The following is a 144,179-nucleotide window of genomic DNA, read 5'->3' on the forward strand; positions in this document are numbered from 1 at the left end:
GCTCGGGTGCCATTCGGGCGATGCGCGAGTTGAGTTCAAACCTCAACAAGGTTGCTGGTGCACCAAATCTGGTGTGCCCGCACCTGTGAGCCTTTGGTCGCAGGTGCGACCCAGGCCTGGACTTCATTTTTTCGCAGATACGGACTTTTCTCCGCAAGAGCGTGACCGCAGAAGCGGAACCCTGTCCGCAAGTGCGGCCCCAGTTGGCCCAGCCCTTTTTCGCAGAAGCGCACCCCGTCCGCACATGCGGATGCACAGGTGCGACCAAAGCACCGCAGGTGCGAAGGTCGCTGGGCAATGAGCATTTAATTCGAACTCCAGCCATTTTTCTTCTCGTTTTCAAAAGGATAGGAGGCCTAGAGCGATTTTTCAAAGATATTTTTCTTCCCCAAATCATAGGTAAGTGTTCCTTTACTCGTTTCTTTCAATCTTTTACTTCATTTCACTAGAATTCAACCTAGAAATCTAGAGTTTCATGGTAGAATTAGGGGTTAGGGTAGAAAATAGGGATTTCGGGAATTTGGGAATTTAGACCTCAATTTGAGGTTGGATTCCAAAACTAATTACATATTCGGGCTCGGGGGTGAATGGGTAAAAGGATTTTTGTCCGAACCTCGGGTTTTGACCAAGCGGGCCCGGGGTCGATTTTTTGACTTTTTGGAGAAAAAATTGGTAAATTTAATTTATGCAATATAATTGATTTCTTTAGCAATATTTGATATTATTGAGTCATTTTTTAATAGATACGAGTGATTTGGAGGTGAATTCCAAAGAAAAAGCTGTGATTGAGAATTAAGTGGTCTTCGGAACGAGGTAAGTGTTGTGTCTAACCCTGACTTGAGGGAATTAGGAACCTTAGATTAGTTGCTAAGTGAAATTCATATGAGCGACGTATATATGAGGTGACGAGTACCTATACGCCACCAATTTACCTGTTTCTTTATTTTTCTGATATTGTCACATTCCTATGCCAAATTACTACATGTTATACTAGTGTTGTTCAAATTATCGTTCTTATCATGTTTACGGAATTTTCTGGTGATAATTGAGTTTTTATTTCAAAGTTAAGATTGATATTATGGAACCAAATATTGAAGTAAGGTTTGTACTTGTTATTCTATCTCCCTGTTATTATTTATGCATTGCATTATGGTAAGGGAGAGTATTAATGCACGAAGGGTGATGTCGTGCCGTATTATGAGTGTTAATGCACGAAGGGTGATGCCGTGCCATATTGTGAGTGTTAATGCACGAAGGATGATGCCGTGCCATATTGTGAGTGTTAATGCACGAAGGGTGATGTCGTGCCATATTGTGAGCGTTAATGCACGAAGGGTGATGTCGTACCATGATATGAGAGTAAAAACACGAAAGGTGATGTCGTGCCATTTTTATTAATTTTATGGTGAGGTTGAGAGTAAAAGTACGAAGGGTGATGCCGCGCATTCTTCTTTACTGTATTCACTATTCATGTTGATTCATGGTATATTGACTGCTCCGGTGATCATTCTATTGTAGTTCTTTATCTTGTATTCCCCTCAGTATGTCTCCCCTCCCGACAATTTCTGTTTAGTTCTTCATTCCTGTTATTTGCGTATACACTATTAAATTGTACATGTTGATTGTAGGTGCCTTGCCTTAGCTTCGTCACTACTTCGTCGAGATTAGGCTCGACACTTACCAGTACATGGGGTCGGTTGTACTGATGCTGCACTCTGCACTTTCTATGCAGATTTTGATACCGGCTCAGGTTGATCGAGATTTGCTATTGGTCCACTGTCCGGAGACTCAAGGTATATCTGTCAGCGTTCACAGACCTTGAAGTCCCCATCTATCTTTTTATGTCATACTATTTTTTTTCATTCAGACAGTTGTATTTCTTTCAGACTATTACTTGTAGTAAGTTCTAGAATGCTCGTGAATTGTGACTCTAGATCCGGGTGGTAGTAGTTAATAAGAATTTATGATATTCCGCACTTGTTATATTTTATTGTAGTTAATTAAATGTTAATTACTAAACGAAAATAAGAAATTGGTAAATGATTCTTTAACGTTGGCTTGTCTAGCAAGTGAAATATTAGGCGCTATCACGGTCCCGTCGGTGAAAAATTTCGGGTCGTGACAATATGCTTCCTCTCCTTGGGTTCCTCCCTTCCCGAGTTTTCTTCCTTCTTCTTTTTATCAGCTTCCGTCTGGCCTTTCTTCTCCTTATCAACCTCACTTTTCAACTGCTCCCTACTTTCTTTTTCATACCTTTTTGGATTGGGATGAGATCTTTCAACACTTGCCCACTTCTCAAAGTTACAACATTTACTGTTTTTTTGGGATTTCTTTCTGTATCAGTCTGGAGCATTCCTGGGACCCTCCCAGACATTACAGTAGCTAACTACCCAACCTGTCTTTCCAAGTTTCAAACATATGTGCCCAGTTCTTTGATAGTTGCACCATAGGCGTCAAGCCTCTCATTTGTCTTGATAATGAAGAACTTCATTAAATCATCCATGCTAGACTGATTAGACTGTGAAGGTCGATATTGCTACCTCTGTTGATTTTGAAAACTTGGAGCTCTTTGTCCCTGGGGTCTAGAGTTACTTTGTTGCCATGAGTTCAGGCTACCATTTGGTGAATTCCTAGAAAAACCTGGGTGCCTCTGTCCCATAGGATTGAAATTATTACCACCCTGGTAGTTGCCTCTATCAAAACTCCCCACAACATATACCACTTCATCTGTAGCTACGGCCTGACACTCGTGCATTGGATGACCCATTCCACATAAGGGACAAATCATTGATGGTTGTCTCTGGACCTTGGCTAAGGTCAGCTTTCTTATCTCTTTGGCCATGGCGTCTAGTTGGGCTTACACCGCTGTATTGGAATCTACTTGATGAACCCCGACTACATTTCTTCTATCATTACTCTTAGCCGGCCACTGGTTTGCATCTTCAGATAGCTCATCAAGAATTACCACAATTTCCCCGGGAGTCTTTTTCATTAAAAGACCTCCAACTGCAGTGTTCAGAGTTCGTCGTGAGGGGGGTGTCAGTCCATCCCAAAAGTCCTGAAGTTGCATCCACAATTCAATCCCATTATGCTTACACTTCTTCACTATCTCCTTGAATCTTTCCCAAGCCTCGAAAACTATTTCAGTGTCCGTCTGGCAGAAGTTGTGAATTTCCCATATGAATTTCACTGCTTTTGCAGCTGAAAAGTATTTGTCAAGAAACTTTCTAGTCATATCTTCCCATGTTCTGATCGACCCCATTGGTAAGCTACGAAGACAGTGGTTCACGTCATCCTTCAGTGAAAAGGGGAATACCCTTAAGTAGACTGTATCCTTTGATACTCCATTGTATTGGAAGATGTTCATGATTTCTTCAAAGTCCATCAAGTGAGTGTTAGGATTTTCGTTCACCTTCCCTCTGAAAATATAGTTGCTTTGGATAGTTTGAAGTAAGCCTTGCTTCAACACGAAGTTATTCGCTGTTACTGGTGGAGACCTGACACTCGACAGACCCTGATTGTATACTAGTATGGCATAATCACTCAATGCTCTACCGGACATAGGTACCGTATTCTTGAACTGATCTTCAATCAAGGGTCTATTTAGATTGAATCTTTAATCCCCATCATTGTTGACAGTCTCCTCAAAAGCTCTACGGGCTGCCTCATCTGCTATCATTGCAGTTTCTTCTCTCTAAGTTGTGTTGCTTCTCTTGCAGATAAATTTTCCTCCCCTTCATCGTTATTAGCCACGTGTTCTTGGGTTGAAGGTTGCCCCAAGAACTTTCCGGTTGAAGATCAAGTCATACACCAAAGGAGTCAATATGTCGCCTGCACACGGAAGAAGAAACCCGTGAAGAACAAAATAAAATAAAATAAAATAAAGAAAGAAAAAAATTCCCGAATTAGCACCAAAAACTATTTTGAACACTATTGATTGCCAATCCCCGGCAACGACGTGCCATGACCCAAATATCACACATGTCGTGATGGTGCCTATCCCGATACTAGGCAAGCCGACAACATCAATAACCCATAATTTCTTTTAAATATTGGAAACATAATAATTAATTTAAGGGGAAAAATCCCACCAATACTGAATATAATTTAGTCCCAAAACCCGGTGTCACTGAGTACATGAGCATCAATACATTACAAGTCTGGAAAACACGATCTATAATAGTCTAAAACCAAACACAATAAACAAGAGGATAGGGAAGGAGAGACAAGGTCTGCGAAACATGACAGCTACCTCTGAATCTCCGAAAAATCGACTATGTGAAATAATCATCATTCACTGTATCTGAGATCACCTGGATCTGCACAGGAAGTGTAGGGGGTAGAATGAGTACAACCAACTCATTAAGTAACAATAATGAATAAAGAACTGAAAGTAGTGACGAGCTTCTCAGCTAAGTCCAATTACAGTACTTTCTAACATAAAAGGGTAGGCATGCTTTCAAGTTCAATATTTAAATCTCTACAGTAATTTCATATCAACTTCGACTGAAACAAAAGAGAATGTCTTTTAGAAATTTTTTCAAATTAGTGATATATGACAGCTGAAATGTAGTAATAATGAAATCAATGCATCCTCTCAGAGCAACAGCCACTCAGTCTTCCCATTCACTCCAACCTCACAGTCACTCTTTTCTCACAGTCACTCATTCCTCACACTCACTCATCACTCGGCACTCGCACTCAGTAGGTACTTGCGCTCACTCGGGGTGTGTACAGACTCCGGAGGGGCTCCTTCAGCCCAAGCGCTATATTAAGACAATCATAGCATAAATCAATGAAACATGATACAGCGCGCACCCCGATCCATAAATATCCTCATAATTAGGCCCTCGGCCTCACTCAGTCATCAACCTCTCCAGTCTCTCTGGCTCTCAGAAATCATGATAAGCAGCCCAACAACAATGATATGATGCATCAATAATGAATGAGAGAGACTGAGGTAAAAATATACAAATAGAACTGTGACTGAGTGCAAAACAATAATTTAGCAAATAATTTCACAAGTATACGACCTCTGTGGATCCCAACAGTGTAAACATATGATTTAAACATGATTCGTAGATTAATTTCTCTAATACGGGGAAAAATGTACGGATATCAACAGATTTTTCAACTACACAGTTCCATGAAGTTGACCAAGTCATAATTCCTACGGTGCATACCCACACGCCCGTCACCTCAAAACCAATCACATAATACATATTTCAGGGTTTCATACCCTCAGGATCAAATTTAGAACTGTTACTTACCTCAAACCGTAAAATTCTTTATTATGCTATGCCCTTGCCACGAGAATTGGTCTCTGAAAGCATCGTATCTAGCCACAATTAATTCGATTAAGTCAATACCAATTATTGTAGTTAATTCCATAAGGAAATACTAATTTTCCAATAAAAATATGAAATTAACTCAAAAATCGCCCGTGGGACCCACGTCTCGGAACCCCACAAAAGTTTCAAAATATAAACGCCCATCCAACCACGAGTCCAACCATACAAAGTTTACCAAATTCCAACATCAACTCGACCCTTAAATCTTCAATTAAATTCTTTGAAGATTTCTACAATTTTCAACCCAATCTTTACCCATTTGAACTCAACAATCTTTCCATAAATCTTATTGATACGTATAAATAATACTTTTACACCCAAGAATTATACTCTTAATCACCCATCTTTACCCCAAAAATCGAAATTGAAGAATTGGAGAAAGAAAATCTTACCTCTTTGAAGCCCTAGCAAGATCCTTGTGAAATCTTCAAGTCTTGAACAAGAATTGATGAATAATTGACTAAGTCTTCACTTTCTCTCTCTAGAATACTCTCCCCTCTCTCTAAAAATGTGAGATTTGTGCTCCAAAATGAGCTTCAAGGGCTATAAATCGAAGTTGGATAGGGTCAAAAATTAGAAAGAATTGAAGCCCCGACGCAGATTTGCGAACGCATAACACGTATGTGGTCCGCAAACTGACAGCATAATTGAAGCTCCAAAACGAGGGTCACTTGTTTAGGTCTGCATTGATTATGCGGCCCGCATATCTATTCTGCGGTCGCATAATGCACCGCAGAATAGGTCTGAAGTCACATAATGCACCGCAGATATCCTCAAATCTTGCCTCACATCTGCTTCACTCTGCGGCCATTATGCGGTCCGCAGAAATGCCCTCTTATGCTGAAAATTTTCCTTTACTCCTCAGTGCATTGTTCAACCTAAAAAGTCTGAGCTGCGACGAACCTTTGTATTAATTGATCTACCTCGGCACCACAAAACTTTAATTTCCTTTGCAAAAATTCTCCGGGGTCGTTACACATAAGTCCACCTCCGGTCAACCTTTTCAACTTAAATTCTAAATCTTGGAACTAAGTGTTCCAAATCATTAAAAAACCTCACCAGACCCGAACCAATTACCCCCGGCAAGCCAAATAACAACCGTAAATCACAATTTGAGCAGTAAATGGGGGAACGGGCCCCCTCTTAAACAAACATTTGTCCTCGAATGGGTTTAGAATTATACCAGAAGTCTCAAACAAGTGTGGATATTTGCTCTGTATCTCCCGCTCAGTCTCCCAAGTAGCTTCTCCGACTGGCTGGCCTCTCCACTGCACCTTCACTGAAGTTATGTTCTTTGATCTCAACTTCCGAACCTGCCGGTCTAAAATGGCCATCGGCTCCACATCATAAGTCAAATTACCATCCAACTGCACTGTGCTGAAATCCAAAACATGTGACGGATCCCCGACATACTTCAGGAGCATAGATATATGAAACATTGGATGAACATTCGATAGACTAGGCGGCAATGCAAGTTCATATGCCACCTCTCCAATCTTCTTAAGTATTTCAAAAGGCCCAATATACCGATGGCTCAACTTGCCCTTCTTCCCAAACCTCAACACACCCTTCATGGGAGATATCTTGAGCAGAACCTTCTCCTAAACCTTGTAAGCAACATCACGGACCTTCCGGTCAGCATAACTCTTCTGTCTAGACTGCGCCGTGCGAAGCCGCTTCTGAATCAATTTAACCTTCTCCAAAGCATCCTGAACCAAATCAGTACCAAATAGCCTAGCCTCACCCGGCTCAAACCAACCCACCGGAGGCCGACACTGTCTCCCATATAAAGCCTCATACGGAGCCATCTAAATGCTCGATTGGTAGATGTTATTGTAAGCAAACTCTGCCAGTGGTAGAAATTGATCCCAAGAACCCCCCAAAATCAATGACACAAGCGCGTAGAATATCCTCAAATATCTGAATAGTGTGCTCGGACTGTTCGTCCGTCTGAGGGTGAAATGTTGTACTCAACTGAACCTATGTGCCTAATTCTCACTGCACTGCTCTCCAAAACTGTGTTATAAACTGCATGCCCCGGCCCGAAATGATAGACACTAGCACATCGTGTAGGATAACAATCTCGCGGATATAAATTTCAGCCAACCTTTCCAAAGAATAAGTAGTACCAACTGGAATAAAATGTACGGATTTGGTCAACTGATCCACGATCACCTAAATAACATCAAACTTCTTCAAAGTCCGTGGAAGCCCAACTACGAAATCCATGGTAATACGCTTCCATTTCCACTCTAGAATTTCAAGTCTCTGAAGCAATCCGCCCGGTCTCTGATGCTCATACTTCACCTGTTGGCAATTTAAACACCGAGATATAAACCCAACTATATCTTTCTTCATTTGTCTCCACCAATAGTGCTGCCTCAAATCCTGATACATCTTCGTGGCACCTGGATGAATGGAGTACCGTGAACTATGAGCTTCCTGGAGAATCAACTCACGCAAACCATCTACATTAGGCACACATAGCCTACCCTACATCCGTAATACACCGTCATCTCCAATAGTGATTTCCTTGGCATCATCGTGCTGAGCCATGTCCTTAAGGACAAACAGATGGGGATCATCATACGTGCGCTCTCTAATGCGATCATATAAAGAAGACTGAGAAACCACACAAGCCAAAACTCCACTCGGCTTGGAAATATCCAATCTAACAAACTGGTTGGCCAAGGCCTGAATATCAAGGCTAAAGGCCTCTCTGCTACAGGTAAGTATGCTAAGCTACCCAAACTCTCCGCCTTACGACTCAAGGCATCAACCACCATATTGGCCTTTCCGGGATGATAGAGAATGGTGATATCATAATCCTTAAGCAACTCCAACCACCTCCGCTCCCGTAAATTAAGATCCTTCTGTTTAAACAAATATTGTAGACTCCGATGATCAGTATATACCTCACAATGGACACCGTACAAGTAATGCCGCCAAATTTTCAAGGCATGAACAATAGCTGCTAACTCAAGGTCGTGGACCGGATAATTCTTCTCATGTACCTTTAATTGTCTGGACGCATAGGCAATCACCCTACCGTCTTGCATCAATACTGCGCTGAGACCAATACACGACGCGTCACAATACACAGTATAAGACCCTGAACCTGTAGGCAACACCAATACTAGAGTTGTAGTCAAAGCTGTCTTGAGCTTCTGAAATCTCTCTTCACATTAATCTGACCACCTGAACGGAGCACCTTTCTGGGTCAATTTAGTCATAGGTGATGCAATAGACGAGAAACCCTCCACGAAGCGACGATAATAACCGGCTAAGCAGAGAAAACTCCGAATCTCGGTAACTGAAGATGGCCTGGGCCAGCTCTGAACCGCCTCTATTTTCTTCTGATTCACCTTAATCCCTTCACTGGACACTATGTATCTCAAGAATGCCACTGAGCTAAGCCATAACTCACACTTAGAGAATTTGGCATAAAGTTTCTCCTCTTTGAGCCTCTTCAACACAATACCCAAGTGTTGTGCATGCTCCTCTAGCTACGTGAGTACACCAGGTTATCATCAATAAATACCATGACAAATGAGTCAAGATACGACTGGAATACATTATTCATCAAGTGCATAAATGTTATTGGGGCGTTGGTCAGCCCAAAAGACATCACAAGAAATTCGTAGTGACCATAATGAGTCTTGAATGTCATCTTTAGAATATCCGAATCCTGAATTTTCAACTGGTGATACTCCAATCTCAAATCAATTTTGGAGAACACCCTCGTTCCTTGAAGTTGGTCAAATAAGTCATCAATACGCGGCAAGGGATATTTATTCTTAATTGTAACTTTTTTCAACTGCATGTAATCGATGCACATCCGCATAGTAACATCTTTCTTTTTCACAAACAGAACCGGTGCACCCCAAGGTGACACACTAGGCCTAATAAACCCATTTTCAAGGAGTTCCTGAAGTTGCTATTGCAATTCTTTCAGTTCAGTTGATGCCATACGATACAGAGGAATAGAAATGGGCTATGTGCCCGACATACCAAGTCAATATCGAAATCAATATTCCTGTCGGGTGGCATACCCGCCAGGTCTGCAGGAAATACATTCGAAAAATCTCGCACTACCGGTACTGAATTAATTGTAGGAGTATCTGCATTAGCGTCTCTTATAAAGGCCAAATATGACAAACACCCCTTCCCCACCATACGTTGGGCCTTTAAATAATAAATTATTCTAATGGGAACATAATCTAGAGACCCTTTCCATTTGACCTTTGGCAACCCCGGCATTGCCAACATCACGGTTTTTGCATGACAATCCAGAATAGCATGACATAGAGACAACCAATCCATACCTAGAATTACATAAAAATCAACCATATTGAGCAATAAAAAATCCACTCTAGTCTCCAGTCCCCCAATAGTTACCACACACGACTGATACACACGGTCCACAGTAATAGTATCACCTACCGATGTAGATACACAAAAAGGTGAAATTAAGGACTCACTGGACATATCCAGATAATGAGTAAAGTACGATAACACATACGAATAAGTAGAACCAGGGTCAAATAATATAGAAGCCTTACTATGGCACACTGAGACAATACCTGTGATCACTGCATCTGAGGCAACAACATCAGACCTAGAAGGAAAAGCATAGAACCAAGCCTGACCGCCACCTGATCGGCCTTCCCCTCTTGGGCGACCCCTAGCTGACTGACCCCCACCCCGTGCTGGCTGGGCGGGTGGAGAAGTAACTAGTGCTAAAGTCGTAGTCTGACTCCTCTGCTGCACTGGACCTCCCGAGCGATTAGTACACTATCTCCACATATGCCCAAATTCCCCGCACTCAAAGCAGCTCCCCGGTACCGGTGGTGGTGCGGACTGAATCGGGCCCCAAGAACCAGAATAACTGCTAGAAGCACCCGGTGCAAATGAACCCTGAACTGAAGGGGCACGAGACGAACTCTGGGCTGGAATGGCACTGAGAGATAACTGGCCGTGATGAGAACTATATGAACCCTGGCCGGATGATACACCATGGTAAACAAGATGACCCGTCTGAGCGTGTCTGTAAGGACGACCCATATCGCGGTAAAACTGACCCCTGAAGGAACGCCGCTGAAAACACCTAGTCCACGAGGCCTCTTGGCCTACCTCTCTCCACGTTCCTGACTACGAACCACCTCTATCTACCGAGCAATGTCAACTACCTTATTAAATGTAGCACCTGATACTCTCTCCCGAGTCATAAGTAACCGCAACTGATATGTGAGGCCATCAATGAACCTCCTAATCCTCTCCCTATCAGAGGGAACCAACCAAACTGCGTGATGAGCCAACTCATAAAATCTCATCTCGTACTGCGTCACAGACATGCCATCCTAACGTAACTGCTCAAACTGTCTACGTAGTTCCTCTCTGCGAGACTGCGACACGAATTTCTCCAAAAAGAGAATGGAGAATTCCTGCCATGTAAGTGGTACTGCACCAACTAGCATGCGCCTCTCATAAGCCTCCCACCATCTGAAGGCAACCCCAGAAAACTAAAAAGTAGTGAACGAGACCCCATTGGTCTCCAATATACTCGTTGTCCACAGCATCAGCTAGCACTTATCCAGAAATCCCTGAGCATCCTCTGACTTAGCACCGCTAAATGATGGGGGTCGAAGCCTTCCAAATCTCTCAAGTATTTGCTCATCATCTGCCATAACGGGGACTACCAGGGCCTAAGAAGCCGCACCCGGCTGGACTGGTAGTGCCCCCAGTATCTGAAATCCCTACACTACCTGCTCTGGAGCACGGGCAACAGGGGTATGAGTACCTCCCCCGGCCTGAGAAGTGGCTGGTGCGGCCTGAGCCAAAACCACCTGAGCAAGGCCAGTGCAAACTGTCAATATCTGAGTCAAAGCCTCTTGTAGGCCTGGAATCTCAATGGGCACAATTGGTACCTAAGCGGGTCCCGCCGGCTCAACTACATTTGGAATCTGCTCCTAAGCTGGAGCAACTGGTGGTGCTACAGGTGCTGCTCCAATTGTTGTACGAGCGACACCTCGACCTCTACCTCAGCCCTGCCCTCTACCATAGCCCCGGCCTCTCGTGGCCCTAACTAGTGACACTGGTGGTTGACCGTCTGATCTGGTAGTACGTGCCCTCACCATCTGTGAGAGAATAAAATAACAAAATTTTTAGTTTTCCAGAATCAACAAGTTCGCACGATAGAATATAAGAAAGTGAAATTTTCCAAAGGGTTCGACAGCCTCTCGAAGATAAGTACAGACGTTTTTGTACCGATCCGCAATACTCTACTAAATCTGCTCATGACTCGTGAGACCTATGTAACCTAGGATCTCATACCAACTTGTCACGACTCAAAAATCACACATGTCGTGATGGCGCCTATCCCGATACTAGGCAAGTCGACAACATCAATAACCCACAATTTTTTTAAAATATTGGAAACATAATAATTAATTTAAGGGGGAAAAATCCCACCAATACTGAATATAATTTACTCCCAAAACCCGGTATCACTGAGTACATGAGCATCTATACATTACAAGTCTGGAAAACACGATCTATAATAGTCTAAGACCAAATACAATAAACAAGAGGATAGGGAAGGAGAGACAAGGTCTGCGAAACATGATAGCTACCTTTAAATCTCCGAAAAATCGACTATGTGAAATACTCAACACCCACAATATGTCTGGGATCGCCCGGATCTGCACAGGAAGTGTAGAGTGTAGTATGAGTACAACCAACTCAGTAAGTAACAATAATGAATAAAGAACTGAAGGTAGGCATGCTTTCAAGTTCAACATTTAAATCTCAAGCAGTAGATTCATATCAACTTCGACTGAAATAGAAGAGAATGTCTTTTAGAAAATTTTCAAATTAGTGATATATGACAGCTGAAATGTAGCAATAATGAAATCAATGCATCCTCTCAGAGCAACAACCACTCAGTCCTCCCATTCACTCCAACCTCACAGTCACTCTTTCCTCACATTCACTCTTTCCTCACACTCACTCATCACTCGGCACTCGGCACTCGGCACTCGCACTCAGTAGGTACCTGCGCTCACTCGGGGTGTGTACAGACTCCGGAGGGGCTCCTTCAGCCCAAGCGCTATATCAAGCCAATCATGGCATAAATCAATGAAACACGCTGCGGCGTGCACCCCGATCCATAAACATCCTCATAATTAGGCCCTCGGTCTCACTCAGTCATCACCCTCTCCAGTTTCTCGGGCTCTCAGAAATCATGATAAGCAGCCCAACAATAATGATATGATGCATCAATAATAAATAAGAGAGACTGAGGTAAAAATGTACAAATAGAACTGTGACTGAGTGCAAAACAATAATTTAGCAAATAATTTCATAAGTACACGACCTCTGTGGATCCCAACAGTGTAAACATATGATTTAAACATGATTCGTAGATTAATTTCTCTAATACGGGGAAAAATATATGAATATCAACAGATTTTTCAACTACACAGTTCCATGAAGTTGACCAAGTCATAATTTTTACGGTGCACGCCCACATGCCCGTCACCTCAAAACCAATTATATAATACATATTTCAGGGTTTCATACCCTCAGGATCAAATTTAGAATTGTTACTTACCTCAAACCGTAAAATTCTTTATTATGTTATGCACTTGCCACGAGAATTGGTCTCCGAAAGCCTCGTATCGAGCCACAATTAATTCGATTAAGTCAATAACAATTGTTGTAGTTAATTCCATAAGGAAATACTAATTTCCAATAAAAATATGAAATTAACTCAAAAATCGCCCGTGGGACCCACGTCTCGGAACCCGATAAAAGTTACAAAATATGAATGCCCATCCAACCACGAATCCAACCATACAAAGTTTACCAAATTCCGACATCAACTCAACCCTTAAATCTTCAATTAAAGTCTTTGAAGATTTCTACAATTTTCAACCCAATCTTTACCCATTTGAACTCAACAATCTTTCCATAAATCTTATTGATACGTATAAATAATACTCTTACACCCGAGAATTACACTCTTAATCACCCATCTTTACCCCAAAAATCGAAATTGAAGAATTGGAGAAAGAAAATCTTACCTCTTTGAAGCCCTAGCAAGATCCTTGTGAAATCTTCAAGTCTTGAATAAGAATTGATGAACAATTGACTAAGTCTTCACTTTCTCTCTCTAGAACACTCTCCATTCTCTCTAAAAATGTCAGATTTTTGCTCCAAATTGAGCTTCAAGGGTTATAAATCGAAGTTGGGTCGGGTCAAAAAGTAGAAAGAATTGAAGCCCCGACGCAGATTTGCGATCGCATAATACGTATGCGGTCCGCAAACTGACCGCATAATTGAATCTCCAAAACGAGGGTCACCTATTTAGGTCTACGATGATTATGCAGCTCACATACCTGTTCTACGGTTGCATAATGCATCGCAAAATGCGAATCTTGATAACCTTAATTAGATTTAATTGTTCCTCAAATCTTGATTCACGTCTGCTTCACTATGCGGCCATTATGCGGTTTGTACAGTGGTTCTGTGACCGCATAGTGGGCCGCAGAAATGCCTTCCTCTGCTGAAAATTTTTTTTTACTCCTCAGTACATTGTTCAACCCAAAAAGTCCGAGCCGCGGCGAGCAAGCTCGCCGTGAGAAAATTCTATAACCTTTGTACTAATTGATCTATCTCGGCACCACAAAATCATAATTTCCTTAGCAAAAATTATCCGGGGTCATTATACATAAGTGCACATCCTGTCAACCTTTTCAACTTAAATTCTAAACCTTGGAACTAAATGTTCCAAATCATTACAAAACTTTACCGGACCCGAACCAATTACCCCCCGGCAAGCCAAATAACAACCGTAAATCACAATTTGAGAAGTAAATGGGGGAACGGGGTTGTAATACTCAAAACGACCGGCCGGGTCATTACACAATGCCAAAAATTTGACGAGCGTAAAATACACACTTAAATGATGCTCTCTAATCAATAATAGTATAATAAAATATTGTATCCACAAGGATTAGATTTAAACAATATTCTCGTAGTTTCTATCTTGATTGCTATCCAGGAGGATCGACAATTGAGATTTATATGGTTAAGAATTGAAACTAACTAAGAATCTAAAGCTATTGACTAGTGACTATCGAGACAAGTAATAAGCAATTAAGGTTATCAGTGGGAGAAAATAGGGTTTTGACATGATATGTGCAATATAATTGTTCGAGATCTAACTCTGGATAATTCACTCCCAATGTTCAAGTGAGTCTCTCGAATTCACTATATTATTAGTTCAAACGTTTACCAGAAACTCCTCTATCGATTAAGTCTTAACCTCACGAGATGAATCAACTTAAGCAATGTGAAGATATGCAAGAATGCGTAGTGGATTTGTATTTAGGAAAACCTCTTTTGATTATTCTCCTAACTAGATTTTAATCAATGATTCAACTAGCCTCTTTCGATTACTTAGAAGAATATATGAACTCAACCAAAAATATAAAGCAAAGATATCACAAGTTATGCCTCTCTCGATAACATGAACTAGTGAATATAGATGCAACAATTAAATCTTCCAAAATGATTCAATACATAAAACTAGAGATATAATCCACAAACAATCATCAATACACCATTTCCATCAAAACCTAAAGGAAACTACTCCATAGACTTGGAGAAATTCATCACAAATATAATTAAAGTATAGGAAAATATAGATTCGATACAAACTCGGGTCTTGAGTGAGGAAGGAATGATGAAATCCTTGTGCTTGTGTTCTTCCAACTCCTCCTTAGCTTCCTTAGGTTGAAAAGTCCCCCCCCCCAATTCGTGTTTTCTGGTGTATTTAAGTCGTCTCCAAAATATACCCGGACGAAACTACCCTTTCTTAGCCAAATAGGAAATCACTCTAACATTTTCGTACTACCGCGCCGCTCCATGCGGCGCACTTGTGGAACATTTGGCATAATCTTATCTGGCCATCTTTTGTACTACCGCGTCGTGCCTCGCGGCGCCCTATGCGGCGCGGCTGTGCAGTTTTCTCAGAGTAAATTCGTTTATTCATTTTTTGACATTCGGACTTGGTCCTCGACCCCCGAACGTGATCCCGACTTAATTGCTTGGGCTTCTACTCAGACTTCAAAGCTCCAACTTGTTCGATTTAGCTCCAAATTACCTTAATAGCTCGGAATTATTTTTTGCAAGGCCTAAAATATACAATAAGTGCAATACAGTAACATTCAAGCTCAAACAAAAGTAAAATACATTAATTTGAGTGCAAACAATTACTAAAACACGTGATTCTAACCTACCATCAACGTTCAATTTACCTTGGCATATTTCTGCATTTGTCCTATGCAATGTGCCACGAGCAACTCCCTTTGCAATCATCAATGATCCCTTGGTGAGTCTCCACTTTTGACTTGTAAAATAGTTCTCATATCCATCTCGGTCTAAAGCAATTTCCGAGATCAAGTTCATCCACAAATGTCACCGATCACATCAATCTTTTAATAACTTGTGTTACTCATTCTCACAGTGCCGAAATCACCTGTTACATATCTGCAAAAAAGATCTCTTACCGGTGTGGCATGGTAAGATGCCGATGTGTCAACTACCCATTCCGACTATGGATCTACCAAGTGCATGCATTCTTCTTCCCCATTTATGAAAAAGAACAACATTATCATTATTTTGCACCATGACGGTTAAGTTGTCGTCATTCTTCTGGCCACTAGTTTCACCTTTGCCCTTCCTTGGATTTGGGCAATCTCTTTTGAAGTGACCTGGTTGATCACAATTATAGCAATTTCTGCCTTTTAATTTGGATAGTTTCTTAGACTTTCCACGAGCTCCAGATCTACCATAGTTGCTCGAACTCTTTTGATAACTCCTGCCTCTACCTTATGTGATGGGAGTTTGTCCTTGATTTTCATGCTTCTTTCTTACCTTCTCATTAAGTAGAAGAGCCGATGTGACATCTTTCAACTCAAAGGTAGTCTTACCGTGCATGATGGTTGCTGCTAAATTATCATACGAAGATGGCACTAAGTTCAATAGCAAGTTGACTTTATCTTCTTCCTCGATTTTCACTTCGAGGTTAGCGAACTGTGCGATTAGTCTGTTAAACACATTTAAATGTGACAAAAATTTCATACTTTCACCCATGTGTAGGGTGTATAGCTGCTTCTTCAGGTATAATTTATTTGTTAGCATTTTGGATACGTATAGGCTTTCCAACCTTGTTCAAATGCCAAATGCGGTGTCTTCATCAATGTTGTTATTTACCACATCATCTGATAAGTGCAACCTGATTGCACTAGCAGCCCTTTCATCTAAGCCAGCCCAATCTTCATCTTTCATGGTATCCGACTTTTTGGCATCAGTATCAAGTACCTTGTGTAATCCTTATTGGATGAGCAGACCCCTCATCTTTCTTTGCCATGTTTAGAAATCGCTATCTCCGTTAAATTTTGCTACCTCGTACTTTACTCCCGGCGTAATTTTTTTTCTCACCGAATATAGTACTACCGTCAGTGAATAGTACTTATGCGAATGAGCAGAACCTGTGCTCTGATACTAGTTGTTGGGAATAAACTCCCACAGAAATAATATTCACGGTAATAAAAGCGGAATAATGACGTAGTACCGAGATGCGATAATTAACAAAAATAAAAGAGTGACAACGACACCAGAATTTTTACGTGAAAAACCCCTTTGAATGAGGGAAAAACCACGGACCCGAGATGAGCAATTGATATCACTATAGCAAGAAATTTTATACTTTGTAGGTTTGAGTAGAATATTCCAAAGACCACTACAACACTCAAAAGAAATAACTCTCTTTTGATATTCTCACATTACTACAATATCGTTCATTCTCTATTTTTTTCACATGCTATTTTCTTATACCTTGTATGTGATGGCTCACTTTTTCTTTCTCTCTTTATTGATGTGTAGAAATGAGAGTCGATCGAGTGTCTACCATATTTGACAATTTGCAAATCAAATAAGACACAATGAATGTGACACTTTTCCTTCTTTTTCTTTTATTCATTTATGGGTATGGACCCACAATATCTCCCATTCGTAATAAAATATACGATACACAAGATACAAGTACTATTGTTATCAAAAAGCTAAATGGAGTCTTAGCAATCTCGCATCTGAAATGGAGTACCAAAAGGCCCCTTAAAATTATGAGTGATTTTCGAGCACTTTTTGTTATTCTTACCAATAATGGACACCTTCATATAAGGTATACAACTTAATGACTCTTTTACTCGTGAAATCTGTAACTACTAACAACTAAAAAGGTGATTGCGTCAGCTAATTAGCGTCCTAACCTAGTCACCTTAATTAGTTTATGAACATTGCTGCTTTTGAGTTCATAAGTCCCGAGTATATATACAAAAAAATTGAGATAAGATATTAATAAATATTAATGTTAAAGTAGCGAAATAAGACAGATGTAACAAACTATTTGTTATAATTTATTTGAAAAACTAATTTTCAACCAAGGTGTTGTTCGAATCCAATTCAAGTAAAATTTACGAATAACAAAATATGGGATACGACGCGAGGGTTTTGTTTTACTAATAATATCAAACATTAAAAATAAAAGATTTAAAAAATAATCTTTACATACTGATCCTGTAAGTGAAACGAGCAAGACCTAAAAATAGTTGTTGAGGGAAATAATTACGAGTATCAAGTTTTCAATAATTTATTTATACGAACCGTACATTAGGAAAACAATTAATCAAACAAATAAAAAAATTATATAGAAAGTTTTCTCAAATTTCTAAATTCATGGCAATATCGGACGCAGATAACATATTTTTGTGAAAATAGCATGGATTAGCAGTTTTCAGATTGATAATTGAAAAGTAGTCAACATTTACAAAGTCATTAAAAAATAGCTATTTTATATGGAGATAAAATCTTGACAAGAATTCCCTTAGCAAATATGAAAAAATTCAGCATAATATTCTGGATTATTAAACTCTTGCGTATAAAACTCCAGTACATTGTACTTAAGTTCAAATTTTAAAGACATCTTGTATACGAATTCCAACATATTATGCTGGAGTTTAACTTGTAAAAGTTCAAAGTACATCGTATTATGCTGGAATTACATACATGATATTTTGAACACCAACCCATTATGCTGGAATTCTATAGGTAAAAAGTTCGAACTCCAATATTTTATGTTGAAATTTTTTAGATTTTAACTTAGGGTATTTTAGTCTAAATTTTATTACCACATAAAAAGTGAATATATTTTAATTAATTTTAAAACAGTAACTAATTTTCAATTAATAATTATAAATCAGACTAATTTTGAATTTCTTCCTTATTTTTTTGCCAAGAGGGGCCGCGGGCCTGAGCCCATTAATCGAACCGTCAATAATCAGCGTCTCTATAAAGCTATGTTGCTCTCTTTACCTATTTGTATGTTACGGAGGACCTCTGTTTGAGGACTTTTGCCCACCAAAACACACACATACAGAAAAGTTGCAACGAGGGTAATGGTTCGACTCTGAGCGACCTTTTCAGTTGATATTTGGATCGAAATCGCGAAACTATCCGTCGGTCAACACCTTTCCTCTACATCTCAGGTACAGCTATAACCCTAGCTATTACGATTCCGTTTTGATTCCGTTGCTGTGACGATTCCGATTTTCATTTCGTCTCTCGCTCATCTTATCCACCATAACGTACAAAAAGGTGCTTGTATGTATCATTTGACATATTCAGGTCGTTTTTTTTTTTGCCTTAGTTGATAAGAAGAAATTTAGGTACAGCGTATTGTACTTCTGCGCATAGCTGCAATGTTGTCGTTCAGGCCTCTTTCCTACATTGATTCATGTTGCTTTCTGGTTTATTATCTTAATAATGGATCTTCTTATGGTTTCCTTGTTGTTATTCATGTCACAGTATCATTTATATACCTAATGTATTGGAATTTTTTCACTTGGAGGCATGGAATCCCAATCTCCTTGACTTTAATTTCGTAAAACTTGCTATATACATATCCTTTGACACTCTAACAAGCAATTTTTAATGATATGTGTGTTTACTTTGGACCTCCAGCAGGTACTGTGAAAGATTTGACAAGTAAACCATGTTCGGTTCCACGAATGGTAAGTACTTGCAGCTGTCTTGGCATCTTTTTTATCATTGAGAAAATCGATCCTGCATCTTCCATCCTTCTTTCCCCCATTATTTACTTATTTCTATTGAATTGAAGCAAGTCATGACTAGTATTGTTACTTTTCATATTTCCTTTAAACTGATGCTCCTAAATAAGAAATAACGGATTAAAAAGGACCTGCCATTCTTATTTTCAGTATCTCTTTTCCCCGACGTGCATCCTCTCTTGTTTTCCATTTATATGCTTCATTTCGTAGAAAATGTTAGTATTTCTTTTCGACTTATATTATGTTTTCTGAAATTTTCTCGGTTAAGATGCAATTGTTAGCCTTCTTTTTTCTCTTATTTCATACGGTTAGGATGTTCACCGCTGACCTTTTCTTTTCCTTTCAGCTTTCGGGCAGTCATCTACTAGCCCGTTTGGGTCACAATCAGGTTTTGGGCAGACAAGTAATAATCCCTTTGCTCCCAAATCTTTTGGTAGTACAAATCCTTTTGGTTCGCAATCTGGTGGTTCCTTTTTTGGTAGCACTTCCACTGGAGTGTTCGGAACTCCCCAATCTTCTTCACCTCTAGGGTCCACACCATTCTTTGGTGCATCATCCTCACCTGCATTTGGAAGCACTACACCTGCATTTGGAGCTTCTTCAACTCCTACTTTTGGCAGTTCGTCATCGGCATTTGGGAGTGAGTATTGGTTTCCACAAGCTTCCTTACGAAGTTCTGTTGTACATATCTTTCTCCTGAATGCAGTCAATGCTCTATTCTAAATGTATTCTTTAGTACTGCTAAGGCCAATTTCTTAATGCCCATTTCATATATAAGTAACATGATTATGGGTTCAGATCTCAGTGGCTTGGGAGATCGATAGTTAATGAATATTTATTATGCATATTCCAATGACATCAGGGCTAGCTGATGTGAACAGTCTACTTTTACAATGTATTAGAGGGATCTTCTCTTGTCTAGTCATGCCCTTTTCTTTTTGGATAAGTAGTCTACTCTATGCCTATCATTTTTGTTACGTGTTGGCATAGTGTTGACATAGAGGTGCCAATAGGATTCAGTTCCATTTTAAACACCAAGTACCTGTGCCTGCATGGAGCTCGTGTATAATTTGTGTGCTCAGATGAATTTGTGTTGCAATTCTCTTACATCACACTAATGGTATTTCCTATTTAAACCTTGTACGTGAAGATTTTTTTTGATTACCCAGAAATATTCTGTTTCGAGCTTCAAAAGGTGATAAATAGTGAGCAGACACCTCTACCCTTCTCTACTTGAAGACTTTGTATCTGAAGAATATACAATGTGAAATCCTACTTCTCCAACATTTTGAAATTGAAGAAGTTATACTTCTGTTGCCTGAAATCTTTTTCTGCTTTTCTTGTATGGGAGGTTATTACTTATTAATACTAATGCAATTTCTTATGGAGGCCAATGAAGGACATTTCTTTCTCTTTTGATGGGAAGTGCTTTCCATCCATTATATCTTTTTCCTTCTTTCCTTGGCCTTCATGTGCCTTTTCTGTCTCCTGTTCTGGTATAACAGCGAATGCATGTTCTTTTTTTTTTGATGGGAAGTAACTTACATTATTGAAGTAACTGGTGCTATTTTGTTTTTGAAGTTTCTTCTAGTCTTAATGTGATTTGAACAGTATTTGTTTGTTCTTCAGTTCTGAAACTGTCTTAATTGTGAAGGTTCATCTGTATTCGGGCAGACGCCAGCTTTTGGTGGCTTTGGGTCAAGCAGTGCCCAAACAAGTCCGTTTGGCAGCTCGTTTCAACAATCACAGCCGGCATTTGGGAGTGGTCTATTCGGCTCATCTGCACCTTTTGGTGCATCAAGTCAACCTGCATTTGGTACTCCGAGCACCCCGACGTTTGGTTCATCAAGCACCCCTGCTTTTGGTGCCACGAGTGCACCAGCATTTGGTACATCAAGTACTCCAGCCTTTGGCTCTACACCAAACCCAGCCTTTGGCAGTACAGCCAGCCCATTTGGTGCTTCAAATTCTCCTATATTTGGATCGAGCATCCCGGCCTTTGGTGCCACCAGCACCCCGGCCTTTGGCGCCACCAGTTCTCCTGCCTTTGGTGCCACGACAACTCCTGCTTTTGGCGCTCCGAGTGCTCCTTCATTTAGTTTTGGATCCGCTCCTGCATTTGGCCAATCAACATCTGCTTTTGGCAGTAGCCCATTTGGCACATCAACGTCAACTTTTGGTGCTCAAAGTTCTGCATTTGGTAAGCTGCTTTTACTCATGCAAGACAGACTGATAGCTCCATCCCGCCCAAGTTATGTGATGCTTCCTTTTTTATTTTGTGTCAAAGAGAATCATACCTTTCTACATTTAGAAACAGTTTAACGGTAAACTTCCCATTTTACCCTTAATGTGATTGTTTGTTGGCACCCAAATACCTATGGTTTGTTTTAAACCACAAGTTTCGAAAGTCTTTCGTTTTTTCTTTAACTCCGTACCAAGTCATCATCATATAAATTGGCACGGAGGGAGTATTTTTTTTGATTTATGCCTTGTATTTTCTCTAACAAGAAGTTTGGAATTCAAAAGTATTTTTCATACTATTTGTCTCTGATGCTTGGTCTCTTCATATGGTTTAGGAGCCCAAACTTCTGCAGCAACTTTTGGGAGCCCTGGCTTTGCGCAGTCTGCTGTTGGTGGTCAACGGGGTGGAACACGAGTTGCTGCTTATCAGGCAACACCTGAAGCAGACAGTGGCAGTGGTACCCAGCCTGCTGGGAAACTGGAGTCTATTTCGGCCATGCCAGTTTACAGAGACAAGAGCCATGAAGAACTTAGGTGGGAGGATTACCAATTGGGAGATAAAGGTAAGTTTTAATGTGAATTATAATCTTGACACTAGTTGCTCTTTATGTTATTGATAATCTCAACAATCTCACAATTACAGGAGGTCCTGCTTCTGCGGGTCAGTCAACTAGTGGAATCAATTTTGGAAGCTCAGCCTTTGCGTCATCATCAACTTCCCCATTTGGCCAGTCATCTTCGAATCCATTTTCATCCACTACAACTTCCAATCCATTTGCACCCAAACCACCCGCATTCAGTCCTTCAGGTTTTGGAACCTCAGCTACCCCGACTTTTAGTTCTTCTCCCTTTGCAAGCTCAAATGCATCTAATCCATTTGGCTCTACATCCTCGACTACCCCTTCCTTATTTGGACCATCAGCTCCAGCTTTTGGAACAAATACATCTCCCTCCCTCTTTGGATCATCTAGTGCTTCGGGTTTTGGATCATCAACATCAATTTTTGGCTCCTCTTCTGCTCAGGCTACTGCTCCAGCATTTGGTCCTAGCTTAAGCTTTGGTAATACTCAATCGTCTCCGTTATTCCAGTCAACTACCCCTTCATTTGGACAGACGAGCTCGGCCTTTGGACAAACTGCATCATCTTTTGCCCAGAGCACACCAGCTTTTGGTCAATCCAATTTGTTCAGTACGCCTTCTACTGGCTTTGGTGGGAACTTATTTTCAAGTGCACCATTGCTAAATACAAGCAACCCGATAGGATTTGGCCAAACAACAGTAAGTCGTAAACTGCATTCTATGGATTGTTTCTTATGTCGCTCTCTTTAGATCTCTCTATCATTTGGTTCCGTTGCATTCATGATAGTCAGATGATTTTCACAAATATTTGCTGTATGGATTTTTATGATGAACATGACTATCAGATAAATATTTATTTGTTTTTTTGGGGTAGTAGCTGGCTTGACCTGAAGGTTGGGAGGATGGGCAGTCACTTTCATGGTTAACGCAACACTATTGTCACTTTTCGAAAATGAAGGTGTCTGTTAGCAGAAAAAAATGGAAAGTGCATGCATTCATGCTTGGTTTGTGTTATGCAGTAAGTGAAAGGGCACAACACCTCATATAGAGAAGTTCACAGAGTGATAACATTACACAGACCATTATTGATATGGTTGCAAGTGTGATCAATGCCTGGAAATTGTTGAACTGTTGCAATCACGCTCTCTTGTTAGTTTGACCGTTGGTGATATATGTAGGGTTATGTTTTGAGCAAGCAAATGACTTAAACTTGTATGAATTTATATTCAATGCTTTATCATTTGGGTTGTTGACATTTCTCTCTTGCGGTTGACTTGCTTGATGTATCTTTTTGATTAATTTTTTGTTCTTTTACTTGCAGTAAAAGTATATCAGATTCTCCCAAGTTACATATTGCTGTTTTTTTAAGGCAGAATAGCCTAAATGGCACCTCTACTTGTTGTAGGTTGTCATCCCGGTCCCCGTACTTACGATTTTGCCAAGTGAACACTTACACTCATTCAAACCCTGTATAATAAGCACTTATGACTAGAGGTTGAAGGTGCGTGTAATACCGTCTCCTACACGTAGGACTCCACGTCATTACTAGTGCCACATAGGAAAATAAACGATTAAAAAATAGGACTGGCTACCCAAATCTAATATTTTCCGTCATTTTACACTTTGTCTATTATTAAAAGTCATTATTTATTTTCTCAGAAAGTATTTTTAAAAAAAATTGAAGAAACATCCCAAATGCCTCAATAAGAACCACCTCATAGCCACCATTACAACTTCTTTCTTTATCTGACCACTGTGAACCATTCCCTAACCACCGGACCGTCCTTTAAAAATCTCACCCGGCAGAACCCGTTTTCATACGTAAGGCCATCCTCACACATTGACTTCTCACCACTGCTCTACAATTACTGGTAACCACACAAAAAAGAAAAAAGAGAAATTCAACCGCCACAAAATTTTCTTCACTGTAACCAAACAACCGGAAGTCACCACCTTCCTCTAAAAACCACCAGCCAAAAGCACCATTAAATACCCATCTTTTCCTCATTTCCTTAAAAAAAAACCAAACGGAACCTACTACTTCGAAATTACCTGAAGAGCTGATTAATTGAAATTTTGTTGCCTCCGCCATTTTTTCTAGTAAAGAACTGATTAATTGGTTTTGAGTTAACAGCAAAAAAGGTACTTTTTAGGAGTTCAGTTGAGAAATCATTTGGGTTTTGATTAAACAGAAAAAAGAAACAAGAAATGCAAAAGATTCTTTTGTTAAAAAACAGAGAAAAATAGGATGTTTCTGCCTGATTTTGAAGGCTCATCCATTGTTTACATTGGTGTGGAGGGGGAAAGAGGGATTGGGGCCGAGAAGAAAGGTGGGTGAAACTGAGAAAGAGAAGAAAATGGGGGGGGGGGGGAGGGATTTCGATTAACTTATTAACTTTACCTTTTTATGATTTTAATCTGTTTTTAATCAAAATCACTAGTATCACTCTCTTTACACGCGCGTGTGACACATAATTTGTCCACCTCAGCTATGTCAATGCCACATAAGCTCGGTCAATTTTCAGAGGGGTTTAGAAAATTTGTTTTGAACAAGTTGAGGTGTCTGGATGAAAATCTGTAAAGTATGAGGACCGGGATGTCAAAACGAACAAGTACGAGTGTCTATTAGGCTATTGTGCCTTTTTAAAAATATTTTTATTATCCAGATCTGCCTAATTTGCCCCTTTCTTTGGATTTGAAGCCCTCTCTTTCAACTCCTTTTCAACTCACTCAGCCTTCTCAGAGTACTGCTTTTGGGTTCAGTAACTATGGTCAGTTACAAGGAGGTAATTAAAATGTGATAGTTCCTCTTATAGTTGGTAAGATTGGTGATGCGACTACTAAATCTATGTCTTTTGTTCTACTGTACAGGTGGTGCAAGTGGTTTTGGTGGCACACCCAGCCTTTTCAGTCAGCCGTATGTAACAGCTCTTTAAATGATCCTTACATTTCTTTTGTCCTGTAAGTGCATGCATATGCGCAACATTATAGGAAGTTGTCATTTGGATTTGGTCTGACTTGTGAATATAGTCATGTTGTCAGTAACAGCCCCTCTATCAGTCTATCTGTAGCCTTACTTCCACTTAGCTTGTATTTATCATACTTACCTCCAATTCAGGTATTATGTCGGAAATCCTTTAAAATTTGTCAATTTTCTTTCAATTGATCCCCACTCCTAAAAAAGGAATGAAGAAAAAGGACCAAAGGGTGGATTGTTTCTTCAGGTGTCTTTCCTTCCGAGATCATTTTTCTGTTCATTCTATAGCCTTCCAAACAGTGAGTTCTATACCACCATAGTAAATCTGTGGTATCATAGAAATATGACACCGATAAGAGTTTATGTTATCAAGGATAAAGGCGTACGCATGAGCTGTGGATTCGTGAACAGTAGACCTTCATGAGTACTTTCAGAGGACATATTCAATTCTTGTTCTAATCTTGATCCCTTTTATTTCGGTTTTCTGCCCTTGTGCTTCTCTTCTTTTCATGACTTTTTGTATGAAACTGATGAACACCTGGTGCTGCAGGTCAGCTAACCAAAGCTCAGTTGTAGCACAACCAGCGGTTGTTACTAATCCATTTGGAACTTTACCGGCGATGCCTCAGATGTCAATTGGTCGTACTGGCACTTCGTCTTCTATACAGTATGGGATTTCTAGTTTACCGGTAAGTATGCATGACCTGTCTTCTTTACTTTGGGTTTTGGGGGGGGGGGGGGAGCTTTTCTCTCTGTATGGTTTTCTCTATGCTTTCTTATTTTGGTTTACTGATGGGGTTATGTCTTTTTTACTTTTACTCCACTTATTTTTTTTCAATTATTAGTATAAACGAAAGCAGATCCACAATTTGGTGCTCTTACATGTTTTTCACTTTATTGTTTAACAGGTGGTTGACAAACCTGTTCCTGTCAGGATATCATCATTACTGACTTCTCGACACCTTTCTCAAAGACGGGTTAGGTTGCCGGCAAGGAAATATCACCCTAAAACTGAGGGTGCTAAGGTGAAAATGATGTTTTATTTATCTTAAACCTCTAGTTAGTCCTAAATGAATCTCGGAATCTATTTTAAGTGCAACAAATTGACCGGCTTTGGTTGACTTATGTTTCTTTGTAGGTGCCGTTCTTTAGTGACGATGAGGAGACGCCAAGCACACCTAAGGCAGATGCGTTGTTTGTTCCTAGAGAGAATCCAAGAGCTTTAGTAATTCGTCCATTGGACCAGTGGCCTTCTAGAGGTGGTTTCGAGAAAGTATCCCCATCAAAGCACACGTCCCCAGCGCATGAGAATGGTAGGTTATAAATTTTGTTTTACTTATATCATATGTAGTTCCAAAGCCAACACCAATCCTCTCGGCAAGGAGAACATTCTTCCTTAATGATAAAACAGTTACCCGGTTTTTCTGCAAAATTTAGGGCGGTTACCAACCTCATCTTGAATCATATCCCTAATATGCAATAGCTATAGATTTAAGGTTATGCTTGTGGCTGTCTTATCTGTTGATTTTAACTATCATTGGGGGAGTTTCGACCAGTCCTGACATTCTTAATTAGGCGTCTTCTTTCTATCAAGGACTTCAGAAGTGCTAGTATCTGTAGCAAGAAAGATAGTTTGAGCTTGTGGAAAGTTACCACGCCTCAAACCCAAGTTACACCCCAATAGACAATAGACATGTGGTAGGGTCTCGATGTTTCTGTTCATTTTGATTTTGACCCATCCAACATGATACCATGCTCAACCCAAATTACACTCCAATATACAATGGACATAGGGTAGGGTCTCAATGTTGTCTTTCGTTGTGATTTTGACTCATCCAGCATGTGAGAAACATTGTGCTTTATTTATCTATTACTAAATTTTGATTTTCTGTACTTGGTTAAATTGCATGTTGCATTTGAACTGATAGCAACTCCTAGTGACTTCTGCATCTTGGTGGTTGAAATTAACAGTTCTGAATGAAAGAGCTTGTAATTTGGATCTTGGATGGCAGTTCCTCTTTTGTGAATATAGTTTCTAGGTCATATCTTTCTAATGGTATTGATTCTCACTAATAATTTAAGGCACTTCCATAAGTTCTGAAGTGCAAAATTTGGTCATTTGATCATTTTATTTTGGCTAGATACCTGGTACACTCTTAAGCTTTGCGCAATTTGTCAGTTAGACACTTCAACTTTGCCAGTGATCATTTTGACACCTTTTCTTTGCAGAAGTGTCTCCTAATCACCTCAACTTTCAATTCATTATTCCCTGGGAAATAGGAGAAAACTTTAGGCCACATAATCTATAGCATAACTAGCAAAATCAAGAAATTCCTAAACAAGCAGCACTATAACAACTACACTATAGTAAGCAATCACGTACATCTCAGACCTGCACACACAAATTAACTAAAAAATATAACAAAGCATCCAAAAACTTCTAGAACGCTAATAAGAGAAATCAAGATAGTTAGACGATGCAGAAATCCTTAGAGATTTGAACCTTGCCATGTCACAACAATCCGCAAAATAGCCGATCATCGTCGTAATGTTGGGCATGATTCTGAGCATCCTTGAGAGTGGTTGAACCTAAACGAGCAAGCATGAGATAGCTAGGCTCATTTTCCGACGTCTGAGTCCCTAAAATCACCTTCTGCGCGAAATAATCTTTTACCCGCCGGTCCTTCCTGGTCCGGTCAACGGTGAGCCTGTGAAGGCCATTCAGTTGCGTGGATAATAACTCCTCGCTTATCTACCTCTTCTCAGTTTTACCTCATCTCGTCCTCGTCTTTCACCTTTGCACAAATTTTAGCACTGCCTTAGATTTTTCCTTCTCTTTGAGTGTGTGGGTTTTGTGGAGTTCGGGGATTTTCCTATCCTCTTCAGAAAAATAAGAACAATGGAGACGAATAAGAATAAAGGGGGTGATTGGTATGGAGTGGGGTGAGGAGGGGGAATATTGTTTTTTATCTTCTAATGACATGTATCTAATTTTTAGACATATCTTTATTTCTTTCGTCTTTAGACACCTTATCAACATGTAATTTTCATGCGCTTAATTTTACTGAGCCGTTTGTTTAAGAGACCTTTTTGTTGTTGTTGTTGTTGTTGTTGTTTGTTTGTTTAAGAGACCTTTTTGTTGATTTCAAGTGTTTATCTGGTCTAGCTAAGTTGGAGTGTCTAATTGATAAATCGTGTCAAGTTTATGGGGCTATCTAGGTATTTAGCCTTGTAATTTCTAGAGTAAACAAAATTGTGTCATTTCTTAATTCTAATAAAAGAAAGAAAAAACTGTTGGATTATCATGCTAACAGGAATGTTGTAAAGTTAGAATATCCTGTCCAACGAAGAATAAGGTATTTTACCCTTCCTCTATGTATGATGGGAAAAGAAAGCACTCTTTCTTGTGCACAAAATAATCTGTTTTTTTTTAATGTAAGATATACAATAATATGCTTCAAAGTCTAAGTTAAAATTAAGAGTTCTTCAACTGTTTGGCATGCTACACTTAAATAGACCAAATTGGAATGGAGTGCCAAAGCAATTTAAATGTCAAAACATTTAGTCATTTAGATTGGACTCTCCCAAATCATCTGTAACATTGGTATCTTAACAGTTTGATCAACATTTGAGGCCATTTTTTGAGGTGGTGGTTTGGACCCAAACATAAAGTGCCAAGAGTGATGGCCTAGGACCCGCTGGAATGGTATTAAGGTGGCGGCCTGGATCCAGGAAGGGGTGGTGGCCATTGACAATGAGGTTGTTGGTCCAAGTGCAATTGTAATGAACCAATTGAATGTTCGTGTCCCGCATGAATTGCAATGAGAGTTGGTAATTATAAATTTGAATGTGCTTTTTAACCTAATAGATGTTAAACATGTGTAAGAGGAAGTGTGTTTATGCACTTAACATTTATAGACAGGCAAAGCTACTTTTTGCTGATCATAATAAATAACAGGGAAAAGGGTAGAAGGGATTCCCCTATATTAGATGAAATTGATCAAGTTTACCGTCTGTTACACTGTGTCTATTAAAACTCCCACCGTTCGGCGGAGGGTAGATTTGCAAGTTTTTCCTGACGGCGGGAATCAGATTAGACCGAAAATATAACGGGCGAAGTTGCTCAATTTCTAACGGTACATGAGTATTTTTGGCCGTTTTACCATAAAATAATTGAGTGAACCTTAGATTATATTGGTCATCCTCTTGCGTACTGACAAGGAAAATTGTCTTGGTCTTGCCTTAATATGGTTGTTACAGGCAAAGATGAATGGATCAGAAGTTTCACCTGGACTAAACATTTATGTCTGCCTCATTATTTTTGCCCCTGGTCAGCCCACCTCAAATAATATAGTACAATTATTTGATCTCTTGTTGGTGTGTTTTGTCAGTGCCTTTTTCCAACTCAAGAGTCCTGCAAAACTTGAAAGTGAAATGGGCGCAATGAAAGGGGTACTTTTGTCTATCTTTTCTAAGTAAAGGAATTAAAGCTCTGTCCTGTAATTTCCCCCGACTTCTTACCGACAATATGATATGTGAGTAACAGTTGGGTCTCTAAGGTCCAAGTTTCCAACATATACATCTTGAGAGTAGGAAAATATGTGCATTATAAGATCAATGTGTGAGCATGCACCGACTGGACAACACTAGAAAAGACCACGGGGTTGTTTGGTTGGGAAACAAGTTATTCCAGGATTACTTTTTCCCGGGAATGTTATCCCATCCTCCCATAGGGATAAAATAACACTACAGTCCCGGGATAACTAATCCCGGGATTAGTTATATTGCGTTTTTGTCTCTATTAAATGTGGGATAAACTCATCTCAAAATTAATCCCAGGATTAATTAGCCCTTATCCCTCGTACCAAACGAGTCCTACGTGTACAAGTAGCACCCAGAAAATAAAATGAGTGTCTTGTAGATGGCCAGTCATGTCCTACATAGACATCCAAGTGCATCGATGTGTAGGTTTTATACTATGATGGAGTGCTTAGGAGACTAGGTAAATCTAAAATCACAAGGAAGCAAGTTATCTCAAAGGCTTTTGAGTAATAAAATAAAACATGGAAGAAAAGGAGCCTTACAAATAACAATAAGTTGGGGTAAGGTTTACTCATTTTTGTTACTTGTCATACTTGCATTAGGTCTCATGTTTGCCTGGGATCATGTTAGTTCAGTTTGGTTAGAGATTTTCATGTTAGTTTAGATAATAAGCATGAGATTTGAATAATCTGGAGCTTTGACTTTGTTTTAAAAGATACATTATTGAGTATTTTGAAAGAAATGAACCCTAATAGAGGGGGCATATATAGAAGATTCATACAGCTGACTTTAACTAATTGTGATGAGGCGTAGTTTATTGTTTGATCTTGCCGTACAAATAGCAATGCTGTGGCAAATTTTTAAATGTCTGAACCCGGCCTATCATAACAGGTATATAGTTGAATATCTTCATATCCATGTCTTCAGGCTACAAGTTGGTTCCTATTCCACAAATGTAGAATGCACATCCTTTCTTTGCTTGTGCTTATCTTTCTCTTTGTAGTTTTAGTCTTTACTATATCGAGTCTTGCTTTCAGAACTATGTCGTTCTTGTTGTATATTGGTCTTATTTTGCTGAAGAACGCACTTCATATTCAGGTAAAATCCCTGAAGTTGTTTTTGCTCCAGTTACTGAGACCAGTGCAAAAGATAAAAACAGTAAGTAATTTTTGGAATTATGCAATGGGTTATTTCTTTTTTCATATCTAGCTTGAACTTTTCAATAAACGAAAATATTTCGAAGTATTATTTTGTCAGGAGAATTTTGGTTCTGAGAACTTGAAGCTAACATTTTGCTTAGAATACAAAGTTTATCAGTAGTGAATGTTACTTCTATCTGTCTTATAGCCTGTTTGGCCAAGCTTCTCAAGAGGCCAAAAGTGTTTTTCTCAAAAACACTTTTCCTCCCCTAACTTGAGGTGTATGGCCAAGCTTTTTTTGGGGAAAAAAAAGTGTTTTTGGGAAGAAGCAGAAGCAGTAGCAGAAAAAAGTAGCTACTTCCCAAAAGCAGAAGCAGTTTTGACTTTTCTTCTTACCAAATATACCCTTAACAAAATATAATATATACCAAAATAACCGTTAAACCTAATACTTAGGATATAAATATATAAATATTTCTTATTATTTTTAGGATAGCTTTCTAATATATAGTTACTTTAGCGGTGAATGCTTTTATATTTGTTAAATAATTTTTAATATATTTAACTTATATTAAAAGAAGTAAGTACTTTTAAATTTTATTTTCATATTTTACTTAAATAAAATGAAAAGATTTAATTATTGCCTGTAATAATAAATTTTTAAGATTATTTATTCACTTATAATATTAACTGTTATAAGTAAATCTATTCATGTCCTTATTCGTAATTTGATACTTAAAAGCATTTTCTGAAAAACTTGGCCAACCACAAATTATTGCTCGAAAGTGCTTTTCAGAGTGATTAGCCAAACACAAACTGCTTCTTTCCAAAATTACTTTTTTTCAAAAGCACTTCTCAAAATAAGCTGATTTCTCCAGCTTGGCCAAACAAGCTATTACAGTGTCAATTACTCAGCTGTCACTAGAAGTTAAATTTCTGTACAGTAATTTGGCCTCATTAGCTGTATTTCATCTGTTCCTGCAGAAGATTTGGTTGAGAATGGCCTTGATAAAGAGGGTCTCCATAGTGCCAAACTGAACCAGAAACCCAATGGTCTCCATGAAAGGCATCACCTCCAAAAAGGAGCGGGGTCTTCCATTACCCTTACTGGCCATCGAGCTGGTGAGGCAGCAATTGTTTACGAACATGGGGCTGACATTGAGGCTCTGATGCCAAAGCTCCGCCATTCTGATTATTACACAGAGCCACGGGTTCAGGAATTGGCAGCAAAGGAAAGGGCTGAGCCTGGGTTCTGTCGCCATGTGAAGGATTTTGTGATTGGTAGACATGAATATGGAAGCATCAAGTTCATCGGGGAAACAGATGTTCGACGACTTGATCTGGAGTCTTTGATTCAGTTTAACAATCGGGAGGTGATAGTATATATGGATGAGAGTAAGAAACCTCCTGTTGGACAAGGTCTTAACAAGCCTGCTGAGGTGACACTTCTCAACATAAAATGTTTTGATAAGAAGACTGGACAACACTATACAGAGGGTCCTAGAATCGATAAATATAAGGATATGCTTAAGAGGAAGGCAGGAGATCAAGGTGCTGAATTTGTGTCCTATGATCCGGTTAAAGGAGAATGGAAGTTCAGGGTGCAGCATTTCAGCAAATATAGGCTTCAAGAGGACAATGAAGATGAATGTGGAGAATATTGCTTTGGCAATTTTGTGGTGCCAAGTGGCAAGAAGAATGTTAGATAGTTCAATTTTCTGGTACATGCAGTTTTTGTAAAGAACCCGCTAGCAAATTTGTGGAATATGGGTTGTGCATTTTCCTTTTTTAGCTTTTGTTGTGGATTGTGTATTTGTATGCTTTTGCTGTTTTTTTACTGGCGTTACGACCTGTTATACGAAATGCAGTTTTTTGCGTTTGCCTTATTTGTTAGATCGTTAGTTTTGGAACGATGGATGCTCATTTTTATAATGCTTAATTGAACAACTTCCAGTTTTGTTATTCTCTTATGTATTCATGAAAATAAGCGCTTACCAGAAATAACCGGTGAGAGCTCGGAAAGTTTATTTATGTCGAGGTCTCAAGGTGCACATTAAGCTTCAAACGCTTGTTCTAACCAAGAAAAAACCGATTTGCTTTTGGCCAGTGTAACCGGTTAAAATAAAGAATTTTGATTGATCATCCAACAGATCTATTTTGTCTTAGAACACTAACTTTATTCTCCAGGTTAAAATAAAGAATTTTGATTGATCATCCAAGAGATCTATTTTGTCTTACTCCAGCCAAACACAGAACAACCCCTAAGCTAGGTTTCATCTTAGTGAATATTCCTTCCATTTGCTTTTACTTGTCCACTAGTAACGTGAGACGGTCATTGTACGAAAATTGCACTCCCATAGCACCCGTGGTTGAAGAACCAGAGTCAAATGTCAGAGTAGGCTAGCCACGTTCTCATTAAATCTGCTACTGAACACAGGGTCATCAAAGAATGCAAAATAGGAGCATTCTTGGTCCACCTTCCACTCAATTTGATCTACACACATTATTTACTAATCACTATCTTTCGCAGCAAAATAAACAGCGTTTTCCAGCGAACATAAAATCCACCTCACTCCATTGTCAGTCTTAACAGATTGCCAGGGTCAGTCATAAGGTTGACATTATACCGTAATAAGCGATTTCATGTATAATTTTATTACCTGCTACATGGATTTGATTAATTAACAATACATCAAATTCCATAGTGGATCATGTTGCATTAGCCCAAATTCAACTTCTACTCCCCAAAATGCCTATTTTATTCATAGTATATCTTAGAGCAATGTACCTAAGATTTCAGAAAAATCTAGAACAGGTCTAGCCATGACTTGCAGACATGTTTGTCACCCACAAACGGTAGCCTTACTGAAAAATAACAAGGGCTTATCAATGAGGATGTTTACCATGCCGAATGCATAAAATCCAGTTGGAAAATTCCAATCACATGTCCCCACAACTAAGAGGGATTAATCAAACCCATGGGAGATAATCCAGTAGCATAAGGTCCCATTACAAAAGACCAGAAGATACAAGCGAGTACAAAGAGTGTCATCAAGCCTGATTCGAAGGAGATCACAAGCTTGAAATTTCTTCACTGTGAAAGCTTATCCAGCATCATATTCCCTCGACTTTCTCCCAATATTTGCAGGGAAAACATAATTATGTGAGGCTTTTACCTTTGACTTGAGGCTTTTCCATCTTAATCTTCACTTCCAGTGAGTTATTCGCCTGGTTGATCTGCGTTTCTTCAGGTAGGGCAGAAAGAAGGAATTTCTTGCTAGAACCAACGCGGTGGCAGAACTGCTTGAGCATATTTCGACCCCTCATCCATTTGAGCATTAGCTTCATGTGTGATTTGCTGTTTAATCCACTAACATTAGCTTCCTGAAAGGAAAAACAAGTCAAAATTGTAACTTATCTAGTCAAATAATCATATTGACAATGTTAAGAATCTCAAGGCTGACTTATTAAAAAAAATCTCAACATTGGCCAAACTATCGAAGCCCCTGTATTTTTAAAGCGAGAAGTGCAAAAAAGCGACAAGGGCCCCTAGGGCTTTAAGCGAGAAGCGAAACGCATGCTCCATTGAAGTGAAGTGCAATTTTAAAAGAATATCAAAATGAACACCACACGAAATAAATAAAATAACTAAATAAACAAGAACTCAACAAAAATAACATCTATAATGCAAATCTTCCAATTGAAAAGGTAAAGAACTAACAATCCTCCGACAAGCAAAATAAAAATAAAAGAAGATTGCAATTATAAGTTGTTTTTTACTATTAACCAGGAGAGTGGCAGAAATAGAGAAAGCACTAAATACCAATTTGCTACTAATAGTTTTTTTTTTTGCTTATACAAACTCCAAAAAAAAAAAAAAAAAACCAAACAAGGAAAATAAAACCTAAAGAATTAGCAAAACAGAAGAAGGAAAAAAAGCAGCCGCAACAACTCCCTTTCAGAAACAGCGGAGCAGTGAAGAAAAGCAGCCAGCAGCGAGAACAAAGCAGCAGCCAGCAGTGAATAAGCTACCCCTTAATTTTTGTCTAAAAAGGTCCCCTCCCTTCTTTTTTTTTTTCATTTCTAAAAAGGTCATTTTTTTAAAATTAAGAAAAAACAAAGTGAGCCCTTCAGTGCTTCGTTGCTTCACAGCGGCCGCTTCTTTCAACTTGCTTCACCTCACACCCAAAAAACATCATACCCTCGCTTCGCTTAAGAGCTTTAAGAGACGAAGCACTCGCTTCTAGCAATTCTGCAAAGTATTGGTTCGGTTGCTTTAAGTTCGACTTCGGATTAATTGGTTTGGTTATTCTGAATTTTTTTGTTTTGAGCCTATAAGTTGGGCTTCTTCTTTGTACAAAAATGAACATCTGAATAATTGTTAAATTGCAACTATAATTCCTCATTTCCACCACAATCATTTAAACAAAGTATTCGTGTCAAAATCATCCAAAGAAAAGTTTGCTTATAAACACATGGCTTATTAGTGGCTCATGCAAGCAATGCAACCATTATCCGGGAAATTCCTATCAACAGAAGCATTAAGGCTCCGAGAATCAACAAAACAAAGACCAACCAAATTCCAGCCGCTTACAAACATGTGACAAGCAGACAACTCAATGGAATCACTTTCCACAGTTTAAGAAAGTACTCTGACGGACAAAAACATTTAAAAAGCAGTCACCTTGAAAATTAACAAGTCTAAACATAGTAAAACCATGTCCAAACAGATCATACTACTAAGAGTTCAGGTTCAAATGTGCTAATAGGTTATTTTGACTGAATTATAAGGGTATTGGATTTGGTACCGGGCTAATGTCTAATAGGTAGGGCTAAATGTATGGTATAAAAAAAATCAGATTTTCGATACGGATATCTAAAAATTCCATGTCCCAAATCCGAATTTCTAATATTTCAAAAATAAGATCCGAAATGCGAACCATAATCAAAACATCCGAATAAGAAATCCGAAAAATTTCCAGTTTCGGTAAAACCGAAACTATGCCCACTCCTACATCCATGGTGGTGAAAAATGAAAATTACCCTTACCTGAATAGGTTATTGTATGAATACTACTTGGTGTACAACGCTTCTACATTAGTTCACTGAACAAATCATTAGGGGTGGGCGTTCGGTCGGTTCGGTTTGAAGAAATTCGGTTCGGTTATTTGGTTTTCGGTTTTGTAAAGGTAGTAACCGAAACCGAACTGAAATAAGTTTGGTTCGGTTCGATTTTTTTCAGATCGGTTTTCGGTTTCAACATTATCATATTGGGCTCCTTCTATGTAATAATAGGACTGGCAAATTTGTTATTTTTTTTCCAAAACTTTGGACTTCTTGAAAATACTATTTTTATAAAAAAAAAAAAAAAAAGACTAAACTTTGCACACTATTATGGATCATAAAATTCAAACATATTGTAAATTACAACTCTGTGTGAAATCCTCCCGGTATACTATCATATATGCTGTGGAAGTTTTAATAGAGTGAAAGTCTTTAAAATTGGGAAGCTGATAGACTTACTTAATTGGGTTGGGTCTTTGATGGATTGGACCTAATAGTATTAATTTATTACCTATGGGCTTAGCCTATATATAACTTAAAAAATTTATATGCTAATAATTCTGTTTTTCGGTTAACCGAACTAAAAAAATTAATAACCGAAAAACTGAAATTTTAAATCGAAACCGACCGAAAAAACCGAATAACTGAAACCGAAATAAAAAAAAATTCGGTTCGGTCGGTTTGTTCGGTTTTGACCGAAATATGCCCACCCCTACAAATCACCCTTTCCTGATCATGTTTTGGAGCTCTTTATGCATCAAATGCCCTGGTATTTAAGAAGTTTAATCCTAAATCTTTAATTTCTTACGAGCTAGGTTTAGTCATATTTTTTTAATCCTTAAGTGCCTTTGCTTCTTTACGCCTTCATCCATTTGCTAGAATTAGTTTAAAGAAAAATGCTGTAAAATTTGTTTTAATAGAATGAACTTCCATTCTCAAAAAACATATCACTTGTGCATCGTCAATTTTCGAGGAGGGGAGTGGCATCAGAGGGGAGCCCAAGATTTAAAGGTGGCGCGGACACAACTTGTAGTGCCTTGCCGGCTAAACTTCTGGCAAGAATTATCTGGTGGCGATATGCATGCTGCTTATTGGAGTTGTTGAGTTAAGTAAGGAGGGTTTTGAGAATTGGAGAAGGGGATTTTCTATCGTGGAGAGAGAGAGAGAGGAGGGGGGGGGGGGGGGCTTTTTAAAAAAATAGAATCCAAGTATTTATCACCAAACAGTGGCTTCGACGAGTGCCTCCAGAGAGCCTTTGTGTTTAGGGGTCCCAGGAAAATATGTAGACGTTTTTCAAGGTATATACACACATACATAGAGAGAGAGTTTTTCTAATGTTAACAGGTGCCAGTGACCCCTCTACACCTGTAATGGTTCCAATCTCCACAACCAAATACAGAAATAACAATTGATATATTGATACTGAACAAAGGAATTACACTGAAGAGTAATAGTAAGTAAGGATAGTGACACAAAGAAAGGAGATGGGAAGACAGAGTCCGAGAGAGAAACAGACGAGGGAGAGAGATCAGGAGAGGGGAATTTTCAAATAACAATTTGCATAACCGTATACTTGCACGAACTGGTAATTATAGTAACTACATTCCTTCTATTGTCCATTAATTCCTTGACACATGTACCTCTAACCTAGGTCCCAGTTGTAGTCCAATAACCTCTTGGTGGGCTGTTTCACATCCTGACTCGTGCGCAACCCATTCTCAGGCCCAAATACTTTACTTTGGTTTATCCTATTCATAACAATACTCCCGTCCTCGAAAAGAACCTTGTCCCCAAGGTTCGAGTACGGGATAGTACTAATAGCATAGTCGCCACAAATTGTCGCCATACCGAAATGTTCATAATGGCCTAGGAAGAATATGTGACCCAATGTACTTGTTGCAGCAACAACAAGCACGTCAACAATATCAATTTGGCTCTGCTCAACATTGAAACTCCATAAGACAAACAAGTGTTTGCTCAGCTCAATGACAACAAAGGCATCAGCTAGACCTTCAGGGATATATGCTACAAGCTTTCTGTACAGTATGATCTCAAGTATAGTGATAGCAAATGATGCAGGTTCTTGATCCTTAAAGCCAATTGGATCCAGCAACCATCTTAGTCGTAATGCACTTGTGTCCATAATGACCAGCAACACTTGACTCTCAATTGGGTCATAAAATCTTTCCAGCAGCAATGCAACTATACTTTCTCCTAAGCCATTTCCACCTATGACGGCGACTGTCTTTGTGAAGGTCACTTTTTGGAAACTAGTGTTCCCATATGCAAGCAAATCAAGCTTCAATGATTTCAAAGCTAGCGGAGCAAGCATCGAAGGATGAAAGCGCAAGCGCATATTATAAACAGCATTCATCCTTTTCTCCACATAACAAAGCACACCTCCAGGAGAAATGAAATTTCCTTGTCTATTTACTGGTAGAACCTTAGCGAATGCCCGGATAAACCCATACAAAAGTGCAGCAAGAAGTGTCATAATAAACTCTACAAAATATTCCTTACTTGACTCCCTTGTTGGTCTACCATGTAAGAATTTAATCAGATGCATCAATCGTATCCCATATTTAATCCAGATGTAACTCCCTTCCCACAGTGATTCAAACACTTCAGGTTCAACCAAAAGCTTGGAACTATCCAATATAACAGTTATGGGCAATTTTGCATTTGAAATCTGATATTTGGCCAGCAATTGCCTATTTTGCAATTGAAATTGATAAAGAAAGTCAAAGTAGGAATGGACAAGGGTTTTAACAAGGAAAGAATCAAATAGCACACCAAGAGTGATTCAAAGAGGAAACCATCAGGAATGTTTTCAAGGCAGTGTTTCTGAAATAGAACAAGAGCTCATTTAGCTTGGGAATAATACGAGATATCCTAGGAAGTTCCAACATAACATAAAAGTAAATATCTTCATTATGAAAGATGCATAATAACCCTCCAAAGTTTCTGGCCATTTCTAGCCTCGCATTCTCCTGAGCGTCAGCCTCCTTAACACGGCACCAAATAGTAGAGACAGAATATATCGCATCGCGAAGACCGTTGGCTGGCATAGGTGCACCTACATAGCACTCAACTGCTTAACCAACTTGTCTATGCCTACACCAACACTTCCATGGAATATAGCTTGAAAGATGTAGGCAAGTACCGTTGCAGCAGATTTAATAAAAAATACAAGTGATTGTGTTAATAGTGTCCCTCTTCTTCTCATTAGTCTGTTCCATAATGTTGACACCATAAGCATATCAGACGTCAAATTGCCCAACGCATCACCAGATATATATTTTCTTGTACTTCCAAAGTATGTGGTAAGATACCTTGAACCAGGATCAAACGGAAAGTGTAATCCGAAGTGATCAGGTGGAAATCGACACAAGGATTTAGCACGATAAAGTTCACTTAAGTAATCAATTATATCCCTGCCTATAGGTTGGCCGTGACTGGAAGCGATAAGCATACATGGCAGTGCTAGTTGATCATCAAATATGATAAGGTGACTGTAAGCATACTTAAACTGCGGAAAATGGTTGAAACATTTCATTGGACACCTGGGTTTCAGGATTTACTGAATTGTTCCTCATGGAATTTGCAACTTCCATGTCAATTTCCCTATCGGGCACAACTTCTTGAATTGTCCTCCTCGGAATTGTGCACAGTGTTGGAGAGTCCTTTATCCAAATCAGAATCAATCTTTGGTTTTGCAATAACAAGAGGTGCTGAGAATTCCTCTGCTTCGTACTTATCGTGCAAAGACACAACCACGTCTGAGTGCTGTGGAGCGTGGGGGTCGTCTTGGAGGAGGCGGGCAGCATGTTCTCTATGTTGTCGAGGTGTCTGAGCATACGGGCGTTATTGTCCATCATTACCATTAGTAAATCCTGGATGACATTGAGGTGATAATGGATAATGGCAGAAGAGTAGAGATCCATGGAATACGAATCGATGAAAGCACCAATGTAATGGTTCCAATCTCCACAACCAAATACATAAATAACAATTGATATATTGGTACTGAACAAAGGAATTACATTGAAGAGTAATAGTAAGTAAGGATAGTGACACAAAGAAAGTAGATGGGAAGACAGAGTCCCAGAGAGAAACAGACGAGGGAGAGAGATCAAGAGAGGGGAATTTCCAAATAACAATTTGCATAACCGTATACTTGCACGAACTGGTAATTATAGTAACTACATTCCTTTTATTGTCCATTAGTTCCTTGACACATATATCTCTAACCCAGTGTTTAGAAAAGCGATCGCTTCGTCGCTTTAAGCGCGACGCGACTCAGCGTCGCTTCTAGCTGCCTGAGGCGACTCAACCGAGGGAAGCGCACGCTTCAATGGAGGAATCGACGAAGCGAGTAAAGCGACGAAGCGATCGCTTCTGTTAAAAAAGCGCAGAGGGCCCTTTTTTAAAAAAAAAAACTTTGGGTCTGTTTTTTTATTATACAAAACAGACCCTAAATTGACAAAAATTGGCCATTTCTTCTTCTCTCTTCTTCGATCGAGGTTGACCAAAGCCTAGGGTTCAACTTTATCGACATTGCTGACCAGTCCAGGTAATTTTCTTCTTCTCCTTTCTTCTTTCTTTCTTCTTCTTGGTCCCGTCAGATTCGGCTTTTTTTTTCTTTCTTTTTCCTTCTTTCTTCCTTCTTCTTCTTCGTTTATCTCTAACAGTCCAGTTTGCACTGTTCAGACTTCAGCGTCTTCTTCTTCCTTTTATCTCTAACCCATTTTGTTTTTTTCCCCCTTTTATTCTTCTTATTTATTACTTTTAATATGTATTTTAGTTTATAAAATTAATTATTATTTATATATGTTATATTTTTCAGTTTATTTGATTTTTTTAATGTATATTTCAGCATATAAAATTAATTATTATTTATATATGTTATATTTTTCAGTTTATTTGATTTTTTAATGTATATTTCAGTATATAATATTAATTATTATTTATATATGTTATATTTTCAGTTTATTTGATTAATTTTATATGTATTTCATTTTAGAAAATTAATTATTATATATATATGTTATATTTTAGTTTATTTGATTTTTTAATGTATATTTCAGTATATAAAGTTAATTATTATTTATATATGTTATATTTTTCAGTTTATTTGATTAATTTTATATGTATTTCACTTTAGAAAATTAATTATTATATATATATATATATGTTATATTTTAGTTTATTTGATTTTTTTAATGTATATTTCAGTATATAAAATTAATTATTATTTATATATGTTATATTTTTCAGTTTATTTGATTTTTTTAATGTATTTTTCAGTATATAAAATTAATTATTATATATATGTTATGTTTTCAGTTTATTTGATTAATTTTATATGTATTTCATTTTAGAAAATTATATATGTTATATTTTAGTTTATTTGATTTTTTTAATGTGTATTTCGGTTTATAAAATTAATTATTATATATATTATATGTATTTTCAGTTTATTTGATTATGTATTTTCTTATATCTTAATAGGGATTTCAAAATGTCTCAAAGATCGAAGATAAAGACCCGGCTTGGCGATATGGCGATAGAGTTAATGAGAAGAATACAAATATTGTATGCAAGTTTTGTAACAAGATTACAACGGGTGGAATTTATCGCTTTAAATTCCATCTTATTGGTGGCGATAGAAACGTTACAAGTTGTCCGAAATGTCCACCGGAGGTGAGGGATGAAATAAAGAATTTTGTTGAGAAGAAGAAGGAGCAAAAAAATCAAATGAGTCATCAACCATTAGTGACCAATCTTGATGATGATGGTGATGATGATATTGAAGAATTGTCACTTCCAACAAAACGGGGAAGAGATGCAATCTCTTCAAGCCATGGATCGACGGGTACGAGTAGGACTAAAGGTCCTATAGATTGCTATTTCCCAAAGAAGCCGGAAGGAAAGAGCGGTGGAAAAGATGTACAAATAATTGCTAAGGACATTTTGAGGGATCGTGCAGTTAGAGCTTTTGCACGATGGGTCTATGATGCTGGGCTCCCCTTCAACTGTGTCAACTATACTGACACTTTTGGAGACTTTATTGAGGCCGTTGGTCAATACGGACCTGGAATGAAGCCTCCCACTTATCATGAAATCAGAGGTCCTTATCTAAATAAGGAAGTGGAGGAGACTAATAAAATTATGGAGGAACATAAAGTTGCGTGGAACAAGTATGGCTGCTCCATTATGATGGATAAGTGGACGGCAAGAACTGGGAAAATGATTATTAACGTGTTGGTGAATTCTCCCAAGGGAAGTTTGTTTCTTGAGTCCATTGATGCTAGCGACTCATCCACTGACCACATCAAAATGTTCACCTTGTTTCAGAACACCATTGAAAAGATTGGCCCAAGCAAAGTTGTTCAAGTGGTAACTGATAATGCGAGTGAAAATGTGAAAGCGGGTGGCATGGTGGAAGGAGCGTACAAGAATGTCTATTGGACTCCATGTGCGGCTCATTGTATCAACTTAATCTTCGGGGATATTTTCAAGGAAAAACCCTTCTCTACAGTTTTTGGCCAGGGCGTTAGGGTACATTCTTATATTTCTTAGCGGCCCTTGTTATTGAATATGATGAGAAGATTCACCGGACAAAAAAATTTGGTGAAACCGGGCAAAACAAGGTTCGCCACTGCTTTCTTGACTTTACATAGTATCCACTTGCAAAAATCCAATTTGAGAAAGTTGTTCACTTCAGAGGAATGGAGCAAGAGTAAATTTGCAAAGGAAAGTGCAGGGAAAGATGTTGCACGCATTATTCTTTATTATTCTTTTTGGAATAATGTCCTTCATGCTCTTAAAATTGGTGGCCCTTTGGTTAAAGTACTCCGTTTGGTGGATGGGGAGCAAAAACCACCAATGGGCTACCTCTATGAAGCTATGGATAGGGCAAAGGAGGCTATTCAAGCATCATTCACTGATGAGCAGAAATATGCAAAGATCTTTCAGATCATTGATGCAAGATGGAGTGAGCAACTTCATAGACCTTTGCATGCAGCTGGACTTATTCTGAACCCGTCACTCTTTTATGATCAGCATGAGAATAATTCATTGGCTAGAGAAGTGTGGACAGGATTTCATGAGGTTGTTATCAAGTTGACCCCAGATGAAGACATGCAAGAAAAGATAGTAGATCAACTTGCTATTTACAAGGCAGCTGAGGGACTTTTTAAGCTCCGACTTGCTATTAAACAAAGAAAGACGAAATCGCCAGGTGACCAAGTGCTTCTATATTTTATAGCTCTAACTTTAATGTATTTTTTATACTTATTAACTTTTGAATTTTTTTTTTCACTTCTATAGTTGAGTGGTGGGACCAATATGGTGTAGAGACTCCGGATTTACAGACTTTCGCCATCAGAGTTCTAAGTTTAACTTGTAGCTCATCCGGATGTGAAAGGAACTGGAGCGTTTTTGAACACGTGAGAAATAAAAAGAATTATTTCGTGTTTTGAGATAAAGTAAATTATATCTCAATTGTCCCAACTCCTACTAATTAGTTGACACATCTTGTTTGCAGATTCATACAAAGAAGAGGAATCGACTAACCTTGAAGCGCCTCCATAATCTAGTGTTCATAAAATACAATAGAGCATTGAGGCGTCGCTACAACCACCGCAATCTAATTGATCCAATTCTTTTGGACAATATTGATGAGGCTAATGAGTGGCTAACCGGAGTCCCCGAAAATTGTGAAGATGAAGAAGTATTTGAAGGCGATTCTAATTTCACTTGGGGTGATGTTGCGGTTGCTAGTGGAGTTGGGGAGAATCCTTATGGTTTAAGGGGGAATACTTCAAGTTCAAGCTCGATTAGGAAGGGAAAAAGTGTAGCTACTACAAGTCGATCCCTATCCCTAATTGATGAAGATGAAAGTGATCATGAAGAGGAAGAGGAGGGGGAGGAGGAAGATGACGAGCAATATGAAGATAATAGAGGAATTCAAGATTTTGACAATCTTGAAGAAGAACAAGAAGAGTAGAAGAATAAGAGGTTGATTCTAGTAATTTAGTAGCTTTGATTTTGACAATTTGAACTTTTTGATTATTTATAATTTTATATTGTGTCTTTGCAAGGTTTACATTATGTTTTTTAAGAATTGCGCTTCACTTTAATAAAGCGTGCGCTTCGCTTTGCGCTTCGCTTTTGAAGCGAGGCGAGCCCTTGTCGCTTTTTTGCGCTTCTCGCTCTTAAAAACACTGCTCTAACCTAGGTCCCAGTTGTAGTCCAATAACCTCTTGGTGGGCTGTTTCACATCCTGACTCGTGCGCAACCCATTCTCAGGCCCAAGCACTTTACTTTGGTTTATCCTATTCATAACAACACCCGACGTAGGTCCACCTCTGAGTGGCATAGAATATGGTTCATAGATAAATGAAGAAGTTGCAAATTTATGGACGTGGTTTTAGCTTTTCACCACTTCTAGATATACTTCGCTGTGTAACTTTTCCCATAAGGTAAATACTTAATATACTCCATAGATGCCATTACTCATACTGAATCAATGTCAATATTCATGCATATGTTTAATCTGATACACAAATACAACCTTAAGGAAAGAGCGACCAACAAGAGACCTTTGAAAAAAAAAAATGTTACAGAAAAGAAATTCTACTGCATCAAAAGAGTGATCTGAAACATAAAGGAACCGAGGACTATCTTGTGGTAAATTCATTACAGTAATAAAGGTTTCATAGGTATGACTGCTAGACAACGTAGTCATGAAAAAATTTAAGAAATAAACTCAAATAGGAAACTATTGTGTTAGGTTAGACATGGTTGCTTGCTTTTCGCCTCTAACGCCAAGTGTATGTCTTAAATTTGTTGCATCATTTGTCATATGCTAATTGTCTATCCTCATTTCATTCTCTGAACAGGTCCTCAATTGTCAGACACTAAATGCAAAACTTTTAAGATTTCAAATAGGTATCAGGACAAGAGCAAAGGGCAGAAATCAATATTGTATTATTCTTGAGCTAGTATCTTCTTCGTGCATTTTCGGAGGGTATGGGCCTTGTTGTATTGGGAAAAAAATAATACCCGGAATATATATATAAAAAATTCACGGAATATATATAATATTTACCCAAATGATGTATGCAGGAAGGATGAGAGAAGGGTCAGAAAGTGTCACCTTGGCGAGGTTCCAAGTATTGGGGAGGGTGAGGGGACCGTGCTGCTGGATAACATGGTAAAGAGATTCTGCAATTTCAGCAGCTTCTTGGGGTGGAACCTTGGGGTTGATCTTCCTAAGATTTGGTGCCCTTTTCCGCGAGAAATGCCTGAGAAATACAGTTGCTACGCCATTTCCAGCACTCAGACCGCGCCACATATCTTCTCACCTCTCACCTCTCTCTGCTACTTCCTGTTGCTATTCCCCGCCGTATCTACCTAGAGAATCCTGCCTCTCCCTCTTCCTTGCTCCTATCCCCTAGCTTCAAGGAAACAAAACCCTCCTTACGTCCTTTCCCTGGACTTCCTCTTTTAACTTTGGGCCGAGTTAGGTCGCCTTCCGCCCAAAAGCAGTAGTAACTTTTAGAGGATGTTTGGATAAGCTTTTTAAGCTGGTCAAATCAAACTTTTCAAGTGATTTTTAGCATCTCTTTTTTCCGTGTTTGATAAAGCTATAAAGTACTTAAAATAAGTTTAAAACGACTTAAAATAAGTCAAAAGTAATAAGTTGGGCGATCCCAACTTATTGCTAAAAGGCTTAAAAACTATTTTTTCTGAAAAGTCACTTTTTAAAGTTAATCCAAACGGGCTCTTAAATGTGTTAAGTTATAGGAAATTTTGCATGATATAGCTAAATAATGCACCATATTTATTATAAGCTAAAATACTTCAAAAATATTATTATTTATAGTTACTTTTTATATTTTATAGCAAAATACAAATATATACAACTGATCCCTCAACTTTTTCCATAACCCCTTCTCTCTTCCCCCTCAACTCTCTTTCCTTTTTTCCCTCAATCTTCTCTCTCTTTTCCCTATATTTTTTTGGCCACCGTCCAGCTCTACCCGTGATGGGTCCATTATCGACGGCGAAAAATAATGGAGGAGGAAGATCAGAGGCGTCACCAGATCTGGATCTAACGGAGATGCCAGAATCCATGGCTCTCTTTCTCTCTCCTCTCTCTTTCTGAAATCCTAGATCTGCTTCGTCGGGGAAGGCCCACTAACTCCGTTGACCGATATTCTGATTTACTCAAAACAAAGCCTTTTTTCATCTTGTTTTGCCGCTTAAAATCCATTTTTGGTACTTGGGTTCTCCTTCTTTGGAATCCATGACTTCTTCTCCTTCTTTGTTCATCTACATTTTTAGTTTTAATACAATGTATACAGTATTTTGTCTGGCTGAAAGACGCCATCTCTGACGAACTTTCTTCTCTTCTTTGCTATTGAGTCACATACAATAATACAAATACATTATATTTTGTACAAGTACACTCAAATTTGAGTGTATTCTGTATTTTTAATGCAAATATAATTTTTTTTGTATTTTTTTCTATATTTATGTATTCCGAAGGTTATTTTGTGGCAGATCGATGTATATATTATTTGAAATTTTATTGTTTGAATACAACCGAATTAAATACAGTAAATTAAATCTAGTGTGAAATCAGCTACAAATGAATACAATAAATTGAATACAACCGAATATCACTGTATTTATGATTTTTTGTTGTTTAAATATAGCCAAATTGAATACAGTGAAATTGAATACAATGTAAAATAGTTAAAAATGAATATAGCCGAATTGAGTATAATGTATACAACTGAATTGAATATAGCGGTAAATACCCTATTTCTTAATTTTTTATTGTTTGAATACAACTGAATTCAATACGGTAAAATTGAATACAATGTAAAATATATAAGAATGAATACATCCGAATTGAATATAATATATACAACCGAATTGAATACAACGACATACATCCAATGGCAAGCAATTAGTAGCTACAAAATATAATTAGCTAATAACTACGTCCGACAATAAGCTTCCAAACAATAGTCATTTCTAAAAGTTCCCCTAAGTTATACTAGCTGAATTGTGAACTATTTTTATTCGATCAAATACATAGTCCCTAAATTTATCAGGTCTTATTAGACACCCCAATTGATATTGTTACCAATTACACACTAATTTATCCATTATCCCATGTTCTCCATGATTTCATAACTTAATTTCACTCACTACTAAAAAACGGGAAAAAACCGACCGATGTTGGTCGGTAATTAGCAAAAATCGATCGAAAACCGACCGATTCATGACAGATATTAATCATATGGCCGGTAGAGCCAACCGACCGACTTCGATCGGTATTTTATGACCAATTTCGGTTGGTCAATTAATTTCCAAAAAAGAAAAAATTTACCGAATTCGGTCGGTATTTTTAATTATGTAATTGAAAAATACACCATTTTGAAAATTGAACCCTGGTCTGTACTGTGGCAGGATACTATTCTACCACTTTATTTTATTTATACTCTTTAATTGCATTTTCGAGCGAAAATAACTGACCGATGTCGGTCGATTTTATTAAAAAATAAAATTACCGACCGAAATCGATTATTTTTTAAAATTCGGCCGAAGATCGATCGTTTTTTTGAATTTTAATTTTAATTTAGTTTAAATGAAAATCCGACCAAAGTTGGTCGGTTTCTTGAAAAATAAATTTTGCGGGACGCAAAAATAGGTTTCCGTCTTTTTGCGCTAAAAAAATGACCAAAGTTGGTTGGTTTCGTAAAACAAATTGAAAAATAAAATATTTTGAAAAACTGACCGACTTCGGTCAGTTTTTCGGCCGATTATTTGACCTACCGAAGTGGGTCAGTCAATCGCAATCGGTTTTGGCCGAATTTCTAGTAGTGACTTTCTTCCAATTTAATTCAAGGAAGAATTCCTACACCTATAAATAGAAGTTTTTCTTCCATAATGTGGTATAAAAAATAATTGTAGAGTGTTTAAAAAAGTGAGGTTAAAGTTGTGAAAAAAGAAGAAGAGAGTTTTTACTTTTATTGAAGGAAGGTGTTCATCTTGTGGAGTTCTGGACTCAACAACTTGTCTAGAGTTTGTTTGAGTCATACGACGTGATCGGACTGTTGTATCCGGGGAGAAACAAGTCAAGAGGATTATTGCTGGACTAGTGAAAACTTTGTTGCAGTTGGCTTGACTCTCCTTAAAGAGAGCGAGATATCTGTGTCTCAGCCTGAAGATATTTTATTTTTCTTCATTTTATGTTTCAACCGTAATTGTATTTTCACCGACACTATTTTAATTCTAAGCAAAAATAATTTTCAGTCGCATTATATTTTCTCACATGCATGTCCTTTAAATAATGTCAAGGCAAATCATCATTTTACGTCCGACTATTTCTAAAAATACATGTGTTTACACTTGGTCAGTATTGTTATGTTGCTCTCTTTAGAGTGACAAGTAGAGATGGATTTAACGACGGTGATCAAATATTAAATGAAATAAAAATATAGTGTATAAAGAAGTTTTTCGGAAGTTAATTTGAGAAATTATTAAGTATATATTCAATTACTATAGATTCTTTTTGTTTGAAATCATGTAATATTTCCAGTTGTTTTTATCACAAACTACATAGTAGTTATGATAGTAGTTCCAAAACTTACTTGTCTATGTATGTAATTTCTTCTCAAAAAATGAACTAAGTGTCACAAGTAACAGGAAAAATGCCATAGTTAGCCTTACGACAGAATAGGCAAGCTGCAAGTGGCTGAGAATTGTATAAGTTTTCATTTCATACATATTTTTGCATGTATACCTTACAACTTTTCTATTAATTTGTAAAAGTAGTTATTATTGTATTAGTGGAAAGAATGCATGATACATGGACTATAAATGAGGTGACAGGGCATGGTACGTGGACCATCAATATAGTGACAAGTGGTGTTCTTAACTAGATGAGTAAAAGAATGCGGAAAAGGCACGGGAGGAACCTCCGCGGGGTTATATTGAGAAAAAAGCCGGACCTGACAGCTGTAAAAGGGAAAACAGGAATGGAGAAAATAAAGGCTATTAAGAAGAGAAGATGCACAAACCTGTCATAAATAAGGAAGGGAAATCGATACGGTTACAAGAAATCTTTAGCCACAAATATTTCCGTTATAATTGTATACGGTAACGGGCAATCAAGGCAATTAATACCATTAGTGAACCCGAATTAAGTAAGGGAATCGTTATAATTGTATGCTCCTATATAAGGATTGAGACTTCATTTGTAATGGCATCATATACTTATTGGAATTTATGCAAACATTCTTTATTTTATTCTCAAAGTTCTAAATCATAATTTTGGGAGTAATTATAAATTTGTTTCTTATTTGCTTTGTTAATTATTTTCATTCCTTGATTTGTTCTTCAAATTATTGAGAAAGTGAAGTAAATCTTGGTTATCAGTAACCCGATTTCTGACTTTGACCGAGAAATCTATTTTTGGGTTAAATAAATTGGTTCCGTTACCGGAAATATGATAATCTGTTCACTTTCCAAACTTCATTTTTAACGACTAAGTATGTCAACCATTAACGAGAACAACCATCTGAACCAACAAGGTGGAACTCCACCACACCACACACCTACGGGATCCCCTCAGCAATCCCGTGGAAGTTCACCGGAAAAGTCTGCTTCGTGCGCTGATGATCAGCAGGGAGATGACCAAACTGTGGAGCAAGATGCTTTAAAGCAATTGATTGCAGAACACATGAACAATGCACTGCAGGCTTTTGTCAGAGGACTACCCAATGCAGCGCAAACTCCTCCACCATTTAATACAACAACTTTGGAGAACCCGCGTTTAGAGCTTGATAACTCTGGAAGTGGAAAAATTCCCAATGAATCTCGTGATGGAGCACCAAATAATTCTAATTTACAAAGTTTAGTGCTAATTTTGCAGAAACAATTGAAGGAGCAAAATGATCGTATAGAGCAAATACCGGACGTGCTTCCCGTAATCAAAGGTGTGATATTGATAATTATTCACAACAATCTTGGAAGCCAAGTGCAACACCTTTACCAATTCTCAAAAAGTTTAAAATGCATGATATTCCCAAATATAATGGAACAATTGACCCTCGAGATCATGTAACCACGTTCACTACTTGCGTGAAAGGCAATTATTTAACCAAGCAAGAAATTCAATCAGTTTTGATTAAAAAGTTTGGCGAAACACTCACAAAAGAAGCGTTAACGTGATATTCTTTTTTACTTGAACATTCTATTGATTCTTTTGCTGAGATTCCATATTCATTTATAAAAGCACATTCGGGAGCTCAAAAAATTGAAAAAAGGATGAAAGACATCTTTAAGGTTAAACAAGGAAGTACAGAATTGCTCAGGGAATTCGTAGATAGATTCAAGCGGGAGAGGATGATGTTGCCTCAAGTACCTGATAACTGGGCCGCTATGGCATTCGCGAGCAACTTGAACGAGAAAAGTTCAGAATCCACGAGGAGGTTGAAAGAAAGGTTGTGAGAATTTCCTACAACAACTTGAACGATGTGTACAATAGACATAGTATGAAGCTGCGGATAGAAGAAGATACGGTCGCACAACCAAGGGCCGATGAAAGACCAGGTTTGAGACACTCAGAATCAGAAAGGAGATCCGATAAAAAAAGTTATGAGCCATGCATGGGACATGCATGGTGAGACTCTCAATCTAAATAGGAGAATGCACGATTTGACTCAAGATCAAGGCAAAAAAATACGAGTTCTTTATCCAGGTTAAAAAAGGAGCGGTATGCCCGAAGCAATGATTCCAGTACGCAAGCAAGAATAGGGAATTACAACTTTAACATTAGTACCTCTGAATTAGTGGCTGTTTTAAGAGGTATGGGAGATAAGGTGTGATGGCCAAAAGAAATGAGATCAGATCCGAACAAAAGAAACCCAGATTTCTGGTGCGAGTTTCATAATGATCGTGGCCATAGAACAACAGACTGTAGGATTTTGCAAGGAGACATCGAACATTTATTGAAGCAAGGCTATCTTACTGATCGGTTTAGTGAGAAAGGGAGAAAATCAAACATGAAGAACAGACAGGAACCCCAAAACCTCCATCACCAAAGAACAGTCAACGTCATAATTGGAGGAGATGAGGTCAATGGAGTAACGTATACAACCGCGAAAAAGACCTCAAAAGTCACTGTAACTCACGGAAAGTGAGTCCGCCAAGTCTTGGATGGCGACAGTATAACATTCGACGATGAAGACGCGGACGACTTGATGATTCCTTACAACGATGCACTGGTTATATCTTTACTTGTACATGATACTAATGTAAAATGAGTTTTGATTGATCCAGGTAGCTCAGTGAACATCATTTTACTAAGGGTGGTAAATGAAATGCAAGCTAATGATAAGGTCATACCAAAAACACGATCCTTGTCTGAGTTTGATAATTTAAGTGTTGTTATGAAAGGGGAAGTTGTACTTACCATATTTGCGGAATGGGTCATCAAGGATACAAAGTTCCAAGTTATAGACGTAGACATGGCCTATAATATAATTCTGGGAAGAACATGGATTTATGATATGGATGATGTCCCATCCACATTGCATCAAGTTATCAAATTTCCTTCCCAATGGGGAATCCGTCGAATCCGAGGAGATCAACAAGCTTCACGAAGTATCAACTCGGTGGTGATTGCAAGCACAATAGCCAATGATGCAGATGCGAAATAGCAATTACAGAATTTAGTTGAGGACACTACTATTAAAAACTCAACTAAAGACATGCAAGGGCAGACTGATGTCGACTCGAGACTCGATGTGATTCAAGAGCCAGAGGAAAATGAGAACATTAAAACAACCACCGAGGATCTTGAAGCTGTAATATTATTTGTCCACTGGCCAAACAGAAAAGTTTACATCGGAGCAAATTTGAGCCCAGAGATGAAAGGTAAGTTAATTGAATTTTTACGAGCTAATGTAGATTGCTTGCTTGGTCACACTCAGATATGACATGTATACCACCGGAAGTGATGATTCATAAGCTGAATGAGGATCCATTACACCCATATGTCAAGCAAAAGAAAAGGAAGCAAGGGTCCTTCAAAATATAAAGTGATCCAGGAAGTTACGAGGTAAACACTCACGATATAGAACAAAACAGAGGATCAAGCCTGAACAGTTGTCAAAGAAGAGGCGCGAACGGAATGAATCAAGGTCAAAAAGAAGGGAAGATACATGAACCAGAAGTAAATAAGGAAGGGAAATCGGAACCATTGTAAGGCATTTATAGCTACAAATGTGTCAGTATTGGTTATCAATGATAATGAGCAATCAATACAATTAATCCTCATAATGAATTCATCTTAAATAGGAAAACGTTATGATTGTACACCCCTATATAAGGATAAAGAATTTTACTTGTAAGGACAAGTTCCAAGTACTACTGAAATATACTCTATAACTTCTTGCTTTATCAAAGTTTTCTACCTCAATTTTAGGGATTGACCGTCATTTCATTCCTTTTTTCTTTCTGCCAATTTACGCTATTGCTTTTATTATTTTCCTAAAGAGGTTGTTGAGGAGGTGAAGTAAAACTTGGTTATCAGTAACCCGTTTTCTTCTAAATATAGGATTTGAACTGAAAATTCTATTTTTTTGTTAAATAAATTGGTTTCGTTACCGGGAATCTGATAATCTTTTCACTTTCCAAATTCTTCTTTCTCACAACCAAACTATGTCAACTGGTAACGACAATAACCAACTGAACCCACAAGAGGGAACACCACCACACCTCTCTCCAACAGGATCCCCTCGTTGGTCCAGTGAAGGATCACCTGAGAGATCTACATCACACGCTAATGATCAACAAGGGGATGAACAAGCTGTCGAACAAGACGTTTTAAAATAATTGATTGCAGAACACGTGAATAGTGCTCTTCAAGCCTTTGTTAGGGGGTTGCCTAATGCGCCACAAAATCCTCCACCAGTCAATACAACGATTTTAGAAAACCCACGCTCGGAGCTTGACAATTCTGGTAGTGGAGGAATTCCCAATGAATCTCCTGATGGGAGGTCAGGTACACCAAATAACTCTGATTTACAAAGTTTAGTACTAACTTTGTAGAAACAGCTGAAAGAGCAGAATGATCACATAGAACAAATACCTGGCGTACCTCTCATGATAAAAGGAATAGATATTGATAAATATTCACAACAGCCCTAGAAGCCAAGTGCGGCTCCTTTGCCAATTCCTAAATTTTTTAAAATGAATGATATTCCAAAATATGATGGAAAACCGACCCTCGAGATCATGTAACTGCGTTTACAACTGGCATGAAGGGCAATGATTTAAGCAAGCAAGAAATCGAATCAGTTTTGGTTAAAAAACTTGGTGAAACACTCACAAAATGGGCATTAACGTGGTATTCTCTTTTACCTGAAAACTCTATTGATTCTTTTGCTGAGCTTGCAGATTCATTCATAAAAGCACATTCGGGAGCTCAGAAGGTTGAAAATAGGATGGAAGACATCTTTAATATAAAATAAGGAGATACAGAATTACTCAGGGAATTTGTGGATAGATTCCAACGGGAGAGGATGATGCTACCACGAGTACCTGACAATTGGGCATCTATGGCATTCACGAGCAATTTAAACGATAAAAGTTCAGAAGCCACGAGGATACTGAAGGAAAGTTTGCGAGAGTTTCCTACAACAACGTGGAATAATGTGTACAACAGGTACATCACGAAGCTGTGGATAGAAGAAGATATGATTTCATAGCCAAGGGTTGACGAAAGAGCAGGATCGAGACATCCAGAATCCTAAAAAAAGTCCTGGAAAAATAGATACGAACCTTACATGGGACCTGCAGGGCGAGATTCACGGTCTAAACATGAAAATATACGATCTGAATCTAGATCAAGGCAAAAAGATGCGGTTCATCATCTAGATTCAGAAAGGAACGGGATGCGCGAGGCAGTAATTCCAATACACATGCAAGGATCGGAGATTACAGTTTTAATGTCGGTACCTCCGAGTTAGTAACTGTTTTAAGAGGTATGGGAGATATGGTGAGGTGGCCTAAGGAAATGAGATCAAACTCGAGCCTCCGAGAAGGGTTATTTAACTGACATGTTCAGAGAGAAAGGTAAACAATCGTATATGAAGAATAGACAAGAGCCTTCAAAACCCCCGTCTCCAAAGAGAACAGTCAATGTGATAACCGGGGGAGATGAGGTCAATTGTGTGACATATACAGCTGCAAAAAAAATGTCAAAAGTCACGGTCACTCATGGAAAGCGAGTTCGCCAAGTTTTGGATGAAGACAATATAACATTTCATGATGAAGATGCGGACGGCTTGTTCATTCCTCATAATGATGCGCTGGTAATATCTTTACTTGTACACGATACTAATGTTAAATTAGTTTTGATTGATTCAGGTAGATCCGTAAATATCATTATACTAAGGGTGGTGAATGAAATTTAAGCTAGCGACAAGGTGGTACCAAAGGCATGATCTTTGTCTGGATTTGATAATTCAAGCGTTATCACAAATGGGAGATAATGCTTACCACATTTATAGAGGGAGTTATTAAGTATATAAAGTTCCAGGTGATAGATGCAGACATGGATTATAATATGATTCTAGGAAGATCGTGGATTCACGATATGGATATTGTACCATCCACATTGTATCAAGTTATTAAATTTCCTTCACAATGGGGGATTCGACAAATCCGTGGATATCAACAGGCTTCTAAAAATATCAATTCAGTGGTGGTTACAAGCACAACGAACGATGTTGCAGATGAGAAATAACAACTACAAAATTCAGTTGAGGATATAGTAGTACAAACCTCAACAGAAGGCATTTCAGGACAAACGGATGTAGATTCAAGGCCCGATGTTATTCAAGATCCATAAGAAAATGAAAACATCAAAACAACTGCTGAAGAACTCAAAGCTATAATGCTATTTAAACACTAGCCATACAGAAAAGTTTACATCGGAGCAAATCTGAGCCCAGAAATGAAAGGTAAATTAATTAAATTTTTAAAAGCTAACACAGATTGCTTTACTTGGCTACATTCAGATATGATAGGTATACCACTGGAGGTGATGACCCACAAACTGAATAAGGATCCATCATACCCACTAGTCAAGCAGAAGAAAAGGGAGGCAAGGATCCTTCAAAAATCAAGTGATTCAAGATGAGGTACAAAAGCTTTTGAAAATTGGGTCAATACGAGAGGTAAATTACTCAGACTGGTTATCTAATACTGTGGTAGTTCCAAAAAAGATAGAAAATGGCGAGTTTGCGTAGATTATACTGATCTAAATAAAACTTGTCCTAAAGACTTGTTTCCTTTGCTGCATATAGATCAACTAATCGATTCTACCACAGGTCATGAGCTGTTAAGCTTTTTAGATGCATATTCAGGTTATAATCAAATAAAGATGGATCCTCTAGATGAAGAAAAAACTTCATTTGTCACAAACAGGGGGACTTACTGCTACAAAGTCATGCCATTTAGTCTAAAAAATGCTGGAGCTACGTACCAAAGATTGGTGACTAAGATATTCCAAGAACATGTGGAAAATACTATGGAAGTCTATATTGATGATATGTTAGTCAAATCAGCACAAGCGGGTGATCATTTTCAACACCTGTCAAGCACTTTCGAAATTCTCCGCAAATATAATATGAAATTAAATCCAGAAAAATGTGCTTTTGGCGTGGCTTCAAGTAAGTTTTTAGGTTTTTTTGTTTCTAACAAGGGTATTGAAGTGAATCCTACACAAATCAAAGCTATTGAAGAAATACTAGATGTACTCACAAGCAAAAAGAAGTGCAGAGATTAACAGGAAGAATAGCAGCCTTGGGGAGATTTATTTCAAAATCATCATAAAAGAGTTTTAATTTTTTTTCAGTATTGAGAAAGCAAAACCAATTTGAGTGGACTGACGAATGCCAACAAGCCCTCAAGGATCTAAAATCATATTTGTCAAATCCGCCCCTGCTAGTCAAATCGAAAGACGGAGAAAGGCTGCTTATTTATCTCCGTATCGGAAGCGGCGGTAAGCGCGATGTTGATACGAGAAGATAGAGGTAAATAATCTCCAATTTATTATGTTAGTAAATCTTTGTTAGATGCTGAGACTCGATATTCTCACTTAGAAAAACTTGCTTTAGCATTAATTATGGCATCTAGAAAATTGAGACCTTATTTTCAATGTCATTCTATCTCTGTAATAACTGCTTTTCCTCTAAGGAATATATTGCATAAACAAGAACTATCCGGTAGGTTATCTAAGTGGGCAATAGAACTCAGTGAGTATGATATCATATATTAGCCTAGAACTGCAATAAAATCACAGGTTTTAGCAGACTTTGTAGCAGATTTCAGCACGAATTTAGTTCCTGAAGCAGAAAAGGAACTACAGGTATTTACCGAATCTATTCTAGGGACTTGGATTCTATTTACCGATGGTTCCTAGAATGTTAAAGGAGCGAGTTTAGGTATTGTACTAATTCCGCCTTCAGGGGAAATCATAAGACAACAATAAAATATTATCCCATAATTAACAATGAAGCGGAGTACGAAGCTGTGATTGCAGGTTTGGAACTAGCACGAGAACTTGGTATAGAACAGATTGTAATCAAAAGTGATTTGCAACTAGTGGTTAACCAGATGCAGGGGACTTACATAGAAATAGAAGCACGAATGCAACAATATCTAGAAAAGGCACGGGAATTAGTTAGACAATTTCAGTCGTGGAAGGTCGTACAAATACCAGGGAGGAGAATGCAGATCAGATGCGTTAGCTAGTCTCGCGTCTATTGCGGAAATTAAAAATGCAAAAAGTGCTATTGTAATACATTTGTTTCATTTGGCGCTCGACCACGACAAGAATGAGGTAAATTTTAATAATCTAACTTGGGATTGGAGAAACGAATTTGTTAATTTTTTACAGTATGGAATTTTACCCGAAGACAAGAAAAAGTCTCAATTACTCCGCCAAAAAGCCATCCGATATTGCTTGATTCGTGGAAACTTATACCAAAAGATGTTCGGTGGACTTTAGCACGGTGTCTCAAACCTTCACAAATAGAATATATGATGGGAGAAGTACATGAGGGGCACTGTGGCAATCACGCTGGGGGAAGATAGTTGGTAAAATATTAATAAGACCAGGATATTATTGGCTAAATGGAAGAAGAGACGGAAAGCTTTGTAGCCAAGTGCGATAAGTGTCAACGATATGGCAATAACATGCATCGCTCAGCAGAACTGTTACATTCAGTTGTTTCGCCGTGGCCTTTCATGAAATGGGGCATTGATATCATAGACCCGTTACCTCAAGCTAAAGGAAAGGTACTATTTCTATTAGTTTTAATAGATTACTTTTCAAAATGGGTAGAAGCAGGGGATTTTAAACAGGTGCGAGAAAAGGAAATCAGGGACTTTATTTGGCGAAACATATCTGCCAGTTTGGAGTTCCAAAATAAATTGTGTGTGACAATGGCCCACAGTTCATAGGCACAAAAATCACAGAATTCTTTCAGAGTTGGCAGATTAAACGGATTACATCCGCACCTTACCATCCTGTAGCCAATGGGCAACCTGAGTCAACAAACAAAGTTATTATTAATAACTTAAAGAAGAGATTAGAAGAATCAAAAGGCAAAAGGCCAAAAGTGTTACCAGGGGTATTGTGGGCTTATCGAACGACAGCAAAAACAAGCACGGGCGAGACTCCATTTTCACTTGTCTATGGCACTGAAGCCTTAATCCCAGTAGAAATAGGTGAACCAAGTACGAGGTATACACATGCTACTGAGGAGTTAAATGAAGAAGATATGCGAATGAATTTGGATTTACTGGAAGAAAGGATAGAAGCGGTACTGATAAGGATGGCGACTCAGGAATATATGATTGAGCGATACTACAACAGGAAAGCTAATCTGAGATACTTCAAGATTGGGGACTTCGTCCTTAAAAAGGTGTTTCAATCAACAAAAGCGGCTAATGTGGGAAAATTAAGTCCGATTTGGGAAGGCCCTTATAGGGTTCGAGGCATTGCTGGAAAATAAGCATATGAGTTGGAAATCATGGATGGCAAGGTACTACTATCAAATTGGAATGATGTACATCTGAAGAAATATTACTTTTAGATGAAGAAAGTACCCATGGGCAGGTATCACTCAGCTACAATTTTATTTTGTTCTTCTGAATTTTACTAATAATTTTAGATGATAGGCAAAAAGCTAGCCCGTACCAAATGATGATATTAGACCCGAAAGACACGTGAAATACTAAATTATTCCCGGTCTAGGTTGCAAACTTTATGATGGAAAAAGGGGTTATGCAGTCATCATCTAAACGTATATATCCGAGTCCCGTTTGTATTTTCCTTTTTAGGGAATGGACCAAAAAGAAAGAGTAATCAAGTGTTCGAGATTTCATACTTCAAAGCTCTAACAGTGGGGGGACTATGCATATAGAAGGAAGCAAAAAGCCTAAATCAAAAACCTTGAAATAACCTTGGAAAGGTGTAAACTTGCGAAAAGGATACGAGATACGTTCCATATTCCTACAAGTTTTAGGTTAAGGCCAAAAATTAGTCACGGTATAATAGACCCGATTTTGTATCTCAAAATCTGCTGCAAAGAAAGCAGTTATTAAAGTGTTGTATGAATAATTATGAAAATGATGTACAAAATTCATTTGAAAGTTCAAAGCATAAAACTTCCTCAAATTATTTCTTTTTCATGTCTACTTCGTCTTTCATATATTTACACCAATATGAAGATGAGATGTCATATTCATCAGTGTCGTTAAGATAAAAGGGCCCTTCTCTATGAAAATCCGTGTTTGTTAAAGTCATGGATTGTTAAAGCATTTTTAAATGCAATGAATAAACTCAAATATCAAAGATCAGAATAAATGGTAAAAGTAGTCAAAATATATATAAATATTAAATCTTAGGAAAACAGAGGTATTAGTTTGTCATTCAACCCCAAAAGAAGACAAGGGAAACCAAAAACCGACCTTCCCTCCAAGAAAAAACAACCTTCCCAAAAGTTGTTAAATCAAGTGCAAAGCAACAAAATAAAAGTTAACAAAAAATAGGAGAAAACTAAGGAGCATCATCAATGGGAGCATCATTAATAGGAGCATCATCAACAGGAGAAGAAGGATTAACTTGAGAAGAAGAGGCTTTAACATCAGCCCCACCAGGAACAAGTCCATTTCCATCACCTTCGGGACCTTCGTCTTCAGGTGAGGAAAAGCTTTGACGTTGTTGAGTTTTCTCAATTGCTTCTTTAGCCTTAGCAATCTCAGCATTAAGGTCAAAACCCTCTAGTTTGGCTTCAACTAGAGTCTCGAGGAGAGTGTTTAGGAAAGCTCGGCTCACATCTAACGATGGCTTATCCTCGAGAATCTTATAATCCTTCTCCCACTGGTCAATATCGGCTCTCAACTCTTCTTTTTCTGCTTCAGAGGAATCATAAGTTGTCTTCAAAGTAGCAAGAGAACTTTCCATGAACTGAATCTTATCAGTAGAGGCGCATAGATCTTCCTGAACTTGAGTAAGTGTATTGAACCAACTCTCCCGCATAAACCTCCTTTTGATTAAGGAGTTCCTTCAAACTCCTTATTTCTTCAGTTGCCTTAGAGAGTTGTTCAGCAAAGGAAGATTCAATGATATCCCTGTCCTTTCCGACCTGACTAGATGAAGCTTTTTCAACCTCTAATTCAGCGACAATCACTCTCATATGTTGTTTCAAAGCATTCTTCTATTCCGCTAGAACTTTTTTTTCCAATTGAAGACCTTCGAATTGTTATTTCCAGTTATCAGCCTCGGTGCGGTAATCTATAACTTGCTGGTCCGCCTGAGAAACTCTTTTCATAAGCTCTGTACCAATCAAGTTGATCTGCAAAAAAAGAGAAAGAGTTATGAGTGAGAAAAAAAAGAGAAAGGAAATATAATTAAGCTTGTACCTTCAAGGAAGAATGAACAATATCATTCATTAAGGAACCTCAACAACAACTCTTTCCATTGCCCCCCTGCTGCTAAAAGGTTCGGCTTCTGCATGAGAAGTAGTCACGGGAATAGCAGATGGAGTAGAAGCAACCACAAGAATAACTGCAGGAGTAGCATCAGGTAAGGACACAGGAGGGTTAATGGAAACTGAGATTGGACGGGAGGCAAGGGGCAATTCTTCAGAAATAGGCCCAAAAGCTTCATCACCTTTGAATCCATGAGCAAACAATCTATCAACAGAACCTGGGGGAGGATTAACAACATCTTCATCAGAAACCACTAAAGGGGCACTCTCCGGCTCATCCGTGAGTCTAAATAGGATTGAACTTGGTAAAGGGTCATAAGAAGGAATAGTTTTATTATCAGAAATCACACGTCTCCTGACGCGTGGCCTTCGCACCAAAGAACCCTCCTCTGTTTCTTCTTCACCATCAGAGCCACGAGCTCCGTTGGTTTTCCTTTTTGAAGAAGAAGCACTTAAAATCCTTTCCTGGGCGAGAGTCACGAAAAGCCTAGTGGATGGAACAAACACGGGACTAATGCCACAAATAGGAAACCCTAGAAAAAAGGGGAAGAATCAGAAACCCTTGAACCATCAAGGAAGAGAAAAGGAAAGACAATAAATGGAAAACATACCGAGCGTTTCACTTTCCAACCAAATCTTTGAGAAAGATATTTCCAAGACCTTTTCTCCATAGGTGCAACAGTTAACATCTTATCTACCCAAGTACGGAAGTTGGGAATTTCATCAAAAACTTCCATAGTTACTGAAAATGTAGGCAAGTGATCACATGGTGTTTTTCTTTTCAGAAATAAAAAAGAAGAAGAAAGCTTACGTGTAAAGTTTCATTTCTCCGGAAAGGTATGTTTTCTTCACCCACTAGTGCACTAGTGGGAGCAGCAACAAAACGAGCATACCATCCACGGCCCCGGTTGTCTTCAGGGCTAACCAGTACTCTCTTACTTCTAGCCACGAGAGAAAAAACTCCTTCACGAAACAATTTAAGGAAGTAGAGATGAAGCAAGTGTCGAAAAGTGAAAGGCATAGAAACCAAATCGGATAAATAACGAAGGCATGCAATAACCTTCCATACTATGGGGACAATTTGTCCAAGGCACACGTTGAAATAACGACAAAATTCAATGATCACTAGGTCGATAGGTGGTTTGAACCCTAAAGTAAAAGGGTAGGTATAAATAAAGGAATAACCAGCTTGGTATGAGGTAATTCTCTGGTTGGCACCAGGGACTAAAACTGAGAAATCTGGTTTCCAATAACATTCTCTTCGAACCAGGGAGAGAAGGCCAGTATTGATCAAACTTGGATAAAGGTCAGCAGTATTAAGGGAGGCCATAGAAGAGACTTGATTCCTTATGGTTTCGCGATCAGTTACAAAAGAAAATTCCCGAGGAACAATCTCTACAACTATGGGTTTGCACACTGGTTCATTTAAATCTCTATTCCTAGAAGAAGATCTAGGGGTTAAAGGAGCCATAGTTTTAGAAGAGGAAGGCTTAGCAGCACTGGCTTGGGAAAGAACAACCACAATTAGATAGCGAGCCAAGACTATGAATTCTACCACCTCTCCTACTTCTAGTAGGGACAGTAGAAAGAGCAAGTTCGTCAATAATCACAATCTTACGAGGGTCTGGTGTAGAAAAAGACATGATTGTCCAAAGGGATAATGAAAAAGTGGATGCGAAAATACAAAGAAAGAGTAATATGGTGGATACTAAAGAAGGAAGACTTCAAGAGATCAAAAAAAGAATGAAGTATTTATAAGAAGACACAACCATCATTAAAAGTAGGTAATTATGAAGCGTCATAATGAAACTGTCACTTTGTGTCTGACGCAGCCACAGAAAAACCCTAAAAAGCACTGAAAAACTGCAGAGCCAATCGTTAGAATCCACGTGGCATGGGCATTAAATAGACGTGACATACATCACATCAGTTCTGAAGGGGACACAATGATACTCGAAAAATGGAGACAAAGAATTCCCGCCATAAAAGCTTATCACTTCCCAAATATTCAGTTGAAGAATATTCATAAAGTGGCGGGACTATCTGTATTGGTGGAAAAAAGATGTCACATGTGGAATGTTAGTAAGCTGACGAAGCATGACACGTGGTATAATGGTGTAGTGACAAGTGGCATGATCGATTAGCAAAATTAAGAATACAAGGAAGGTACGAGGGAAACACCTACGAGATAGTACAGAATAGAGGATGGGGCATGAACAGTTGTCAAAGAAAAGGCGTGAATGAAATGAATCAAGGTCAAAAAGAAGGAAAGATACATGAACCAGAAGTAAATAAGGAAGGGGAACCAGAACCGTTGTAAGGCATTTATAGCTACAAATGTGTTAGTTATGGTTATCAATGATAACGGGAAATCAATACAATTAATCCTCATAATGAATTCATCTTAAATAGGAAAAACGTTATGATTGTACACCCCTATATAAGGATAAAGAATTTTATTTGTAAGGACAAGTTTCAAGTACTACTGAAATATACTCTATAACTTTTTGCTTTATCAAAGTTTTCTACCTTGATTTTAGGGATTGACCGTTGTTTCATTCCTTATTTCTTTCTGTCAATTTATGCTATTGCTTTTATTATTTTCCTAAAGAGGTTGTTGAGGAGGTGAAGTAAAATTTAGTTATCAGTAACCCGTTTTCTTCTAAATATAGGCTTTGAACTGAACATTCTATTTTTTTGGTTAAACAAGCAGGATAGCAACTCTGAGAAAATTTATATTAAAGTTATCATAAAAAGTTTTAAATTCTTTTCAATGCTGGAAAAGCAAAATCAGTTTGAATGGACTGACGAGTGCCAACAAGATCTTAAGGACCTAAAGTTGTATCTATCAAATCCACCTCTGTTATTCAAACTAAAAGACGGTGAAAGATTGCTCATTTACCTCGGTGTGTCAGAATTAGCGATAAGTGCGGACTTCGTACGTGAAGATAAAGGTAAACAATCCCCAATTTATTATGTTAGTACGTCTTCACTGGATGCTGAGAAACACTATCCACACATAGAAAAGCTTGCTTTAGCTTTAATTATGGCATCAAGAAAGTTACGACCTTACTTTCAGTGTCATCCTATTTTTGTTATAACTACTTTTCCATTAAGAAACATACTGCATAAATATGAATTATTATGTAGATTAGTTAAATGGGCAATAGAACTAAGTGAGTATGATATCAGATATCAGCCTAGAACTGCAATAAAGTCACAGGTATTAGCAGATTTTGTAGCGGATTTTAGAACGAACTTAGTTCCTGAAGTAGAAAAAGAACTATAAGTGTTTACCGGAGCTAATCCGGGGACTTAGACCCTATTTACTGACAGTTCCTCCAATGTTAAAGGAGCAAGTTTAGGTATTGTTTTAATTCCACCCTTAGGTTGAGTCATAAGACAGGTAATACAATGTTATCCAATCACTAACAATGAGGCAAAGTATAAAGCTGTGATTGCAGGCTTGGAATTGGCACGAGAACTCTGTATCGAACAAATTGTGATCAAAAGTGACTCTCAGCTGGTGGTTAATCAAATGCAGGGGACTTATGTGACAAGAGAGACACGAATGCAGCAATACCTCGAAAAGGTACGAGAATTGCTTAGATAATTTCAGACATGGAAATTCGTGCAAATATCCAGGGAGAAAAATACAGAAGCAGACGCATTGGCTAATCTCGCGCCTGTCGTAGATGCAACAGATGCAAAAAATATTATTGTGATACATTTGTTTCATTCAACACTCGATTAAAACCAAGAGTGAGGTAAATTTCAATAATTTAACTTGGGATTGAGGAAACGAATTTATGAACTTTTTGCAATATGGTATTTTGCCCGAGGATAAGAAGAAATCCCAATTGTTACTGCCCAGTATTGTTTAATTTCGCAAAATTTTTTATCGCAAAATGTTTGGTAGACCTTTAGCACGGTGCCTCGGACCATCAGAAACAGAGTATGTATTGAAAGAAGTACATGGGGGGCATTGTGGCAATCACGCCGGGGGAAGATCGTTGGTGAAGACATTAATAAGGACATGATATTATTGGCCAAAAATGAAAGAAGAAGTAGAAACCTTTGTAGCTAGGTGCGATAAATGTCAGCGATATGCCAATAACATGCATCGACCGGCGGAGCTGTTGTATTCAGTTATTTCACCATGGCCCTTCATAAAATGAGGCATGAACATCGTAGGGCCATTGCCTCAAGCTAAAGGAAAGGTGTGATTTATGTTAGTTTTAACAGATTATTTCTCAAAATGGGTAGAAGCATGTGCTTTTAAACAGGTGCGAGAAAAAGAAGTTATGGATTTCATTTGGCGAGATATTATATGCTGATTTGGAGTTCCAAAGGAGATTAAATACGACAATGGCCCATAATTCATAGGCGTGAAAGTCATAGAATTCTTCCAAAGTTGGCAGATTAAACGAATTACTTCCGCACCTTATCACCCAGCGGCCAACGGGCAAGCTGGATCGACAAGTAAGGTTATCATCAATAACTTAAAAAAGAGATTGGAAGAATCAAAAGGCAAATGGCCAGAGGTATTACCCGGGGTACTATGGGCTTACCGAACAACAACAAAAACTAGTACGAGTGAGACTCCATTTTCACTTGTATACGAAGCAGAAGCTTTAATTCCAGTAGAGATAGGTGAACCAAGTACGAGGTACACACATGCCACTGAAGCAGCAAATGAGGAAGAGATGCGGGTAAACTTGGATTTGATAGAAGAAAGGAGAGAAGCAACATTAATTCGAATGGTAGCTCAAAAGCAGATGATTGAACGATATTATAACATGAAAGCCAATTTGAGGTATTTCAAGATTGGGGACTTCGTCCTTAAAAAGATGTTCCGGTCAACAAAAGCGGCAAACACAGGAAAGCTGAGCCCAAATTGGGAAGACCCGTATAGGATTAGAGGCATTGTTGGGAAATGAGCTTATGAGTTAGAAACCATGGACGACAAAGTGTTACTATCAAATTGGAATGCAGTCCATTTAAAGAAGTACTACTTCTAAACGAGGATAATACCCACGGTCAGGTATCATGCAAGTTCTATTTTATTTTATTCTTTTGAATTTTACTAACCATTTTAGATGATAGGTAAAAAGCTGGCCCGTACCAAATGATGATATTAGACCCGAAAGACATGCGGAATACTGAATTATTCCCGGTCTAGGTTACAACCTTTCTGATGGAAAAAGGGTTATGCAGTCATCATCTAAAAAATTATCTCCGAGTCCTGTTCGTATTTTCCTTTTCAGGGAAAGGACCAACAGAAAAGAGTTGATCCAGTGTTCGAGATTTTATACTTCAATGCTCCAACACTGGGGGGACTATGCATATAGAAGGTTACACATGGAAGGAATATGTATACCAAAGGCATAGTTTAGCCTGAAGTGAAACCTTGAAGAAAACTTGAAAATTTTTCAAACTTTTTCAAAGGCGCTCAAACTTGCAAAAACGATGCACGATATTCCCACGAGCTTCTAGATTAAGGACATAAATTTAGTCACGAAAAAATGGACTCGAACTTGTAAACCTGCTATAATGAAAGCAATTATGAAAATGTTGTATGAACCGTTATGAAAATGATATTCAAAATTTATTCATTTGAGAGTTCAACACATAAAACTTCATCAAATTATTTTTCTTTTCATGTCTACTTCATGTTTCATTTATTTGCACCAATATGAAGATGAGACGTCATCTTCATCAGTGTCGTTGATATAAACCCTCTTTTATAAAAACCAGTGTATATCGAAGTCACGGTCTATTAAGCATTTTAAGTGCAAGAGTAAGCTCAAATACTAAAAGGTCAGAAATCATAATATGCGGCAAAAGCAATAAAGATATTTATATCAAAACCCCAAAAATACAGGAGTAGTAAAACATTCCAAAAAGTTGTCCAAGAAAAACACACGGGAGTTCCAAACAAAAACCAACAAACAAACACTTTCAACAAAAAATTTGGAAAAGAGAAAAGCCAAGGAGCATCATAACCGGGAGAAGAAGGATCAACTTGAGGAGAAGAGGGTTGAATATCGGCTTCACCAGGAGCAAGTCCATCTCCATCACCCTTAGAACCTTCATCCTCGGGTGTAGAGAAGCTTTAACTCTGTTGAGTCTGTTCAATTGTTTTTCTGGCCTTTGTAATCTCAGTATTGAGGTCAAAACCTTCCTGGCTAGCTTCAGTTAAAGTCTCGAGGCGAGTGTTAAAAAACGCCCGGCTAACGTCAAGTGATGACTTATCCTAAAGGGCTTCATAATCCTTCTCCCACTGCTCAATTTCAGCTTTCAATTCTTCTTTTCTGCCTCTGAGGCTTCATAAGCTGTCTTCAAAGGAGCAAGAGAACTTTCCAGGAACTGAATTTTACTTGTAGAGGCACGTAGATCTTCTTGAGCTTGGGTAAGTGTTTGAACCAGATCACCCGCGTAACCCTTTTTTTGATTAAGGAGCTCTTTCAAACTCCTTATCTTTGCAGTAGCCTTTGAAAGTTGTTCAGCAAAAGAAGATTCCAGTCTATCCTTATCTTTCTCAACTTGACTGGAAGAAGCTTTTAGAACCGCTAGCTCAGTGGAGACCATCCTCAGTTGTTGTTCCAAAGCTCCTTTTTCCTCTGCAAGAACGTCCTTCTCTAACTGAAGACCTTCAAATTGTTCTCTCCAGTTATCAACCTCGGTGCACAACTCAATTAATTGCTGGCCAGTTCAAGAGATCCTTTTCATAAGCTCAGTGCCTATCAAATTAATCTACAAAAAGGCAAAAGAAGAAGAGTTATGAATGAGGAAAGGGAAGGAAGGAAATATAAGTAAAGTTATACCTTAAGAGAATAATGAGCGATATCATTCATTAAAGTCAAGGAAACCTTCCAACTTCTTCTTTTTCACGGGTCCTAACAACGGTTTCAGCCATACATCAGCTTGTCCAGATTTTTTCAACAAATTTCCACCCTCGTGGACTTTAATAACAACTTTTTTCATATCCCGCTTGCTGCTAAAAGGCTCAGCTTCTACATGAGGAGCAGCAACGGGAGCAACCATTGGGGTGACACTAGGTAAAGACACATGGGGGTTAACAATGGGTAAAACTGGAAGGGAAGCGAGAGGCAGTTCTTCAGAAATAAGCTCGAGGCCTTCCTCACCCTCAAAACCATAGGTAAATAACCTTTCAACAGGACTTGGGGGGCGATTGGTTGAGTTTCCAACATCTTCATTAGAAATTTCTAAAGGAGCACTCTTTGGCTCATCAATGAGTTTGAAGGGAATTGAACTTGATGTGGGATCATGAGAGACATGGGTTTCATCATCTGAAACCACGTATCTCCTAACACACAGTTTTCTCATCAAGGTACCTTATTCGGCATCCTCTTCATCATCAGACCCATGGGCTTCAACAGTTTTTCTCTTGGAGGAAGAAGCACTCAAAATCCATTCTTGAGCAAGACTTACAAAAAGTCTGGTTGAGGGAATAGATGCGGGACTGATGCCACGAATAGCAAACCCTAATAAAAAAAAGGGGGTGATGAAAAAGTGATATATGAATGAGTAAAGAAGGAAAGAAACCGCGAGAATAAAGAGTACCGTGAGTCTTCACTTTCCAACCGAATTTCTGTGAAAGAAATTTCCAAGATCTTTTGTCCATGGGAGTAGCAGTCATCATATTTTCTACCCAAGCACGAAATTCAGGAATTTCTTCAAAGACTTCCATGGTTGCTGAAAAAATGAATATGCGATTATATATAGGAACTCTAGATATCAAAGAAAAGAAAAAAAAACTTACGTGCAAAGTTTTATTTTTTTGGAAAAGGCATGTTTTCTTTACCCACTAATCCACTAGTTGGTGCAGCTACAAAACGGGCATATCAGCCACGGTCATGGTCATCCCCGGGGTTAACTAAAACCCTTTTACTTCTAGCCACGAGAAAAAAGACACCTTCACAAAACAACTTAGGAGAGTAAGGATGAAGTAAGTGACGGAAAGGAAAAGGAGCGTAAACTAAATCCGACAAATAGTGAAGCCAGGTTACTGCCCTCCACACAATAGATGAAGCTTGGCCAAGGCTAATGTGATTCTTCGAGTTAATAAAGAACCAAACGACCAGGAACAAGATCTTGAAATGAAAACGTAGTTTATGGGCTGATTTCAAGAAATAACGTATCTCAAGTTTTAAGACTCGGAATCTGATGATTAAAAAATGAGGTGAAAGATGACGATCTGAACTATAAGAAAGACTATTTACTCGCTCAAAATAAGTGAATATTGACATTGCAGCAGTTCAATAAAAGTTATGATTTTATGATATCAAAAGAACAAATTTAGATCAAGAAACGTGTTCTTGAAAGATCAAGAACTAAACAAGTTCCTAAAGTCACCACTTGGAATCAATTAACATGATAAAGAAACACCACACATAATTGAAAATAAGATAAAAACTATCACCACCATGCTTGGAACCAAAAACAAAGATAAAGTAGACAAAATAGAGAAAAACACTCTATTGCAAATTAGGGTCAACCTTCAAAAATGTGAATCTCCTCTTCTATAAGGCATGAGAACCCTTTATATAGGCCTAGGGTCTCTTCTTCGATGACTACAATTCCTATTCTAATAAGAAAATAAAATTACTAAAGACAAGAAAAGTAAAATCCCTATTCTACAAGAAAAAAAAAAACTAGAATCCTATTAAAAGGAAAATCCTTATTCTAAAAGGAATAAAATAAATCCTATTTTAAGAAGGAAAGAATCTTGGCTTATTGAAATCAATCTTGAGCTTCTTGGACTTCTTGCGCTTCTTGAAATTAAGTCCATATGTTTGGACTTGAGCTATAAAACATGATCTTGGCCAAAATTAATAAAATTTAACATAGATTCTTCTTTTACATCATTCTCCCCTGATTGAGAAAGACTCGTCCTCGAGTCTAAAGGCTCTACAAATGGCACAAGCTTGGTAACTTCCATGCTTTGGTTGAACTCATATTCACTAGGCTCTAAGTTGCAATTTTCTAACTTGTCAAAAAGCTTCATCGTGTTGTAACACAGCTTAGCATGTGGCAGAACTAAATCCCACATTCTCAATAGTAACTTTGTACGAATATTGTTGCAATGAATCCTCTTAAATCGATTTTAAACACTAATCCATAATCATAAGTTATTCAGAAATCTTGAACTTCTCCAGGTCAATGTGGTGCTTATGGGATATGCCAAAAAATTCAATTTAGCATGATGAAAACCCTTAGAAGAATCAAATTCAAGTACCTTTGGATCAAGCTTGGAGATCGAAGTATATCTTGTTGAGAATTCATCAGCAACAACGCTATCATATTTAACTAGATCATAACCATTGATGGAATTTGTGTTGAGATCTCTTACATATTCTTGAATATTTCATCCTTTGGGGGCAAGAAAAAAGATGGAACAAAATATGAACTCAAACCCTCCATTATGGACTCCTTTTTAAGCAACCCTTCCTCTCGTGTTTGCAAAATTTCATGGACTTCTGGATTAATGCAATATGCTGCCTCGTTTGGAAGGATATAATCAACAATCAAATTAATATTATGTTGATCATCTCTATTAGGTGAAAAGTTAAGCTCACATATGGGATGCTCCAACAGCTCATCATCAAACTTCGGAAGTAAATCCTCAACTTTTAAATCCAGTTCATGCTCCTCCTTCTTGATTGGACCAACGTTCAAAGATTTTTTACTATTGATTGGACCAATTATTTGTAATTTGGTCAGAAAAGAATCATCATTGAACTTAAGATTTTTAGCAATTTCTTCAGGATTCAACGATACTAAAATAATCTTACGTCCATCCTCTGTAAAAGAATAGGTATTAAGGTCTTCATCATAATTAGCACGCCTATCATACACCCATGATCTTCTAAGTAATAAGTGACAAGCATCCATATTCACTACGTCAAACCAAATCTTGTCTTTATAGATCTTACCAATAGAAAAGATACTAGGCATCGACGAGTTACCTCTAAACCATCATCATCTTGAACTTCAATGCTGTAAGGATATGGATGAAGTTTGGCTGACAAGTCGAGTTTAGAAACCATCTCTTCAGAAATGATATTTATGTGACTCCCACGATCAATGATCAACGAACAAACTTTTCCATGGGAGGTACATCTAGTGTGGAAAAGAGATTCATGTTGTCTCGTTTCTTCATCTTCTTGAACCAAGAATCTTCCTCTTGGTTGAATCTTGGCCATGATAATTTCGTCAACTTGGGGCCTATGGATTATAGCTCTGATACCAAATTGATGTGATTCTTCGAGTTAACAAAGAACCAACCGACCAGGAACAAGATCTTGAAACGAAAATGTAGTTTGTGGGCTGATATCAAGAAATAATGTATCTCAAGTTTTAGGACTCGAAATCTGATGATTCAAAAATGAGGTGAAATATGACGATCTGTACTATAAGAAAGACTATTTACTCATTCAAAATAAGTAAATATTGATGTTGCACCAGTTCAATGAAAGTTATGATTCTTTGATATAAAAAGAACGAATTTAGATCAAGAAATGTGTTCTTGAAAGATCAAGAACTAAGCAAGTTCCTAAAGTCACCACTTGGAATCAATTAACATGATAAAGAAATATCACACGCAATTAAAAACAAGATAAAGACCATCACCACCTTGCTTGGAACCAAAAACAAGGATAAAGAAGACAAAATAGAGAAAAACACTCTATTGCAAATTAGGGTCAACCTTCAAAAACGTGAATCTCCTCTTCTATAAGGCATGAGAACCCTTTATATAGGCCTAAGATCTCTTCTTCGATGACTACAATTTCTATTCTAATAAAGAAATAAAATTACTAAAGATAAGGAAAGTAAAATCCCTATTCTACAAGGAAAAGAAACTAGAAACCTACTAAAATGAAAATCCTTATTCTAAAAGGAATAAAATAAATCCTATTTTAAGAAGGAAATAATCTTGGCTTCTTAAAATCAATCTTGAGCTTCTTGGACTTCCTGCGCTTCTTGAAATTAAGTCAATATGTTTGGACTTGAGCTCTAAAACATGTTCTTGGCTAAAATTAACAAAATTTAACATAGATTCTTCTTTTACATCAAAGGCAAACATTAAAATAACAACAGAACTCGACGATCACTGGGTCAATGGGAGGTTTAAACCCTAAAGTGAAAGGGTAGGTATAAACAAAAGAGAAGCCAGCATGGTAAGAAGTAATTCTTTGGTTGGCACCAGGAATTAAAACTGGAAAATCTGGTTTCCAATGACATTCTCGTCAAACTAAAGAAAGAAGACCGGGAGTGATCAGACTTGGGTAGAGTTCAACAGGGTTAAGGGAAGCTATAGAAGAAACTTGATTTTTCATAGTTTCACGATCTGATACAAAAGAAAACTCTTGAGGAACAATCTCAGAAACTATAGGCTCACACATGGGTTCATTCTGATCCTTATTTTTAGAAGAAGGTTTAGGGGTTAAAGGAGCTCTAGGTCTAGAAGAAGATGGCTTGGCGGAACTACTTTGAGAAGTAGAACTACGAGTAGATAACGAACCAAGATTGCAGAGTCTACCACCTCTGCTACTCCTAGTAGGGGCAGTAGAAGGAGCAAGCTCATCGATGATCGCAACTTTGCGAGGGTCTGGTGTTGAAGAAGACATATTTAACAAAGAAAATACAGAGGAAAGGTACAGGACTACGAAAGAAGGTTAAGATGATGGATACAGAGAAAAAGGAAGAAGGTCTCAAGAAATCAAAATGGATGAAGTATTTATAAGGAGATGCGACCGTCATCAAAGTTGATCATTATGAAGTATCATAATAGAATTGTCACTTCGTGACTGATGCAGCCGCATAAAACCCCCTAAAAAAGCGCTTAGAAACTGCAGAACCAATCAAGTGAAGCTACGTGGCATGGGCATTAAATGAATGTGACATATGTCGCATCATTCTGAAGAGGGCATAATGATACTCGAGAAACGGTAGCAAAGAATTTTCGCCATAAATACTTACCACTTCCCGAATATTCAGTTGAGAATATTCAGAAAGTGGGGGGACTATCTGTATTAGTGGAAATAAGGCATGACACGTGGACTATCAACGAGGTGACATGGCATGGTACATGGACCATCAATATAGTGACAAGTGGCGTTCTTAATTAGATGAGTTAAAGAATGCGGAAAAGGCACGGGAGGGACACCCACGGGTTTATACTGAGAAAAGAGCCGGACCTGACAGCTGTAAAAGGGAAAACATGAACAAAGTGAATAAAGGATGTTAAGAAGGGAAGATGCACGAACTTGTCATAAATAAGGAAGGGAAATCGATACAGTTATAAGAAATCTTTAGCCATAAATATTTCCGTTATAATTGTATTGGTAACGGGCAATCAAGACAATTAATACCATTAGTGAGCCCGAATTAAGTAAGAGAACCGTTATAATTGTATGCTCCTATATAAGGAGTGAGACCTCATTTGTAATGGCATCAAATACTTATTGGAATTTATGCAATCATTCTTTATTTTATTCTCAAAGTTCTAAACCGTAATTTTGGGAGTGATTATCAATTTGTTTCTTATTTGCTTTGTCAATTATTTTCATTCCTTAATTTATTTTTCAAATTATTGGGAAAGTGAAGTAAATCTTGGTTATTAGTAATCCGATTTTTTGTAGATATTGATTTTGACCGAGAAATCTATTTTTGGCTAAACAATTATACTATTTTTCAGGCCTTTCTTTCGACTCCTGTATATAAAGAATAGGAAATTGAAGATTGTTCCTCTGCAGGGGCAAGGAGGTAGCAATTAGGAATGAGGTGGAGAGGCATTTGAGGATAGAGTGAAGGACGCTCGTTTCTTGCGGGCATTTGTCGGACAAAAAAGAGCTCCATGCTCTCCCAACCACACCTTGCGACTACCTCTGCTTTACTTGGACCAGGTCCCCTCACTTCTAAGCTTCCTTCTCTATCCCCTATCTTCCGACTCTTTAGTATCATTTCAATTGTATCACCAACTGACAAACTTAAATTTAATGCACATATTCAACTTCATCTTTTTCCCTATAAATTCCCTCTTCTTTGCATACTTATGAATCCCAGTTCTCCCTCCTCTCTGAACCCCCTTTACTTCTTTTTACTTTTTCTTTTCTAGGTTGTAGTTCATGCCTTTACCTTTCACACCCTCTCCCTGCATTTGATGAACTTTTTGTAGCGTTTCACTTTATTTTTCCATTTTTAAACACTTTCCTTTCTTTTCCTCTCTCTCTCTCTCTCCTCTCTAAGGTCGATATGTTTACTTTCCAGCAACAAAGGTGTTTTGTGTTCAAGAAACTCCATATATAGTTACTGTCCCTTCGTGATTACTCTACATTTTCTGTACCTGCAACATCACTTGTACGATGATTGAACAATAACAAATACTTCCCTTTGATTTTATGAGTTCGACTGAACCCGCAAACAACACTGTGGCTCCGCCCGTGTGTTCTATCTATTTGTATGTGCCTAGTACTCATGTGTCCAAACACCATTGGTTTTTACTTCTTGTTGTATTTTATATTAACTCAGGGAAAAGTAGACATTTTGGTTCAAGAAGCAGATAGATATAACTCAGGGAAAAGTAGACATTTTGGTTCAAGAAGCAGATAGATTTACTGAGAGGTATATTCCTTCGTTGTATAGGTATGTTTTGATTTAGTTGCACTCTATCTCTGTGTTGTGCTAATTGCAATCCTTTTATATTAGGAAAAGATCTACTTTCTAATAAACAAATGGTTATTTTCTCTTTCCATCTTAAGTTGAATGTCTATTTGTTCAGAGATATCTGATATTCACTTGTATTTATTTGTCAAATTATGATCACTTCCTTCATTCTTTTTATTCGTAGCTGAATGTTACATTGTGCATATACCTCCACAAATTAAAATAAGAATAGTTACTGTTGTTACTCCTTTTCCTTTTTGGCCAATAAACATTGTTGTTTCTACTTTCATCCAAAACAAGAAAGAAATTTAAAAAGAAGGTAAATGATTATGAGCAGGTTGAGATGGCAAAAGACCATAGTGGATCACCAAAGTTACACCAGCTTGAATCGAAGAGAAAACGGCTCACTTGGATCCTTGCTGTTAGTGGCCTCTGCATCTTATTCTATGTCCTAGGAGCCTGGCAGAATGCTAGACCCACTCCATCCAGTCAATCTGAAGTATACTCCAGAGTTGGCTGTGATTCTGGATCTCCGAACCCTGATATCGCAACATCACGAATATCATCATCATCATCATCGTCACTCTCAGTCCCTCTTGATTTCGAGAGCCATCATCAGTTAGTGGTCAACAACTCTAAGTCATCAGAAAACTTTCCACCCTGTGATATGTCCTACAGCGAATACACACCATGTCAAGAGCCACAGAGGGGTCGAAAGTTTGACCGTAATATGTTAAAGTACAGAGAGAGGCATTGCCCAAGCAAGGACGAGCTTCTGCGTTGTCTTATACCTGCTCCACCAAATTACAAGATTCCCTTCAAATGGCCTCAGAGTAGAGATTATGCTTGGTTTGCCAATATTCCACATAAAGAGCTTAGCATTGAGAAAGCTGTTCAGAATTGGGTCCAAGTGGAAGGTGATCGTTTAAGATTTCCAGGAGGTGGCACCATGTTCCCGCACGGAGCTGATGCTTACATTGATGATATAAGTGAGCTGGTTCCCCTTACTAGTGGAGCCATTCGGACAGCAATCGATACAGGCTGTGGTGTAAGATTATGCCTCTTTATTACATTAAGGATTTTCCTACTTCTTTATTGGAACAATTTGGTTTTTGTTGCTTAAATACCTAATTATATAGTTATGCAATTAGTACTAAAAACATTTTAATGTCATAAAAGGTTGCAAGTTGGGGTGCTTATCTGCTGAAGCGGGATATAGTAGCCATGTCTTTTGCTCCAAGAGATACACATGAAGCACAGGTCTGGTTTGCACTGGAAAGAGGAGTTCCAACAATGATTGGTGTTATGGGTTCTCAAAGACTTCCATATCCAGCGAGGGCTTTTGATATGGCTCATTGTTCTCGTTGCTTAATCCCATGGAACAAGTATGGTAAGGTGTTATTAGACCATATATATGTCAGGCAAAATTGATGATTTGATGAGCTACTTATATAAACAGTCGAAATCCTCCTTGTATCATTTTTTTTGTTTACAGATGGGTTGTACCTTATTGAAGTTGACAGAGTTCTACGGCCAGGGGGTTATTGGATACTTTCAGGCCCTCCTATCCGCTGGAAGACATACTGGAGAGGTTGGGAGAGAACCCAAGAAGATTTGAAGCAAGAGCAAGATGCCATTGAAGACACTGCGAGGCGACTTTGCTGGAAAAAGGTGATCGAGAAGGGTGACCTAGCTGTGTGGCAAAAGCCTCTCAACCACATTGAATGCACCAAAAGCAGATCATCTTATCATAAGCCACATATCTGCAAGTCAGGCAACGGTGATGCGGCATGGTACTTTCTCAATCTCTTATAAAGTGACCGATACTATAATCTAAACCATTATGAAGAATTAATTCCAGTTTGACCTCTCTATATCATTACTCAAATAAGGTACCAAGACATGGAAGCATGTATCACGCCACTGCCGGAAGTAACCAACTCGGATGAAGTCGCAGGTGGTGCATTAGAAAAATGGCCAGAGCGAGCATTCGCTACTCCTCCTAGGATTAGTAGTGGTTCAATACCAAGCATCACAATAGAGAAATTTCAAGAGGATAATCAGGTATAGTAGGGATTCATCATGAATTTAAATGGAGAAACATGGTCAGTACGGATTTCATATACCCGTCCTAAAACTTGTTTGAGACTGAGCCATAGTTTTTGTTGTTGTTGTTGTAATCAGGTATGGAATGAACGGGTGTCATACTACAAACGCCTAATTGGTCTCTTACCCCAAGGACGATATCGTAACGTGATGGACGCGAATGCTTATTTGGGTGGATTCGCAGCAGCTCTTTCGAAATATCCAGTTTGGGTAATGAACGTGGTTCCTGCCAATAATGACCCCGGCACTTTAGGTGTGATATATGAACGAGGCTTCATTGGCACATACAATGATTGGTGTGAAGCTTTTTCAACGTATCCACGAACATATGATCTCATCCATGCTGGTGGTTTGATCAGCCTATATCAGGACAGGTAAAATGCTCATGTGTGACTCCCAGTACTATTGATGTATTTCTGTTCTCGTGTATAGATTTATTTGTGTATGTTAATTTTTTTTATGAAGATGTGATATCACCTACATTCTCCTTGAGATGGATAGAATCCTGAGGCCAGAAGGTACTGTTATATTCAGAGATGTAGTGGAAGTCCTAGTGAAAATCAAAAGTATAACAGACGGCATGAGATGGCAAAGTCGCATTGTGGACCATGAGAGTGGACCATTTAACCCAGAGAAGATTCTTATTGCAGTGAAAACTTACTGGACTGGTGAAGCTAAGCGGGAATAACAGAAGGGAATAAAGCTTCTAATTGACATTTTTCTTTCTTGGTAGCTCTTCAAGTCAGAAAGAAGGATGTTATGCGGTTATTAAAAGTTTCTCAGTTTAGCAACACAATTGTTATTGCTTCTAGTTGGAAATGATTTACTTGGAGAATAGAATAGAAGATGCTCATAATCATTGGTCTTGTGCAATTTTCTTGCTTCTTATATTATTATACGAAGAATCAAATAAATGGTGAGATACATTTTACAAAGTTATTGGGTTACTGAGATAGACTGCGATGTGTGGCCTCAACACATAGAACGCAGAAGGGATTTGGGCTTGGCTTTTGGGACCGAAACATCTCCAATTTCGAGACAATAACTAGGACATTTTCATATAAGATGTGTGCGACAGAGCAGATGTGCCTCTCAACAAATACATCATTTACAAAGACTATTGTTGCTCCCAAATGCACACGCAAGTATATGTGGTCGACAAGTAATATAGGATTGTAAGTCCAGATAGCGTACCCACGGGAACTTGTGATTAACTATCAACTAAATTAAACCCGAACCATTAATTTATTCAAGCGATTTTCTAAAGTATGAATATTTAACTAAAACTAATCTAGAGTAACAAACTAAGCGATTATGGAAAACAAGTCGGCAAAATTAGACACGAATTCAATGGGAGCCGATATTCTAGAGCTATGGGTTAGCTAACAATCCCGTTGAGTCTTCCCCTTAAATTGTCTAATTAATTTATCTGGTTTATTGATTGACAATGTTAATATTACTCGTAGTATTCTCCCGAATTCCTACTCGCCTATTCAAGCTAACATAACGCCTATATTCCTATGGAATTAGGATTAAAAAGAACGCATTAATAATTCCTATATAATAACCAAGCAAGACGATTAGGTATATCCCGATCCTAATCGCAAATCCGTTCCCGATACTAAGGTTCAAGATCTTGATCTATTCAATCTTATATACAATCTAAAATTCCCTCTCCCGAGTTCAATCCTAGATTCATAGATAGTATCCAATTGGTGATCAAGCAATCAAATAATTAAGCACAAGATTTAATAAATAAACCAATATGATAAAATAACAAGAACAATTCAAGTTTCAAACTACAATGTTCATGTAGCACCCAAAGTTCTAGAACTAATAAATCATGAAATTAAAAGAAGTGAAGAGAAGAAAAACTACTTAGAAGCCTCCTCCAAGCGTGGTGTGTTCTCCCCCTCCAAAGTGGCGTGTTCTCCTCCCAAACAATGCTAGATATCCCCCAAATTAGGTTTAGAATTGCTTTTATACGCGTTGGGGGAGGGGGAGGGGGAGGGGGTCTTGGACCGAATAACCCAGACCTGGGCGAACTAGGAGAAACTTCCCGTCACCAGCGCCCGGGGTAGCGTGGGGCACTAGCCTGGCGTTGGGATTTTTGAGGTTCTGAACACTGGGCCACATGTAGCGCCCCACACTACCCGTGGCGCTACACTGTCCTAATTGTTTTTTATTTTGTTCCAGTTTTACTTCAACTCAACTCGTGCACTTTCGTCTCACATTGCCTCCGAATGACTCCTACACATACAAATATCACAAATTAGCACAAATTGTTAGATTACACATCCTAAATTTACAAAACATGAGTAAAATGCGAGGCAATATGCATATAAATATACATAACTTAAGCCGAATATCAACACCCCACACTTAAACTCTTGCTCTCCCTCGAGTAATAGAACTAACAACTACACCCCAACAACGTATATATCAACAAAGGAGGAGCAATTCAATTGTTTTTCCAACATACACTCTACCAATGACCATGGTTGATAGCAACAATTAAACAGTAGCATATGCAATCACTCACACTTCCCTTTATTTATGACATTCTTCAAAAATATTCACAACAGTGCTCATAACAATCTTAGCCTTAAAAGCCGACTCACTATCATAATGCACTCATGGCTTGGATATCCAACATCACAGACAAGTCTAATAACGTTACCTATCCCTCATGAAACCATGTGCCCTCACAACAAGAATAAGAGAGTAAGTTGAATCCACACATTCGAATCTCATGATCAAATATAATTTAAGGACTCACATATATCAAAATCACTCACTCACAAAGACGTCACATGCATGCAATTGGTACCATAAGCTTGCCCTTAATGTTAATCTCTATTAATATAGTTTCGCTCGATCTAAAATTAATTAGGTCTTTTTATGGTTACAATGTGGGCTAAGGGACGGGTAGGATATATTTAGGATTAGTGGTTCACCCTCCTAAGCACTTTAACACATCATATAATAAACTTTAAGGGCAAATTCTTCAATCCACTTCAATTTCACAAACAAGATGACTCCCCAAAATTATTTCCTCTTTCTTTAAGCACTACTTTACTTTATACCCCACTAGCAAGAACAAGACAACAATTTATTCACCTATATTTTTCCTTCTCTTTTTCCCCCCCAGATTTTTCTCTCTTCTTTGTTGTTTTTTAATTTTCACTAGTGGTGTATTATTCTACAAAACAAGTGTACCTTTCTTTCTTTCATTGGTTCCACTCGAAAGCCACCCCACACTTAGTCCTTACTTTTTCTAGTGCTCATTTCACAATCAAAGTTCTTTCAGAGGTAACAAGATAAGAAAATATCAATTCAGAACAAAAAAGGGTATAGGCTCGTAATGTGGGTGCCAAATAAAAGTCTATAGGATCGAAAAATTTTACTAGGGATAGATTTTATTTGTGATAAGCAATTAAGCTCAAAAATATCAAAGAAGGCTTAAAATCATTTTTCAAACCGAGCGTCACCTAAAATTTCGCCTCGACTCACATACCAGACAAGTTCTAGACTCAATATACAATAACATGGACTACACAAAATCTCACTTCACACATGGCACATGTCTCACTAAAGACGGTCTCATTCCGACTCTCAAACAATGCAAGTATTCACAGAGGCACAAGATATTAAGCATTAAGCACAAAGTGAACAATAGTCAAGTAAAAGAGACATATGCGTCATAACAAGCTATCCAATTTCATCAAGGCATCATGAACAATTTTAAAATATAGGGAAGATACTCCACATGCCAAATCCTAAATATTCTACTATCAAATAAGTCAAAGGAGCCTAAGTTCATCAATCTTCCTCCTTTTATTTCCTAAATTCCTAATCTATTCTAAACAAAACTACTACCCGGTTCAAACTTTATCCCATGAAAAAGACCGATGCACAAAGAAAAATCAAGGGGGATTATTATATAACTAAAACTAACTAGAAACAAAAAAAAAATTTGATTTTTTTATTGGACCTTAATCCCTCAAGAAAGCTGTCCACAAAATCCATCGTCGGGAAAAGTCCAAATTTTCTACTTTTACTAAGAAAGAATATTACAACTAAGCTAGGATAACACAAAAAATCACCCAGACAATCTCCTCACCCCACACTTAAAATTATACAATATCCTCAATGCATACAATAAATAACAAGAGGGTAAAAGAGACTCCCTCGTAGGCCAAAGGCCGAAGCAGTAGCAGCTCACGAGATACTCAGACTTCTCCCAATGATGGTCCTTTGTGCGGGCACCCCACACTTAGTTCCAACCACCTTTCATTTTTGCATACTTCATGTTAGTTTTGAATCTATGCTCCTACTCCTACAAAATACAAAAACAACACTTATAAAAATAATACAAAAAAAAAGAATTAAAAAAATAGTAGAGTTGGGTTGCCTCCCAACAAGCGCTTGATTTAACATCGCGGCACGACGCCATCACTTTCACCACTTTTCTTTCCACTTTGAGGATATGAATTACGCCCCAATTTTACATCAATTTTTTCTATCACGTTCCTGGGGCGGTGATGTGAAAATCAAGGAACCAAGCAATAGATATCACATCTTGCACTTCTTGGCCCTTAAGTGAGAGATGCCATTTTGTCTCCTTGGTATCACAAATTTCATAATATATGCACTTTGTTCCCCATCTATTGACACCTCCATAGACTCGAATGGATCAATTCTTGTGTCACCAACCAAGCACAATGTTCAAAAATGGTTAGAATGAGGTCCAATACGCCCTACCTCTAAAACTGCTTCACTTTTAACATCCTCACTTTTGCACACTTTCTTAACCTTGGCATCGTTAGCAATATTGTGGTCGAATAGTTGAAATTCCTCTTTTTGCTCCACAAGCTATCCAATATCCACAACAATTGGTTGTAGGGCATCATACGCCTCAATCTTTGTATTCAATTGAGCCTGCAAGTCATAGATATCTGAACCAAATTGGTATCTCTTGCCTGAGCTCAGTCCTTCCGTCTATCAGCTGTTCTGCCATATTTGAAAGACCATCACGGAGAGACTTATGTAATTTTATTAGCTGAGCTTGTTCCTCTAGCCAAGATTGACTCACTATATCTGCTTCTTCAAAATTATCTTCTTGTGGGAACTCGCTCTCTTTAGCTAATTCTTCCGCCTCAGCCTTCATTCTCATGATTGTTGCACTAACTTTTTGTATAGCCTTTTGATTTTTATTTTGTTGCTCGGCTACTTGGCTCACCATATCCATAATACGGGCAGCACATTCTATATCCTCTACTTTATTACTCCTATCAAACTTATAAACATTATTAGAAACATCACAAAAAGGGCTCAGAGAAGGATAAAAAGAATTAGGACAACCATCCCAATGACTATCTTGATAACCACACACATTACAGAAATTTTACTTATAAGATTGAGATTCATAATTTTTCCCCAAGTGTGGTCCGCCACAATATGGACATGGATCACCAAAATAAGAATAACCAATATTCGAGCAATTCTCATTCCAATATGCCATGTAAAAAATAATAATAATTAAAGTAGTACTACACTAAAATAAAATTAAAAACTCGAATAGATAAAAAGTAAAAGTCTATTCTAGCAAAATAGTCAATTTCAAAGTCCCCGGCAACAACGTCAAAAATTTGTTGCTCCCAAAATCGCACACGCAAGTATACACGGTCAATCAAGTAATAAAGTGAATAGAGTATTGTTCCCACGAGGACTTGTAATCAATTGTCAACTAAATTAAGCAAATGCTAATTTATCGAGTGAAGAACATTTTCAAGTTGATTTTTGTTTTATTAATTCTACTAACTAGATCTACGATTAACTAGAAAGAGTTAACTAGCACACTTAACACGAAGAGTTGAATTCAACGAGAATATTATTCCAGGGTTATGGATGGCTAACACTCCTGTTGAATTCTTCAATCGACTCGACTTATTAATTTATCTGAGTTATTAATTGACAAGGTTAATATTACTTGTAGTATTCTCCTGAATTCCTACTTGCCTATTCAAGCTAACCTAACGCCTATATTCCTATGGAATTAGGATTAACAAGAACGAATTAATAATTTCTGTATAATAACCAAGCAAGGCGATTAGGTATATCCCTATCCTAACCGCAAATCTGTTCCAGATACCCAGGTTCAAGATCTTACTCTATTCTATCTTATATGCAAACTAAAATTTTCTCTCCCGAGTTCAATCCTAGATTCGTAGATAATATCCAATTGGTGATCAAGAAATCAAATAATTAAGCGCAAGATTGAATAAATAAACCAATATGATAAAATAACAAGAACAATTCAAGTTTCAAACTACAACATTCATGTAGCACCCAAAACTCTAGAACTAATAAACTATGAAATTAAAGGAAGAGAAGAGAAGAGAAGAAAAACTAGTTAGAAGCCTCCTCCAAGCGTGGTGTGTGTTCTCCCCCTCCAAAGTTGCGTGTTCTCCTCCCAAAAAATGGTAGATATCCCCAAATTAGGTTTAGAATTGCTTTTATACGCGTTGATTGGGGGGGGGGAGAGTCTTGGGCCGAAATAACCCTGACCCGAGAGAACTAGGAGAAACTTCCCGTCACCAGTGCCCGGGGTAGCGTGGGGCACTAGCTCTGGCGTTGGGATTTTTGAGGTTCTGGAAACTGGGCCATAGGTAGCGTCCCACGCTACCTGTGGCGCTACACTGTCCTAATTTTTCATTTTGTTCCATTTTTGCTTCAAATCGTGCACTTTCATCCAACATTGTCTCTGGATGACTCCTACACATAAAAATATCACAAATTAGCATAAATTCTTAGATTACACATCCAAAATTTACGAAACATGAGTAAAAGGCGAGGCAATATGCATATAAATATACATAATTTAAGCCGAATATCAACTATAGTTTACAAAGTCTGACATTACAATAAATCTTTAGCAAGTTACTCATAATTAATGACGCTTACACATAGTAGATTAGTCACTTGTTGAGAAATTCAGTTTCTTAATGAAATTAACCGATGAGAAGTTTTTCGTCATTACTATATCTGTCTATATGAATTGTCTCAATTTTTTGCATTATAAACCTGAAGTCCCCCCCCTTCTCATAACAGAGTCATAGAAAGTACGTATTTATAGAACACGAATTAATAATTATATTTTGTTGCACAAAAACTATTAATCGTTACAGAAACGTAAAAAGAAGACTAGCCTTTTTGTGACTTGTTTCTATTATTATTTCTAATTGTTCAATGGATTGTCTTTAGTTATTTCAAATTATGAAAAGACCTAAGAGCATTTTAAACTAACGAATCAATATTGTTCCTGATCACCAATGAAGTTTACCAATCAGACATACGGAAATCTGGAAATCGGGCGGAATTCAAGTTTGGCCGTATAAGGCCAAAAAATGAGGAGCAGTCATGACGGAGTGGTGACTATGCTTCCTTAGGTTGTATTTGATAGACCGGAAAGATTTTAGGCGATTCGAGTCCGGGAGCCCGGGCCCATGCGTAAGGCATGGGTTATAGCACACAAAAATCTGGGACAACAACAACAACAACAACCTAATAAAATCTCACAAGCGGGGTCTCAGGAGGGTAGAGTGTATGAAAACCTTACCCTATTCCGAGGGAGTAGAGAGGCTATTTCTAGTAGACCGTCGGTTCAAGAAGACGAAAAGAGAGACAAAAATCTAGAAATCGGGCGGAATTTCAGTTTTATGGGGGTAAAACGTCAAAAAATAAGGAACGGTCATGGAGAGGCGGTGGCTATGGTTCCTTAGGTTGTATTTGATGTCCCGTAAAATTTTTAGGCGATCCAGATCCGGGGACCCGGGCCCCATGTAGAAGGCGTGGGCTATAGCATACAAAAATCTGGTAATCGGGCGGAATTCCAATTTTATGACGGTAAGACGTCAAAATATGAGGAGCGGTCATGTCGGGGCGATGACTATGGTTCCTTAGGTCATCTTTTTGATGGATCAAAAATATTTTAAGCGATCCGGGCCCGGGGGCTCGATCCCATGTGGAAGGCGTGGGTTATACCACACGAAAATCTGGGAATCAGGCAAAATTTAGGTTTTATGGACGTAAAACACCAAAAATGAGAAATGATCATGGTGGGACGGTGACTATTGTTCCTTAGGTCATTTTTTATGGCCCGAGAAAAGTTTAGGAGATTCGAGTCCGGGGATCCGGGCCCATACGTAAGGTGTGGGCCATAGCACATGAAAATCTAAAAATCGGGCTGAATTTCAGTTTTATGGCCGTAAAACGCCAAGAAATGAGGAACGGTCATGGCAGGGCGATGACTACAGTTCCTTAGGTCGTATTTGATGGCCTGAAATTATTTTAGGTGATCCGAGTCCGGGGACCCGGGCCCATGCGGAAGGCGTAGGCTATAACATACGACAACAACACAGTAAAATTCTACAAGCGGGATATGAGGAGAATAGAGTGTACGTAAATATTACCCTACCCCGTGGGAGTATAAAAGCTATTTCCGATAGACCCCCGGCTCAAGAAGACAAGTAGAGGGACATGTGAAAATCTGAGAATCAGGCGGAATTCTAGTTTTATGACTGTAAAATGCTAAAAAATGAGGAAAGGTCATGGCGGGGCAGCGAATGTGGATACTTAGGTCGTATTTGATGGCCTAGATAAATTTTAGGCGATCCGGGGACCTGGGCCCATGCAAAAGACATAGTCTACAGCACACGAAAATCTAAGAATCGGGCAGAATTCCAGTTTTATGACCGTAAAACACCAAAAAATGAGGAACGGTCATGGCCGACGATGAATATGGTTCTTAGGTCGTATTTGATGGTCCAAAAATATTTTAGGTGATCCGGGTCCGGAGGACCGATCCCATGCGGAAGGCATGGTCTATAGCATACGAAAATCTGGGAATCAGACGAAATTCCAGTTTTATGGACGTAAAACACCAAAAAACGAGAAACAGTCATGTTAGAGCGGTGACTATGGTTCCTTAGGTCGTCTTTGATGTCCCAAAAAGTTTTAGTTAATCCGGGTCCGGGGGCCTGAGCCCATCAGAAGGCGTGAGCTATAGCCTACGAAAATCTAGAAATCAGGCGGAAGTCTAGTTTTATCGCCGTTAAATGCCAAATATAAGGAATGGTCATGGCGGGGAGTTGACTATAGTTCCTTAGAACATATTTGATGGCTCAAAAATATTTTAGGTGATCCGGGTTTGGGGCCCTGGGCCCAGTGGAAGGCGTGGGCTATAGCACACAAAAATCTTGGAATCAGGTGAAATTCAAGTTTTATAGCCGTAAAATGCCAAAAAAGAGGAATGATCATGGCGAGGCGGTGACTATGGTTACTTAGGTTGAATGTGATTCCCTGAAAATATTCTAGGCATTCCGGGTCTGGGCCCATGCGGAAGGCGTGGGCTATATAGCACATGAAAATCTGGGAATCAGGCATAATTTCAGGTTTATGAGCGTAAAACGCCAAAAATGAGGAACAATCATGGAGGGACAGTGAATTTGGTTCCTTAAAGCATATTTTATGGCCCAAAAAAGTTTTAGGCGATCCGGGTCCGGAGTCATGGGCCCATGCGGAAGGCGTGGGCAATAGCACAAGAAATCTAGAAATCAGGCAGATTTTCAATTTTATGGCCGTAAAACGCCAAAGAAAAACGAAAAACGATCATGGAGGGGCGATGACTATGGTTCCTTAGGGCGTATTTGATGACACAAATTTTTTTTACGCGATCGGGGTTCGAGGACCGGGCCCATGCGGAAGGCATGGGCTACAACACACAAAAATCTAGGAATTACGCGAAATTTTAATTTTATGGCCATAAAAGGCGAAAAGAGAGGAACGATCATAGTGGCTGGTTACTATGGTTCCTTATGTGGTTTTAAGGCCCGAATAAATTTTAGGCGATCCGGATCCCGAGGCTCAGGCCCACGCAGAAAAAGTGGGCTATAGCACACGAAAATCTGGTAATCGGGCGAAATTTTTGTTTTATAGCCGTAAAATGCCAAAAACTAAGGAACGGTCATGGAAGTGTGTTGAATATGGTTCCTTAGATCATATTTGATGACCCAAATACATTTTAGGCGGTCCGGGTCCGGGGGCCCGAGCCCATGCGGAAGGCGTGAGCTATAGCACACGGAAATCTGGGAATCGAGTTGAATTCCAGTTTTATGGCCCTAAAATGCCAAACAATTGAGAAATAGGTCATTATGGGGCGGTGACTATAGTTCCTTAGGTCGTATTTGATGTCCCAAAAATATATTAGGCGATCCGGGTTATGGGGCGTGGGCCCATGCATAAGGCATGGCTTATAGCACAAGAAAATCCAGAAATCGAGCAAAATTCTAGTTTTATGGCCGTAAAACTAAAAAACATGAGGAGCGGTCATGGCGGGGCAATGAATATGGTTCCTTATGTCATTTTGGATGGCCTAGAAAAATTTTAGGCGATTAGGATCCGGGGGCCTGGGCCCATGCGGAAGGCGTGGCTTATAGCACACAAAAATCTGAAAATCGGATGGAATTCCAGTTTTATGACCGTATAAAATCACAAAAAAGGAACGGTTATGGCAGGGCGGTGGCGGTGGTTCCTTAGGTCTTATTTATGGCCCGGAAAAATTTAGGCGATCCATGCCCGGAGGAACCGAGAGGAATTCTAGTTTTATGACCGTAAAATGTCATAAAACGAGGAACGATCATGGTGGGACGGTTGTTGATACCCAATTTTGCCCTCATATTTTTCAAAATATATACATTCCTTCAAAATAACATTTTATGCATTATTATTTAAGTTTACAAATCTATACAAGCATTTCCTATAATGTTTCATATTTTTAGAGCTCTTAAATTACTTTTCTTGCATTTAAATTATATAAATATCTAGTAATTATCCCTTTAAATTATTTTGTGATGACTTAGGTACCTAAATTATTATTTTTCACCTATAATATATATTTCAAATATTTTATTTCATTCCATATAATTATATTAGCATTTTAAGCTATTTATCTAATTTTGCAATAATGACCTATATTCATACACAATTGCTCTTTATTTTATATTAGTTGTTTCAAAATAGCATATTTATATTTTTTATAATACTAAGTTATTATTTTAAGCATTTTAGTGCATACATAATATTTTCATTTATTTATTAAGCATTGTTTATAAATCATTTTGATAAAATTTTGGGTATTTAAATAATAGCCCATTCTAACCAATTTTGGGCCACATTAGTGGACCAAAACTACCCAAACCTTAGCCCAGTCCATCCCAGCCCAAGCCAAATGACCCTTAGTCTCAAACCCGGTCGGTACCCGTCTCAAATAACCCACCCCGTTTCCCTTGTGATCCTGGCCGTTGATCTCAAATGATCAACGACCCATAATTAACCAACCCGTTTTATATTACCCTCACCCTCACCCTACCCTAAAGACCCATTTTTGCCCGTCCGCCGCCCCCAAATCCTCTCGAACATTCTCCTCTCTCCACAGAAACCCTAGCCGCCCCCTCAAATCTCTCCAAATCCGTCTCAACCATGGATTCTCTCCATGATTTCCTTACCTTCTGTGTGTTATCTAATTATTTTCTACAAAACTATGGTATCACCTAGTACTTTCCTAAACATGGCAAGTACTATCTCTCAGAATCCGGCCATTCGACTTTAATCGCTCGAATCTGGAAAGTATTTAGTCCATATACATCATGACCATGGCTATATGGGTCTGATTAGCCAAGATTTTCGGCCAATCTTTGATTTCTGTCAATTAGGGTTTACCTATTTTTTCCCTAATCCGATTTTTATTGATTCTGCACGTTAATACTTCCTTATTTATGTTCAATTTTACAATTTTCCTTGTTTAATGGTTTGATTTCTGTCACTATATAAACCCCTCCCCATCCCCTTTTGAAGATGACTGGAATCGAGATACTTTCACTAATAATTGGAGCTTTGTTCTGTGATTCCCTCATTCTCTTGTTCTGTACATCATTTTGGCCGGCTGAAAGCCAATGCCACTGAGATTCTGTTATTCGAACTTTCTCTTGGTGCGAGCATTGCCGGAGTTCTTCTGAAGCTCTTTGGAACTTTGACGCATTGAGATTCTGGGTTCTTGTGGAATTTTTGTTCTTTGTTGTTGTCCGTTTAACTGGTAAGTCACTTGATCTTTTGCAATTTCATTTTTATGTGTCTCTGATTTGCATGTGCTCTCGCTTCTGAAATCTATGGCTTAATGTGTTTCTGGGCTACTTTGATGCACAACTCTGTTAGCTTTACACTCATTTTAAATCTATCTAGCATTTAACTCCTCCTAATGCTGCTAAATCTGAGATTGTATATGTCTAACGTGGATAATCTGAACCCTCCTAAGCTCGTTTAGCTAGTGTATTGGTGTCTGAATGTTCATGAATATGCTTACCTGCTTTGTCCTTAATCTCTGTAATGAATGCGTCACATATGTAATAACCTATGTTAAGACCTTCACTGTTAACTATGACTTGTTTCTCTGCTATTGTGTCACTCAGCATGCTCACTTGATCTCATACCCCTTTAATGATGGCTTTAAATTATAGAACAGTTATCTAAACTTGTTTTCCTTACCATGTTTGAACTGTTTCGATATTAAGATGAATCTCTGGCATAACTTAGATCTTCCCTAGTTAATTCGTCTACTGGTCAATACTTGAATGCCTACGTTTTCCATTTGACATGAGTTTATTTTCACTCTGTTCTGAATCTCTGCAATGATTATCTTGCATATGCAATGTGTTCTAATCTGTGTTAAGATTTATTTCTATCAACTATGACCTTGCTTCCCTGCCAATATGTCCCCCAACATGTCTTTGGATCAATTAATTCCTTGTTCCTTCAGTGATTACTTGACTTGTCACAATGTGTGTTCCCCTATCATGTCTAAATGTTGTCTTGTTCCCTGATGAGAGTTAACATGTCTGTTTCATAACATCAAGACCTATACTTAGCACAATCTGTTCCTTCTTTAGGTAAATAGTCTACTATGTCGATGCTAGAATACCTACATATGCTATTTAATATGAGCTTACTCTTCACTCTGTGCTGAATCTCTATGATACTTGTCTTTCATACATAATGTGTTTTAATGTTATAAGACCTTTTCCCCCAGCTGTGATCTTGCTTCCCTGCTAATATGCCCCCAGTATGTCTTAATCCCCCGTTCCTTCAGTGATTGTTTGGACTGTCATGATGTGTGCTCCCTATCATATTTCAATGCAATCTTGCCTCCTGATGAGAATTAACATGTTTATCTTATGATACTAAGATGCATGCTTAGCTTAATCCGAACCTCTTAGGTCCCAATTAGTTTAATGTCATGAATGATAATGTATATCTTGCAAACCTGTTTCGTCCCCAATTTCTTTCAATATGAGGCTATCTATGTGGTGTTTTGCTGTCCTGCTGAACCTACTGGCCTATTTGATTAGTTACTCTATATGCTCAATTTGGCTATGTCTACTTTAGGATATGAATGTATCTCCTAACTTCTGTCCATTTTCCTCACTGGTAACTTATGCTATTCTGAACTCTTCATTCTTAGCCGGCTGAAAGCCAAGGCTACCTAGGTTCTATTATTGGCCTCCCTAGTGTGAGCACTGCTCGGGGTCCAGTTGAGGTCCTTGTGAACTCTGACACACTAGGGCTTGGTCCTAGTCATTCTCTCAACCTCCAAAACTGTCCCTAATACTCCTTTTCTCTGTCATGTACTATATATCTATATTGGTTGTTCCAAATGGTGCAACACTTGGTGCCATGGTTGAGTAAACTGGTTCTGGACCCCTTTATGGATCCCTAAGTCATGTATTAAATGTGGCTCTTTGTTGAAGGCCTGGGTATGCTGTGTAAGAGCTATTGAAGGCCCAGGCAATGCTGGATGTTTATTTGTTTTATTTGGGCCTATTGTGGGCCTGTTCACTATTATGTAACACTGTTACTTTTACTCATTATTGGGCCTATAATAACCTTTGTATAAACAATTGGGGTGTTAGTGAAAAAGGAGTGGGTAGAATTTAATATCTATGTGCAAAGTGGGTAGATGACATGCCTATAGGACTTGATAATGTGTTTGCTATATGTTGTTCAATTATATGAGTACTGTAGAAATCATGACATTAGGAGAAACACACACACACTGCCTGTTTACCATTAGACATGAGTTCAAATGCTATGTCTACTATTATGTGTTTATAGACAACATGCCTATAGGAAGTGAGCATTCTTTCAATTTGCATGACTTCCTTCAACCGCATTAGAAATCTGCCTATAGGAACAAATGAATTTTCCTTCCATTCACTTCAGTTATTCACTAGAAATCATGCCTATAGGATTTTGACCACTTCATTCGTTATTGTATCGCACTGATCACTAGAAATCCTATTTATAGGACTAAGTATAAATAAAACAAGTTGTAATCATCAATCGTAGAGATCCTGCCTATAGGAAATAATTGCTTGTTAATTGGTTAATGCTAGATCATCCAAACACTGCTTCATGCACGTCATATGAAGAATTCTGGGACTCTTTCCCTAGCAGATTCTGTGTAAATCATTTAGGCATCACACATATAAGATTGGTAACTTAAACTTCTCAACAATTAGCTTATGATACCCCCACGATTCTGCATATAAGAAATATCCTGCATCTGAAATCACTTGCATACTTTGATCGCCTAGAAAGCCTATCTATAGGATTCTACAGATTCTTGTTTGGCATATGTGTTTGCATGCATTTATTGTTTAAGTGCGGAGGCAAACCTGAGCCCCTTTATTGTCATATTTGAAGTCCAATGTGTTTTGCATGTCGCCTAGTTTTATCATTTTGAGCAGCCTAAGTTTAAGTCTAGAACCACCCTAAATAGAGGTCCAATGCCCTCCTGGACCATAGGTATGGGACGGGTAATGCACACATAGAATACGACCTATAATTGAATTAGAACACTTTTAGGTAACAACTTTAACATAGTAATCGGGTAGCAGAAGATGATAGTCTGTGCCTGCTGAATAATATGAGTAACACCCCATCTTGAGGGAGTTACGGAGTATTATTTATGTTACACGGGGTGATCCTTTAGGCTAAAAAACATAGGACCCCCTCTTTTTTATATGTTGTTATTAGATCTAAATAGTTGTATCCCTATATTCGCACTAAGATCTGTATTAATCATGTTGTAATAAAGTTCTGTGACTTCTGAACTCCTTTATTTATTTGATCACCTAGCTTAATCATAATCCACATAATCTTAAGTTCAGCTGGGACCCACAATTGTGGACCTCGAGGAGTGCCTGACACCTTCTCTTTGAGGTAACTTAAGCCCTTACCCGATCTTTGGTGGCGTTGACTAGTCAAACAAAGTCATTTGCATAATAGGTGCCCTAACGCACCTTAAACCGTTTGGTGGCGACTCCCTTCTTTTAATACCTCCTTTAAAAGAGTTGTCACATGTCGAAACCCGATTTCACGAAAAAAGGGTGCGTGACAGCATGGCGACTCTGCTAGGGAATTGCACTTAGGCTCTTACCATAATGAACTTGGCTTATGTGGATTCCTTTCTTTGTTACATGCACATCTCTTCCCTTACTCACCTTTATTTGTTTAAATCTGTGACGACATGCACATCCCTTCCCCTACTCATCTTTATTTAAATCTGCTATGGCATGCACATCCCTTCCCCTTATTCACCTTTACTTGCTATGACCGCTCTTTTATCTTGTCAAAATTGCTATATCATGCCTACTTCCTTACTTACTTTATTACATTCTTGCATATATTCTACGAACTAAACTGACTTCTTCCTTTTGTCTTTCTTTTCTATGTTTTCCATATTTACTTTGCTATTGTATTTACTGCTTTCACATATTTTATCATGTAAATACTTGGCAACATGTTATTATCTCTGCATAAGGCATGCTCTACATCATACTCCACTCGTGCCGATTATCAACATAGCGGCACTTGATGAGTGTCTGCGCTCTTCCAAAATTACCTTTTAAAATCGAAAAGGCTTATTTGTGGTAGACTAATCGATCATCGATGCATTCGATAGTCCCGTGCCTTTCCCTCTCAAGTTTTCCACTTGGGAGTACCAGTTTAGACCATTCTAGAAACCCTAATCTAACTTGAAATGTACATGCATCATGCTAAACCTAGTACCGGTTGGAGCGCTATTAACGTAACAACCTACTAAGATAAACCTTGTCCAAATTTCGATGGGATTTCCACAATCCCAATGGACACTATCATATTATGTGCTTTTCTTGTAGAAAATGAGCCAATGTATTGATCATCATTGCGTCAATAGCCAAATCTGGAATTTACTAATTTTTTGGATTAAAATCCGAAATCCATTAAAAACTCAATAGTGGGGCCAACGTCTCAAATCTCAGAAAAACTTACGAAATCCGAACATCCCTTCTGAGACAAGTCCTACCATACAAAAATTATCAAATTCTGATGTCAAATGGACCTTCAAATCTTAAATTTTTTGTTTTTTTGAAAGTTTTACAAAAATTCCAATTTCTTCCGTCTAAATCTGAAATAAATGATGAAGATAGAGATGGATTTATGAAATATAATCACCTTTTGTTATAGAACACTTACCCAATAAAAAGTCATGAAAATCCCTTTGAAATCGCCTAAATCCGAGACTCAAAACTCAAAAATGAGTAAAAATAGTTAACTTCCTATTTTATGGGTTCTGTCCAGGCTTTTTCGCATCTGTAGACACTTGACCGTATCTGCGTTTCTACTTTTGTAGAAATTGGGCTCGCTTCTGTTGGCTGGCTTGCTTCTGCGGACTCGCTTCTGTGCAAGGCTGCCCCTTCCCCCTTTTTCCGCTTCTGCGATACGTGGGCCGCTTCTGCGGTCGCGCTTCTGCGACACCCCATCCTCTTCTGCGGACTGTCCGCTTTTGTGAGGCATGGCTCACTTCTGCGAGCTCGCATCTGCGGTCTAAAATCCGCAGGTGAGATTACACCAAAACGCCAAAATTATAGATTTTCCTTAAGTTCAAATTTTGATCCGTTAACCATCCGAAATCAACCCGAGACCCCTGGGACTTCTACCAAATACACCAAAAAGTCCTAAAATATCATATAAACTTAGTCGGGACCTCATATCACATCAAACAGTGCTAAAACCATGAATCATACCCCAATTCAAGCTTAAAGAACTTAAGAATTTTCAACTTCTACATTCGATGCTTAAACCTATCAAATTAAGTACGATTGACCTCAAATTTTGCACACAAGTCATAAATGACATAACGTACGTATTTAAATTTCCAAAATCGGATTCTGACCTCGATATCAAAAAGTCAAATCCATGGTCAAACTTTGAAAATCTTTAGCCTTTAAATTTCTAGTTTCCGTTAAATACCGATAATTTGAGTTAGGGACCTCCGAATTCGATTCCGGGCATAGACCCATGTCCCAAATCACGATATGGACCTACCAGGACTGTTAAAACACTGATCTGACTCTATTTTCTCAAAATATTGACCAACGTCAACTCAGTTGAGTTTTAAAGCTCTATTTTATATTTTTAATCAACTTTTCATATAAAAACTTTCCGAAATTTTTTTCAGACTATGCACGCAAGTCGAGGTATGATGAATAGTGCTTTCAAGGTCGTATAACACAGAAATGAATGTTTAAATTAAAGATGACATTTTGGGTCATCACATTCTCCACCTATAAAAGAAACATTCATCCTCGAACGGAATTAGAAAAAGTATCGGGGCTGGTAAAAAGGTGTGACAATCTACTCTGCATGTCCGACTTAGACTCCCAGGTAGATGCTTCTACCGGCTGACCTATCCATTGCACTCAAACTGATGGATAACTCTTAGACCTCAATTGTCGCACCTGTCGAGATAGAATAGCTACCGGATCCTCCTCATAAGTCAAATCCTTGTCCAATTGGACTGAGCTGAAATCTAACACATGGGATGGATCAAATGATATTTCCCGAGCATAGACACATGAAACACTGGATGAACTGCTAATAAACTAGGTGGTAATGCAAGCTTGTAGGCTACTTCACCCACCCTTACAAGAATTACGAAGGGTCCTATATACCTAGGGCTCAACTTGCCCTTCTTTCTGAACCTCATTACACCTTTCATAGGTGAAACCCGGAGAAATACTCTTTCTCCAACCATGAATGAGATATCACAAACTTTATGGTCGGCATAACTCTTTTGCCTAGACTGAGCTATGCAAAGTCGATCCTGAATAATTTTGACCTTATCCAAGGCATCCTGTACTAAATCGGTACCCAACAACCGAGCCTCTCCCTGTTCAAACCAGCCAACTGGCAGACGACACCGTCTTCCCTATAATGCCTCATATGGAGCCATTTGAATGCTCGACTGGTACTGTTATTATAGGCAAACTCCGCAAGTGGTAAGAACTGATCCCAAGAACCTCCAAAGTCTATAACACAAGCATGAAGCATATCTTCCAATATTTGAATAGTGCGCTCAGATTGTCCGTTTGTCTGTGGATGAAATGATGTACTCAACTCAACCCGTGTGCCTAACTCACGTTGTACAACCCTCCAGAAGTATGAAGTGAACTGCATACCTCGATCAGAAATGATAGACACGGGCACACCGTGAAGGCAGAGAATCTCATATATGTAAATCTCTGCTAACCGCTCTGAAGAATAGGTAACTGCTACTGGAATGAAATGTGCTGACTTGGTCAACCTATCCACAATGACCCATATTGCGTCGAACTTTATCTGAGTCCGTGGAAGCCCAACAACAAAATCCATAGTGATATGCTCCAACTTCCACTTAGGAATTTCTAACTTCTGATGTAAACCACCAGGTCTCTCATGCTCGTACTTGACCTGCTGACAATTTAGACACCGAGCTACATATGAAACAATATCCTTCTTCATTCTCCTCCACAAATAATGTTGCCACAAATCTTGATACATTTTGGCGGCACCCAGATGAATAGAATACTTGGAATTGTGTGCCTCCTCAAGAATTAATTCATGAAGCCCATCCACATTAGGCAAAAAAATACGGCCCTACATCCGTAGAACTCCATCTTCCCCCACATCAACCTGTTTGGAACCACCGTGTCGTACCGTGTCCTTAAAGATAAGAAAATGAGGATCATTATATTGTCGCTCTCTGATACGCTCATATAGAGAAGACTGAGCAACTGGGTTCTGAAATATCTAACCTGACGAACTGATTAGCCAATATCTGAACATCTGCAGCTAACGGTCTCTCACCAACCAGAATATATGCAAGAGTGCCCATACTCGAGATATCATCAATGAATACAACCACAAAAGAATCCAAATAAAGTTTGAAGACCCGGTTCATCAAATCCATAAATGCTGCTGGGGTATTTGTCAGCCCAAATGACATTACTAGGAATTCGTAATGTCTATACCGAGTCCGAAAAGCTATCTTAGGGACATCGGATGCCCTAATCTTCAACTGATAGTAACCAAACCTCAAATTAATCTTTGAAAAAACCCTGGCACTATGAAGCAGATCGAATAAGTCATCAATTCTTGGCAACGAATATTTGTTTTTGATAGTGGCCTTATTAAATTGTCGATAATCTATACACATCAGCATAGAGCCATCTTTCTTCTTTACAAATATTACTGGTGTACCCCACGGCGAGACACTAGGCCTAATGAATCCATGATCAAGCAACTCTTGTAACTGCTCCTTCAATTCTTTCAACTCCAGTGGGGCCATACGGTATGGTGGGATAGAAATGGGCTGAGTGCTCAAAGCTAAATCAATATAGAAGTCAATATCTCTGTCGGGTGGCATTCCTGGCAGATTTGCAGGAAATACATCTGGAAATTCACGGACAACTGGAACAAAATCCATATAAGGAACTTTCGTGTTGGGATCGCGAATATAAGCCAAATAAGCTAGACACCACTTCTGGACCATACGCCGAGCTTTCACATAAGAGATAACCTTGCTGGTAGAATGGCCAAGAGTCCCTTTCCACTCTAGTCGAGTTAACCCCGGCATGGCTAAGGTCACCGCTTTGTCGTGACAATCCAATATAGCAAAATAATATGACAACCAATCACTACCCAAGATGACATCAAAATCTACCATGTCAAGTAGTAGAAAATCCACGCTAGTCTCAAGACTCCCAATATTAACCACACACAAATGATAGACATGATCTACCACAATAGAATCTCCCACCGGTGTGGACACACACACAGAAGCACTCAGAGAATCACGAGGTACAATAGATATGAAGCAAAATAGGATGACACATAGGAATAAGTAGATCCTGGATCAAATAGAACTGAAGCATCTCTATGACAAACTGAACCATACCTGTGATCACTACATCGGATGACTCTGCCTCAGGACTAGCTGGAAAAGCATAAAATTAGGGCTGGGCCCCACCATACTGAATCGCGTCCCTGGGACGGCCTTTAACTCGCTGGCCTTCAGCTCTAACGACCTGACCTCCACCTCTAGCTGTCTGATCCCTGCCCCTAGCTAACTTGGCAGGTGGTGGAATAGCTGGTGCTGGAATCATAGCACGGGAACCCTGCTACTGTGAACTTCCCAATGCCCGAGGGCAAAATCTAGCAATGTGTCTCGGATCACCATAAGTATAACAGGTCTTCAGCTATTGTGACTGCTGGGCCTGGAACTGGCCATGTCGACCTGGATAACCACTCTGATGACACTGGATCAGAAATACATTAATAGGAGCTGGTGGTGCACTATAAGCTAGCTGGTCAGATGAGACACGTAATTGTCATGACCGCCTGAAGTACTTTGGGATGCCTGAAGCGCTGAATAAAATGGCCTAGGAGGATGGCCTCTATCAAAATTACCCCTGCCTCCAGATGAGGCACCACTGAACCCACCAAACTGGCGAGGCCTCTTTTCAGACCCCCTGCCCTCTCTCCCGTGCAAGAACCATCTCGATCCTCCTCGCAACATTAGCAGCCGCTTGAAAGGAAATATCACTTCTGGTCGCCTTGGCCATCTGCAGCCTGATAGGGTGAGTGAGTCCCTTAATAAACCTTCTCACTCTCTCTCTCTCTCTCCCTCAGTAGGTAGTAAAAGAAGAGCATGATGGGCTAAATCCAAAAAATGGGTCTTGTACTGAGTAACAGTCATACTGCCCTGCTGTAGATGCTCAAATTGCCTACGGTAATCCTCTCTCAATGTGATAGGGAGGAACTTCTCTAGAAATAGCTGTGAGAACTGCTCCCAGGTCAATACAGGCGATCCAACTGGTTTGTTCAACGTATAATCTTTCCACCACCTCTTGGCGGAACCCGTTATCTGAAATACAACAAAATCGAACCCTTTGGTCTCAACTGTACCTATGTTCCGCAATACCTCTTGGCAGCGGTCAAGATAATCTTGTTGGTCCTCGGAAGGTGTACCACTGAAGTGAACTCGAAAGAGCTTAGTAAACTTATCCAATCTCAATAAGGCCTCAGAAGACATGGCAGGCTTATCACCGGCCTGTACCGTAGCAACTGGCTGAACTACCCCAACTGAGGGGGCTGCTAGAGCCTGATACTGGGGAGCCATCTTCTCCAGAGCAAGAGTAGTGGGAGTTTGTGCTACTCCCCCAGCTTGTGAGATGGCTGGTGCCACTGAAAATGTACCACTCTAGGCCACACCCTCCAAAAGGCTCAGCAAACGGACTAGAGCATCCTGAAGCATTGGAGTAGCTTTGAATCCTTCAGGGACCTGAACTGGTATAACAGGTGCGGTCTGAACCGGAACCTCTACTTCCAAATCCACCTGAGGTTCTACAACAGGTATTGTTGCTCGAGCTCTAGACTGAGCTCTACCTCTGCCTCTGCATCGACCTCTAGCGCGACCTCGGCTTCGACCTCGACCCCTGGTCATAGTTGCCAATGGGGGCTCTAGCCTTTGTCCGTCTATAGATGTATTACGCATTCTCGACATCTGTGAGAGAATAAGAAAAGAGTGGTTCAATCAACGATGACAGAATAAAATCGCATGAGAGAATAATAAAGAAGTGATATTGTTCCTAAACTTCACAGCCTCTGAGAGATAAGTACAGACGTCTCCGTATCGATCCTTCAGACTCTACTAAGCTTTCTCGTGACTCATGAGACCTAAGTAACTTAGTGCTCTGATACCAACTTGTCACGACCCAAAATTTCCAACTTTAGGACCGTGATGGCACCTAACATTTCACTTGCTAGGCAAGCCAACGTTAAAATAATCTTAACCATTTTTAAGCAAATTAAATTAAGTAGAAGTCAATTACTGAAATAAAGTGCGAAAGACAATAAATACCGAATCATCACAATACATCCCCAAATCTGTTGTCACAAATGCATGAGCTACTAGAATGATACAAATAAAGGTCTGAATAAAATTCAAGTTGTTTGAAAGATAATACACAGCTAAGATAAGATAGAAGGGGACTTCAGAACTGCGAACACTGTGCAATTATACCTTAAGTCTCCTCTGAATAGCTGAATCCGAGCACGTCTATGGTCCACCACTAGGACCAACTCCAAAATCTGCACAAGAAGTGCAGAGTTTAGTATGAGTACAGCCGATCCCATGTACTCCGTAAGTGTCGAGCCTAACCTCGACGAAGTAGTGATGAGGCTATGACAAGACACGTACATAAATAACTTGTACAAGTATATACAAATACGAAGCAACAGTAATACAATAAATAATGATTTATAAATTGGGAGAGGACATGTGAAGGGGAATTCTATAATAATTTTAGCAGGAGAAGTATCACCTAGCACCCAATTAATTCTCAACAATAAAATGAGCAACTAATAATATGAAAATGGCACGGCACCACACTTCGTGTTTTTACTCTAATTCCTCCCATAAACTGATAAATAAATAATAATAATAATAATTGGCATGACATCACCCTTCGTGCTTTTACACTCTCTGAAAATGGTACGGCATCACCCTTTGTGCTTTTACACTAAAAAATGACACGGCAACATCCTTCGTGCTTTTGCACTCTTTCTCACCATGGCAATGATAGTATAAATAATAAAAATGGCACGGCATGACCCTTCATGCTTTTACACTCTCTTACAATATTCAACAATAATTAAATCAATTAAAAATTTATGAATAATGATCAAATAATAAATAATAAACTTAAGCAGGAATATCTTATTTAAATAAGCAATTATTCAAAATGAAATAAATTTCTCCAGCATGCTTTGACTCAACCACAACGCATAAGTACTCGTCACCTCACATATACGTTGTACCTACACATTAAATCACGTAGCAAATAGACAAATAAATCCTACTCCCTCAAGTTAAGGTTAACCACGACACTTACCTCACTTTGCAACCAACTTCAAGATTCCAATAAACCTTTGCCTAGAGAATTCGTGTACGAAATTCTCAAATCTAGTCATAAATAATTCAATATACTCATAAAAATCATAGGAATTAATTTCATATGGATTTACTAATTTTCTTAATTAATATCCTAAATTCATCTCAAAAATCAATAGTGGGGCCCATGTCTCGAATCTATGAAAAACTTACGAAATCCGAACTCCTATTACAAGACGAGTCTATACCATATAAAAATTATCAAATTCTGATGTCAAATTGATAGGGAGCTGTGGAGGTTGTGTATTAGGGTTGTAGGTTAGGAGGTAGTTGAGTCTTTCCTTAGTTCGTACATTTGTGAGGCTAGCTTGGAAGGGTTTTTGTTTGAGACATCTAGTGGCAATGTTGTGTCTTACTACTTTTTCGTTTTTCATAGAGCCAACTCTATCTAATGGTTACCGCTTTTGCTCTGCACCTATTTTCTGGCTTTCATGATGTTGTTAAATTTTTCTTATGGTATCTGTTGGTGGTACTGATATTGTCTCTTTTCGTCTTCTTTAGCCGAGAATTTTTCGGAAATGGAATGGGCTCATCAGTCCTCCCATCTTGATCATCGTCAACTTCGAAGACCTTTGGCTCCCAGGGCTGATTCATGAAAATGGGAAGTTTCTCTTTTGAAGAAACTTCTGAGGAATTAGTACTTACCTCGGAACTATCCTCTATTGGAACTTGTTGGATCGAATCATCGGTAAGCTTCTCTTTTTTCTTGGTATCGAACCCTTTAGATGTTACCTCTTCTAAATCTCTTTGTGGTTGGGCAACATAGGGGCTTGGGGTTTGGAGGGTAGAGATCTTGAGGTTCTCACAGTTAACAATTTTTTAGCTTTCTACTACATCTCTATTCTCTCTCGGGTGTCTCTAGGTTGCAAGTGTATTTCTTTTTCCAAACTAACTTTGCAATGTCAAATTTGAGTTCTTTAATAGTTAGAGAAAATTGATTATGAGTAGCTATATGGATTTTTATTTGGGGATAGGAAAAGATAGAAAAAGGATAATCTAGATGAGGATGGGGATATCTTTGGGTTGAGAATGTACTTGTGGGAGGAAGAGAAGTGACCTGAGGACATATGGGTTTCATGGGAACAAGGTGATGGTGTAATTGTTTAGAGACACCATCACTTTCTGGAATAAATGGAAAAGAGAAGTACCTGATGGACAATTATCGTACGACAATCTTACTAACCTGTGGTCCAAGGCTTTGATGAGTCCTGCATGTTGGGAAGACTTTCCTACAACCTGTTCGACCTTTTTCTCATTTTTCACACCGCTAAGCATTTTATTCTGTGTGTGTAAAATATTTTTAACAGTGCTATCAATGTTGTTCAAGATTCTATTTTGAGAAATAGAATTTTCAGACTGACAATTGATTATTACTTCAATGTCACTAGATAGTGGGTTTTCTCATGAGGGCAAAACAACATTCTTTTTGGGGATTTTGGGGGCATGATCTACACCATACTTACTAAAATGTTCAAGAGGTGCAAAATCATGGGTATATTTGCTGCTAACAGGGCTATACATTAGTATTTCAGGATTGTTAGAGAAAGCGGATACCTCGTCAACTTCCCAACTAGGGTGATTGGCCTGGCATTTTCTCTGGAAATATTGGCCATTCCTGAGGGTTATAGCTGACAAGGTATTTATACTTACCTGGGAGCTGAGCAAGCCAAGTGATGGGTCGCCTTTTTCATACCTTTCACGAAGGCATTCTGCAGATGATTTGCACTTTTTCTGTCTGGCCTTCTTGTTTTTCTTTCCGGGCACTCGATAGTATTCTGCTAGCTCCTCAAGGCATTCTTGGCAGGAACATTCAATTTCCCATGGGCAGTAACCTGCGAAAAGAACCTTGAACCATTACACATTTCTACCTTTGATGTAAAAGTGCACAGTCCATTCGATGGTCGGACATGCTTCCATCTATTCATGAAAGAAATACTCTGGATTATATCCATAGGGAGAGTGGTACATCGGATGTATTATATGGAAAGAAAAAGTAGCCTCGATTGGATTTTTAAGGTGAGAGTGGTCGAAATCTATGACATATGTTTGTTTATCCCACTTGGATGCATAGACTTTGATTTCTGCTTGCGGGATCACCGTGATGTTGTGGATCTCTTCTTTCACCTTTGGCTTTGGTTCATAAATTTGGTAATGATCATCACGATATTCTTCATAAATATCTAGGGAAAATAGAGCCTCTTCTGTGGGCTCATCTTCAAGTGAGAAAACGGATTCATGATCGTCATCTTCGCTGAAATGAAAGCCTGTGTAGTTTGTAATTTGAAAGAGAAGTCTAATACATTGCTTCGATTACATGCAATACCTCGGAAAATGTCATATTTTATTACAAATAAAACATGCTCTATTTTCTCTTGAATTACCCTACCCGTTCTAAAGTATTATTTTTCCTTTTGAACTTGGACCTGTCGCTTGAGAATTTTGGAAACTTGAATCTTTGGAACTTCTTCCTTGGCGCCTCGCATGAGAAATCATTCTTTCACATGACCAAGTCTGACCTGGGCAAGCTCTATCAAGTGTTGGATCATTCTTCGTTTTTCTATTTTAGAGTAGATCTGTTTGCACATATATCATCAAGAGCATAAAAAATGGCTTGCCTAATGTAACTAATTTTCGGAGCAGTTATTGACTGGTATTTATTTTCTATGATGTCATGGTTCGACCAGCCAACATCTTTAGTAGGGATTATACAAATTCTTATTTTAGATTGACATCCCCACCCATCCCAAAAAGGATTTTTGCCATTTTTTCTGTAAATATTTGTCAATGATATCTCTTTCCAAAGACAGACACTTTATTTAAAAAAGGTGTCTTCGACCTTTTGCATGCCTTTGGCCAGCATCGCCGCAGAAAACTTCATGCAAGATTCTAATATTAAAAGTAAAATTTTGGGAAGTAAGGAAAGCATTATTGTCCTGCAACCCAAGGGAATTCCACCGGTCACGAAAAATGCCTTAATGGTGAAAAGTGAATTCTGATAGAATTATGTAATTTTCTCACTTTGCCAAATTCTTGGTCACCATCCAAGTGTAAAAATCTTGGATTCTTTGAGGCAATCTTGAGGCTTTTATGTCATCCAAGGTAAAGGTATGGAAACCAGTACCAACCTATTTGGCTGTTACCGAATCATATCTCCTTTTCTGGAATTGGATAATAAGTCATCCCATAATAATCATCTTCAACTTCGGAGACCTCTGGCTCCATGGGCTAATTCATGAGAATGGGAGGAAGTTCTTCTTCTGAAGAATATTGGGAGGAAATAGTACTTACCTCGGAACTATCCTCTGTTAGAACTTCTTGGATATAAACATAAGATGTTGTGTTTGTTGGGTATCAGACCCTTGAGATGTTACCTCCTCTAAATCACTTTGTGGTTCAGCAACATATAGGCTTGGAATTTGGAGGGTAGAGATCATGAGGTTTTCATAGTTGGCATTTTTTGTGCTTTCTCCTCCTACCCTCTTCTTTTCAGGTGTTTCTAGGCTGCAAGTGCATCTTCACTTTCCCAAACTAATTTTGCAATGTCAAATTTGGGTTCTTTAATAGTTTGAGAAAATGGGTTATGAGTAGCTATATAGATTTTTCTTTGGAGAGATAAAAAGCTAGAAAAAGGATAATCAAACCGAGGAGGGGAATATCTTTGGGGTGAGAATGTACTTATGGGAGGAAGAGAAGTGACTTGAGGACTTCATGGTTTCTAGGGCACAAAGTGATCACTTTTCAAGTGGTGTATTTGTTCTCTTAAAGACACCATCTATTTCTGCTGCTGCTGAAAGAAATGGAAAAGAGAAGTACCCAAATACAATTATCGTACTACAAGCTTGCTAACTTGTGCTCCAAGGCTTTGATAGGTCCTGCATTCTGAGAAGACTTCCCTACAACCTGTTCTACCATCTTCTCAATATACATGTGCACAAGCTACGGCCTCGGGCCTAAGTATACATATACATAACTACGGCCTCAGGTCCAAAGATGCATAAAGCATAAACAACGGCCTTAGGCCCACAGATTCATAAAGCATAAATTGTGGCCTCAGGCCCAAATACAGGTGTTCAACATTCAGGGTTTTAAAATCAGGAACTGAGAACCATACTGCAATACATGACAGTGAAATACTGAATCATATTGAGTTACATGATATTGGAATGTCTAATAGAACTGGACTGAGACATGTATTCATAATAAATTGATATGTCATAACTGAGGCTCGTGGGATATTGAATGAATTAGGAAACTATATTATCTAGAGAATAAAAGTTCTACTACTATTCATGGAATTAAGGCATAATTACATTATGATGCAATTCGTAATAGTCATAAAGAACGAGACGAATGGAGATTCATAAACATTCACAAATATAAAGACTTTGCCTCACATACCTTTACTTTGGCCTTTTTAAGTGTATCACAATGTTCGTCGCCTCTTTCAATAATACACTATGGAAATATATATCAAGAGGAACCAATATTAGCAATAATGCTCATGTTTTAGTCACTTAGATATTTTATCAAACACTTGGTGGGCATAAATCATCATAGCCTTTATTAATGGTATTTCTACACCCAGCAACCCATCCTCTTGCTCCTAGATAATTCTAAAATCTCAAATTGTTATAATCAATATCATTCTTAATCACCCATAAGATAAACAACACCATTAATCAATAATCAACAATCAACATGTCACGCCCCGAAATCGAGGAGCGTGACCGCCGCTCAACCGAATGAACCCGACCGAGCAAGACTGTTAGATTTTCTTCTACCCAAACTCATCCATGAATAAAGAGAAGATGTAATCCATCAATCAAACATTGAAAAGATTTCATTAGCAACTCCCATTTCATATCCGTTAGCAACTTCATTTATAATTTCCAAATTATTACAAATTTATAGATATAAAGAAAAATATGTTTGCTAAAGACCAATATTTCTAGTTCAATTCCCAACATCAAATACCACCCACAACCTGTCTATAGAGCCTCTAAGGGCAACAAAAGTGAAGAATGGAAGTGTCGGTGATAAGTCCCCGGCTATAACTCATAGTACAAAATATAACGTAAGAAGACACAAAGCCCGGAATAGAGTAGGGCTCACCAAAACCTACTGAATAGAGAGTGACTACTAATGAGGACCAAAGCTGCCCGCTGATGAACCACCTGCATCCATTCAAGATGCAGCTCCAGCGGCAAAAGGGATGTTAGTACATATGGAATAGTACTAGTATGTAAAGCTAATTGTCGTCTTTTAAACTAGAATGCCAACATAAAAAAGAAAATCATGGAAACAACAATCAACAATCAATGATATCCAATTTTCAAGTTAAAACATATTAATTTTCAAAATACGAAGATAATATTATTTTTGGTTGGGAGATCTTTAGCACCGATATACCAATGTTCACAATATCATCGTTCACAATACCAATACCACCGTACTTTTAGCACGGAGTCCGATCATGACCCAATCGGCTAGGCCATCTCATCCAAGACATCAACCACAATCACAATTTCAATTACAATTTCCAGCACAATCATCACCATGTGTTGGCGTCCGATCACGACCCGATCGGCTAGGCCATCTCACCACAATGCCGTATGGATCGATATCATCCTTTTCTATCAATCATCTCATGACAATTAAGAGGAAGTAATTTTATCACATCAATCTCATCCTAAATAAGGAGAATAATCACAATCAACTCCTATACCGTCACATGCAGTTTTGGGGTTAGGTTATTTCAACCTACCCTTCCTCGGTGACTATCGATACTCCCAAAAACATTTTTGGTTTGCACACAAAGATAACATAAATACAAATATATTTACCTCATCATCTTTAAAATTGTATAAATCTCCATTAGTACTTTCAACCAATCACAACAACAATATTCCTTTGGCTCTTTTGGCCATTCACAAGATTCATTATTCAAGGCACGATGGCCGAATTTGATATTAAACACTTTAATTATATCCCTCTCATGTATCATCATCATAAATATCAACATATAAATTATTCCAGAAATCACAACTTTAAGTTCATCAGTAATGAAGACCTTAAACACAATGGATTTCTTTCCAAGAAATGGAGTAAAATGGTTGGCAATCGAAGCACAAGTTAAAATCATAAACGAGTAACACATCATTTATTCTTGAAATACTTTTCCATAAAAAGGGAAATACACAATTTCCACTCAATAATATGTAAGAACGCAAAACACATTGAAACTACTTACAAAGCATAGCATTAGTTAAAACAGCCACCTATGTGCATCACTTGAGTTCATAATCTTTTAGGCAATGCTATTTTCATAGTCAATTTTGGAACAGGTGAATCAAAAATCCTTTCATAATCTTTCTCACATCATTTCATTTCATTGGCACCATTGGCCACAAGTATAACTTTCACTCTTGGCACGTTGGCCACAATTTATATCCCCAATTCACTTATTTCACTTTCAACCATCTTTATAGATTATCAACAATAAGACATTTTCCAATCAAGACTTTAGATACACATATGATCAATTAAGAGTCTTAAGCATATTGAGTTTTTCTCACACAGTTTGGCATACTAGCTTTCATTTGAAACACGACTCAAAGCCATAACATTTTAACACACATATGGTTCTTGAACACATTCCCGAAGGATAACATAATTTGATAGTACCATTCGGAACACATTTTGAATACATAATTATCGACATTTTGCTTACTCAGGACGATTGAATTTGTTGGGAACAACTCGGAACATGAAAATAAGGAACTTGATCCATCCATACTTGAAACTTACGGGAACATAATGGAATTCAATTATAAGAGAGTAGTTTGGCCAACATACCTCGCTTTGAGCTTTCCTTAAATTACTACAATGTTCCAGAAATCCTAGCAACTTAAATCTAATTTGAAACATAACAAAAGTGAACCATAATTAGAAAGATATTCTCGGTCTCAGGTCATTCGAGCATTTTATTAAACACTAGGTGTACAAATTGGTTACAAGTTTCTTCCACAAGCTTTATTTCAATTCACAACCCAATCTTTACTTATTTGAGCTCAACAATCTTCCCAAAAATCTTATTAGTACATGCATGTATACATTATACTATTACACCCAATAATCATACTCCCCATCACCCATCTTTGACCCCAAACTCGAAATTAAAAACTAGGGTTTGATCGTTAACTCTTGAGTGAAGATCTTGTGAGATTTCCTTGTTGGATTTCAAAACTTTGACAAGATTTTGATGAACAAAGCACTTGAGCTTCTTCATCTCTCAAGAACACTCTCATTTCTCTCTAAAATATTAGATTTTTGCCTTTTAAATGAGCCCCAAAGGCTATTTATCAAAATGGGGTCAGGCTATAAAAATAGGAAAATGAATCCTCTGAACTCAGTTTTGCCGTCGCAGAGTGGACCGCAGAACGGGTATGCGGTCTGCACAATGGATCGTGAAACTGGTGCCCAGAACTAGGCTAAACTGGTCAGTTCTGTGACCATTCTGCGGTCTGCATACAACTTTTGCGGTCGCAGAATTGGCCGCAGAATCACATTCTGCCAACCTTTTGTAATTTGGTCATAACCTCTTGTAGGATTGTCCAACTGACGAACGATTTGAAGCGTTAGAAACTAGACTCGAAGATATATATATATATATATATATATATATATATATATATATATATATATATATATATATATATATATATATATATATATATATATATATATATATATATATATATATATATATATATATATATATATATATATATATATATATATATATATATATATATATATATATATATATATATATATATGCATACTCATTTGGAACTTTAGTCTATCATATAATTTCCAACTTGACTTGGACTTAGGGCTATCCTTACGCCCCATATCACTTATAATGTGACTCGTACACTTATTATAATATCCAATTGATATCCATCATATTAATAGTCCTCGTCTGCATATAAAATAATATAATTAGCACACATCAACTTTCTTAATAGTGCTTAAGTACTTCAAAATTTTCCGGGGTGTTACAAAGTCTCAACCTCACAATGTAAACCAATTGAGGAGTAAAGTCCGTCCCCAAACACTTAACATAACTCGTTTCTTCTTCCACACATCTTAAACTCCCAAATTTTACTAACTCCCAAAGTTTTCAAAAATTTTGGTAGAGTCTCCCTTGTAATTGGGCCTTTCCACCTGCAAGAGTAACACCGAAATAACTCCTAACAACACATCTACAACTCAACAAATCATCATAACATTCAAATAATATAATTTCAACATTACCGTCATTACATTATCAATAGTATCATCTGGACACGAACTGCACATATTTAAATCGTAACACAAAGAAAGTACTTTCGATCCACAATCATTTTACAATACACTCAAATGAGAAGATTTTATTTCATAAACACTTTTGGCCCTCAAGGTGGCCTCCTCGACTTATAGACTTCGCCATAACACATAAATTTAGACAATCTCAACTCTTGGACTTATCCGACAAAGATGGCAAATAGATACCCCTCATAATCCAAATTATCCATTAACTTCACCTTCACTAGCTTTCACTATTTCCTTCAAGATTGCATAAGGCCTTATGTGACTACACATACTTTAACTTCCTTAACAATTCACCCAATATATTTAGTGAAAATCTTGAGAATAACCCGTTCAATTTCTTCAACTCTAAATCCCTACGCCGAACACCCAATTAAACCTTTGGCGACCTCCAACAATTACTCTATGGTGTGATAGCTTGCATATGAACATAAAACCTCCTATCCAATATATTTGATCATGGGATGACGCTTCTTCTTTGACATGTTTCAATCTTCAACCCCCATAGGTTACTATAAATAGGAAAAATGAGCTCTGAGATTGGGCTGGAAATTTCTTTTATTTCAAGATTCCATCAATGTACTAGTAGGGCATTTCAGGTAGTTATATCCTAAGAGACATGAAGGTTACTACCAATAGCACTGGCATGGTTAATCATTGTGATGACATCATTGATTCGACAAATGAGGCATAGAGTTGCCTAGTAGGCATTGATAATGTAGGGACCATGTTGATGATTCTGAGATTTAAAAAAAATGAGTCATGAAAATGTGATCTATGAGAGGCATGATCGGGAGGATAAAGACATTAGCATCAGTTATTTTTGGAAGACTATTAGTCATGAAAATGACAACAACAGTTGTTTCATTCCATATGTGCCTTGTTCGGCAATAGTAGGCCTCAAAGAGATATAGCCAAGTACCTGACACCAGTCGCCTCTTAGAATGTAGAGAAAATAATTTTAACTCGAAGTGAGAATATTCTGACACCCTGAATGTGATATGGGTTTCAAAATACATGTAGTTACATTACGCTCTTAACATTAACTAACACAAGGAATAGATATGCAACAAGCCAATGAGGATGAAAAAAAGAAGTTGAACACTTGTGAGATTATTATCATTCTGACAGTTTAACCCTTGCCAATAGTTGATCCTATATGAGAGGACTAGAGATACGACAAACTTGTCTTTCAAATCAATATACTCACAATATGTGCCAAAATCTGAAAGCATCAAATTTCAACCTTTCACGAGTGAAACCACATATCTAGGACATCTTAATATTGGGGTGAAATCATACATTGGTTAAAGAGAATGAACAATTTGATATGAGCCATACATGTTTCTATCATAATAACTCTCACGCTGCCATACCAGGCCACTTCATGGGAAACTACAATACTAGGAACAAAGTAAGCCACTTATTGCGGAATGATCTAAGTAGACATGAAAGTCATACTGAGATGGGCCAACAAAAAGATCTTCCTGTGACGAATTTGGGGAAATCTCAAATTTCCCAGAAACTTTTTTGCGAACAAGTGACCCCTTTCAATTGACATGTACACATATGATAGGCGCTGAGACATGCTCTCATGTTACTACACAGTAAAAAGGATTCATGATAATATTCACAAAGGAGTAAAGTGATTGTTCAAACCATAGGATCCACATACCCCGAAGAGAAAAATAGTAGCTCAAGAAGGATCTCAACACTAGGCCGCTATACATTGGATTTGACACCACATAGGTAAACTTTATGACGATGCATGCACAAGCATAAGTGAGCAGATGTTATCCATTTCAATCAGAAGGTCCTATAAGAAATTCATCAGGTATAGCCCTTTGTTACTTGGGGAAATAAATGGGTAGTATTAGCCTAGGGTTATAACTCACTTCAAGGAAATAATTATAGAGCTCAATTCCACAAGATGTTGTAAATAAGAGAACTTGTGATAGAGTGGATTCACGAATAATGCGTCTCATTCAGAAAGTAAGTACATGGAATGTTTTGTTATTTAGCGTCTTGTTAAGACCATATTTATGTACATATACAACAATTAAAAATTATGCATGTTCATAATGATGTACAAGGAGTGACATACTTGATGACTTTAGGTTGACAGGAAAGTACCTTAACTGATACCCACCGAATCCACATCCATAACATACATTGGTACTATAGTGACATACCCCCCGAATGACATCTCCTACATTTCACACAACTGGTATGAGGTCCGCTAAGCTGACTCGCCCTACTGACCTGATATTTACCCTTTTTGCATAAGTTATAATAATCCCTCTTATCTTTCCTCTAGGCCTTCCCTTCAGGAGTAAAAATCTCTGTAACAGTTTTCTGTATGGGCCTTGGGAATTTCCCAAGTCTGCCACCCTTAACACACTCCTGAGCATACTCACAACACGGCGCAAAATGTTCCCTCCCGCATATCGGGCAAACTAGTCTAGGTGTACCCAACCTATGGCATTTGTTCTTCTTGTGCCCTCTCATTCCACTACCATAACATATTTCAAGAGTCATCCAACATGTCCCCAAGTGGCGATTCTTACAAATATAGCATTCTGGCTTAATGGAACAAACAAACCTCATTCGTTTCGTAGGTGTTCTCACCACATGATCTGGTGGCATGGTCACATTAATAGAGACAAGGGCATTTTCTCCTAGCAACTGGTTCTTTCATCCCCTCCTCGCTAGCTCGAACGCGTGGGTTACTCATATGGAAAATGAGACATAACAAGGAAATTAGCTTCCTATCGTGAGTTATATCACACGATCTAGATTACCAAAGAAGTGTGAAATTCCTAAATTTCCAAGTAGCCTCCTCATTATAGATGTGGTTGACAACACACCGATAAGAAGGACTCTACTAGACATGGCTCTAAGATATCCTAGGACACTTTAAAACCTGGCTCTGATACCAAGTTTTTCACGCCCCGAAATTGAGGAGCGTGACCGGTGCTCAACCGAATGAACCTGGCCGAGCAAGCCTGTTAGATTTCCCTTTACCCAAACTCATCCATGAAAAAAGAGGAGATGTACTCCATTAATAAAATATTGAAAATATTTCATTAGCAACTCCCATTTCGTTTCCATTAGCAGCTTCATTTATAATTTCCAAATTATTACAAGTTTATAGATATAATGAAAAACATATTTTCCAAAGATCAACATTTCTAGCTCGATTCCCAACATCGAATACCACCCACAACCTGTCTGCGGAGCATCTAAGTGCAACAGAAGTGAAGAATGGAAGTGTCAGCAACAATCAATGATATCCAATTACCAAGTTAAGACATATTAATTTCAAAAATACGAAGATAATATTATTTTTGGTTGGGAGATCTTTAGCACAAATATACCATTGCTCACAATATCACCATTCACAATACCAATATTCTCAATACCAATACCACCATAGTTTTAGCATGGAGTACAATCATGACCCGATCAGCTAGGCCATCTCATCCGAGACATCAACCACAATCACAATTTCAATTACAATTTCAAGCACAATCACCACTATGTGTGCGGCATGGTGTCTGATCATGACCCGACCGGCTAGGCCATTTCACCACAATGCCGTGTGGATCGACATTATCCTTTACTATCAATCATCTCATTCCAACTAAGGGGAAATAATTCACATCAATCTCATCCCAAATAAGGGGAATAATCACAATTCACTCCTACACTAGCACGTGTAGTTTCGGGGTTAGGTTATTTCAACCTACCCTTCCACGGTGACAATCGATACTCCCAAAAATATTTTTGGTTTGCACATAAAGATAACATAAATACAAATATATTTACCTCATCATCTTTCACATTGTATAAATCTCCATTAGTAATTTTACCCAATCACAACAGCAATATTCCCCTGGCTCTTTTGACCATTCACAAGATTCATTATTCAAGGCACGGTGGCCGTATTTGATATTCCAAACTTTTATTTCATCCCTCTCATGTATCATCATCATAAATATCAACACATATAATATTCTGAAAATCACAACTTTAAGTTCATTAGTAATGAAGACTTTAAACACAATGGATTTCTTTCCAAAAAATGGAGTAAAATGGTTGGCAATCGAAGCACAAGTTAAAATCATAAACGAGTAACACATCATTTACTATTGAAACACTTATCCACAAAAAGGGAAATACACAATTTCCACCCAAGAATATGTTAAAAGAAAAACACATTGAAGCTACTTACAAAACATAACATTAGTTAAATCAGCCACATATGGGCATCCCCTATCCACTTATGTCACTTCCAACCATCTTTATAGATTATCAACAATAAGATATTTCCAATCATGACTTTATATACACATATGAGAAATTAAGAGTCTTAAGCATATTGAGTTTTTCTCACACAGTTTGGCATACTAGCTTTCATTTGAAACACGACTCAAAGCCATAACATTTTAACGCACATATCATTCTTGAACACATTCCCGAAGGATAAAATAATGTGATAGGAACATTCAGAACACATTTTGAATACATAATTCTCGACACTTTGCTTACTCAGGATGATTGAATTTATTGGGAACATCTCAGAACATGAGAATAAGGAACTTGAACCAACCATACTTGAAACTTACGGGAACATCATGGAATTCAATTCTAAAAGAGTAGTTCAACCAACATACCTCGCTTTGAACTTTCCTTAAATTACTACAATGTTCCGAAAATCCTTGAAACTTCAATCTAATTAGAAACATAACAAAAGTGAATCATAATTAGGAAGATACTCTTGGTCTCAATTCATTCGAGCATTTTATCAAACACTAGGTGTGCAAATTTGTTACAAGGTTCTTCCACAATATTTATTTCACTTCACAAACCAATACTTACTTATTTGAGCTCAAATATCTTCCCACAAACCTTATTAGTACATGCATGCATAAATAATACTCTTACACCCAAGAATCATACTCCCCATCACCAATCTTTTACCCCAAACACGAAATTGAAGACTAGGGTTAGATTCTTACCTCTTGAGTGAAGATCTTGTGAGATTTCCTTGTTGGATTTCAAAGCTTGACTAGATCTTTATATACAAAGCACTTGAGCTTCTTCCCCTCTCTAGAACACTCACTTTTGTCTTCAAAGTGAGCCCCAAAGGCTATTTATCAAAACGGGGTTGGGTTATAAAAATAGGAAAATGAACTCTCTGAACTCAGATCTGCGGTCACAGAATGTACTGCAGAACGAGTATGCAGTATGCATAATGGACCGCAAAATTGGTGCCCAGAACTAGGCTAAACTAGTCAGTTTTGCGACCATTCTGCAGTCGCTGAATTGGCCGCAGTATCCCATTCTGCCAACCTTTTGTAAATTTGTCATAACTTCTTGTAGGAGTGTCCAAATAATGAACGGTTTTAGGCGTTAGAAACTAGACTCGAATGTATTTCATTTGAAAGGTAGTTCATCACATAACCCCTTATACATATGTAGATATTCTTGCCCAAAGTTTAGTTTAGTGCGTACTCATTTGGAACTTTAGTCTATCATGTAATTTCCAACTTGACTTAGACTTAGGGCTCTCCTTAGAACCTGCATCACTTATAATATGCCTCATACACTTAATAGCGCTTAAGTACTTCAAAATTTTTTGGGGTTCTACAAAACAACCCAAACCTATAATCGTTAATGCTTTTCTATAAAACCCATCAACTCATATCTCATGAACTTAGAGTCTATAATTATTAATCCAATCCTATGGTCAATTAGAGGGTGAACATTCAATCATCTTGAATTCGAGTTCTAGGGTTTCTTTTCCCGACAACAATGTCTCAATCGAATACCTAATGATTTGAATAGTTTACACATATTAATAAGGTGTTGGTGAATTGAAATAAACTTACAATCAACATTAGAACTTAACTTTGATGATGGAGAGACCTTGGAGGAAGTTGGGTTCTCGATACTTTTCCTTTATGTAGAAAATATATGGGTATGGGTATAGGGAACAAGGTAGGGCTTTAAAAAGGACCCTTCATGTGCGCACCCATGCAGTTGAGGGCCCTACCGTGCACCTGTGCAGGCAACAAGTGAGGTGGCACTACAACAAGTGTGTTGTCGTGCACGTGATGGCTTAGCGCATAGTTGAGCATGCAGACCGTGCATTGTCCAGTGAAAAACATGTATGTTATTACACGGAGATCCGTTCGGGCATTTTAAACGAATACAACTTTAGTGTTTTATGTTTTCTTGAATTCCTAATAGATTTTCACTTGATCAGGCTGGAAGACAGACCTTCCATAAACTTTGTCGATTTTATTAAATCTTATGCACGTCACTCTGTGTACTCATTTTACACATCCATGCCTAAACCAAATATATGGAGTGTTACATGAAAATCTAGATAAGGAAGGGAATATCTTTAGGAAGAGAATATACTTGGGAGGAAGAGAAGTGACCTGAAAACTCCTGGGTGTCTGGGAACAAAGTGATCAGTTTTCGTGAGGTTTATTTATTCTCTTAAAAACACCATCTCTTTCTGCTGCTACTGGAAGAAATGGAAAAAAGAAGTACCCGACGGACAAATATCATACTGCAAGCTTGCTATTTCGTTCTCTAAGGCTTTGATGAGTTCTGCATGCTGACAAGGCTTCTCTACAACCTATTCAACTTTTTTCTCAATATTTTTCCACTTTGCTAAGCATTTTATTATGAGCGTGTGCAATATTTTTAAAAGTGCTATCTATGTTGTTCAAGATTCTATTTTGAGAAATAGAATTTTTGGACTGCCACTTTATAGTTGATTCAATGTCAATAGATGGTGGTTTTTATCTTGAGGGGAAAAAACATTCTTTTTGGGGATATTGGGGGTATGGTCTGCACCATCTTTATTAAAATGTTCAAAAGGTGGAAGATCATGGGTATTGTAATGACACGGCCGGTCTTTTTGTATATTATAGCCCTGTTATGCTATTTATTGTCTCCTCTATGTTTATTTGTGGTTATGGAACTTTCGGGGTGGTTGGATTTATTTCGGGGAAGTCTTGGAGTGAATCGGGACAATTAGTCCCAATGTTGGAAGATTAAGTTGAAAGAGTTAACAAGAGTTTGGCTTTCATGTAGACAACTGTGTCTTGGAGTATTGACGGTTCTAATAGTGTCGTATGGTTATTTTGGACTTAGCTGTATATTCGGATATTGATTCGAAGGTCTGTATGTTTGTTTGGGGCTTTTTGGCGAAAGTTGGAATGATGAAGGATTGGAAGTTTGAGAGGTTTGACCGAGCATAGAATATTTTTGTACCTGATTTGGATTTGGTTCCTGGAGTTGGAATAGGCATATTGTCTCATTTGGGACTAGTGTACAAAATTTGAGGCCATTCGAAGTTTATTTGATGTGGTTCGGCAACATTTTTAGAAGTTGGAAGTTCATTTATTTCATTAGGCTTGAATTGGGGTGTGATTCATGATTTTGATGTTGTTTGATGTGATTTGAGGCTTCTACTATATTTATATCGTGTTTTAAGATGTGTTGGTATGTTTAGATGGTGTCCTGAGGGCCTTAGGTGCGATTCAAATTGAAATTTGGACTTAAGGAAATGTTTATGGCTTCAAGTCTACTATAAGCACACCTACGAGGTACTGGCAGTAGGTGCGGCAACTTGTGCACTTCTGCGAGGTCGTCTTGGTTGAGGAGAGGTTGCAACTATGAACGGGTTCCCACATAAGTGGATGCGCTTCTGCGCACGAAGGTCTGCAGGAGCGGGGTTTGGCTGGACGCGGGAAAGGCGCAGGTGCCAGGTAGGTTCCGCATCTGCGAGATTGTAGATTCGGTTAGTTGAGCACAGAAGCTAGAATGGGTGTATGTTTTGGAACCCGTAAGTGCGAAACAAGTACCGCAGAAGAGGTCCCACAGGTGCGTTAATGTGGCCGCAAGTGCGTAAGGTCAGGGAATTAAGTGAAGCCGGCAAGTGCGAGATTTTGACCACGAAGTGTTTGGCATTTTTCTCATTTTTGGAGTTGTGGAGTTCGGCTAAGGGAAATATTTGGAGTACTTTTCACCATAATCGAAGAGGTAAGTGAAGATTCATCATTTTTATTGAAAAATATTGATTATTACACCTAGTTTATGTGATTTTGAAGTGAAATTTGGGGGTTATAGACTATTTTGCTGGAGAGTGAGATATGATGACTTGAGGGTCAATGTGTGGTTGGAATTAGTAAATTTTGGTATGGTTGGACTTGTAATTGAATAGGTGTTCGGAATTTGTGAATTTTGTCGGGTTCCGAGGTGCGGCCTGGGTTGACTTTTTGGTTTTTGTTAAAGATATTAGATTTATCTATGGAATAAATTCCCATAGCACGTATTAATTATATAGAGCTGATTTTACTAGATTCTAGTCGTTTGGAGGAAAATTCACGAGGCAAGGCTTGTTGGAGTATTGATTTACACGTTTTGAGGTATGTAACATTTCTAAACTTAGAATTGAGGGTATTTATCCTTGAAAAACATGTTATTTGTGTTGCGTTGGGTGACGTACATGTTAGGTGACAGGCGTGTGGGCGTGAACCTTGATAATCATAATCCGGATTGATTTTTTTACTGTGTTGCTTTCAAGTCTTGTGTTATCCGTGTAATTCATACTTGTTAGAGTAATTGAGTTTTGATTCATGTTAGAAATCATGTTTAGGCTATGTGCTTATTCGATTGAGACCTAATGATGCTTTTTATGTTGTTTGAGTTATATGCGTTAATAGTAATTTTACACTCAGTCATGGTTCTTCGTTTGTATATCATATCTCAGTCTATGTTTTACTTTCATTGTTACATCGCATGTTATCATTGTTGGGCTGAGTGGTATGAGATTGTGAGCCCTTGAGAGTTGAGAAATTGATGAGTGAGGTGGGCCTTATAGACGCGTTGAGAGTGTTATTGTTGATCGTACTGCACACCGCAGTAGGCTATATTGGCTTTATTACTATTATTATTATGTGGATTGGGCTGCATGCCGCATTAGGCCTTATTGGCTTTGATTAGCAATTGTGCAGGATCTGCCCCTATGGAAGCTGACATATCAATAGTTAGCGCAGGCATAGTGATATGTACATGTGCATTGGTTAGGGGTATTTATGCCAGATACCTGTACAATAATGAGTGATTGCGTGCGTATGATGTGTGGGCATTTGAGACAGGAAAATTGAGTATTTTGAGAGTGAGAGTACTTGGAAATATCACTATGAAATCATTCATTTGACATGCATATTTGACATGTAGGCATAGAGATGTACCATTCCTTATGATAGCTATAACTGACTTGTTCCTATCAGTTTTGGGCTTCAATTGTTGAACTTGAAATCATGTCTAAATTTCTGTAATATGAACGAGTCAACTATGTTAATTCCTTTGAATTATTTATTGTTATTGTCATTACATTGGAAGCTTACTGTCTTCTTCTAAGCTCGTGACTGCTTTCAACCCAAGGTTAGTTCTGTTACTTATTGAGTACATGGGGTCGATTGTACTCATACTACACTCTACATTTTGTGTGCAGATCCAGGTGCATCAGCACGTAGTGATCGCTAGATCCGTGCTAGTACCTGGTTGGAGAGTTAAAGGGTGCTATGACGTCAGCATGCCTTGACTCTCTCTTCCTTTATTTTCTTCAGTACTATTCTATTACTCAGACAATTCTACTAGGGATTTGTTTATGTTTAATACTCAGTAGTGCACATGTGCTCATTGACACGAGATTTTGGGATGGTTGTACAAATTTTATAATTATTTTTATAAGATACTTATGATATATTCAAATGATTAAGATATTATGAGACCGTTGGCTTGCTGGCAAGTAGTGTTAGGCACCATCGCGACTCCGGTGGTAGTTAGATCGTGACAAGTTAGTATCAGAGCACTAGGTTGCTTAGGTCTCACGTGTCATTAGCAGGTTTAGTAGAGTCTTGCGGATCAGTACGAAGAATTCTATACTTATCTTTGAAAGTCTATCGAACTACTAGGATACTTCACTTTCTTGTATTTACCCGCTCAATGTGGTTTTATGTTTCCCCTCCCAATTTCTTACTATTCTTGATAACTAGCACAATATGGTTGGTGTAGATAGGGTTGCTTCAATCCCCGTGAATAATTACCTCTTGATGATTCCTCTCAAACATCACAACCTGGCGCAGAGTAGAAGCGACTGCCCCATCTACGTGTATCCATGGTCGTACCGATAACAAGTTGTAGGTGGCAGATATGTCTAGCACATGGAATTCGACATCAAACCAGGTCGCGCCCATATGAAGATCAAGATTTATTTCCGTAATACTGGCTCTCTAAGATCCATCGAACACTTTCAAACTAATGATTCCCATCCATTTCTCATGCAGGCCTTTTCAAGTCTTTTCAAAGTAGTCAGTGAGCATATGTTCAGGCACGGACCTCCTTCTATCAGGACAATGGCAACGAACTTGCTGTGATGAGCAATGATTTGTTGTCACTCTCTGGCGGTAGGTCACTTTGTGGAAAGTAATTTTGTGACTCTCCAGTACCTGTCATACCATGTTAGCTATCTCCCCGTCAGTGATACTGGTAGGCACATAAGCTTCACTTAATACTTTAATCAAGGCATTCTTGTGTCACGCCCCAACCTCAGGGAGCACGACCGGTGCTCAACCGAGATAACCCCGCCAAGAAACCATGTACAATGCCTTCTACCCGAACATAACCATGAGTAAATAAAATATATATTCTCATTAATTAGACTGAGAAGATCATGTGAACAACACCAAATTAATTACCAATAATTACGACCTTTTTAAGTCTCCAAAATATTACATTACACATTCATAATTTAGGAGTGGAACACGTGACACAATTACAACATTACTAGTTTGACTTCCCCATAACCAAGGTACAACCCACAATATGTCTACAGAGCCTCTAATATATACAGAAAGAGTAGCGTGATAGTGTCGGCAACAAGGCTCCGGCTGTACCTCAAAACAATATACATAGAGGACAGGAGATACAAGGCCCCAAAAAGAAGGGGAGCTCACCAAGTCAGCTGAGGAGAGGGTGTACTACTATCACTGATCAATACCGCCTACTATGGAACCACCTGCATCCATTAAAGATGAAGCGCCCCCAGCAAAGGGTACATTAGTACATATGGAATATTACTAGTATGTAAAACTAAACACACTCTCAATAGAATGAGTAATAGTAAAATGAGAAGGAAACATGAACGAGAGCCTTAAACAGTAATTAAGTGCCAACTTAAGAGAAAGATAAATTTCAGGTAAGTTTCAATATTTTGAAGTTGGGAGATCTTTACTACAAATACACCACCATGATTTTAGCATGGATTCCAATCTCAACGCAATCAGGTAAACCGTCTCACCTTGAGACATCCAATCACAACACCACCATGTGCGCGACATGGCATCCAATCTACGCGTGATTGGCTAAGCCTTCTCGCCACAATTCTGTTTGGGCTAACATCATATCAAATCTCGCTAGAAATAATCTCATCCCATTTAAGGAGAAATATCTCAACACATCAATCTCATCCCTTATAAGGGGAAAACAATCTCATCAAATCAACACAGGGATTTACCCCTCAATCTCTCCTATATTGGCATGTGTAGTTTCGGGGTTAGGTTATTTTGACCTAACCTTCCTCGGTTACTAAATGATACTCCCAAAGCATGTATTATTTAAAGGATTTACAAATCACTTAATAATTTTTCACACATCTTCCCATTTCATTAGCACTAGTGGCCACATATGTAATATCATTCTCGGCACGTCGACCGTATTTCATATTGCATACTCACCTCTATAACATTCAAGTGTTACCAAGGATTGTCATCAATAAGTGAATTTCAAATCAAGACTTTAAGTACACATATGAGCAAACGAAGGTCTTAAAGACATCGAGCTTCTCGATATACAAACTTGCAATTGAAACATGATTTTAAATCACAACACCTTTTGTACATTGATCATACTAGATTACATTCTCGGAGGGAATCATGATATGCTAGGAAAATTTGGAACACATTTTAAGTGCATACATATTTCAATACAAGACTTATTTTAGAATAATCTTTTTATTAGGAAGGACTCAAAACATGAGAAATAAGAAATTGACGAAAGAAAAATCGCAACTTACGAGGATATCGTGGAAATCGATTATACAAGAGGAGTTTAGCCAACATACCTCGCTTGTGATTCCTTACATCACTACAATGATCCAGGAATACTTGCGACTTCAATCTATTTGAAACATGACAAATTTGAACCATAATTAGGAAGATATTCAGGGTTTCAGCTCATTTGAGCATTTTATCAAGCACTGGGTGTGCATTAAGCTTTCAAGGTTCTCTTATGGTGGATTCCTTAATCCCACAACCCAATAAACTTCCCACCAACCTTAATGGTACATGCATGCATAAATAATACTCAAGAATCACACTTCTCATTACCTACTTTGAGTCCAATCCCGAAATTGAGGGCTAGAGAGTAGACCTTACCTCTTGGATGAAGACCTTGCAATTTTTACTTGTTGAATTTCAAAGCTTGAGCAAGGGTTGATGAACAAAGTACCTAGGGCTTCCTCCTCTTTCTCTAAAGCACTCCCCTCACTCTAAAATTGAATATCTTTGCCTTATAAATGAGACCCAATGGCTTTTACTCAAATGGGGTCGGATTTTAAGAATTAGAAAATGGACCCTCCGAACTCAACTCTACGGTCGTAGAGTGCACCGTAGATCAGGTCTGCGGCCCGTAACTTGGACTTCAACAACGGTCCCAAAAATTGGCCTGCTCTGGTCTAGTCTGCGGCCCGCATATCAATTATGCGGCCGCAGAATGGACCACAGAATCTCCCTCCAGAAATCTTCATGTGGGTTCTGCGACAGATGTGCGGCCCGTGAAACGATTATATGGTCGTATAGTTGACCGCAAAACAACCTAAAAATTGACCCATTTCCTTGCTTCACTCCGCAGAGGATCTATGGTCCGCGACGAAGTTCTGCGGCCGCATAATGGATCGTATAAACGCCATGTTATGCAACAATTTTTTCTTCAACTCCCCAAAACCCCAGGTTTTAGGTGAAATTTTACAGGACCTCATATCCTTCCCCGCTTAGAATCATTCGCCCTCGAATGAGGGTCAAAATCCGCAATTAGCATCCAATGTGACCCCACTGTTACTTCTCACACCAGCAGTTCAAAATTCTTTCCTAACTCCCTAAATTTCCAAAACTTTCGTAAGAGTCTCCTATGTAGTTGGGCCTATCCACCGGCCAGAGAATCTCAGAACCAGTCCTAACAGCATAACCACAACATAACGATGTAAAATAACATGGAAACAACACCGGCCACAATGCCATAAACATTACATTAAAAAAAGAGTATCCTTAACATAAGTTGTACATGGGAAACATAATATGTAGAAAGTTATCTCTTAACATTTTTCATGGACACAACTACATAGATACTCAAACAAATGAGGATACACCTTCTTCATCTCCTCCTCTGCTTCCCAGGCGGCCTCTTCGACCTATTGCTTTCGCCATAACACTTTCACGAAGGCAATCTATTTGTTTCTCAGCACTCAGACTTGCCTATCAAGAATGGTAACTAGAATCTCTTCATAAATCAATTCCTCATTAACCTCTAAAGTCTCCACTAGAACAATAAGCGACAGATCTCCAACCAACGTTTTCAACACGGATACATGAAACACCGGGTGCACTAAAGATATCTCTAGATGTAGTTATAGCTTGTAAGCCACCTGACCAATCCTCTGAATGATTGTGTATGGTCAGACATAACTCAGACGCTGTTTTCCTTTCTTACCAAATTGCACCCTTCATGGGGGAAACCTTTAAGAATACCCAATCATCCTCTTGGAACACCAATTCCCTACGACGTACATCCTGATAGGACTTCTGATGGCTTTGGGCAGTTTTCAACCATTCCTTAAATATCTTAACCTTCTCCATAGATTGATGCACGAGTTCGGGCCCTATCAACTCCGCTTCCCCAATCTCGAACCACCCAATAGGAGATCTACATCTTCTTCCATATAGAGCCTCGAATGGTGCCATCTGGATGCTATCATGATAACTGTTGTTGTAGGAAAATTCTATGAGTGGAAAGTGATCATCCCAGCTACCCTTAAAGTTGATAACACAAGCACGCAACATACCCTCAAGCGTCTGAATAGTTCGCTCTGCATGCCCGTCTGTCTATGGGTGGAAAGCTGCACTACGATTCACTTGAGTACCCAAACCTTGCTGAAATTTCCTCCAAAAGTTAGTTTTGAAATGTGCCCTTCGATCGGAGATAATAGAAATTGTAGTGCCATGCAACCTGACTACTTCCTTCATATACAACTAAGCATATTGTTTTGTAGTGTTGGTAGCCTTAACAAGTATGAAGTGTGCTGATTTGGTGAGTCGGTCCACAATCACCGAAATCTAGTCAAACTTGTGAGGCGTGCATGGTAGTCCCACCACAAATTCCATATTGATCATCTCCCATTTCCACATCAGAATTTCTATGTTCTGTGCCAACCTACTGGACTTTTGATGTTCGGACTTTACTTGTTGAAAATGTGGACATCTTGCCACAAAGTCCGCTACATTCCTCTTCATATCGTTCCACTAGTAGACTTCCTTAAGATCAAGCTACATCTTTGTACAGCCTGGATGCATGAAATACCTGGTAGTGTGAGCCTCGATCATGATTCTTTCCCAAAGACTATGTACATCAGGAACACATAATTGCCCTTGGTACCTTAGCAGACAATAATCCATGCCAAGAGAAAAATCCATGGTCTTATGTTTATGAATTCCCTCCTTCAACTGTATCAATAACGGATTGTCGTACTGCTTCTCCTTGACTTCCACAAAAAGTGATGATTCGGCCATATTTTTCACAATTACTCCTCCTTCACTAGAGTCCGCAAGACGAACTCCAAGACTAGTAAACCGGTGAACTTCCTTGGCCAACGACCGTTGATGTGTCTATAAGTGAGCCAAACTACCCATGGATGATTGGCTAAGAGAATCCGCCATGACATTCCCACTCATCGGATGATATAGAATATCGGTGTCGTAGTCCTTGAGTAACTCAAGCCATCTTCTCCGCCTTAGATTCTATTCCTTCTGTTTGAAAATATATTGAAGGCTCTTATGGTCCGTGAATATATCCACATGGACCCAATACGAATAATGACGCGAAATCTTCAATGCAAAAAGCACCGCCGCAAACTCTAAGTCATGTGTTGGATAGTTCTTCTCATGATTTTTGAGCTGCCTGGAAGTGTAAGCAATCACCTTTCCATGTTGCATCAATACACACCCTAGTCCAATTCTTGAAGCATCACAATATACCAACCCATATGTACCTTCTGGTAGGGTCAACACCGGTGTTATAGTCAATCTTGATTTCAACTCCTGGGAGCTCTTTTCACAAGCACCATTGGAACATAACTACCTTCTATGTCAATTTACTCAATGGGGAGGCAAGAGTAGAGAACCCCTACACAAACTTTCTGTAATACCTAGCTAAACCCAAGGATCAACAAATCTTTATTGGTGTTGTAGTCCTCGGTGAATTCTTCACAACTGTGATCTTCTACGGATCAACCTTAATTCCTTCTTTGGAGATGACATTACCGAAGAATATGACATATTCAAGACAAAATTCACACTTTGAAAACTTCGCATACAACTTGTGCTAATATAGAGTCTGTACAACTGTCCTGAGATGATCCACATGGTCCTCTCGACTTCGAGAATATACAAGAATATCGTCTATGAATACTATTACAAAGAAGTTAATAAAGGGCTGGAAGACTCTATTCATAAGATCCATGAAAGCTGACGGGGCATTTGTTAGCCCAAAAGACATTACCAGAAATTCGAAGTGCCCATATCGGGTCCTAAAATTTGTTTTCGCAATATCTTGTTCCCTGATCTTCAATTGGTGATACCCTGATCTTAGGTCAATCTTGGAGAAATACTTAGCACCCTGTAAGTGGTCAAACAAGTTATCTATCCTTGGCAGTGGGTACTTATTATTAATTGTGACCTTGTTGAGTTGCCGATAGTCAATACACATTCTCAGTGACCCATCTTTCTTCCTTACAAAGAGAACTAGTGGACCCCAAGGCGACACACTCGGTCAGATGAAACCCTTCACTAACAAGTCCTTCAACTGCTCTGTTAGTTCCTTCAATTTTGACGGTGCCATTATGTAGGGTGGAATAGATATAAGTTGTGTTCCTGGCATCACATCAATTCCAAAATCAATCTTCTTGTCTGGTGGGATCCCAATGGTGCATTAGGAAAGACCTCCGGAGATTCATTCACCACTGGCACAGACTCAAGTGTAGGAACCTCAGCATCAGCATCTGTAGCCCAGACCAAAGGTAAATACACTCTTTGTTGATCATCTTCGTGGCCTTAAGATAAACCTACCCTTCAGCACTATATCATCCCCATTCCATTCAATAACTGGCTCATTTGGGAATTCAAACCTAACGGTCCTAGTTCGACAATCAAGATTGGCAAAACATGAATAAAGCCAATACATCCCCATTATTACATCAAAATTGACCATTCCTAATTCAATGTGATCATCCATGGTGTCCCAACCATACACTGTGACGACACAATCCTTATAAACCCGCGCGGCCATAATAGACTCACCAACTGGAGTAGATACAGAGAATGACTCGTGAAGTTGTTCCGGTTCTATCCCAAATTTTATAGCAACATAGGGAGTGACATATGACAAAGTGGAACCGGGATCAATAAGGGCATATACATCATGATATTGGAAAGTCAATATACCCATGACAACATCTGGAGAAGCCTCAAAACTCTGGTGACCCCTCATAATATAAAAATTGTTGGGTCCTCCCGAACTCTGTGCAACATCCCTAACTGCACCATGCTCTGCGGGTGCTGGAGTGCCTCGAACTGGAGAAGGTGTTGCGGATGTAGTGGCTACAGAACCAGATGGTTGTGCCGTGTCCCTGCCCATACTCTGGCGGGACGAACGGCAATCCCTCTGAATGTGACCTCTGATACCGCACTCGTAGCATATCAGCTGGTCCATGAAGCAGGCCCCAAAATGTATCTTCCCACAACTAAGGCATGGGGGCCTTCGGTGATGCTGAAATCTCCCTCCAGGCCAACCCTACTGGTAGGATCCCCTTTTGCCCTAACTGGTCCTGAAACGACTCTACTGCTGCTGACTAGGGCCTACTGGCTGTGCACTGACAAAAGACTAAGTAAAGGAATGGGATGGACCTAACGACCCTCCATTCTATTCTTCAGTTTACGTGTGTCTGTGGCTTGAGAAACTGCCACCATCATCCCTTAATTCATATTAGAATTCAATGCAGCTATAGCGGCCTCAATGATAACCATGGTGCTGATGCCCTGCACAAACCGGCGCACTCTTGGCTCCATAGTGGGAAACATGCAAATGGCATACTTGGACAAGTGCAGGAACCACATATAGTACTCCCACACACTTATGCTACCCTGCTTCTGGCTCTCAAACTCAGCGGCATGGGCCGCCTTAGTCTAGGCAGGCAAGAAATGGTCAATAAAGGCGTTGGCAAACTTACTCCACCTCGCCGAAGGGCTCCCCTGCTCATGGGAGTCCTCCTACAACTCAAACCAAGAAGAGGACACCCATTTCAGGAGGTAGGTGTCCAACTCCACTCCCTCTGTCTTAGTAGCACACATAACTCGGAGGATCTTGTGCATCTCATTAGTAAAGTCCTATCGGTCCTCCTCAAGATCAGTACCTATGAACATTGGAGGATCCAACTGAAGAAACTTGTTCACCGTGGAACTAGCAGAATCACCTGGCTGACTTGAACAAGTAGGTTCAACATTCAATCTCTAGGCCTGGGAAGCCATTATCTCAGTCAACATCTGTATGGCTCCCCTAAGATCCTCATCAGAGACACCGGGACTGGAAACTGGGGATGGAGATTGAACAACTGCACCCTCGGTAGGAGTTGGTATTGGTGCAGTCAAAGCAGGAGTATTAGAATCAGGCGGTGTAGTAGCTGGGGGAATATCCTTAAACCTCGGGTGCACTCCCGCATCATCAGGTATAGAATCAACTGCCACTCCTGGGGTGGCATTGGCTCCTTTGCCAGTTCTTGCTTTCTTCCTAGGTGACGTTTAATGAAAATTAGAGCAATGCACGAGTTTGAGGAGGAAAAGTCTTACAATTAGCTCTATCGCACGATCTAGAACATCAAAGAACAGTATTATTCCTAGATGCCCAAGTTGCCTCTTAATTATATATGTAGTCCATAACACAGAGATAAGAAGGACTCTACTAGACACGACTTCGATTCATCCTAGGATTATTTAAAACCTTCGGCTCGGATACCAAGCTTGTCACACCCTGACCTCGGAGAGCGCGACCGGTGCTCAACCGATATAACTCGGCCAAGCACGCCTCTACAATGCCTTCTACCCAAACGTACCCATGAGTAAAGAGAAGATATATTCTCATTAATTAGATTGAGAAGATCATGTGAACAACACCAAATTAATTTCCAATAGTTACTCCATTTATAAGTCTTCAAAATATTACATTACACATTCATAGTTTAGGAGTGAAATGCGTGATACAATTACAACATTACTAGTTTGACTTCCCCATAACTGAGGTACAATCCACGCTATGTCTAAGGAGCCTCTAATAGATACAAAAAGAGTAGCATGATAGTGCCGCCAACAAGGCTCCGGCTATACCTCAAAACAATATACATAAAGGACATGAGATACAAGACCCCGAAATGAAGGGGGCTCACCAAGTCAAACAAGGAGAGGGTGAACTGCTACCGCTGATCAATATCGCATGCGGTGGAACCACCCTCATCCATTAAAGATGCAGCACCCCCGGCAAATAGGACGTTAGTACATATGGAATAATACTAGTATATAAAACTAAACACCCTATCAATAGAACGAGTAACAGTAAAATGAGAAGGAAACATGAAACCAATGAGAGCCTTAAACCGTATTAAAGTGCTAAGCTAAGAGAATGATAAATTTCAGGTAAGTTTCAATATTTTAAAGTTGGGAGATCTTTCGTACGGATACACCACCGTGCTTTTAGCATGGAGTCTGATCTCAGTCCGATCGGCTAAGCCATCTCACATCGAGATATCCAATCACAACACCACCATGTGCGCAGCAAGGCGTCCGATCTCAGCCCAATCGGCTAAGCCGTCTCACTACAATGCCGTGTGGGTCGACATCATATCACATCTCACTAGCAATAATCTCATCCCATTTAAGGGGAAATATCTCAACACATCAATCTCATCCCATATAAGGGGAAAAAATCTCATCACATCAACACGATGATTTACCCCTCAATTACTCCTACACCGGCACATGTAATTTTGGGGTTAGGTTATTTAGACCTAACCTTACTCGATGACTAACCGATACTCCCAAAGCATGTATTATTTAAAGGATTTACAACTCACTTCATAATCATTCACACATTTTTCCATTTTAATAGGACTAGGGGCCACAATTGTAATATCATTCTCAGCACGTCAACCGTATTTCATAATTCGTACTCAACTCTATAACATTCAAGCGTTACCATGGATTAAAATCAATAAGAAAATTTCAAATCAACACTTTAAGTACACATATGAGAAAACGAAGGTCTTAAGCACGTTGAGCTTCTCTTCCACGATTAGGTATACTAACTTGCAATTGAAACATGGTTTTTAAATCACAACACCTTTGGTAAATTGATCATACTAAATTATATTCTCGGAGGGAATCATGATATAATAGGAACATATGGAACACATTTAGAGTGCATACATATTTCAACAGAACACTTATTTTAGAATAATCAATTCTATTAGGAAGGACTCGGTGTTACACCCCATATTTTCGTATGTGGAAGTTCGCCATAACTAAATTGATGAAAGCTCGAAAATGACATATTACATCCCGTATTGTTTTTGTACGTTAAAGTTTCGTCGTAAGTTAATCGACGTAAGCTCGGGAATGAGATTATTTTGCGATTATAAGTAATATGTTATTTCAAACAAGGGATAAGTAAATTCATGAAGGCGAATCGAAGCCAATGAATTTCATCAAAGTTTGGTATTTAGGGATAAAATACGGCCCGAGCTAAAATACCCAGTATTTATGGACTAGTGCCATACAAGGTACCACATGACCATGATAGTAAGATGTATAAAGTATGACAAAAGTCAGTAGTATTTTAAGTAATTTGAGATAATTCTTAATTATGTGGATATTTGGTTAATTGTGGATTTTTGGTGAAATATTAACCATGTAATTAAGGAAGTGGGTGGATAAACTTTGGATAAGCTTAAATCCACCCCAACGTGGCAGCAAACCATATCTAATGTAATGACTATTGAATTACAAAACAAGGTGTCATATTTGGAGGAAATTGTTGGCCAAGTAAGCCTTATAAAGTGGGTCCCACATCCATTATAATAATAAACATTTCTAGCAAAGATTCAGGAAAGTTGATTCCCCATTTCAAAAATGAAAGTATACAATCCACTTAGCCCTCAAAAACGTGGAAAGAATGACTAAGTCATCTTTACAATTGTGTTCAATTGATATCAAAAATCCATTTTTGGAGGAGATTTTGGGGTTCATATGGGACTTTATGCTAAAATAGCAACGGCAATTATTAAAATTTTTAAGAAATTCATACGAAATTATACTGCGTAATAGCAACGAGATTTTGCGATTCTAAGGGAGTACAGTGCAACCTCTTCCAAGAATATCATACGGATTTTTCCCCACTCCATGTTTGTTAAGGCTAATCCCTTTCTTCATTTTGGCATGATCTCGTAATTACACGAGTTTGACAACGAGGCACAAAGAAAAATTCATATCCCGGAATTTACGTATATTTTCCATGTCTTGTAAGTTATAGTATTCTCCTTATCGGGATTTCATATCCAATTGAGTATTTATTTTTTTCTAGTCATGAGAGTAGAGAATCTATATATACAGTATTATAGTATTTTCATTACCATCGAGCTATACCCGATGGGAAGGCCCCTATTGGGCAACCTCTGATCAGATAGTAAGTTATATAGCGAGCCTACTGTGGCCGAGCCCAGTTGGACGAGATACAGAGCCTAGTATGGACGAGTGCCTATGAGCGAGCCTACTATGGCAGAGCAATTATATATATATACCGATCCTTATATGGTCGGACAACTATTTTACTTACTATATTCAGAGAGTTAAGTTAGTATCAGCAGGTAAGCATATCATCTATTATCATTGACTTCCAGTTGCTTTCAGTTATTATATTATCAGTTAAGTTTCAACTTTCAGTATAGTACCTTACATACTCGGTATATTATTTTGTACGTCCCTTTTGCCTGGGGACGCTGCATTTCATGCCCGCAGGTCTCGATAGACAGGTCCAGAGTCCTCTAAGTAGGCGATCATCTCAGCAAAAAGATATTGGTGCACTCCATTTGCTCCGGAGTTACTTTTTTGGTTAGTATGATTTAGATGTGTATGGTTTGGTATGGCCGGGCTCTATCCCGACCTTTATGACAATTATGTACTCTTAGAGGCTTGTAGACATATGTTGTGTACGTGAAAGATTATACGGCCTTGTCGGCCTATGTTTTGAGTTTATCAATGATCATGTTGGCCTATTAGGCCCGTATGTCACGTGTATATGATGAAGTAATAAGAAAGATACGTTATGTTGGTACTCGGTTGAGTAAGGTACCGGGTGCCCGTCGCGGCCCATCGGTTTGGGTCATGACAAAAGTGGTATCAGAACAGTTCTGTCCTAGGGAGTCTACAAACCGTGTCTAGGAGAGTCTTGTTTATGGGTGTGTCGTGCACCACACTTATAAGCAGGAGGCTACAAGGCATTTAAGACTGTCACTCTTTCTTCTTACTCTAGATCATGTGGCAGAGCTCCGTTGTAAGAACTCAATTTCCTAAACTCTATCTTATTCATAATACGACGATACTTACATCTAGAATGATGGTTGGTAGAGATATAGCTGTGGTATAGTTGAGTTAGAGAAACTCGAGTTTGCATCATTCCTATGTTGGATAAATGTGAGGTCTTCAGCAAAACATGTGTGTACCTTACGTGTAAGCTTCTTGTTACGGAGCCTTAAGGCAAGAATATCTATCCACCTTTATGGTGAAAGACAATGAGAGATTCAGAAGATAAATACAAGTTTCAAGAAGTAAAAGAAGCAAGATGAAAAATGGTATGAGGTATCCAGTTAATAAAGATTTTCACTATTTACCATTTAGGAAGGGAGATATAAGCATTTTGAGTTACCTTCAACAGTGAAAGATGTATGTACAATCGGCTAACAGAGATAGTTTAAGAGAAGGATGAGTTATCAGGATCCGGCTGGGGATAGAGTAACCCAAAATAGTTGATGGATTGCTAGAGTTAGTTGGCGTTTCCGAAGGATAGAGCAAACGTGGTAATGGATCTCCTTGTGAGATACCTCGATGGTGCACCCTAAAATAGTACAGCTAGATATGAGTACTACAAAGATAAGCACTGGAAGACTAGAAGGGATAAATATTACCTTAGTGTGACTCCCATCCCTAGTAGAAAGAGAATTTTAGGCAATTCGAGGAGCCAATAGATGGAGCAAGAGGGGGCTAAAAGCAAAAGAATGTTTTGTTCGAGTTTTTAGAATAAAGTGATAGACATAAATATTACCAGAAAAATAAGAAGAAAGTTAATGGAGCAGTATGAGTAAAATGTGGAACATGGATGACAACGATTGATCAAAAAAATGATAGTATTACAGAGTCTATAGTCAAGTGAAGGGAAAAACGAGAGGTGACAGGCCTTGAGACAACAAAAGAATCTAGGCCATAAAGTCATATCCTCACTTCAAAAAATAAGTTTGACTCCAACGCAACTACAAGAAAGAAAAGTTAGACCCAGAGTAACAGAAATCAGTATGGACTGGTGAACAAGATAAACTAAACATGAATTAGGGACTGAGTGATTTGATAATAGTCGGCATCATGGGAGATTCAGTGATTGCGTTCTAGCAATAATAGAATGGACGGCAGAAGAATAACCCTGGTCATTCAGGAAGACACTTCCCTAAAGCAAGCAATGTGAGCAAAGTTAAGCATAAGGGACTGTGTGTGCCCGTTACACTAGGTGTCTCCCTTGTGAGTAAGGAATTTTGTTATCCTTGGCACAGAAGGATTACCACAAGTCAAATAAGGGTCATCGATGATGTGAAAAGACGCCAAAGATAAAGAGGTAAAACATCTATGGGTAGATCGTCGTAGCGCTAAATCTTAAGTACTCCCCTAAAGAGGGGGATATGGAGTGATGTACTATTAAGTCGGAGTTAAGTGGTTCTAGTAACTATGGAATAGTAAAGGAAGAATGCGATAAGAATGAGAAAGGGATAAGATTTCACTTATTCAAGTCATGCAGATACGCTATGATTCCAGAACATTATGCAAACACGACGTCAAGGACAGGAGGTAAGGCTTCCTTCATGAGATATTATTGATAGATAATGATCCAGTGCAGGACGTAACTTAAGATGAAGGAAATAACCCATCAAAGATTACGTAGAATATTGATATGAGAAAGAGCCAATGAGTAGTTAGTAGTTGATTCAGGAAGAGCCTAGTTATGGCTAGACAAGAGGATACAGACAAATCAATAGATCGTGCAAGATAAATGGAGTGAACCCCAAAATGGGGAATTCAGTCTGGCAGATATGACATCGTGACCTTGAGAAATATTCGGATAGGAGTTGGGGTAGTTAAAGATACCGTATGAGTGTTAAGGAAAGACTGTCAAAACTTCAGTTCGGGAGCAACCGTACAAGCATATAATTATGGAGGTAAGTAACTAAGGAATTTTATATGTGAGTACGAACATCAAAAATTCTGTCGAGTATACAATGTAATAAGCTCGCAGCCTTGCAAAAATCAGAAGGTCCTCCCTAGGTACTACAATGAAAGACTAGCGGAGGAAATACGTAAAAAAAGCTTTAACCAAGCACAGTCACCTAAAGAGGAAATGGTCATGTAACAACAGTCTCACAACAACATTGCATGCACTCCATCAGCAAGTGGCACCTATCATGGCTAATGAACGGGAAGAAGAAAAAATATATATATATATATATATATATATATATATATATATATATCAAAATCAAAAGGTGATATTCAAGATCATATGGGTTGTATGGAATTCCAATTTCTGTGGGTACTGGAATAAGCTAAGTATGCACGCAACAAGGAGGCAGAACGACCAGGAAAAGCAATTGCTTCCATTTAAAGAAAGTTGAGAAGGAATGAAAGGAATTATTTGATCAATGATCCAGAGATAATTACATAATGAATGTACCTAAGATTTCGGAGTATTATCCATGCGGCATAAATATTGACAATCATACAGCCATAGAAGATTCCGGTATAGGTTAAAAAAAAGAATTGAGCCCAGGTCATAGACAAAAGATTGAATTGTTATAAGATTGTATCATGGATATTCCATAGCTTCCATGAAGGACTAAGGTAATAACTACTTCCACGAGCCACAGATCGGAAGATAGCTTAAGCCTACATAAAGGTAGATTAGAAGGAAGAGGAGACTAAAGAGTTACAACAACGAAGTAAATCGGGAGTCTGATTATTGGACCTAGAAAATTATAGAAATTGCACTTGAGAACATGGAAGAATCACTCTTAATATCAGAGGTGTAAGAGAGATAATGCAACAACCATATTCTATAATGGCTCTATAAGGAAGCTAGTTAGAAGATGTACCAACCTTATAAGAAGTCGGTATGAAGCTCTCACTAGATTGGGTATGCACCAGAGGTGCATGTATTATAATAGAGCTTCAAGTTATGAACGTGAATTATACCTATGTGGAAGGGAGGTCATGAAAGAGATAGAAGATACGATGCGAGAGGTTAAGGTAAGCACGGTAAAGGTGAACAATGTACAAGATACTCAAAGGCAGAAGATCATGAATAGTCAATGCTTCGGATAGAAGGCTAGAAGTACTGGGATTCAATATCCAAGAACGATAGCAGCGTCGTCAGTGGCGTACCTTCCAGCGTATGGTTTCTAAGTACCGAGAGATCTAGTCAAGAGAGTAAAGAAGATTTAGAGACGATGTGATGTATTGCATAATGTTCCAAAATAACATAAGGGAATCAACGGTGCAAGTAAGTTAAAGGAAGGTTGTGAATAGTATAAAAAGATACGTAGAGGTCGCAAGCTAGAGTATAGTAAAGTGACAAGGTTTTATGACAGGAGTAAGGATGAGAAAGGGAGAGTAAGAAGGTGACGAGAATGGGTCAGTTCTATAAGCCCATGAAAACATGAGAGCCGATGGGTTCTCTAAGTTATAGAAGGCTCGGTATAGCCTGAATGAACTCAAAAGAGTATAAGACTAGTATTATTTAGAAGAGATGGAATGCTGCCCTGGTAGTGAAATGAAGGTGTAATTGTGATAGATAAAAGATAACGGTTGGGCCTTCGACCCTATAATGATTTGAAGAAAGAAAAAAGGGAGAAGGAGAAAGGATTTCGCAAACGGCATGAGATCAGAATACCCCCATAAGGCAAATCACATCGAGATACTATGAAATACGATTACGGAAATCACTTCAAATATTCCTCGATGCAACATAAGCCTAGTGGCAAGGTTTTACGTAAGAAGTTTCAAATTATCAGTGGTATATTATAGATCAATATTGAGACAAATCATAATGGATGGATAAAAGTCACAAAGTATAAGCTGAGATTAGGTCGTCATTCTTAAGATGAACAGTAATAAGGAAGCATTAAAGGACTTAAATTTATACATATGGGATAAGCAACAAGAGTAAGCTGGAATATGGTAGTAGACCTCCGCAACGATAAATCGAAGTAAGAATTATGGTATAGTATGGTTTAAAGCTAATGATGCCCAGAGGGACAACTTGACATAATTTTGTATATGTTCATAAAGTGAAGCCTAGATATTGGCTAAAAGCTAGCGGAAAGAGAAGAGAAGAGTCGCATAGGCGCACTTATAAAGTCAGAGTCATATCGGCTGCATGATAGAAGGTAGCAATAGTTACGAGATTGGAAAGATTCCGACTACAAGTCATGGTATGAGAAAGAGGCCTAAAGGGGGGAATGCCTTGGCCTTGGGGATTCATTCACAGAACAATTGCCTAGATGGCATAAGTCATGAAAATGATAATTGCATCAGTCAACATTCGAGGACAAATGTTCCAAATAGGGGAATGATGTTACACCCCATATTTTCGTATGTTTAAGTTCGCCATAAATAAATTGATGAAAGCTCAAAAATGAGATGTTACATCCCGCATTGTTTTTGTATGTTTAAGTTTCGTCGTAAGTTAATCGACGTAAGATCGGGAATGCGATTATTTTGAGATTATACGTATTATGTAATTTCAAACAAGGGATAAGTAAATTTGTGAAGGTGAGACGGTAAGTGAATCAAAAAAAATGAATTTCGTTGAAGTTTGGCATTTTGGGATAAAATATGGCCCGAGCTAAAATACTCGGTATTTATGGACTAGTGCCATACAAGGTACCACATGACCATGATAGTAAGATGTATAAAGTATGACAAAAGTGAGTAGTATTTTAAGTAATTTGAGATAATTCTTAACTATGTGAATATTTGGTTAATTGTGGATTTTTGGTGGAAGATTAACCATATAATTAAGGAAATGGGTGGATAAACTTTGGATAAGTTTAAATCCACCCAAACGTGGCAGCAACCCATGTCTAAAGTAATGACTATTGAATTATAAAACAAGGTGTCATATTTGGAGGAAATTGTTGGCCAAGTAAGCCTTATAAAGTGGGTCCCACATCCATTTAAATAAAAAACATCTCTAACAAAGAGAGATGATATGAAATGTGAGATTTCCATAAGAAATTTTCAGCAAGGTTCATTTCCCATTTCAAAAATGAAAGTATACTATGCACTTAGCCCTCAAAAACGTAGAAAGAATGACTATGTTAGTCATCTTTACATTTGTGTTCAATTGATATCAAAAATCCATTTTTATAGGAGATTTTGGAGTTCATATTGGACTTTATGTTAAAATAGCAATGACAGTTCTTAAAATTGTGAAGAAATTCATACGAAATTATATTGCGTAATAGCAACGGCATTTTGTGATTCTATTCCATGATCTCATAATTTATGGCTCTACACCATGTATGTTAAGGCTAATCCCTTTATTCATTTTGGCATGATCTCGTAATTACACGAGTTTGACAATGAGGCATAAAGAAAAATTCATATCACGAAATTTACGTATATTTTCCAAGTCTTGTAAGTTATAGTATTCTCCTAATCAGGACTTCATATCCAATTGAGTATTTATTTTTTTCCAGTCATGAGAGCAGAGAATCTATATATATATTATTATAGTATTTTCATTACCATCGAGCTATACTCGATGGGAAGGCCCCTATTAGGCAACCTCTAATCAGATGGTAAGTTATATACCGAGCCTATTGTGGCCGAGCGACTATGAGCGAGCCCAGTTGGTTGAGATACAGAGCCTAGTATGGCCGAGCGCCTATGACCGAGCCTACTATGGCAGAGAAATTATATAAATATACCGAGCCTTATAAGGCCAGATAACTATTTTAATTACTATATTGAGAGAGTTGAGTCAGTATCAGCAGGTAAGCTTATCTTCAGATTATCATTGACTTCTAGTTCCTTTTAGTTATTATATTATCAGTTCAGTTTCAGCTTTCAGTATAGTGCCTTACATACTCAGTACATTATTTTGTACTAACATCCCCTTTGCCTGGGGACGTTGTGTTTCATGCCCGCAGGTCTCGATAGACAGGTCGAGAGTCCTCCAAGTAGGCGATTAGCTCAGCAGAAGATATTGGTACACTAATTTGCTTCGAAGTTGCTTGTTTGGTCAGTATTTTTTAGATGTGTATGGTTTGGTACTCTTAGAGGCTTGTAGACATATGTCATGTACGTGAAAGATTGTACGGCCTTGTCGGCCTATGTTTTGAGTTTATAAATGATCATGTTGGCCTGTTAGGCCCGTATGTCACGTGTATATGATGAAGTAATAAGAAAGATATGTTACGTTGGTACTCGGTTGAGTAAGGTGCCGGTTGACCGTCGCGGCCCATCGGTTTGGGTCGTGACACTCCGAACCTGAGAAATAAGATATTGAGCCAACCATAACTTCAACTTACGAGGACATCATGGAAATCATTTCTACAAGAGGAGTTTAGCCAACATACATCGCTTGAGCTTCCTTAAATTAATATAATTCTTTGGGAATCCTAGTGACTTCAATCTATTAGAAACATGACAAATTTGAACCATAATTAGGAAATATTTGTGGTTTCACTTCATTTGAGTATTTTATCATGCACTAGGTATGCACTAAGGTTTCAAGGTTCTCCTATGGTGGATTCTTTAAACCCACAACCCAATGTTTAGGCATTTGAGCTCAATAACCTTCCCACCAACCTTGATTGTACATGCTTGCATAAAAGATACTCAAGAATAACACTTCTCATTACCTACATTCAGTCCAATCCCGAAATTGAGGGCTAGGGAGTAGAATCTTACCTCTTGGGTGAAGACCTTGCGAGTTTTGCTTGTTGAATTTCAAAGATTGAGCAAGGGTTGATGAACAAAGTACTTGGGGCTTCCTCCTCTCACTCTAAAGCATTCCCCTCACTCTAAAATGGTAGATGTTTCCTTCTAAATGAGACCCAATGGCTTTTAATCAAATGGGGATGGGTTTTAAAAATCGGAAAATGGACCCTCCAAACTCAACTCTGCGGTCGCAGAGTGCACCGCAGATCAAGTTGGCGGCCCTCAAAATGGACAACAGAACTGTCCAATTGGGCTGGTCTGGTCGAGTCTGTGGCCAGGTCTGCGGCCCACATATCAATTATGTGGCTACAGGATGGACTGCAAAATCTCCCTTCGAAAATCTTCATGTCGGTTCTGCGATGTATGTGCGGCCCACGAAACAATTATCTGGTCGCATAGTTGACCGCAAAACAAACTCCAAAATTGGTTCATTTCTTTATTTCACTCCGCGGCGAATCTGCAGTCTGCGAAGTAGTTCTACGATCGCATAATGGATCATTGAAATGCTCTATTCTCCAAGAAAAAATTCTTCAACTCCCCAATGCATTGTTTCACCTAAAAGTCTAGACTACGACGAGTCTACAACCCTCAAATGCATTAGCTTACCTCGACACCACAAAATTTTGGGTTTTAAGTGAAAGTTTACGAGGCCTTACATTTTGTGTGCGTCTGAATTTGTAACAGCGACAAGATGGATATCTTGACTAGAGTTTTTTTCAAGTGGTCAACAACAGAGTACTCCATCACGTGTACATTCCTCCAAAGATCATCACTGTTTGTCTCAATGACATGTGGGTTAGATGTAGTTTCTTTGATTGTTCTTCCAAGATTCTTAGGTGTATAAACTCTGCCAGTTCTGGTCATACATTGTGCAACACCTGTCTCTTCCATATTGTCTTTTCCTTTGCTTCTTGCCTCTGCCACATAATCCCATGGGACGGCATCAAACTTATAAGACGGTGTTGGAGCTACAATCACAGTGAATGGCGTGGCTACCTCGACCTCAAAAGGTTCTGGATTTTCACCACGATCAGCGAGAGGGTGACATGAAATGTTTTTGGAGCATCCCCCTCTCGAATAAGTCCGATGGATCCCTCCTGATCCAATTCCTCATCAGTTTCTATCACATTCACTACCTCACACATATGATCTGGGAGAGGGTTTTTAAGGTCATTTGGTGCAACTTTCTTTGCTTGTATAACATTGGTGTTGATCACTATCTAAATCTTGTCCTTCAACATGCGGCATTCCTCAATGGTATGGCCCTTCATACCTGAATGATAGGCACAAATTTTGGTGGGGTTAACCCACTGGGAAGGGTTCTCAACAGCAACACCATGAATAGGGTGACGTAACTAGTGGCCTTTAGTCTCTCATACAGTTGGGCTATGGGTTCAGCGATTGGGGTGTATTTTCTAAGAGCTCTGCAGTTAAAATTTGTCCATGGATTTGGGTAGTTTTGGGTATTATATGTATTATAGGTAGTGGTAGGGTAATGATATTTTGGAGGTGAGGGTTGATCTGTTAGTGAAGGTGTTTGGTATGTAAGGGGAGACTTAGGGACCTGGGCTACCATCACGGCACCCACTTCTTTCTTCATTGAGATATCTCCTGATTGCAAGGCTTTGTTTGTGGCATACAGTGCCTCAAAATTTGTCACCATCCAGCTCTTGATTCCTTCTTCTATCCTTTCTGCAAACTTGATAATGTCTGAGAACTTGTGATTCTCAATAACCATCAACCTTTCATAATAATGCAGTTCTTGAGCTCTGACAAAGAACTTGTTCATTTGTTCTTCTTCAAGTTGTGGCCTTACCTTGACGGCCTCTGATCTCCAATGAGTAGCATACTCGTAGAAGGTTTTTGTCGGCTTCTTTTTGAGGTTCTACATATAGAAAATGTCTGGCGTATTTTGTAAATTGAATCTGAATCTGTCCATGAAATCTGATGCCATGCTCACCCAATTCGCCCACTTCTTCATATTTTCGCTGATGCACCAAGATAATGCGTCTCCTATAATACTTCGCATAAATAGTTTCATGTGGATTTGTTCGTTCTTACCCAATCCCACAATATTGTCACAGTAGTTTCTCAGATGCATCTTAGGATCACTAGTGCCATCAAATATCTCAAACATGGGAGATTTGTAACCCTCTAGCAATTATATATCCAGCTGGATACATAAGTCTTTGTAATTCAAACTTTCAACACCCTTCCCGCCTTGAACATTCTGGACTCTCCCTGTTAGTTTCTTGAGTTCTTCTACTAATTTTCGAATGTGTAGGTCCTTATCGGTCGTCTCCGGTATGTATAGGGTTTGTTGCGGAGTATGGTGTAAGGTTTCCACATATATCGGGTTGCCTTGATGAGTTCCTGGAACTTGGGTATAAGGGTGATCATTGATTGACGTTTGAGGGGGATCAAAGGTAAGTTGTGGTGCATTTTGAGGAGTGTGATAAGTTGTGGTTTGTGGATACTGGGTCGGGTAATGGTGTTGTTGTTGAGGGGTTTTCACTAATGGTGGGATATGATTTTTGAAGAGGTGCAGGATTGTGATACTAGTGTATTGCAGGAGGATTTTGTGGAGCTATAGGTGGTGGATTTTGGTTTTGGGTGTTTTGCGGTGGTGTTTAGTTTTGAGTGGTTGTGTTTTGCTGATTGAGGTTAAGGATATTTAGAGTAAGGGAAGGGTTTGCTAGATTTCGGACCTACTCAAGCTCACCCTGCAACTCCAGGATTTTCTGCTCTAAACGTAAGACCTACTCATTCTGTCCTGGCGTACTTCTTCCGTCTGAGGTTTTAATATTCCTTGCCATGGTAGCATTGTCTTTTTGGTTACCACTTAGATCATCCATATTCCCTTTGCCTCTGCCTTTCCGGTCGCTAGGTGGAGGAGGAAGTGAAGGACCTTTGGATATGGTATGGTATGCTGTGAGGCTAGAATGCACGGACCAACCTTTGGGAATGAGACTAATCAAATGAAAAAGGCCAAAGGTAACCAAGTTAGTAAAACGAAGTAAAAGTGTGTTTGCAATAATTAAGCATGTATCACATAAGGTTATGCAATAATTCGCGTCCTAATTTGGGGACCTCATTGTGCCTGAGGTACGCCTAAGCGACACATAGACTTGGAGAAAAGTCATGCCAACGTTTCTTCACTCCATTAATGCAAAAATAAGCCAAATCAATCTTTCACTAAATCAAAAATAATAATTATAGAGTCACTAATGGCATTAAGCCTTATTACATTGAAATCTAATCTAGTCTAGAAAGCACTAAAAAACATTATCTCCTAGTCTACTTGGTCTCTAAAGGACCTTCTCCATGCTTGGCTCTCTTGACTCCATCAATCACGTTTCCCAAATTGCACATGTCGAGTATCAAGTACGCCATTGCCAACTTCCCTCCTTCATCCGGATCCATGCCTTGACAATCCCAAAGCCTCTTTCGCATCTTCCCCTCTAGCTCCATCAGTCCTTGTTCTAAATGTTCCAAAATTTCCGTCAACTTATTTGCAATTTCCTTCCATTCTCTGATCGCTTCCATATCCACCTTATGCTACTCAATATTTTTAGCTTCGGATACGAACACCCTTTTTTGTAGCCTCTTGTACTTTACCCGTGCCTCACCCACCTCATCAACGATCCTATCTTTTAGATTGATCCCTTGTCTAACATCCCCAGCTATGTCATCCTCCAACCATGCGAGATAGTAGTACATATGACCGGCGTGAACCCGTTTGGCTCAGTAGTATCTTCTTCCATGATGATCTTTTGGTTAGGCATAATTTGTGCTTCAAACTTAAATGGGATAACATCTCCTTTGAAATATGCTTTATACTGAACCATGTTGGAAACTTGAGGTATGACTTGCTTCCTCCCAGCTTGCCTCATTACCCTTATAGGAGCATAAGAGTAGATTCCTCGCAACCCGATAGCCCCATCAGTACAAACTGAGTGGTTCCTTTGGACCTGATGATGAACTCACTACTAGGAAACCATTCAAATATCTAATGCACTTGCTCGTCTGTCAGGTTGCAAATGAAACGCACCCAACTTACAGCATTTCCAAGCTTTGCAAACCTGTATGGGATGAATGTCATCTTCTTTGGATGATGACTCGATATGTAGTCGTTCAGTGGCCTTTGTAGATGCCCCTGGTGATAATCACCCCTATGAAAGTGTTCCAGCAGCCATACTTGAGCAAGAGATTAGTGCCGTCAAAGTGCTCGAACCCATTCTTGCACCGATCCAGAGCATGGTACACCTCAGCTAAAATCATCGGGATGATAGTGTACTTCAACCCCTCGATACCCTCCATTAAGTTACTGTCGACCATGGCTAAGCAAGTATGAATTCTTGCCCCTTGCATTGGAAAGACCAACAAACCCAAGAAATAGACTATGAAAACATAAGCATCGCGGTGCACCCATCCCAAATAGGTAATGGCTAGCTCCTAATGATGAAGGTAGTATGATTTTCCATGCTCATAACGCTCATAGAGAAATTCAACGGGGATGTACAATTTCTTCAGACAGACCGGTTTATCATTCTTGTTAAAACTGAACATTTTCAGAAAATCGCGTGGAGTGCGATTTTCAGGCTCTAATTGTCCTAGACTATCCCATGGTAACTTGGTGAAACCCCCTATTTCTTCCAGGAGAGGAGTCATTTTTATATTGCTAAATCAAAAAATTACTCTCTTCTCACCCAGAACATGGTAGCAGCCTCGATCAGTTCCCTGTTTGGTTGAATGTTCAGCAAAGATGGAAGGTTACCCAATACCCCCCTCACATGATTGTTGTCACACGGTGCAAGGTTATTCCACCAGGCTTCATTTTTTGCAAACAAATAAAAGTTAGCCCTTTCCCCTCCAGATTCGACTATTTATGCAATAATGATCAGCATGTTGACATGTTTTCTCCAAGTAATGCACATAATATGATGGTGTCATTTGGGATTATGGAAATCTCATTTGACTTCAGACAAGGTTCATCTAAGCGGGTTGATGCATCAATGACATCTCAATCCATACTAGGTTTAACATGATGAATGTGCATTTCAAATGGAGTGTGGTTTCTAGAAAGGTCTAGATTGATACTCTCTAGTGAACAACTCGATAGGGAAAGGCACGGGACCGTCGACTGCACCGCTGATCGACTAGTCTAGTGCAAATAAGCATTTCTAGTTTAAAAGGGTGATTTTTAGGAAAATACAGACACTCATCAAGCACTGCTATGTTGAGAATAAGCACGAGTGGAGTATGATGTGGGAGCATGCTTTATACAAAATAATAACATGTTGCCAAATATTTACATGATGAAAGTGCATAAAAACAGTAAACAATATAAACTGGAGAAAAACAAAAAAGGGAAAGACGGAAGAGAAAAGTAAGTTTAACTCATGAAAACATGCGAGAATGTTATTAAATGAAGCAAATAGGGAGTTAGGGACGGGAAAGACATGATGTACCAGTTTTAAACAAGATAAAAGCAACGGAGGAAATTATGTTCATGTCATAGCAAATAAATGGAAATAAGGGGAGGGGATATGTCATAGCAATTTAAAAAAAATAAGAGAAAGCATGTACATGTCATCAAATTAGCCACATAAGTCAACTTCGTTATGGTACTAGCCTAAGTGTAAATCCTTAGCGGAGTCGCCATGCCGTCGTCCCCCTTTTTCTCTCGAAAGCGGGTTTCGACTTGTGACAACTCTTTTAAATGGGGGTTATTAAAAGAGAAGAGTCCCCACAAAATGTTTTTGGGGTGCGTTCTGGCATCTATTCACAAATAACTATGTTTAACTAGTCTACGTCACCAAAGATCGTGTAAGAGATCAAATTACCTCAAAGAGAAGGTGTTAAGCACTCTTCGAGGTCCATAAATATGGGTCCCAGCAGAAGTTTAGACTATGTAGGATTTTCGGATTACAATAGTCCTAAGTGATCATATAAGTGAGGGTAAGACAAGGAATTTAAAGGTTTTATTATGAACACATGCAAAGAAAATCGGGCAATAATTAGACTATATAGATAATTAGTACAAGTCTTTAGAGGTTGCAAGATACAACTTAATTATTCTATATTTGATGACTATGTGCGAACAATAAACATATAAAGAAGGGGGGTCCCAAGTTTTTAGCCTAAAGGATCACCTAGAGCAACATCAGTAATACTTTGCAACTCCCTTGAGGTAGGGGTTGCTCATATTGTTTAGCGGGCACAGACTATCATCTCCTGCTACCCGATTACTAAGTTAAAGCTTGTTTACTTAAAGGCACTTTAATTCAATTCTAGGCCGTGTCCTACGCGTGCACTACCCATCCCACGTCTATGGTCCAGGAGTCTTTGGACCTACTATTTGGGTGGATCTAGACTCTACTTAGGATGCTCAAAAATGATAAAACTGGCATACATTCAGAACATATTGGACTTCACATAAAGAACATGAAGGGCTCAAGTTAGCCTCCTCACATAAACAATAAATGCACATGGGCAGATTAGGCAGTAGACAATTTCAGGATTAAGAAGCATTATAGTCGTTAGGTCGTATAGGCATGGTTTCTAGGTGATTCTGATTTCCAACATTGTACTTGTAGCATTGCAATTTTAGGCTAACAGATTTGCAGATTAAAAGTATTGCTTAAATATAGACATGGCATCTATATTATTCGTGCAGCGAGGCAATAAGACTGTTCGAAAGCCCAAGATTAACGACGTTGATTTATAGTCACGCTTTCTAAGATGAGCAACAATATCTTATAAGCAGGATTTCTAACGGTTGACAATTGAAATTGATTTTATGATACTTTATCCCCATAGGCATGTCATCTAAGTGTATCAATTCAATGAAGAAACAAAGTAATTGCTTAGTTGATTAAGGTCATATTGTCATGATATCTAGATGAGCAGTGTGGTAAAAGCAATAGAAGCAATTGATTGATTAATTAGTTGAATCCCTATAAACATGGTATCTAGATGAGAGTTGGTAAAAACATATGTTGTTGTATCCTATAGGCATGATATCTAACACATAAAATTAGAGAAAATTGAGCAGATAACCAGCGATGTTTGAATCCTACAGGCATACTATCTAATACCGTATAGAAGTGGAGCATGTGAACAACTGAAGCACATAGATTCTTATGGGCATGTTTTCTAACAGTGTACAAGAATAGGACATGTTGACCAAGATATCAAATAAATCACTTAGACCCTATAGGCATATTTTCTACCCTTTTATGCAAGAATAGAGTACACTCATTTCCCAAGTTTCTCTAAATCCCCAATTGTGTGTTTAAAAATCATTACAGACCCAAAATAAAGAATACATGGTCAAATATTACAATTAAAAAAAATACAGGCCCAATAAACAGAGTAGGCCCAAGGGAGAATAACCCAGCAATGTGGAGGCCTTCAATAAGCTTATTTTTCGCACAAATAGCAAACCCAGATCTAGGTACACCCTAAAACATCAGTGTGTATCAGCTGCATGACTCAAACTTAGACACGGACCCATACTAAGCTTGAAGGGGGGACTAACTTACCCAACAATGCAAAACTTAACCACACGAGTAACAAACTATACATAGGATTAATTAAACAACTTTTGTAGTCTACACACTGAATTCTCAAAGCCATAACTAACATCAGTTCTCTCTAAAGCATGTTGA

General features: G+C 38.5%; 4 protein-coding genes and 1 long non-coding RNA gene across 10 annotated transcripts; 4 read left to right on the plus strand and 1 right to left on the minus strand.

The window, feature by feature from the left end:
- Positions 1-18,792: 18,792 nt before the first annotated feature.
- On the plus strand, positions 18,793-32,910 carry LOC107823658 (nuclear pore complex protein NUP98A-like). Of its 4 annotated transcripts, none has more exons than XM_075246019.1 (13): positions 18,793-18,964; positions 19,440-19,489; positions 19,893-20,186; positions 21,201-21,746; positions 22,123-22,350; positions 22,431-23,065; positions 25,068-25,152; positions 25,238-25,283; positions 25,894-26,032; positions 26,252-26,368; positions 26,482-26,656; positions 30,984-31,043; positions 32,009-32,910. In XM_075246019.1, the coding sequence occupies exons 2-13, from the start codon at positions 19,471-19,473 to the stop codon at positions 32,731-32,733; spliced, it is 3,069 nt and encodes a 1,022-aa protein (XP_075102120.1). In that variant the 5' UTR covers positions 18,793-18,964; positions 19,440-19,470; the 3' UTR covers positions 32,734-32,910. The 4 variants fall into 4 exon arrangements, with proteins under 4 accessions (XP_075102120.1, XP_075102119.1, XP_075102121.1 ...); XM_075246018.1 differs by having other exon boundaries at positions 18,796-18,964; positions 19,443-19,489; XM_075246020.1 differs by lacking the exon at positions 19,893-20,186 and having other exon boundaries at positions 18,798-18,964.
- A 997-nt stretch (positions 32,911-33,907) lies between these two features.
- LOC107823657 (uncharacterized) lies at positions 33,908-45,690 on the minus strand. Its single transcript, XR_012705826.1, has 2 exons — positions 45,252-45,690; positions 33,908-34,408 (listed from the first exon to the last, which is right to left on the minus strand). It is a non-coding gene; the product is annotated as an uncharacterized LOC107823657 (long non-coding RNA).
- LOC142177433 (uncharacterized) lies at positions 41,389-44,198 on the plus strand. The gene is made up of 2 exons (XM_075246022.1): positions 41,389-43,539; positions 43,638-44,198. Exon 1 carries the CDS (start codon positions 41,846-41,848, stop codon positions 42,668-42,670), a length of 825 nt encoding a protein of 274 aa, XP_075102123.1. The 5' UTR covers positions 41,389-41,845; the 3' UTR covers positions 42,671-43,539; positions 43,638-44,198.
- Positions 45,691-57,319: 11,629 nt separating the features above from the next.
- LOC142177421 (uncharacterized) lies at positions 57,320-58,203 on the plus strand. Its single transcript, XM_075245911.1, has 2 exons — positions 57,320-57,484; positions 57,643-58,203. The coding sequence occupies exons 1-2, from the start codon at positions 57,320-57,322 to the stop codon at positions 58,201-58,203; spliced, it is 726 nt and encodes a 241-aa protein (XP_075102012.1).
- Positions 58,204-72,956: 14,753 nt separating this feature from the next.
- Positions 72,957-76,916, plus strand: LOC107767731 (putative methyltransferase PMT18). 3 transcript variants are annotated; one of them, XM_075245322.1, is made up of 7 exons: positions 72,957-73,115; positions 74,213-74,923; positions 75,055-75,265; positions 75,371-75,668; positions 75,768-75,939; positions 76,060-76,355; positions 76,447-76,916. In XM_075245322.1, exons 2-7 carry the CDS (start codon positions 74,219-74,221, stop codon positions 76,667-76,669), a joined length of 1,905 nt encoding a protein of 634 aa, XP_075101423.1. In that variant the 5' UTR covers positions 72,957-73,115; positions 74,213-74,218; the 3' UTR covers positions 76,670-76,916. The 3 variants fall into 3 exon arrangements, with proteins under 3 accessions (XP_075101423.1, XP_075101426.1, XP_075101424.1); XM_075245325.1 differs by having other exon boundaries at positions 72,961-73,833; XM_075245323.1 differs by having other exon boundaries at positions 72,962-73,854.
- The last annotated feature ends 67,263 nt before the right edge of the window (positions 76,917-144,179 follow it).

Source organism: Nicotiana tabacum, chromosome 23 (genome assembly GCF_000715075.1).
Source record: "Nicotiana tabacum cultivar K326 chromosome 23, ASM71507v2, whole genome shotgun sequence".
Lineage (NCBI taxonomy): Eukaryota > Viridiplantae > Streptophyta > Magnoliopsida > Solanales > Solanaceae > Nicotiana > Nicotiana tabacum.

What these genes read in the sequence shown, in the direction of transcription:
- LOC107823658 (XM_075246019.1), top strand. An exon ending in TTCGTCATCGGCATTTGGGA is followed by an intron (nt 20,187 to 21,200) that starts GTGAGTATTGGT and finishes TTAATTGTGAAG; the next exon opens with GTTCATCTGTATTCGGGCAG. An exon ending in CAGTGCAAAAGATAAAAACA is followed by an intron (nt 31,044 to 32,008) that starts GTAAGTAATTTT and finishes CTGTTCCTGCAG; the next exon opens with AAGATTTGGTTGAGAATGGC.
- LOC142177433 (XM_075246022.1), top strand. Translation starts at nt 41,846, where the DNA reads ATGAGTCATCAACCATTAGTGACCAATCTTGATGATGATGGTGATGAT.
- LOC142177421 (XM_075245911.1), top strand. Translation starts at nt 57,320, where the DNA reads ATGGAAGAAGAGACGGAAAGCTTTGTAGCCAAGTGCGATAAGTGTCAA. An exon ending in TACCTCAAGCTAAAGGAAAG is followed by an intron (nt 57,485 to 57,642) that starts GTACTATTTCTA and finishes AATGGCCCACAG; the next exon opens with TTCATAGGCACAAAAATCAC.
- LOC107767731 (XM_075245322.1), top strand. Translation starts at nt 74,219, where the DNA reads ATGGCAAAAGACCATAGTGGATCACCAAAGTTACACCAGCTTGAATCG. An exon ending in CAATCGATACAGGCTGTGGT is followed by an intron (nt 74,924 to 75,054) that starts GTAAGATTATGC and finishes ATGTCATAAAAG; the next exon opens with GTTGCAAGTTGGGGTGCTTA. An exon ending in ATCAGCCTATATCAGGACAG is followed by an intron (nt 76,356 to 76,446) that starts GTAAAATGCTCA and finishes TTTTTTATGAAG; the next exon opens with ATGTGATATCACCTACATTC.